The sequence below is a fragment of the Symphalangus syndactylus genome, chromosome 10, assembly GCF_028878055.3.
Source record: "Symphalangus syndactylus isolate Jambi chromosome 10, NHGRI_mSymSyn1-v2.1_pri, whole genome shotgun sequence".
NCBI lineage: Eukaryota > Metazoa > Chordata > Mammalia > Primates > Hylobatidae > Symphalangus > Symphalangus syndactylus.
Window position 1 is genome coordinate 117,273,103 of NC_072432.2, and position 142,229 is coordinate 117,415,331.

The following is a 142,229-nucleotide window of genomic DNA, read 5'->3' on the forward strand; positions in this document are numbered from 1 at the left end:
AAGTATCGCGGTTTGAGAAGTTTATAAACGCTCTCCTGAGCCAGTATTTCTTTGTCTTTTTCTTTTTTTTTTGAGATGGGGTCTTGCTCTGTCGCCCAGGCTGGAGTGCAGTTGGGCGATCTCAGCGCACTGCAAGCTCTGCCTCCTGGGCTCACGCCATTCTCCTGCCTCAGCCTCCTGAGTACCTGGGACTACAGGTGCCCGCGACCACACCCAGCTAATTTTTTGTATTTTTAGTAGAGACGGGGTTTCACCATGTTAGCCAGGATGGTCTCAATCTCCTGACCTCGTGATCCACCCACCTCGGCCTCCCAAAGTGCTGGGATTACAGGCGTGAGCCACCGCGCCCGGCCTCCTGAGCCAGTATTTCAAACCTTTTACGATGAACTGAATGTGCCAGTACCACAAATTCCAGGAAAACCAAGAAATTTGTTTTTGCAATTAGCCGAGCATGTAGCCCAGTCTCTCAATGTCACTTCATGTTATGTATGTGGAAGAACTGTAATAGAAGATCAATGGCCATGGGAAGCCAGAGAATTAGTACTACAGACCCAGTTCCTGATGAATTCCCAGCTAAAAAGAATCACCCTGATAACTTCTGGGTCCTAAAAGCCTCAATCATTAGACAATACTGTATAGCAAGAGTGGGGAAGGACTTCACCCTTCCTGTGAGAAGACTCAGCTGCCTTGGGCAAAAACTGTATAATAGTACTACAAAAACAGCCACCTAGTGGAGTTCAAACCACACTAAGAAAAATCCATTTAGTAAATTCCCAAAGTTGCAAACCGTGTGGACCCACCCGGAGTCCCACAGGGACTGGACAGCCCCCACTGGATTATACTGGATATGTGGGCATAGAGCTTACGTCAGATTACCTGACCAGTGGGCAGGTAATTGTGTTACTGGCACTATTAAACCATCTTTCTTCCTACTGCCCATAAAGACAGGTGAACTCCTGGGCTTCCCTGTCTATGCTTCCCATGGAAAAAAAAAGCGTAGCTATAAGAAATTGGAAAAATAATGAATGCCCCCCTGACAGAATCATACAATGTTATGGGCCTGCTACTTGGGCACAAGATGGCTCGTGGGAATACTGGACCCCCATTTACATGCTCAACGGAATCATACAGTTACAAGCTGTCTTAGAAATAATCACTAATAAGACTGACAGAGCTTTGACTATTCTGGCCTGGCAAGAAACTCAGCTGAAAAATGCTATCTATCAAAATAGATTGGCTCTCAACTACTTGCTAGCAGCTGAAAGAGGGCTCTGTAGGCAATTTAACCTTACTAATTGCTGTCTACACATAGATGATCAAGGGCAAGTAGTTGAAGACATAGTTGGAAATATGACAAAACTGGCACATGTGCCCGTGCAAGTGTGGCATGGATTTGATCCTGGGGCCATGTTTGGAAAATGGTTCCCATCACTAAGAAGATTTAAAACTCTTATAATAGGAGTTATAATAGTAATAGAAATCTGCTTACTGCTCCCTTGTTTGCTACCTGTACTTCTTCAAGTGATAAAAAGCTTGTAAGCCCTTAAAAAGGACAGGAATTGCTCACTCGGGGAGCTCGGTTTTTGGAGACGTGAGTCTGCCGATGCTCAGCTGAATAAAGCCCTTCCTTCTACAACTCGGCACCTTAGGGGTTTTGTCTGCAGCTTGTCCTGCTACACTAGTATAATATACCATGTTAGATTGCTAATATTATTGTGTTTGCCAGGAAAAAGTAAAATATCTTACTTTACCCTGTGAGTTGCTATGTTAATGGGTACACAATATAAAATAATGTAAAGCAAGATACCAATAGCATAAAATGTGTATGCAAGAGGAGAGGGGAGTAAAACTGTAGAATTTTTTATGTTATTAATATCAAGTTGTTATTAGCTCAAAATAGACCTTTGTAACTATAGAATGTTTTATATAAGCCTCATGGTAACTGCAAAGAAAATACCTCTAGTAGATACACAGAAAATAAAGAATAAAGGATCAAAGCTTACCATCGCAAAAAATTAACAAATCACAGAGACAGCAAGGTTGGAAGAAAGAAAAAATGAGAATTGAGTATAGTATATATCTTTAAGTATTTTCCATTTCATTTATATTTTCCTGTTTATGTGCATACAGTGCAAAGTTGTCTTCTACATATGTTTTTCTCAATTTTTGTGGTTATTTTCCATCTTTTCTTTTTTTTTTTTTTTTGAGACGGCGTCTCGCTCTGTCGCCCAGGCTGGAGTGCCGTGGCACAATCTCAGCTCACTGCAAGCTCCGCCTCCCAGGTTCACGCCATTCTCCTGCCTCAGCCTCTCCGAGTAGCTGGGACTACAGGCGCCCACCACCACGCCCGGCTAATTTTTTGTATTTTTAGTAGAGACGGGGTTTCACCGTGGTCTCGATCTCCTGACCTCGTGATCCGCCCGCCTTGGCCTCCCAAAGTGCTGGGATTACAAGCGTGAGCCACTGTGCCCGGCCGTTTTCCATCTTTTCAATCTTTATTTGTGCAGCTTGCCTTTTTTCTTGATTAGATTTAGATGATTATTTTGTTATAGAACTATTTTTCATTTTTATTAATTTTATTTTCTCTGGTATATTTCTGCCTTTAACAGTTTCTCCTTTCATTTTCCTTCAGTTAATTTTGTTTTTTTCTTTTGTACTTTTGGACTTGTAAGTTTAATTCATTTATTTATTTTTAGTAAGGCTATCAATTTTTCTGAGCTGTACTTTAACTGTAGTCCATATACAAGGGTGACTAGATCACTATTTGGGGGTACTGTGAATTTTTTGCTTTATTTCATCACTAACTCACAGACTATTTAAGATAGAGTCATTTTTATTTCCAAAAAATAGGAAGTCTTTGTTTTCTGGTGTTCTTGGTAGTTTCTAGCTTATTGATAGAATCTTTTGAATCTTTTTGAAGATGTTTGCTATACCTGTTAGAAGCAGCTGAAACAGTTTGTGGGAAACTCATTGAGAATATTACTCATTGCCAGTAATATTTTGGCATTAATTTCAGGGTCCGACTCATTCTCACGCAGACTTCGTCATAAAAATAAAATGTGTGAAGCTTAGGACTTTTTAAAAAAATGTGAAATCAAATAGGGATTACTAAATTTAGTAATACAGGTTTTCCTTCTGGAGTGGTTCTAAAATTAATTCCAAAATAATTCCAAGACATGATCTAGGGCAACGGTGGAATATCTTTAGAATAATTTAAAAGGGAGATAACCTCCTATGGTGGATGCTTTGAAGTAAAAAACATTCACATGGATTTGCAAATACTGCATTGTTTGAAAACATTCTCATTTTGTCAATGCAATCTTATTCAAAATATACTAAATTTGAAGTCAGCTACTTGAGTTAATATCCTGCCTATATAACTCATTAATTGTGTTATATTGAGCAAGTTCCAGAACTTCACTGACTCAATATTGTCATAGTTAAACATACAGTAACAAAGACTTTCTTAAATGCATGATTTGAGGATTATAAATATTATTCATTTAAAGCACAAAGCTCAGTGCTGGCCATAATGAAGACATCCTGCAAATGGTAGTTATTCCTATATATACTGATATGGTTTGGATGTATCCCCACCAAAATCTCATCTTGAAATCCCATGTGTTGTGGGAGGGACCTGGTGGGAGGTAATTGACTCTTGGGGGGGCCGGTCTTTTCCTGTGCTGTTCTCCTGCTAGTGAATAAGTCTCATGAGATCTGATGGTTTTAAAAATGAGAGTTTCCCTACAAAAGCTCTCTCTTTGGCTGTCGCCATCTGTGTAAGATGTGACTTGCTCCTTCTTGCCTTCTGCCATGATTGTGAGGCTTCCTTAGCCATGTGGAATTGTGAGTACTCCATTAAACCATTTTCTTTTGTAAATTGCCCAGTCTGGGTTATGTCTTGATCAGCAGCATGAAAATGAACTAATACATGTATTGATATCAAAACCACCAAAGTAGGAGCAAAGTATAAGGATCTTGTCCCACTCATACTGTATTGTACTACTTTCAATTTTGTGCATCAGTAGATTGCAAACTTTTTTAAAGAATAGAGTTTATACATCTTCCAAATAACTCAAACATATGATGAATATGAAATTGTTATTCAATAAACTTTATGAATTTTTGCATTCGTATTGAGCACTTCAGATTGCTCACATAAACATTAAACTAAAAAAGCAATCTGAGAGTGCTTATATTTCTCATTTTGGTGTTTCACAAAAATATTTGATCACTAGGTGGCAGCAATACGTAGGGAAGGAGCCTGAAGATCTGACATTCGCTTGCAAAAAGTTGGCTCTTCTGCATAATCACAGCCAGCCTGTCAGTCTCCCAGTTGCTGTGATGGACCTGAGTCACTTCCCATCACCGAGAGCATTTCCCAGCTGATGCTAAGGACCCAAGGCAATAGTATCTGTCTTTACCACCTCAACAGAATGGTTAGCGTGTCATTTGGGGATTTCAAACATTTTTAGTAAAAAATATTACTGAATAAACAGTGGTACTTCAAAAGTGCTGCCCATGGATCCTAGGACTGCTTCTATTTCAACTCCAATAAGCTTGTCCTCTGTTTCTGTAGCTACCTCTTAAGCTATTTCTATGGCTGTTTCTGTAGTTACATCATGAGCCCCTGTGAGGATATTTATTTTGACCTTTCAACATTTTTTACTTACACATTCTCATCATTCTCCAAATTTAGTTATAATGGTCTATGGAAGATCATTGTTTTAACCAGTCATAACACAGAGTATAGAACTAATGGAGATTTAATTTTTTTAATTTTAGATTAATTCACAGAGTAGGTGCAAAGATAGCACAAAGAATTCCCACATACTTTCCTGGTAAGGATATTTTACCTCTCTGTAATCCTGGTGGCTAGCTGTATGCCTCATACTATTGAATGAATGATTTAATAACAGTGGCCCTATAAAATATTGTACCTGTTAATGGATGATGAAGAATGATGTTTCAGTCAGGTTGGGCTGCTACAACCAAATATCATAAACTAGATGGCTTACCAACAAAAGAAACTTATTTTTCATGATTCTGGAGGGTGGAAGTCCAAGATTATGGTGCCAGCATGGCTGGGTTTTGGTGATAGCTCTCTTCCAGGTTGTAAACAGCTGACATCTCTTTGTGTCTGCATATAGCAGAAAAGAAGTGAACTAGCTTTCTGGCCTCTGATAAGGGCACTAATCCCATTCATGGAAGCTCTACCCTCATGATCTATTACCTCCCAAAAGCCCCACCTCTAAATTCCATCATATTGGGAATTAGATTTCAAGGAATTAATTGGTTTTAAGGACATGCCATGGTCCAGATGAAGCTTAGGAACCAGTCACTATCCAAAGAAACGAAAATTTGAAAGTCATTTCCACGTGCTTATTATCATTTCAAAACTTTTCACATCTGCCAATTTGCATTTTATCCTGATTTTCAACAATTTTTACACATTTACTATTTACTGCAATCTTTACTGTGATCTTAGGTGAAACAGACATTATTCTGTTGATTTTACAGACAATTGAGGTGACAGGTTAAGTAACTACATGAGAATTAAAAAGTGTAGAAATTTAAATAGTTTGACTTCAATTTACTGTTATTTCTTCTTTGCCTCATTCTTCTTACCTCAATAGAAATATAATGAGTGCTCTACTGAAAACAAATTTTAATCAGAGGTAAGAATGAGTTAAGCACTAAGGCTTTGAGCAGCATTTAATCTGAAAGCAAGAACCTTAAATACAATCCTCCTACTTTTTGAGTAGAATGGCTCCAGCTGTCTTGGCAGGGATAACCCCTTGTCAATAACCTTTCAGAGTTTAGAGATTTAAAGAATTTATTTTCACCTGACATGCATGGCATACCTGAAACCACCTTTGCAAAAATTATAACAGTGAGAAAATTATGGCAGTGAAAGGGATTTGACCCAACTGACTCCATTTTGCTTCTAACCTCCAAGCTGCACTTGTTCATTCCTAGGCATAGGCTAAACTAACTTTGGGAGGAACTTAGTTTATAGCTTAACTTCGAAACAAAGATAATAACAGCCCTTTCCGGAAACAAGCCCCCTTCTAGCCTGGGGACCAGACTGCCTTGTAAAACTAACATATTAGCCATAAGATTAGAAATTATGATTTAGGAGTTATGAAGCTAGAGGCCACAGGATTCCAAACTTTCCCAGTTGCTCCTGGGGATAGCATCACAATGGTAAATCCTAAGATTGATGCTTGAGATGTTTTTTAGACCCTTAGTTCTGATGCAACAGCTGGCACCAACCAGATCAGTAATCTGGCTCAACCAGTTGTACAATCCCACCCAGGAATCCCACTCAGGCAGCAAGAAAAACCCATTTGACCCCGTATGATTTCATCTCTGACCCAACCCATCAGCACTCCTCCACTCCCCGGCCCCCCACCAAACTATCCTTAAAAAGCCCCCATCTCCAAATTTTCTGAGAGACTGAGTTGAAAAATAAAACTCCAGTCTCCCATTCAGCTAGCTCTATGTGAATTAAGCTTTTTCTCTACTGAAATTCCCCTGTCTTGATAAACCAGCTCTATCTGGGCAGCAAGCAAGAAGACCTCATTGTGTGATTACATACTTCTTATAATAGTTAGGGCTCGTTTGGTCTCAAGTATCAGAAATTCCAGACCACTCTGACTTCACATTAATAAAATCATATCAGTTTCTAACTTAAAGTCCAAATATGGTACAAACTTCAGGAGAGACTCAACTCAGATATCCAGACGATGTTACTCAGGACTTGTCCTCACTCTCTCTTTATCCTGCCTTCTGCAGCGTTGACATCCCCCCCAATGTCCACCCCTCCTTACTCCAGCCCACCCCACTTACCCCAACACAGTGCTAAGATCTCAATTCATGGTAGCAAAATGGCTGCAGTGTCTCCAGGTGTTAACTTCAGCCTACATTATTTGAGAGTACAGAGAGGTTCTCTTCTGGTATATCCCAAGCGAATGCTGAGATGTATCCTTTCTTTGGCCTGAACTGGGTATTATACAAACCTTACAGAACAGAAGGCGGGATCTGCTGGTTGGCTATAAGCAAACCAGGGGCCATTTCTGCAGCTCGGAGGGGGTGGTCCTTCCCAAGCCTCCTGCAGGATAATGATGGCAGGGTGGATTCTCCACAATCTTTTGGCAGAATAGCAAAACGAATTCTGGGGAACAATTGGCAAATGATACCTCCTTCTCTGTGCCACTGTGGCTCAACCTAATACTTTGTTAACTATTACTCCTCATATTTACTCATAATTTATCTCCTCTCTGAATTAGGAGATTTTGAGTAAGATTTATAATAATTGACTTCTTCTGTGGTATCAAGACCTTTTATCAGGAATCATATCTGCTATGGCTCCCAGATGCAACAGTTGCTAACTAGGTGATTTAGCTGCATTACAAATTCTCTGAGTCAAAGCTTCTTCAACAACAAAAATAATGAGTCCTAAACTACTAAATTCTTGAGGGCCTGAGATAGCAGAGGTAAATTACCTAGCAGAAAAATAATTCTCTTTTCTCTCATGAGCTACCTAAATAGGCAGCTCAGGTAGGTATGGCCCAGCCAGACACTAGTCCCTCACCTACCTGAATTCTAATAGGATTTGGTGCTAAAATGCATCTTCCAGAAAACACTCTGTGCAGCTCAGCCAGGTGTGCTCAATAACTTACTCAACCTGATATAGTTATATTAGGGTTATAGCTTTTTCCACAGGAACATCAGGTAACTACAGGAATGAAACCACCACCTACCATCTCTCCCCCAGACAGACCAGGAAGAAGGATGGCTTTTTGCTAAGAATTCACTTGGGTGTTTACAAATGATCATTTCAATAGTTTCAATGTGCCTTTATGTAACTAAGAGAATGTACATTAAGATACTTACTGCCCTCTATTGGGTTTATTTCTTGGTACCTTCAAGTCTGAGGGACTGGTTTTCTGAAAACAAGGAAATAAAACCAAAATAACTAAAACTTCTACTCATAGTAAAGTTTTAACTCTAGAGCAATAGTTATGAACTGGGGAGAATTCTCCTTCGGTGATATTTGGCAATGTCTGGAGTCATTTTTGGTGGTCACAAAAGCACAGGGGTAGTCATACTGACACCTAGTGGCTGGAGGCCAGAGGAGCTGCTGAATATTCTGCCATGCACAGGGCATCCCCTGACAACAAAGAATTGTCTCTCAGCTCAAGAACATCATGGTAGATTATGGGACAGAAAAACATACTTATTTTCATTCTTAGGGCTCTACATTCTATAATATCTGAGATTTGGTATTTGTCCTTCTGGAAAGATGTGTGTGTGTGTGTGTGTTGGGGGGAGGGGTTACTTGTGATTAGTTACTTGTTGGAGAATAAAGAGTGTAAGTCGCTGGAGAAGATTTTGATTTAAATTTGAAATGTCACTGGCTTCCCTAAGCCCGTTTCTAGAAGGAGTTAGAGATCCAGGCCAATGTTTTCCTCCTGATTTGCCAAATATATGATATTTTGTAAATTATACATGTGTATTTCCAAATATAATTCAGACTGGGAAAAATCCACTTCATGAGGGAGGAATGTGCACTGTGGGTGTGATGGTAAAGCCCAAAACGCAGAAAGAGAGTCACATGGCAGAATTTAGAAGGAAGGGTCAATTTCACAAAGAAGCACAAAGGTAAGGACTCTGGGCAGGGTGACCACACATGCCAAGTGCCCAGGAGAGTTCTCAGTTATACCCCTTGTTCAGATGGCTACTCATAGTGCCCTCATTCATCCTAACCATGGAGCAAGCTTAGGCACTGGGGTGAATACATATGTAGCCTACTTAGGGAAGGATTCTATTTCTTGAGTTTCTTGCCATAAGAATAAAACTACAGTTTTAAGTACTTGCCTCCCTAGGTTGTTATTCTTATTTTCCTTAAGCCTTCAATAAAATCTGATATACTTACAAATTTGTGAATGGAGAATAAAGAAACAAGCCTGGCTGTCTTACCTTCATTGATAAGTAGCAGCCAGTTGCAGAGTTTAATGACAAGAGGCAAAGCTGGGAGGATAGAGCCGTAGGAAGGAGCTTGGTGGGCAAATAGGAAGGATTCTTTTGAATTAAGTTCTTTTGATTGGGGACTTAAAAAGATGATTTAGTTATAAAAATTTCTTTCTACCTTAAGCTCACTTTCTGTGCACTTCTTGGCTCTGTTTATGTCTTAGTTATTTACTTATTTGTAGTCTTCATTCCCTGAAAAACTCCAATTTATCCCCGCCTGAATTTTGGATGCTATGGTTCTTCCTTCAGGTGAGATGACTTTTTAGTTCTTGTGTATCTACTTGGCATTTTATTTGCTCTTCATATAGTTCTTGACTTTAGTTTTTTTCTTGGCCTAATTTTCTAAGTTATGCATCTAGTTACTGCTCATTCTCCTCCTTGGGTCATAGGAAAAAATAAAAGCAGAGTCCTATCTGAGTTTGTGTGGTTGATATAAAAGAGAAAATGATAATTGTATTTCTAGATGGGTCCAAGATCTGAGAATGCATCTGCCAGGAAAATAGATTTTGATGGATGTCCACCAGGCATAAGCAGATGGAAAACCAAAAAATGAATTTTTGTCCAAAGAACAAATAGAGGGTGAAGTAGCTTGAAGCAGGATGTTCTCACACCTGACTTGTCACTGGATTTTCTGTAGAGGTTTATAAAATATGGATGCCATGGCCCCATCATGGACCTATTCAAATGAAAATCATCCAGACTGGAATCTGAAAACCTGTATTTTTGGAGAGTTCTAGATGATGGTGATGACCAATCAGGTTTGAGAAGCTGGCCTCTGGGAGTTTCTGGCAAATAGCTGGCTTGCAGGCATGGCTACACTATGGGTCCTACCACCTTTGAGGATAGGCTTATGGACCCTGAGAGATTCAAGATGCATTTTTGACTCATGAGTTTTGCTTAGGCCCAGCCTAATTTGTATTCATATACCCTCCTGCACTCCAGCCTGTTACTATTGCTTCTGTTCCTGACTTTATTAGAGTACTGACTTAATATACAGACCCTATTAATTTGGACTGGATCTTTACTTCCCTTGGCTTATTCTAGTGGTACAAAAAGAGATTAATCATTTAAATTTGACACAATTATATATATATTATGTAAATATATATAGTATGTAAGTATATATATTTATATGCACCTTTTTTTTTTTTAAGTAAAATCTGTGCCACAAGGAAGGAGTGGTTTCCAAGCCTGGGAGGCTTCTAAGTATTGGCATGTCAGTTTTTGTTACTCAGCTGCTTCTCCTGAGTGGTTTGACTCATCTCATTATTTGTTGCTAAAGATTTTTGAACTGCGTGACATATGTAGAATGATTTTCAAAAAATTGGCCAATTTTACACAATGTGTGGGACCTCAGTTTAAAAAGGATCTTGTCCCCAGTCCATACATGGTATGTCTCTTAGTCTCCCATTCTTGACTTTTTATAAAAATTTAAACATTCTTATTTGTTTTCTGTTTATCTCGTTTTTCTTATTTTTAAAGAATATTTTTCTGTTGTTAAAAACAGCTTCCTCTTATTAGAAACATCAATGATTACAGCAATAGTATAGTCTTCCCACAGTTCCTTCTGATTTAGGTAAATGTAGTATTCCTTGGGGGCCCTGCTATATACTAAGTGTAATGTGTACATATATTTAAATACATAAACACAAAGTCTCATTGCCAAGTCTATCCTGCAGACTCTGGCTGAGCGATGGATGAAAGGAGTATGCAGACACAGGTATTTTGCGTGAGCATGGCTAGGGGACTGCTCAGCTTAGAGATACCGAAGAGAGAGTGCAGCTTTGATAAGCTGGAGTGGCTTATGTTTATTCAGTGCAGATTTAATGACAAAGGCCTGGAGCCAACACAACCTGTGGATAATTAATATCGTTATCCCCCCACTTACAGTGAGCAGTCAGGCATGTGGATGATCAAAGTTCAGTTTCCAGACAACATAAGTAAACAAACTCCTTTACATTCCCTTGCACCTACTTCTTGCCCTCTGCCTCAGGGTAAGGGAATTAGTTGCCTTCAGCTTTTATTCTCTCCCTAAGCTTTGCAAAAACCTCCTGGCATTCCAAGAAGGTTTGTGTCTTACTGTATAACTTTTCCCACCACCCTGACTGAGCTCCTACATCTTATAATTTTAAAAGTTAAATGTAAAAGCTAATCTCAAACCTGGTGAAAAGTAGGCTTGGAGTGTGTGTCATTAAGTAGATTCTGAGGTGGCACTGATACCTTAGTTATATAGATTAATATGTAAAAATATAAGCTTACTCAAAGCATCTCAGGATCATATCCTTGGAATTTGGTATACAAATATATCTATATGAGGTAACAATGAAACTCCAAGGGTTTCAATAGTATTCTATACCTGGTGTAGTATTCAAATATAACTGGTACCTAGCAAATTTATTATATCATGACCTTGCTCCAGTATCATCCTTACATGCTCATTATCCATGTGACAAGAATTAAAAGTATTTAGCTCAGTATTTTCAGCAACTTTCACAATCTGCTGTACTCACTCTTTCAAGCCTCATTTTTCTCCAGCTTGCTCTATGAAGCCTGTGCTTCATCTGAACTGACACAGTTTTCTCATTCCCAAGGAAAATACCTTGCTCACGATTCTCCACTCTTCAGAAAGAGGAACCAAATTCTGCTTCATGTTTCTGAGTCCTACTTATAATCGAACACCCAGTGTCTTAGTCTGTTTCGTGTTGCTGTAACAGAATACCACAAGTTGGGTAATTTATGGAGAGAAATAATTTAGAGAGAACAGAGCCTGGGTGGGGGGTGTAATTTATGGAGAATGCAGGCTGGGAGGTCCAAGGTTGAGGCACCCACATCTGGCAAGGGCCTCCTCATGGCACAAGGTGGAAGGGAAAGAGAGTGCACGTGAGAGATACCAAGAGAATAGAGAAGGGGGCCAAACTCATCTTGCATCAGGAACCCACTCTCACGATAAAATAACCCACTCCCATGATAACTAACAAACTCCCACGGTGACTAAACCTCTCCCGTGACAAAGCATTAACCCATTCATGAGGGCTCTGCCCTCATGACCTAAACACTGCTTATAGGTCCCACCTGTCAACATTTGCACTGGGGATTAAGTTTTTCACACATGAACTTTGGGAGACATTTGGGGAATCTGGGGAACATTCAAATCATAGCACCCAGTTTACATTGCACCTGAACCCAAAAGCCTTTCTCAAGCCCCCAAACCAAATGTTATTTTCCAGAATTTCATTAGAATTGTAGGCCCATTTCATTTTCTTGGGTCTTGACATACACTGTCTGCATTGCAGACACCTTTTTTTAAAAAAAATTGTTTACATCTTGTTATTTCAGCTCTGTTGAAAATAGGATTAGAAACTTGGATGTTTGCCTCTTTTGTATTCTCTCATAGCACAAAACCGGTGCCTTTCATGCTGCACTCAAATATGTATTTAATTGATTGTACACCCAAGAGAAGTAGAAATAATGTAGCTTTAATTGCATTTCTAACTGCTTATTTATAACAGCAATATTTTAATTTCTGAAGAAAACCATGTTGATTTTTCAATTTTTTTGTTTTTATAATATCTTTGGATAACATCTGAGTTTTTTCAGTTGATTTTAATAACCCTTCATGTTAAATGTTCAAGCATAATTTTTAAAGGTATTAAATATTAATTTGGGCTAAAAAATTAGGCTTTATTGATTGGGTCAGTTCCTATACTGAACTTGGGAAGAAAAAAATCAATAGTTTTCCTAGAGCTTCTTGTTAAAAGTACAATAAACACTCCCAGAATTGTGAAGAAGTATAGCACAGTCAAGTTTGTTTGCCCAGGAGCCAAAAAATTAAAGGAACATATGTTTGGCAAGTTAGTGGGATGTCAGATAATGGGTTTAAATGATCATAGGAACATCTTTGCTGAATTTTCTAGAATTCAGAGGTTCCCAGATGAATGAGACTGGGATCAAGGGACTAAGGGAATGAGCAGAGCCTGTAATTGTGGTCATTTATTCTATGTTGCTTTATGCTTATCATAATTGACTCTTCTGTAACAGACATCTGCTATGTAATATTCCATTACCTACTTGGAAAGTAAAAACACCTTTCTAGGATTGTTCTAGTGTATTAGAACCAATCACCCCAGTACATTCTGCCTTCAGAGTCAATTAGTACCATAAAGACATTACATATATCTCTAACCTAACATTCTGTCAATTACCAAGGTGATATTTTCTAACTGTTTTTAGCTTATGTAAATAACCTGAGAGAATCAGACGTACAGGGATCTGGCTTTTCCATTCAGAGTCATCAGGAAATAATTCAGCATTTATTTGTGTCACGCTAAGAATTCTACTCTCAAAAATAGAAAAAAAGCATGATTGAAAAAGTAATACAAACTTACCAAAGATAATTTGAAAGCAAAAAAAAGTAATTAAAAAAAGGAAAGAAACATCTTATTCCCATCCATATTTAAGGACCACTATTCATGTTTTGTTGTAATATCAGTTTTTCTTAGAATATATAACTTTTTTATTCAGAAGTGAGATCATACAATGCTAATTTGTAACTTGCTTTTAAATTTAGTAACACATTATAAATAGCATCTCATGTTGTACATTACATGATATTCTATAATGTCATTCAAATATTTACATAGTATTCCATTATCTCACTATTCCTCATTTTAAGTAATATTCTAATAACTATTCTTCCATTTATAACTATTACAAACACTTCTGCCATGTCTTTGTTCCCATTTTTCTGCATTCATATTAACTTCCTATTATATTTATATTGTATCAGATAAATAAGTTCTCTGTTCTCCTTTTCCTTAATGCATATACTTTTCCTCTGAGTTCTAAAAAAAAATGTTTCTCAAGCTTGCTTTCTAATTCCCTCTAGTATCCAATCTAATGCATCCTTCCTTCAGTGCACTTCAGTAGATATTTTTCATCTCTAGAAATTTCCTTGAGATTTTCTCTTCTCCCAGAAAATTATGGTCTAATTTTAGAATGTAATAGTTGCTCATATAACCCAATGGACAAAAATTAAATATTTGCTAACATTTTCTTCTCTGTCTTACAGCATATCTGTTTCATTGAGGGCTATTTGTTGATGCCGCAGTTCAACTTCATTCTTTAAGTACCTTCTTTACGTATTTTCATGAGTAATTCATAAATAGGTGAGTTCATTCAGATTAATAAGAGGAAGAATAATTACTAAATGTTAATTATTCAGTAAATTTTGTAAAGTCTTTCATTAATATGGCTTATAAATACAATATTAGAAATAGTTTTCAATAGGCAAAACTTCTTACAGAAGAAAGCACGAAGTTGATTTTATTTTGTCAGAACCTTCTTCCAGTTTCAAATCTGTCCTGTTTTAATCTCAAGACATTCAGTTGCTTTTAAAAAATTATAACTTTGGGTACAGATTTTTAAAACCTCTGTTAATGGCTAATTTTTCATTAGCTACAAATTTTTTGAGGTTTTTTTTTGCTTTGTTTTGTGGGGATAGAGGTCAGGGATGTGTGTGTGTGAGGGTGTATGTGTGTGTGTTTCCTCCCAGAAGTGTAAGAGGGAGTGGGAAGGAAAAAGGGGCGGGAGCAAAGGGAATGAGTTGTTAAGAGAAGCTCTGGTAAACGTCTCAACGAGAGACATAACGTTTATATTGACATCACCAGGAATGGTAGCATTTAAAATAAAGTGAATGAGGAGAAGAAGAAGGACTTGGCAAGCAATTATAAGAAACAATGAACCAAGTTATTCAATGTAATACACACTTATCACAGATAATTTGAAAGCAAAACGTTAGAAAAAAGAAAAAAAAATCTTTCTTATTCCCATGCATTCATACTTTGTTATAATTCCAGTTTTCTTAGAATATATAACATAAACTTTTTATGCAGAATTGAGAGAGATTACACAATGATAATATATAATTTGCTTTTAAATTTAGTAACACATTATGAATAGTAGAACCCACCAAATTAAAACCCTTTGGGGGAAGGCAGATTTGATGCAAGTAACTAAAGAGGCCTGTTACACTGGGGCATTGGTTGCTAGTGATAGTTTATGGCCTACCAACAACAAAAAGTCTCATCCAGTTTTATTAAAACTCACTTAAAAAACTTCTATTACTGCCATATCTTATGTATTACTACCCAAATAAGATGTACAGAAAGTTTTTTTCAATTATTGGAAAAACAGGATTCATGTTATTTTGCCAGCAGCTGAAAGAACCACCAAATAAAAGTTATTATACTGACCTGTTCTGAGTCATGTATTCATTCATTCATTCAGTGATGAGTTACTCAATTCACTAAAAGAGTAGACACTATGTTAAATAAAACTTTAATGGATGAGAATAATCCACTAAGACATTTTGTTCAATTACAGTACTGGCAATATATTATAAATTGAAGTCTAAAAAATGTTCACCAAAGTGCCTGAAAATGGCTTTTTATTCCTATCCGAGTCAATAATTTGTACCTAGAACCAAAATACTAGGTCCAGGTTATAACAGTTTAGAGTTGGATATGAGAAAATGGTTTATAGATATCAGTTGAGATTTGTTTCTCTTCACTTTCTGTAAAGGTTCTACATAAATCTGAAATGGTTTCGCTTGTGTCTTTTATGATGATCAGGTTTCTCTTTAATGTACCTAAGTCCACTTTGGATTGTTCATTATAGATTCCAAATAAATATTTATTGTTAAGGTGACTGAATTGTAATATTAGATCTTGATGTTGTAGACTTGGACAGTGTCAGAGAAGCCTATACTTGAACCTTCCTAATCCTCATCAAAGTGTTGGTAAACTTCTCCTGTAAGACAAATTATTCTTAATGCACTTCAAACCAGATTTTCTTACATTTTGGTTTTCAATTTTCTAGTGGGTGGCTTTCTCAGACAAGCTTAATGAATAAGCTTTTGCTGTATTTCAACATTTATCAAAAATGAGTCACTGCCTATTATAAGATTATTTGACAATACTCAGGGAAAGAGTTACAATAGTGAAACAAGAAAATGGGAACAATTCACTCAAGGAGAAGGGAGGATTTACAAAAAGAAGTGAAGAAGCAGAGAAGACAATCATCCAAAAGGAAAATTCTTCCTAACTGAGGTATTTTAACCAAGTGGACTTATGAACTGAAAAGCTGAGATCTGTGATCTTCAAGCCTGGCTGAGTCTTAGAATCACCTGGGGGAGTTTTTAACAAATGCCAAAGTCTGGATTTCTCCCCTGGGGTATACGATTTAATTTGCTTGGGGTGACATCTGAGCAATGGTGTTTATTAATAGCTCTCCAGGTGACACCAACAGACAGAGTTGAGACCACTAGCTTTGATCATTGCCTCAACTGCCCATATGAAATACACAGATAATGTAATCAGAAGTGCATTAATTGATCTTTAATTTCGTTTGAGTTCCAGAAACATTGCAGTTAGAGGTTAAACACACACAGGCACGATAAAACATCAAGCTGTCAGATCTTTAATGCAAAAGATAGGGTTTGGTTGTTAACACAGTCTTTAAACGCCATTGTTCAAAATCTTCAAGTGGTAACATTCTTGCAGTAATAATCACTGATATTTAATAAAAATAAAATTGTGTAGTTTGTTCTAAGATTAAACATTAGCCAAAACTCTTAACTTTAGGAATATAAATAGGAATTGGCAAATTCTTTGGAAACAGCTGTCCAGTATTTTATTTCGTTGCTGTTGAAGGTGAAAGTGATAACACATGAAGAGTTATGTAAGAACATAGGGTGATGTGCAGCCCTTATCAGTATTTTCCTCCATGCTGAGAAAGCTGCTACAGTTTGAAGTAGTTGGGCCAGGTGTGGTTGATGAGTCCTGGGCAATATGTCTATAAGCTCCACAACTGAGGAATAAAAAAATTGTGTGGGAATAGGGCTGCATGATTCAACACAATAAGGAAGGAGGCAGGGTCTCACTCCTCAAAAATAGCAAATCTTTTTTTTTTTTACTAAGTCTTGATTACTTACTTTTATTAGTTATAGTATTAATACACTTACAGCGATTAGTTGGAAGTCATCTCTGAACAAGAATGGAACATTAGGTAGCAGAGTCCGAGCAGAAGCACTACTTCCACCAACATATCGGAAACCACGGTGCAGACATTGCCCCAATTATTTCTGTGTTGCCTTCTCCTTCCCAACTGTTAACATGACTGGACTTCACAATATCCTACTCCCAAATCTTACTGACACTTGAAGTTGCAGTCCCTTCTTCCTTCTCTATTTCCATTCAATTGGAATCTCTTTCAATCATTGTCAAGGTGCCTAACAAATATCCCATTAAAATTTTGTCCCATCTGATTCATACTTACTTAATTTTTGTTAACTTCAGTTCCTTTGTTGGCGAAAGAGGAATATTATTTGTCCTATAGTCATTTTATTATTATTATACTTTATTATACTTTGAGTTCTGGGATACATATACAGAATGTGCAGGTTTGTTACATAGGTATACGCGTGCCATGGTGGTTTGCTGCACCCATCAACCCATCATCTACGTTAGGTATTTCTCCTAATGCTATCCCTCCCCTAGCCTCCCACCCCCAACAGGCCCTGGTGTGTGATGTTCCCCTCCCTGTGTCCATGTGTTCTCACTGATCAACTCCCACTTATGAGTGAGAACATGTGGTGTTTGGTTTTCTGTTCCTGTGTTAGTTTGCTGAGAATGATAGTATCCAGCTTCAACCACGTCTCTACAAAGGACATGAACTCATCCGTTTTTATGGCTACATAGTATTCCATGGTGTTTATGTGCCACATTTTCTTTATCCAGTTTATTATTGGTGGGCGTTTCGGTTGGTTCCAAGTCTTTGCTATTGTGAACAGTGCCGCAGTAAACATATGTGTGCATATGTCTTTATAGTAGAATGATTTATAATCCTTTGGGTATATACCCAGTAATGGGATTGCTGGGTCAAATGGTATTTCTAGTTCTAGATCCTTGAGGAATTGCCACACTGTCTTCCACAATGGTTGAACTAATTTACACTCCCACCAGCAGTGTAAAAGCGTTCCTATTTCTCCTCATCCTCTCCAGCATCTGTTGTTTCCTGGCTTTTTAATGATCGCCATTCTAACTGGCGTGAGATGGTATCTCATTGTGGTATCTCAGTGATGATGAGCTTTTTTCTCATATGTTTTTTTGGCTGCATAAATGTCTTCTTTTGAGAAGTGTGTTCATATCCTTTGCCTACTTTTTGATGGGGTTGTTTGTTTTGGGCAAAGGATATGTCCTATAGTTTTTACTAGAACAAAAATTTGATTATTTTATGGGAAAGTATGCTGTAAACATTTGCCACTCAACCTAGAAAAATTCACAGGGTTTACTTTCTTTTCTTCTACCACCAAGCATGAATGCAGTATGCATTTCATAGATGCTTCTCCTATTGGAATATTCAATGCCAGGTTGTACTCGTTGCTGTCCCATAATTATTTCAACTTTTGTGGCCTCCCTGTTGCATTGTCCAAACTGCTGTTTCATAACTTTTCTACTTTCTTCAAATCTCTACTTTTCCCCCATCTCAGCTCCTGTAAGTAGATGGTCTTCTCTCTATTTGTGGGTCCATCTGATGGGATGTCCCTTTAATGTTTCTATATTTTATCCACATATTTCCCTAGTCTTTCATCCTTCTTATCTCTCCTTGCTTCTGCCAAAAATTTCTCTTAAAGATGAACTTGACTGAATTCTATCTCCTCCTTCTATGAAACCTACTATTTCATTACCCGCTCTCTGTCCAGCCTCCTCACTCTCTATTTATTGATTTGCTGCCTTCAGAAACATTCTGGTTTCACCATCCTAATATAAACTCTCCTTCACCCTGTTTCTAGTTAAATTACCATCTCTCTCTCTCCCTCTCTCTCTCTTTTTTTTTTTTTTTTTTTTTTTTGAGATGGAGTTTTGCTCTTGTTGCCCAGGCTGGAGTCCAATGGCAGAATCTTGGCTCACTGCAACCTCTACCTCCCAGGCTCAAGCAATTCTGCCTCAACCTCTCCAGTAGCTAGGATTACAGGCACCTGCCATCACGCCCAGCTAATTTTTGTATTTTTAGTAGAGACAGGGTTTCCCCATGTTGGTCAGGCTGGTCTCAAACTCCTGACCTCAAATGATCTGCTGGCCTCAGCTTCCCAAAATGCTAGGATTACAGGCATGAGTCACCACACCCAGCCTACCATATCTCTCTTTTACCAGTATCCCACATCTTCGTAGTAGCATCTTCTCATCTTCTTTTGCTTTTACCTCCTATCTCCCTTTATCCCCTTTTCAAGCCTCATTTTCTGTGACCTCTTGGCTGCATTTTCCACAGTTAACAATTCTTACCTTTATGACGCCAGCATTCCCTTTGTCCTCTGTGACAAAGGCTGCTCTCATTTGTGTCTTGCATTTCACTCTTTCACTGACTCTTTTATTCTTCCTTGGCCTCTAAGTGCGATTTTACATACGTCCATTCCATGGCTGTCTTCTCTCCCTACAATTTCTCCCATAAGGCCATGATCCATTCCCACCACTTGTAATATGTACATAACTGCGAAATTTGTGTGTTCAGCACCACTCTCTTGAACCCCATTCTTGCATTTTCAGTTGTTTGGTGCTCGCTCCCACCAAACTCATATTTAAAACTGAACTCATTATGTTTCCCTCAAGCACATTCATTTTCCAGTACTTTTTGTTTCTATTAATGGCATGATCAATTACCTAATATTAATGCTTCAATCTCAATCATCCACTCAGCCATATTTAGTCTAAATGCAATTAGATTCATATTTAAAATTAGTTAATCAGTCTGGCCCATGCAATAACTATTAGATATACACACATGATTATTGTCATTGTGTAATGGTATGGGTATTTTGTAAAAATTAGTATGAAATAAATTACTAGAAATTGTTCCAGTTAATGGCACTGTATTTATAAGAAGAAATGAGTTCATTTATTTTGCAATCTGATATGCAATTTTTGCCCTGGAACTAAACAAACCAAATAGTTAGTGTGGTGTGAATCTCTTTATGATACTGTTAAATCCTATCTGAAGTGTATTTTAAAATTTGTCTTAATGTTAAGCTGTAGCAAGCACTATGTCCCATTTATTTCGATTTTTTTTTTTTTTTTTTTTTATTAAAAGTTCCTAGCACACTGCCTATATCTAGCGGGTAATCAATAAATAATCACTAAATTCACAGAGACATTCAGGACTTGAGGTAAAATGAAAAAAGCCACCCCAAAAATGGAATGACTGGAGGGAAAATTGCTGGTGACAGACTAGAGAGATTATAAAAACATTCTTGGCTTGCTTTCACATTATTCCTAAGCCCAGGTAAAGTGATGGCATCTTCAGCAAGAAAAAAAGGAAATAAATACAAGAAGTACATAGATTTCAGGCCGGGCGCGGTGGCTCACACTTGTAATCCCAGCACTTTGGGAGGCCGAGGCTGGTGGATCACGAGGTCAGGAGATCGAGACCACGGTGAAACCCCGTCTCTACTAAAAATACAAAAAATTAGCCGGGCGTGGTGGTGGGCGCCTGTAGTCCCAGCTACTCGGAGAGGCTGAGGCAGGAGAATGGCGTGAGCCCGGGAGGCGGAGCTTGCAGTGAGCCGAGACTGCGCCACTGTACTCCAGCCTGGGTGACAGAGTGAGACTCCGTCTCAAAAAAAAAAAAAGAATTACATAGATTTCTACCCTACATTGTCACCATGTGTTTCTTATATTTTATCTTTTTTCTTTGTGATTGGCAAGCCCTACATATTTAGCTTAACTGTTCATTTTGGTGGTTCTTCCAGAAATATCATAAGATTAGCTCACTTATGAAACATGAGCAATTTTTCTCCATGATTATTACTAGTAACAGCAATTAGTTAACAAAAAGATTCAGTACAAGCAGAGCTATGGAGTCATTTGCTGTTTAAAACTTTACTGGAGGTGGTGATGGGAGAGCCATTTAACAGAGTTTACACATTTTAAAACAGTTTGAGTCAGGAATTACGAAAACATAGACCTTAAGAGAACTAATTTCCAACTTCGTAAATTTTCTCGTAAAGTTACAGAATTACTTTAAGATTCTTCATAAAATTCCAGCACTTTTGATTTTATCTTGAAACTGGGTTAGCTTAGAGTCAAGCCACAGTTCTTGTGTGTTTTTTACAATTGGTTTTATGCTGCCTCCTCGTTAGTTTGGCAATAGCTCTATGACATGCTTGAAAATGTGTCAAGAAAATCCAGTCTCTTGTTTTCATTACCAAGATGCTATACCTTCATAGAATGCTTATTGGGCAAATGACAGTCTCCCTCCACTGTGAGAATGGGAATTATATTGGATTTTTCAACACAGCCATTTGCTGAAAATGAACTTGCTGGTGTGGGCTACTGTTTCCACCAGCAGGATGTAGAATGAGAAATGCATTAATGGTCTGATATTTGATATCTTAGACTCACACATGATATGTGGAACACAGGGAAGAAATAAGGGGAAAAAAGGAAAAGAAGTGCCAGAACTTTGCTTTGATTTTCATTGTCTCTTTTAACCTATACAGGCAAAGCAAAGTTCACATTTCACTATGAAATATTTATCCCATTAACTTAGGTCAAATTAAATGAAAAAATGGTAGTAACATTTTGTAAAATGACAAACAGCTATATAAAAGGAAAATATTATCATTATATTACTATTTCATAGGTAGTAATACTATAAATGCATCTATAAATACTATAAATTAGTATATAGAGTATAGATAGTATAAATTTATAAATACCATACATACATAAATACAAAGAACATATAAATTCTTTGTGAGCTCCTTAATGCCAAGAGAGATGTTTGGCTTCATTTTTGTATCTATTCGGGGGGTGTGTATGTGCTTAGTTTATAAAGAAGTAGCATCACCTTAAGATTATTTTGTCATCACCTTAATAATCACAGCTGGATGTGTCTATTAGGGTGAAAAAAAACCTAATATTTTTCCTTTGGAAAGATAAAGAGTTAAATTTTAAAAAGTAAGAGAAAGAAGGATCCCAGAATTCTCCAGTGTGACATTCTGGAAATACTGGTATAAAACAGAAATATCTATGGATTGATGTGTCTTACCTGAGAGTATCGCTCTACAAAAACAATAGGATGGAAAAAATATCTTGGTGACTTGTCTATTTCCAGTAGATGTTCTATGTTCTACAATGTATTCTAAACAGAAGGCATGCTTTTTTTAAATTTATTTTTTATTTTTTTTTTATTATACTTTAGGTTTTAGGGTACATGTGCACAATGTGCAGGTTTGTTACATATGTATCCATGTGCTGTGTTGGTTTGCTGCACCCATTAACTCGTCATTTAGCATTAGGTATATCACCTAATTAGGTGATATACCTAATGCTGTCCCTCCCCCCTCCCCCCACCCCACAACAGTCCCCGGAGTGTGATGTTCCCCTTCCTGTGTCCATGAGTTCTCATTGTTCAATTCCCACCTATGAGTGAGAACATGCGGTGTTTGGTTTTTTGTCCTTGCCATAGTTTACTGAGAATGATGTTTTCTAGTTTCATCCATGTCCCTACAAAGGACATGAACTCATCATTTTTTATGGCTGCATAGTATTCCTTGGTGTATATGTGCCACATTTTTTAATCCAGTCTATCGTCGTTGGACATTTGGGTTGGTTCCAAGTCTTTGCTATTGTGAATAGTGCTGCAATAAACATACGTGTGCATGTGTCTTTATAGCAGCATGATTTATAGTCCTTTGGGTATATACCCAGTAATGGAATGGCTGGGTCAAATGGTATTTCTAGTTCTAGATCCCTGAGGAATCGCCACACTGACTTCCACAATGGTTGAACTAGTTTACAGTCCCACCAACAGTGTAAAAGTGTTCCTATTTCTCCACATCCTCTCCAGCACCTGTTGTTTCTTGACTTTTTAATGATGGCCATTCTAACTGGTGTGAGATGGTATCTCATTGTGGTTTTGATTTGCATTCCTCTGATTTTTTTCTGACAAATTAGATCCCATTTGTCAACTTTGGCTTTTGTTGCCATTGCTTTTGGTGTTTTAGACATGAAGTCCTTGCCCATGCCTATGTCCTGAATGGTATTGCCTAGGCTTTCTTCTAGGGTTTTTATGGTTTTAGGTCTAACATGTAAGTCTTTAATCCATCTTGAATTAATTTTTGTATAAGGTGTAAGGAAGGGATCCAGTTTCAGCTTTCTACATACGGCTAGCCAGTTTTCCCAGCACTATTTATTAAATAGGGAATCCTTTCTCCATTGTTTGTTTTTGTCAGGTTTGTCAAAGATCAGATAGTTGTAGATATGCAGCATTATTTCTGAGGGCTCTGTTCTGTTCCATTGATCTATGTCTCTGTTGTTTTGGTTACTGTAGCCTTGTAGTATAGTTTGAAGTCAGGTAGCGTGATGCCTCCAGCTTTGTTCTTTTGGCTTAGGATTGACTTGGCGATGTGGGCTCTTTTTTGGTTTCATATGAACTTTAAAGTAGTTTTTTCCAATTCTGTGAAGAAAGTCATTGGTAGCTTGATGGGGATGGCATTGAATCTATAAATTACCTTGGGCAGTATGGCCATTTTCACGATATTGATTCTTCCAACCCATGAGCATGGAATGTTCTTCCATTTATTTGTATCCTCTTTTATTTGACAGAAGGCATGCTTATTCCAAAACGCCATGCCCAAACTCTAAACACAGTGAAATTTATATGTCTGTTTCTTTATGGAAAAACTTAAAGCCAGTTTCTAACGTAGTCTGGAGACTTAATAAAGGCTCATCAAAAATGTAGCATTGATTCTTTTCCCTGTTTGTGAATCCTAACAGACTCTCCAGTCCCAGGTCTAATCTCACCTTCTTGTGGAGATGTCCACAAGTGCAGAAAGGAAAATTAAAAATCTTCTTACAGCTGGGTATGGTGGATCACACCTGTAACCCTGGCACTTTGGGAGGACGAGGCAGGTGGATCACTTGAGGTCAGGAGTTCGAGACCAGCCAGGCCAACATGGCAGAATCCCATCTCTACTAAAAATACAAAAATTGGCTGGGCGTGGTGGAACGTGCCTATAATCCTAGCTACTCGGGAGGCTGAGGTGGGAGAATCACTTGAACCCAAGAGGTGGAGGTTGCAATGAGCCAAGATCATACCGTTGCACTCCAGCCTGGGCAACAGGGCAAGATTCCATCTCAGGAAAAAAAAAAATCATCTTACTTGGCTGTGTTACTTTTACAGAGGGGAAAATTGAAATGTACAGAGGTTAATTGAATTGCCTAAGCTCACACAGTCTAGTTGTTCTGAGGCTAAAACCCAAATCTTCAAGTCCAAGTCTGCTCACTTTCTCCACTTCCTCACTGTCTGTAGTGAACCTCTCAGCTTTGAAATTACTAAATAAATGCAGTTTAGGAAGACAGTGTTCTAGGAAATGGGTGAAATGTTCCAGGACCAGCTCCCTGACTGACCATGTCTTCCTGACAAAGGTAATAGATGTAGGAGGCTTGCTGGACTCAACGCCTCCCTCTGTCCTGCCTGGTTAGTTTGAGGGCGTTACGATGGGAATTACAACACAGGGTTGGAACAACCTCCATGCCAAGCTTATCATAGATTCCTTTTGGTACCAGGAATCAGTGTATGTTTCAGAATACTGATTTTGAAACTGGGTCTATAAGTAAACTTCAGGGGGTCAGGAAAGTAGCTCAGCTCTAGCACTGACTCTAGAGGTGCAGATGGGATAGACAGACAGTGGGCAATTGTAAAAGATTCAGGTGGCCAAGGAATCAGGTATTTAGAACCAAGTAGCAAATAATTTAGGCAAAGGTGAGTTTTCAGATTTAGGCCAGAGGACAGGGAGGCAGTTGTTATTTCTGAGAACTGTACATGGCTGGCAAAACCCTCTGCACTGACTTGGATCTAGAAAAGTCTTAAGGTGGGCCTGAAGGCATCAGGTCACCTCTATTAAAAAAAAAAATCCCTCAAATCAGAAAACACTAGAAAAAGGTCTAGGGATAGAGAAGGTATTCTATCAGCCATATAACTTGTATCCAGAAATCTCCTCTAGCAACAATTAGTTCTGGACAGCAAAAGAAACTCAGAGAATATCATACCAATCCAGCAGGCAAGACAAGACCACTTATTCCTGAGTCTAGAAAGGGTCATATTTCCTTCTCACATCTGCTAAATATGGAGAGGAGCAGAGACTGTTTTTTGCATCCCATATTATTTAAGATGGACTCAAGTGCTGCATGGGATTGACTAAACCTTCGGGTGGGACAGCAGTAAGACTGCCGTGAGGAGCTGGGGTAGTCAGAGGCAGGGATGTTGCTCAAGACTTACAAGAACAATCAAAGTGATGTTTCAGAAAGATCCATCTGAATGGGGAGCACAGAATGCTCTGGAGGAGAGAATTTGCAGACTGGAAAATTGCAGAAGTCCAGGCATGGCAATGTAAATGGAAGTCGGGATGAGCATGGTATAGAAACGACAGGTGAATAGAAAGGCTTGCCAGTATTAGGTGGGTGCAAAAGTAACATGTGGTTTTGCCATTAAAAGTACTAGATTGAGAGCTTAGGAGAGCCACTACATAATTTACTGTGACACACAATTCTATCAACAGGCCAGAACAACAGGAGAAAACCAGGACTGTCCCAGGGAAACTCAGAAGTATGGTCACCGTGGATATGGGGTTCAAAGCACAGGAAGAGTCCAGGTGGATTTTGGGTTTGGTCAGCTCCTGGGAAACTTAAGTCCAGCCTACTTGGAAGTAGAACTGTGCTCTCATACACTCTGGATGATATGACACAGGATCATAGGGTGTGATAAATCACCTATCTAGGTATTACTGTCTTTTTGTTTAGCCCTTTTTTTTGCTTTAGTTAATAAGTTAATAAGACTCAAATGTGAAGTATTAGTACTGTAATACTCCAGACTCTGGACTCTTACTAAAAGTAGTTTCAGAGTTTCCCAAGCTATATTCTGAGAAATACTGCCTGAAATGATGTGATGATTCAAAAATATATTCTCAAATTTTTGACATTCTTCCCATTAAGAGGAGTAGTCTAATTCACGGGTCCCCAGCCCTGGGCCATGGACCATTACTGGCCTGTGGCTGGTTAGAAATCAGGCTGCACAGCAGGAGGTGAGCTGTGGGTGCGTGAGCATTACCACCTGAGCTGCACCTGCTGTTTGAGAATCTAATGCAGCCGCTGATCTTAGTGTGGCAGGCCAATTCTCCCTGACAGTCACACAGACAGGCCTGCATAGCACCCAGTTACACAAATTTCCACAGTACTGCCTTAACGTTGAGCAAATAGTCAAACCTAGGGAAATCGGTGTCCAGACGTCAAAGCTAGAAATGAAACATACGGCCAGTAGGAGCCTTGCATGGGCTTCTCCCTTGCTGGAGCAAGTCAAAATAATAGAAAGAGTTTTACATTCCTAATGCCAGGACCCATCTTAGGTCGACAAAATCTGAGACAAGTCAAAGTAACAGAGACAGCTGTTTGAATAGATTCATTGGAGAGTCTAAGGCAGCTCTCCGGCCCAAGCTGTAAAGGAGATACGATAGAAATAATCACTCCAGTACCACAGCAGACAGGCCTTGAAGGCACTGGGGCCCTTTTAATTGAACTTAGCATTTTTTTGCTTCTGACCCTCTAGTTAAAACAAAATTAGTTAACAAGGGCCTTAGGCAAATGCTATACTGTACGTAGGCACATAATTCGAAACTATATAAGCACTAGCAAAATTGTGATGCTTTGAGTTGGTCTGGTGGAATTATCTCCAGCCTTCTCCCTGTATCTAGTTACAGTAATTAACTTCCTTCTTTCCTTGTCTGCTTCTCATTATTGGGCCTCGAGAAAACACAGCTGGGTCTGGCATGGTTTGGGGAACAACAGGAGTGTGAACCGTATTGTGAAGTGTGCATGTGAGCTATCTAGGTTGTAGGCTCCTTATGAGAATCTAATGCCTGAGGTGGAACAGTTTTATCCCAGAACTGTGCCCCCCACCTCCATGTCCCTGTTCCCCAGTGAAAAAATTGTCTTCCATGAAACTGGTCTCTGGTACCAAAAGGGTTGGGGACCATTGGTCTAATTCCTGCTCCCTTGAATGTGAACTTGACTTAGTGTCTTGTTTCTAATGAATAGTATGTGGTGAGAATGACACTGCAGGGCTTTTGTTTTGTTTTGAGACGGAGTCTCTCTGTGTTGCCCAGGCTGGAGTTCAGTGGCGCTATCTCAGCTCACTGCAACGTCTGCCTCCTGGGTTCAAGCGATTCACGATTCTCCTGCCTCAGCCTTCCGAATAGCTGGGACTACAGGCGCATGTCACCACACCCAGCTAATTTTTGTATTTTTAGTAGAGACTGGAATTCACCATGTTGGCTAGGATGGTCTCGATCTCTTGACCTCGTGATCCGCCTGCCTTGGCCTCCTCCCAAAGTGCTGGGATTACAGGCGTGAGCCACTGTGCCTGGCTGACACTGCATGGCTTTCGAGGGTAGAATATAAAAGACAACACAATTTCCACCTGGTCTGTCTTGGGACCCTTGCCCTTAGGACTCAGATGCCAGTGTCTAATGAGAACCCAGGCCACATGGAGCACCTTCATGAGGGTGGCCCAGATGGCGCCTGGCTTGGATCCCAGGCAGCAGCCGCAGTTACCACCAGACATATGAGAAAATGCGAGCCTTTAGATGTTTCCAGACCCAACTACTGACTGATGACAACTGCATGAGAGGCTCTAGGCAAGAAAGTCCTGGCTAAACCCAGGCACATCCTGGAGCTGTGAGGGATACAATACTCACAAATGTTTGATGAGTATTAAAGTGTGTGTGGTGGTTTGACCGGCTGCCATAAAGAATTAGAACAGATAGTAAACATTTTTCTACCAGAAATAGTTCTATGATCAAATATCTTCTGAAAATTCTATGTATTATTTTGGCATGTCACCAGGCAAGGTAACTGTCTACTGAAAAAATTATGACATCTATAAATTGGGAAAGAAGACTTTATCTCTTGTAAAGAGCTACAGCCTGCAAGGTGACCCTTCTGATAGGCCAGGAAGCTTAGCCTCCAGCAGAGCTCCAAAGGCAGGCACTCTGAAGGAGGGGTCGGAACAGGGATTTGTGCTGAATAGGTTGGCTAAGTATTCAGATTCAACAGGCTATAGGAGGAGCTATTAATTTCCATGAAGGGGATCCTGATGCATGTGTACTGAATAAACGTGCATGTTACCTACCACCCATGTTCACATTCCACCCTGGTGGAACAGGGGCTTATGAGTCAGGGTCTGATGTTTGGTGAGCTGCATATGTTTTGATATTGCTTATCTCAAGGCTAGTGCTCCTTTAGCTGCTAGAGAAAAAGAAAAGCCTTGTAGCAGTTACAACATAGTTTATTCTTTAAGTGTAGGGGTGCAGGACTTAACCCTTGCCTACATGACCTTAGGTCTCATTTATTAATTTTGTATCTTATTGCCACAAAGAGTCCGTTCTGTCGGTCTTATAATCTCTATTTTAACATTAATGCTGGTCGGTTGTTATGTCTAAGGCAAAAGGCAGGAGATACAACAAAGTGTGTCTGACCTTCCATTCCATCATGACTTAGGTTTTACGGTTTCTCTGAGGTCCTCTTGGCCAACAGGGAATCTGTTCAGTCAGCTGTGGGGCTTAGCATTTTATGTTTAGCTTTCAAAACACCTTAAAGTTTCTGAGAATTTGTCATTGCTTAAACGGTGCTTTCAATGACACCACCTTCCCCCACCCCTTGCCTTTTTTGGTAGCAATAAAACTCTTAATGTCTCAAAAATCACAATGTTTCACACAGCACAGTGAAAATACTTAGAAACACTGTTGGTTTCAACGTGGTGTTCTAAATTGTTGCTCGAATATCTCATTAGGGGCTAAATTTATGCTTTTGTGTGCATTGCTATCTTTCTAATTTCATCCTCTGCAACTTAGCAAGAGGTTTTGATCCAAGCCACCAAAGATCCTATCTGGACAGTAAAAACCTTTAAGAACGGGCTTGAGCTGAGCTAGACAGAACCCAGGAGTGATAGCACGGATTATTAGGCTTCAATGCAATAAAACTCAGGCCTCTAGTTAGCCTGAGCTCAAATGATCTACTTGGAGGTCTCCTGAATATCCAGTTCTCATGTAGAAGACAACGTTTGCTGAAGCGTCATCTGAAGTTCACCGGAAGTAAACCATACAATGCTGCAACACAACCAGAGCAACAGTAAGGAGTACAGAACTGTGATTAATATGCACGTAGGGCTTTTGAAGAAAACACGAGTGTGACACACAGTTGGCTCTGAAATTAAGCTTTGACAAGAAGTGATAAAGGGAAGTGTAAGTTGATCATGACTCACTTGGTAATCTGGTTCCAACCACTTCCTCCTGTGTACAAACATGGCAAGCTCTATCCTTCTTTTCTATCCAGAAATGGTGGGAACAGATGGCTTTGGAGAAATTTGTTTTGTAAGAGGAACTTCTAAATTGTCTGGCATGAGTTTTTTTTTTTTTTTTTTCTTTTAACATGAGCCTTAGCTCCAAACACTCAGGCTTCCTAGAGGCCAATCCTCTATCACATTGTTGGGAGATGCCACCTTCCTTCTGACTACACTGACCAATCTCTGGCCTTGGCCCTTCTACATTTCTGCCTAAATTTCACAAATGAGAAAAGCTATAACTGGAGCAGAGATTTGTAGCAAAACAAAACAAAATAAAACCAACATAATACAATTAAGAGACAGAACTGAGTTGATTTCCTGCTTTGGCATTAACTGGTAGTGGAAGTTTTTTCAAAAGTAACTTGTCCTCACTGACTTCAGATTTCTTGTTTGGAAAATGAATACGTTTGGCTCAAAGGCTAAGAATTCTTCTCACCTAACTGGTTATTCTGCAGCTCAAATCCTTGGTACATCCAGCAGCATCTCTACTGGACTCAATGGTGGTGTGTTGTAGAAAGCAGGGTTGTTTTTTGTTTTTTTTATCTATCTATAATTTCTCTGGTTCTGTCATCTTCCTTTTCTCCACCTGTTCAAGAAAATCTCACACATTAAATGACCACACACATTATTAGTTAACTTTGCCTCAAATAGCATCTCTAGCCTTCTCACCCCTTGTATTTTTCATTTGTTTTAAATTCTAACTACCCTTAAACTCTACATACCTTCTCCTTATTTCCTGGTTGGCTCTTCCCTCTCAGCCTTCAATCTTGTCTCTAAGTCATCGGCAATCAGTAAACTGTTCTCTTGTGTCTTTAGCCAGCTTCTTCCCCTCTAAGCACAGTTTATTCTTATGAGAAGTCCTTCTTTCCAGGACAGCAAGGCCAATTCAAGCCTCATAAATGAAAATGTTGCCCCTCACCTGCTATCTTTTCCCATATGTGTGCTATTTGTTTTATTTTCCAGTATTTTGCTTGCCACTTCTTTACTGCAAAATTCAGAGGAGAATGTTCTGCACTTGAGTAGGGTTTGTGAGATGACTGAATTCTCACGCTTACTTTGTTATTTGCTATGTGTTCTTCCGCAAGGGATTGCTGTGTGGCTTACGCAAACTTATTCCTTAGTAGAACCTGCCCTTCAGTCTTACAGTGTCCTCATATCGCAAATTAGCTGCGTTCCTACCTTGCTCTACTTTTTTCTAAACTGTATACATTAGGAGCTTATGTGAACTTCTTTAACATCTGATGTGTGTGTGTGTGTGTGTGTGTGTGTGTATGTGTGTCAGAAAGAGAGGAAGAGAGAGAGAGGAAGAGAGAGAATATATGTGTGTTTGGTTTTGCCATCTCCCTGCAGAGTGGTAGGTAATGAATAATCATTTATGGTATGAATGAATACAATTGGATAAAAGATGTGAAGATTAGTGAGGTTATAGCAAGTATCAATTTCTATTAATAAACAGAACAGGGAAACACCTACTAATTCACTTTACTTACCTAAAAAACAGCCAAAGTTTAGAAAAACTCAACAGTATTTTTCTGTAGCTTCTACTGTTCATATTTATTTTAGAATTTTCCAAATCTTAAATCTTGGAATGTTTATTTAAGGGTTTAAAATATAAGCAAAATAAATCCTGACTTCTGGCAAACATTACCACACTAAGAATTAGTTGATTTCAAATTCTCAGACAATTCTGTTAATTCTCAGTGGATGGTGACTGTGTGAACACGCTGTACTCAGTGGGGTTAGATTTACCAATAAGAAGTACATTATTATTTCCAGTAAAATGTGCTGTCCACTTTGGCAAAAGTGGAATGAATTTATTAATTACTAACTTACACTAATGCTGTTTTACATATAGATCCCAGTAAAGAACCCAACTAACCAAGACTGCAATCCAATTTGCCAGTATCAATAAAAATTGGCTGAAATGCCAAAGAAGGTTACTGAAGGATGTTGTACAAAACACCAGCTACTTTTAAAAGTGGTGTGTCTGTTTTCAAATGGTGAGTGTGTGTACAAGTCTGTGCATGGGGATTCTCTGTAACATCGTTTAGGACGGAAAAGTGTCGGAAGCCATCCCAGCAAAAGACATCAGTTAAATGTTGTATGTTGATAAAATGGAGTGCTATGAAGAAATAAAACAGCTTCAGAACTGCATCTCTTGGAAGATTTTCACAACAAATTTTTAAATGAAAAAGAATGTTATATGTTATAAAATGTATGAATACCACGATCTCATTTTGAAAAAAGTAGGCCAGGTGCGGTGGCTCATGCCTGTAATCCCAGCAATTTGGGAGGCCCAGGCAGGTGGATCACCTGAGGTCAGGAGTTCAAGACCAGCCTGGCCAACATGGCGAAACCCTGTCTCTACTAAAAATACAAAAATTAGCCAGGCATGGTGGCATGCACCTGTAGTCCCAGCTACTTGGGTGGCTGAGGCAGGACAATCACTTGAACCCAGGAGGCAGAGGTTGCAGTGAGCCAAGATCGTGCCACTGCACTCCAGCCTGGGTGACAGAGTGAGACTCCGTCTCACAAAAAAAAAAAAAAGGGAAAAGAAAAAAGTAGTGTACGTGTAGATTTGTAGAGAAATTTTCTAAAAGAATATACCCTGGAGTGATAATTTATATCAGTTTAGAGAAGTTAGAACCTTTAAAAACATTTTTTTCCCATTTTTCCTTGTTTGTCCTTTTTCTATTTTTCAATACTCAACATCAGTTAACATTATAATAAACAAAAATATTCCATGGTGTATATGTGCCACATTTTCTTTATCTAGTCTGTCACTGATGGGCATTTGGGTTGATTTTAAGTCTTTGCTATTGTAAATAGTGCTGCAATAAACATACGTGTGCATGTGTCTTTATAGTAAATGATTTATAATCCTTTGGATATATACCCAGTAATCGTATATATCATTAATGATTATAGTATGTATCAGTAATGATTGCTGGGTCAAATCCTTTGCAGGGACATGAATGAAGCTGGAAACCATCATACTCAGCAAACTAACTCAGGAACAGAAAACCAAACATCGCATGTTCTCACTCGTAAGTGGGAGTTGAAAAATAAGAACACATGGACACAGGGAGGGGAACATCACACACCAGGGCCAGTAGGTGGGGTAGGGGGATGGAGGAATACAGGAGAGAGAGCATTAGGACAAATATCTATTGCATGTGAGGCTTAAAACCTAGATGGTGGGTTGAAAGGTGCAACAAACCACCATGGCACATGTATACCTATGTAACAAATCTGCACATTCAGCACATGTATCCCAGAACTTAAAGTAAAATTAAAAAAAAATTCTCTTTTGAATTAAAAAATATATCTTCAAGGGGACTATTTGCTTCTATTAATATATGTTAAAGGTCAAGGAAAATCATGCCCTCTGCATAAGAAAATGTGTATAGATAACCCAAGAAGATGATTAATGATGTAAGTGACATATATAAAAATTGAGCTAATTTACCCTTTCTTCAGCAGTGGCATCCTTAGGAATACCTTTGAAAATACCGTTTCATTACCATTTTTTAAATCTTTGCCAATTTGATGGATGAAAAATATGACCTACATTTATATTTTACATTTCAATCTTTAAGCAATCTGGAATGAGTAGATAGAAGATTCTAAGTTTATGTTTTTCTTTTCCATACATAGCTTTTTTTTTTTTTTTTTTTGAGACGGAGTCTCGCTGTGTCGCCCAGGCTGGAGTGCAGTGGCGCAATCTCGGCTCACTGCAAGCTCTGCCTCCCGGGTTCACGCCATTCTCCTGCCTCAGCCTCTCCGAGTAGCTGGGACTACAGGTGCCCGCCACCATGCCCAGCTAATTTTTTGTATTTTTAGTAGAGACGGGGTTTCACCGTGGTCTCGATCTCCTGACCTCGTGATCCGCCTGCCTCGGCCTCCCAAAGTGCTGGGATTACAAGCGTGAGCCACCGCGCCCGGCCTCATAGCTTTAATTACTAAGACTGCTAATTAATATCATGTTTTGAGCCCTCTAAACTTTCTCCTCTGATATGAAACTATAACCTTATCATACATTAAATACTTAGGTATATTTTGGTGCATTTCTGGACTCTCCTACTCCACCGATCTATTACTATGCCTGTACAAGACCTTTAAATTTTTTAATTTAAAGGCGATTGATTTTAACATCTGGTAAGATTTTAAAACCTTCGTGATTGATTTTAAATCTTTAAGATTTTAAAATCTTCGTGATTGATTTTCACATCTGGTAAGAAAAAAAAAGTATGCTCACTTGGACTCACTTTATTGTTTGCTAAAATGAATTGAGAACTATTAATCAATACAGCTGGAACATGAATAACAGTGCCCTTGGGCCCTTTACAAGACTTGGCAGGTAAACTGATGATGTATTTCTCTAGGTCTCTGAGTCAGTAATTTCATGACGAATTGTTTACATGTCTAGACTATGTTTCTCTTGCAGACCAGTATTTCTCCTGATCAGCTTCCCTGCTGTAAATGTCCTTACTCCCTGCCCTGGCTTATTTCCTAAGAACAAGCAGTAACCATGTACCATGTAGAACCCCGAACCCCTCTGGAGCTTCTTGGATTGTGTGGTTCACGTTTCATTCTATTTACTCTGTTGCTCTGGGCCTGTTCACAAGATGTCGCTGTTTCTGACAAATACTTTCCTATAATAACACCTTCTAGAGTGTACCCAATAGGTATGGTATGCCAAGCAACACTGGGCAGCAGCTAATTAGGAAATGCTTGTTGTAGACATTTGACAGCTTCTGCAAGTTTCTGTGATCTACATAGAGGAGATAAAACTCCCATCTTCCAGCTTCTGTGCTCTTATTCTTCCAAGTATTTTCTCCTAGGACTACCTTTTTCTCTCAGGAGTCTGCCAACCTTTATCAGCTTTCCAAATGCAAACTACTTCGGTCAATCTTTTCCTATACTTTTACCTCAGTATTTCCCTGTGCTTCCTGTGGGAATTTGTCACCACACCATGGCTGTCTCTTCTAGACATTCCACTGTGCTTTCTGAAATGACTGTTCCTTTGTTTACAATTCATGCCTCACTTTTAACATTTCACCTTGTTTGGGTACACCAAGGATAACGTGCACCTGCAGGCTTTTAGTAGACGACCCTCATTCTACCACTTTATAACAATGACAAGCCTAGGATCCAGTGTTTGGTTTCTCTCAGTTTTCCACTTCCAGTATTATACTTTTTTTTTTTTTTTTTTTTTTTTTTGAGTTGGAGTCTCGCTCTGTCGCCCAGGCTGGAGTGCAGTGGCACGATCTCGGCTCACCGCAAGCTCCGCCTCCCGGGTTCACGCCATTCTCCTGCCTCAGCCTCCCGAGTAGCTGGGACTACAGGCACCTGCCACCACGCCCGGCTAATTTTTTGTATTTTTAGTAGAGACGGGGTTTCACTGTGTTAGCCATGATGGTCTCGATCTCCTGACCTCGTGATCTGCCCGCCTCGGCCTCCCACAGTATTATACTTTTTACATGTGTGCAAGCACCTCTTTTTCTATTAAGTTAGGCACCCCTCTACATTTGCTTAACGTGAAAGCTACTTCTCCATATTCACCCGGGATTTACTTCTCATTTCACAGGTTTCCTATTCTAATCCCCAGTTCCTGTCACAGTCCTGAGTGATAACAATGTCCATGCAATCCTATAGAAAATGCTTCTGTCTCAGTTCCTTGATAATCAGTTGCATTTTTCTTACCACTTCCTAAGCCACTCGGAAATGGTTTCATCCTTGGCCTGTTCGTCACTTGAAATTCTCCATCTTTGAAACAAAGTTTAAAAAGTTTTTGATTTCCCATTTTCTAAAAGTAATAATGTTCATCTTAGAAAACATTTAAGAAGTCATAAATAAATTATATACAAATCACCAGTAAGCTTATAATATTGGTAATTAGTAGATTATATTTATCTATCCATCCTTCCATCCATCCATCTATTATCAATAGTCCATCATAAGTATGTTATCTAGTTACTTAGCTACCTGTCATCTAGCTATCTAGCTGTATATTTAGCTATAATTCTTCCTCTCTACACCCACTTCTGCACACTCACACATGATACTAATATATAGGTACACGTCCATATTTTTTCTGTATCTTTTTGAAGTGGCATTGGAGCCTATTCTGGCCTGACCTGCTAGAAGTAAGTATATGCTCTGGAGAAATGGATGTGTGAATGAATTTTAAAAGCTGTGATGTTTTAGCAAGCTCTTTTGAGCAAGATGCACAGTTGTAGCCATATTGCCTCCCGTAGTTTAAATTAAAGATCTGATTGCCTATAGCTCTTGACTAATAATCAACAGTGTGAAAAGTTGTGCTCTGTTGTGTGTATCTCCAAAGGACAGAGTATCAGCAGCAGAAAGATTAGACCCGAAAGCTCATGTTGGCATCTTACCCAATGTTCTCCTGCATGCTTTTCCCAAGACAGGCTGCTTCCTTTGTAGCTACAGTCATTTAAGTGTGCTTCCTCCTTGTGGCTTTCTTCTCTTGTTTTATAGAGTGGTTTTTTAAAAAAAATCTTTTTTTGGGGGGGGTAACATAGGCCTCCTAAATTGTTTTACATACTTTTCATAAAATTATTTTAACAGCCATGCTTTGTTTTTGTTTTGCTTTTTTGGGGAGAACTTCAGAGAAGTGTTCTATCACCTTAGTTCTGCTCAAGTTGGTTATTTTATGTATATTCAACTTGGTTGGTATGATACTTGTACTTCTGTATTTTTCCCAATATATGTGTCAGCAGAACTGCCATGAAGGATTTATTGATCCCAACATCCAACGTGCTCTTTGAGACTCTCACCCAACTCTCACCCCTCACTCCTAGCAGATTACTTTGTTCTTGTTTCATGGATACAATACTTTCCATAGTGTGCATACTTCTTCACTAGACCCCAATATTTTTTAGGTCTTGTGATAACCTCTATTGGATCTAAATCAATACAGGTTTTTAGGTTATGATAACCTATGTTGGGTTAGATCCATTATAGGCTATCACTTATAATCCATCACCCTAGTCGAATCCACTTACCTGCTTTCTTAATCCCAGCTCATCTCAAGCCCAATGAGAATGAACTCTAACCTGCCACTCTATAATTTTCATCCTTCTAGACTCTTTCAACTTACAAATAACCAGTTTCACCTTGGGGCAAAAAAAAACAACTTGTTATTTCTCCTTTCCTTCCAAGTACAAGTTCTATAAACAATATATTTTAATTCATACTCTTTACTCAATTCTGCCTTTACCTCTCCACTGAAACGATCCTTGACAAACACATCAGTGACCTACTCATTCCCAAATTCAAAGACTACTTCTTAATTACTATAATTTCTCGGGGATATTTGATGTCTTGACTACTTTATTTATTTAGAAAGTCTCTTCTGTTCCCTGTTTGTCCACCACTCTGATTTATTCTCAGTAACCTGCTCAAGGCCCAGTTTCTCCATCTTGTATTTACTGAGTGTGAGCACATGTCATATGCTGGATTCTATCAGCATGGCTATCTCCATGCCCTGTAGACTACTAAACATGACTAGTGGGATAAGAGTGGTGATTTTCCCATTCTTGGAAAAAGTATTTGCACAGCCATTTTCATAATTTCTTCCTCTATCACATCTTAAGTGGTAGAAAGGGGAACATGGAATCCAGTATCCAAAAAATCCTAATTCCCATAGGAAGTGCAGGGAAATGAATGAATACTTTGTATTCATCAGGGCTCTCCAGAGAAACAGAATTAACAGGGTGTGTGTGTGTGTGTGCGCATACACACACACACACACACATATCTCACATATGTATCTCTTTCCTATACATATGAAAGAGATTTATTTTAAGCACTTGGCTCACACAATTGTGGAAGCTTGGTAAATCAGTATTTTGTTTTCCCTGGAGAACCAGAGAAGAGTTGCAGCTCAAGTCCAAAGGTGGTCTGCTGGCTGATTTCCTTTTTGTTCAGGTGAGGTCAGTCTTTGTTGTACTAAGGCCTTCAACTGATTGGTGAGGCCCACCTGCATTATGAAGCATAATCTGATTTACTCATAGTCTTCTCATTTAAATGTTAATCTCATAAAAAAATCTTCTCAGGAATGACCAAGAATAAGATCTGACCAAATATATGGACATACATGGACATTCTGGCTCAGTCAAGTTGACGTATAAAATTAACCATCTACCTAATGCATGTGGGGCTTAAAGCCTAGATGATGGGTTGACAGGTGCAGCAAACTACCATGGCACATTAATACCTATGCAACAAACCTGCATATTCTGCACATGTATCCCAGAACTTAAAATAAAAATAAATTCAATGCCAAAAAGGAAAAAAAAAAATTAACCATTACACATTTATAGGTTAAAATTCCAAATCTTAATTTCTTCAAACTCTTATCTCTCAGTTAAATGACATTCCATTTAATTTATTTTCTCTCTTTTTAAGCCATTTTCACAAATGGCTTCATTCTCGACCTATCCCCATCTGCTTAATCCCAAATTAACAAAATGTGAATATTTGGATGGCTGACATTCATACACATTGTGCATAAATAATCAACCAGTTTTTAAGAGGATGGGTTAACAACCTTCTTTGCTTGCAAATTGAGAGAGAAATCAGAATTGCCCAGTCTTGTATTTTGATTCTCTCACCTGAGCACCTCTTATCAATCCAGAAGCACATGACACAGAAGCAGGTAAGATTGTAGAATGACTCATTCCTAAAGAGATCAATATGTTGAATGTATTCTTGTCAGTGTTCTTCTACATTGCTTATTTAAAAGTGAGGACAGGGCTGTCAGCCTCAGAATCTGTTGGTCTTGGCTTATAAGATTTTATCTGCTCAAAAGATGAAGAATCAGTATATATATATATATATATATATATATATATATATATGTCTATATATATATATGTCTATATATATACATAGACATACACATATATACACACACATATATACACACATATATATACATATATATAGACACAATTTTCTGAATATACGTAGTAGGTTCATATATATATATATATATATATATACACACATATATATGTATTTGTATTGTATGTTTTTATATATAGCACATTTGGGAGTATATATGTGTGTGTGTATATGTATGAATATATGTAAAATATATGTAAATATATATAGTACATCTGGGAGTTTGTATATGTATACATATACATACACATATATACGCACATATGTGTGCGTATATATGTGTATATGTATGTGTGTCTGTGCATATATATATATATGCGTCTACATACTCCCAGTTGTTTAAAGTACATTTTAATCCACTTGTGATATCTTTGGGCATTATTATTCATGTGGGTGTCCATTACTTTGTAAAGTAGATCCAGGATTTTCAACCCAAAAAAGCTGATCCTCTTTGTCCTACAAAGGATCCACTGGAGGCCTTCTTAATTATGCAGCTATATAGTGAGCAGTCTTATCTGCTTTTATTTGCCCTGTTGGCTGGGGAGGGATTCCCATCCTAGGTTTATGGAGATGCTGAACACATGTACAGATAAGGTTGACAAATGCTCATGTCACATATACTCATCGCTCAAGGAAGAGGACACTGCATGCCATAAAGGCCACATGAGGAACATAAGTACAGGGAACAGGGAACAACTAGGGCTGTGGGAAGCAGGCTTTGTAATTAGTATCAAAGGGGTGAGGTGCCCTCTGGTTCCTGTGGGAGTATGTGATTGCCTTATATGAGTAATTCTGTAGCTGGCAGGGAACTGAAGCTCACTACTCAGGGATAAGCAGGAACTTTGCCTAGTCCCTGTGATAAGGAGAGTTGTTTGACTACTGGATGTTATCCATGGGAGAAAGGTGAGGAGCAAGATTGGTGGTTAAGCCATTCCAGGCCCTACCAGTTTTCCCCAAATGTCATGTCATACATAACATTGGACCTTAATTTTAGTCCTTATATCTCATCATGCCAGTGGAAGAGTGTAGGGAGAAGAAAGAAAGCATAGAAGAATCATAGATATAGAGATGGGTGGTGTCTATCCTCATTCTACTTGGAAGGCAGATTGTTCTGCCAAGCCCTGTCTGCTTGTTAAGTGCATCAAATTCTGCAAATAGTGCGTCCATTGACTGTACACAATATATTGACATATCTGCTGATTACCTATTGCTTTAAAACTTAGATATTGTATGATGAGAGGATGGGCTGTTTCATGTGACAAAGGACCTAATAGCATGTAGCATGTCTTAAATACATAGCTAGTAATTCAGGGCCTGAGAGGTTATTAACTAATTATAAAACAGCAACCTAAGCAAGAGGGTAGAAACTTATGTAAATATAGTACCTGAAAGGTGATAACAAAATCTCTTGGCTTTCTTTTGTGGAAATGTATTTACTAAGCGCAAAAGCAAATAGCTTGCTTTTTTTTTTTTTTTTTTTTGAGACAGAGCCTCGCCCTGTCGCCCAGGCTGGAGTGCAGTAGCGCAATCTCGGCTCACTGCAAGCTCCACCTCCCGGGTTCACGCCATTCTCCTGCCTCAGCCTCTCCGAGTAGCTGGGACTACAGGCACCCGCCACCACGCCCGGCTAACTTTTTGTATTTTTAGTAGAGACGGGGTTTCACCGTGGTCTCGATCTCCTGACCTCGTGATCCGCCCGCCTCGGCCTCCCAAAGTGCTGGGATTACAAGCGTGAGCCACCGCGCCCGGCCTAGTGCTGGGATTACAAGCGTGAGCCACCGCGCCCGGCCCAAATAGCTTTCTTTTCTTTGTGCAACACTATCTACTTACCACAGGTGGGAACACAGCAAGTTAGAATAGGAAACCCTAATAGCTTTTTTTTTTCCTCCTCTTCTAAGGCTCAGCAGTTCATGACCTGTGGTTCTGAGGCTCTGCTTGATTTCGAAGAGTGATCCTCTTTCAATTATGAATTTAGCATACAAATATTTAGCAGTTACTATTTTCTAATCACTATATTGGAGTCTTGGGGATTTAATTATGAATAACACATATATCTTAAAGAAAATCTTGGTTGGGGAGAGAAAGCTTATTTTATTAAATTTGGAAAATATTTATTTACCATGCTTATTTTTATGTAATTGTTAAATTATAAAAGTAATACCAACCACTGCTTAAAAATTAAGAAATAGAGGAGATAAAAATACTTATCTTCTTAACACACACACACACACACACACACACACCCACACACACACACCCACACATTCACACATGCCTCTAAGTATTTTGGATTTCTTTTTCTGTTCTTGGTTTTTTATTCTTAATGGATTCTTGATGTTTTTATTTAGTTTTGATCTTTTTTTATATAACTGTAGTACATCATTTTGGCCCTAACAGTATAATGTAAACATTTTCTATAATATAAAAATTCATTATAATGGCAATTTTACATTATGGTTCAGTATTTTATTGAGCAAGCATGAAACATTTACATAATCATGTTCTTATTTTGGGACATTTAATTTTGCTTTTATCTTGTATTAACAATATAATTAATATCTTGATACATTTTACATTTCAGACAATCAATGGTTGAAGTATTTGTTTAATATTTAAGAAAATATTTTAAAATCTTGTATTTGACACTGACCAGCCTGTTTTTCTCTTGGAGGTTACTCTCTAACTCTAAGTTTGCACTTTTGTCTGTTTTGCTAAACTCAACAGAGGAAGGAAAGAAATCAGATACATTTTCAGCACATATACAATGTATGTAGTGAGCAGATGGAAAGAATGTGGTCAGCCATGTTAAAGTCCAATTTCCTGAAACCCCACCAAACATCTCTTAAAAGCATCACCAAAGCATTCACTCAGTGCCAGTTTTGTGCAGGCCATTTCTAGGTACTGGAAACAAATACAGTGCCTTGGCACTACATGACTCTGGTCTGCCTTTGGGTTGAAAGAGTGGTACTTTTCTGTCCGTTCCAGGAGCAATTAAAATATTACTGACTAACTGAATAAAAACATATGTTGAAGATCCCACATCTAGCAGCCCCAAAATTTGTCACACATGATCAGAAAATGTCTATTGTCTTTGATATTTCCACGATATTTCCTTCTTAGCGTTATGGTGAAGATTGATATGTGCTAATATAAGCCATCTGGCACAACCCAACTGCCCAGTGAGCATGTGATCCTCTCTCCTTTTCCCCTTAGCAAGACTGTGCATCCCCTGACCTGAGGCCGGGGCTCAGTAGGCGTCATCCTTTTTCTCTCATTCCCAGCTTTCAATTAAAAAACCATTTACTCTTCTTGCTACATGACCTTCTTTGAAATAATCCAACTGGCAAGCAGAAGGAAGGGAAAATTCTGGGCTGAAAAGAGGTGTTTGTGAAGTTCTTCGGAGAAAAGATACAATCTTTCACATGTACAGCCCTTCTTCTCCCCTAAGTGAATAGAGCACCTGGGAGCATAGCTATTTTGTTTCTGGGAGTGAAAGAAAGTTACAATGAAGTCCTTCTGGTGCTTCAGTAGTAAACCCCCTTATCTGGAGTTGAAGAGACAGTTTCTCTCACTCAAAACCACACGACTACGTGGATATTGAACAACCTGCTCCTGAATAAGTGCTGGGTAAATAATGAAAATAAGGCAGAAATCAAGAAGTTCTTTGAAAACAATGAGAATAAAGAGAGAGCATACCAGAATTTCTGTGACGCAGCTAAAACAGTGTTAAGAGGAAATCTATAGCACTAAATGCCCACATCAGAAAGCTGGAAAGATCTCAAATTGACACCCTAACATAACAACTAAAAGAACTAGAGAAGCAAGCAAACAAATCCAAAAGCTAGCAGAAGACAAGAAATAACTAAGATCAGAGCAGAACTGAAGGAGACAGAGACACGAAAAACCCTTCAAAAATTCAATGAATCTAAAAGCTGGTTTTTTGAAAAAATAAAATAAAATTGGTAGAATGTGAGCTAGAATAAAGAGGAAGAAAAGAGAGAAGAATCAAGTGGACACAATAAAAGATGACAAAAGGGATGTCACCACTGATCCCACATAAATACAAACAACCATCAGAGAATACTATAAACAACTCTATGCGACAAACTAGAAAATCAAGAAAAAAATGGATAAATTCCTAGACACATACACCCTACAAAGACTAAACCAGGAAGAAGTCGAATCCCTGATTAGACCAATAACAAGGTCTGAAATTGAGGTAGTAATAAATAGTTTACCAACCACAAAAAGCCCAGGACCAGATGGATTTACAGCTGAATTCTACCAGGGGCACAAAGAGGAGCTGGTACGATTCCTTCTGAAACTATTCCAAACAATTGAAAAGGAGGGACTTCTCCCTAACTCATTTTATGAGGCCAGCATCATCCTGATACCAAAACCTGGCAGAGATACAAGAAAAGAAAACTTCAGGCCAATATCCCTGATGAACATCAATGCAAAAATTCTCAATAAAACACTGGCAAACCGAATCCAGCAGCACATCAAAAAGCTTATCCACCACGATCAAATCAGCTTCATCCCTGGGATGCAAGGCTGGTTCAACATATGCAAATCAGTAAACATAATTCATCACATAAACAGAACTAATGACAAAAATGACGATTATCTCAGTAAATTCAGAAAAAGCCTTTGATAAAATTCAACATCTCTTCATGTTAAAAACTTTAAATAAACTATGTATTAATGGAACATATCTCAAAATAATAGCCATTTATGACAAACCCACAGCCAATATCATACTGAATGGGCAAAAACTGGAAGCATTCCCTTTGAAAACTAGTAGAAGGCAAGGATGTCCTCACTCACCGCTCCTATTCAACATAGTATTGGATGTTCTATCCAGGGCAATCAGGCAAGAGAAAGAAATAAAGGGTATTCAAATAGGAAAAGAGGAAGTCAAATTGTCTCTGTTTGCAGATGACATGATCCTATATCTAGAAAACCCCATCATCTCAGCCAAAAAGCTTCTTAAGCTGATAAGCAAAGTCTCAGGATACAGAATAAATGTGCAAAAATTACAAGCATTCCTATACACCAACAATAGTTAAGCAGAGAGCCAAATCATATATGAACTTCCATTCACAATTGCTACAAAGAGAATAAAATACCTAGGAATACCATTAACAAGGGATGTGAAGGACCTTTTCAAGGAGAACTACAAACTAGTGCTTGTAGTTCAAAGGAAATGAGGGAGGAAAGATAGAGGACACAAACAAATGGAAAAACATTCCATGCTTGTGGATAGGAAGAATCATTATCATGAAAATGGCCATATTGCCCAAAGTAATTTATAGATTCATTGCTATTCCCATTAAACTACCATTGACATTCTTCACAGAATTAGAAAAAACTACTTAAAAATTCATATAGAACCAAAAAAAAAGCCCATATAGCCAAGACAATCCTAAGCAAAAAGAATAAAGCTGGAGACTTCATGCTAAATGACTTCAAACTATACTACAATGCAGCAGTAATCAAAACAGCATGGTACTGGTACCAAAACAGACACACAGACCAATGGAACAGAATAGAGATCTCAGAAATAAGACCACACATCTACAACCATCCAATCTTCAACAAATCTGACAAAAATAAACAATGGGAAAGGAGTCCCTATTTAATAAATAGTGCTGGGAAAACTGTCTAGTCATATGCCGAACATTAAAACTGGACCCCTTCTTTACATCTTATACAAAAATTAACTCAAGATGGATTAAATACTTAAATGAAAAACCCAAAAATATAAAAACCCTAGAAGAAAATCTAGGCAATACCATTCAGGACATAGGCACAGAAAAGGATTTCATGAGAAGAACATCAAAAGCAACAGGAACAGAAGCAAAAATTGACAAATGGGACCTAATTAAACTAAAACGCTTCTGCACAGCAAAAGAAACTATCATCAGAGTGAAGAGACAACATACACAATGGGATAAAAATTTTGCAACTTATCTGACAAAGGTCTAATATCCAGAATCTACAAGGAACTTAAACAAATTCACAAGGTGCGGTGGCTCACGCCTGTAATCCCAGCACTTTGGGAGGCCGAGGCGGGTGGATCATGAGGTCAGGAGATCAAGACCATCCTGGCTAACATGGTGAAACGCTGTCTCTACTAAAAATACAAAAAATTAGCTGGGCGTGGTGGCACGCACCTGTAGTCCCAGCTACTCAGGGGGCTGAGGCAGGAGAATGGTGTGAATCCGGGAGGTGGAGTTTGCAGTGAGCCGAGATCGCGCCACTGCACTCCAGCCTGGACTACAGTGCAACATTCCATCTCAAAAAAAACAAAACAAAAAAGCAACCCAATCAAAATTGGGCAAAAGACACGAACAGACACCTCTCGAAAGGAGAAACTTACATTGCCAACAAATATGAAGAAAAGTTCAACATCACTGCTCATTAGAGAAATGCAAATCAAAACCACAATGAGATACTATCTCCTGCCAGTTAGACTGGAAATTATTAAGATGTCAAAAAGCAACAGATGTTGGTGAGGCTGTGGAGAAACAGGAACGCTTTTATACTGTTGGTCGGAATGTAAATTAGTTCAACCATTGTGGAAGACAGTGAGGCAATTTCTCAAGGATCTTTAACCAGAAATACCATTTGATCCAGCAATCCCATTACTGGGCATATAACCAAAGGAATATAAATCATTCTATTATAATGATACAGGTATGCACATGTTTATTGCAACACTATTCACAATAGCAAAAACATGGAATCAACCCAAATGCCCATTAATAATAGACTGGATAAAGAAAATGTGGGACATATACACAAATGAATACTATGCAGCCATAAAAAGGAATGAGAGCATGTCCTTTGCAGGGAAATGGATGGAGCAGAAAGCCATTTTCCTCAGCAAACTAACACAGGAACAGAGAACCAAACACTGCATGTTCTCACTCATAAGTGGGAGCTAAACAATGAGAACACATGGGCACAGGGAGGTGAACAACACACACTGGAGCCTGTCAGCGGGGACAGGGTGGGAAAGAATCAGGATAAAAAGCTAATGCATGTGGGGCTGTGGGGCTTAATACCTAGGTGATGGGTTGATAGGTGCAGCAAACCACCATGGCACACATTTACCTGTGTAACAAACCTATACATCCTGTACATATACCCTGGAACTTAAATTAAAAAAAGACAGTTTCTCATTCATATAAACTGATGGTTGTTAGTAATTACTATTAAAAGTATTTTAAGCTCTTGAATATAATAAATATCCAGAGAACACAGCATAATTATATTTATGATATCTATTATTTTTTAAAAATAGATCTCAATCCTGAATTCCAAACATTTTTTTTCTAATTAATGACTGAATATCCTGTCTGTATGTAACATGTCCCAAATTACAATTACACATTTTTCCCCTTACCTGCTCTCTTGTGTGAATCTCCACTCTAAGGGAACAAGGCAATTACCTAACCCAGATTCTTACACGAAGATCAGGGAATCAAGCCATAAGCAAACATTGGCATCTCTACTGCCTAAATACGACCCTAACCTGAGCACTGACCTCCATTTTCACTGCTTCCTCACTGACCCATTGTTTTTTGGATGTGTTTTAGCAGCTTCTGAATTGGTCTGTCTTCTTCCACTCTGTATTTCTGTCTCTGTGGATAAATTTTAGAAATGTGCTGAAGTTCCACCAAGGGTGTTCCATTGCACTTGAAATAAGCCACTTTCAGGCTCAACTTCTTACCCCCCTACCCCACATCTCCCACTGACTCTTCTCCTTCAGTCGCTCTAGCCACATGGATTCGCTTTTTGTTCTTGGACACGTTGAGTGTCCTTCAGCCTCAACCTTTTGCATTTTCTGTTCCCTCTACCTGAAATGCTCTTCCCTCATGTTTTTTCACGTTTAGGTTCTCATTATTTAGAGCCCAACATCTGTTACCTCCCAAAAGAGGAATAAGTAGCCCCAGCTCTCCTTCCTTCCTACCCCTTCTTGTTGGTCTTTAAGATAAGGCAATTAAAAATATTCATCTTCCTCACTATAGCCCTGAGCCATCTGAGAAAGCAGGCAAGGAAAATAAAGACTAAAATAGCCCCCTTGTAATTGTTAATGCTGGATATGACCAAAATGGGGTTTATAACTTTGGACTAGCATGTTTGCTAGCACTAGTTCCCAGAATTCACTAGGCTCATTTACCTTTCCCAGGAAGTCCAGGGGGCTGGCTCTGTTCCACATGAGGACAGCTCTTCACTGCACCCCTGGACACTTAAGGATGGGGAAGCAGAGCATACATGTGCTCCCAAGAGGAGAAGAGAAACAAGGCAGATGGGTCCCTCTACTCGCCTTGGCAAAATAAGACAAGGGTCAGAAAGGGGCTAAGAGGTTATGCTACTGGGTAGTCTTCCCATGGCAGGAAACAGTAGGAATGAGCAATGGATGTTTGTTCAGAACTTGTCATCTAGTTTAATTTTTTTCATAGCATTTATTTTGCTCACGTTCCCATTCCAACTAGATTCTAATCTCCAAGCACGTATACATTTTAATTTCTGTGTTGAAAGCCTAATCCCCAAAACCTATTCCAGTAGTTGGCACATAGTAGACGCTACATAAATATTTAGCGAATAAACCCTCTTTTTAATTTCAGCACCCCCATATCTAATTAATAACTGTATCTCTCCAATATACTTAATAAATATTTCTCAAACCTCTCCCCTTCTTTCCATCCCTATTGTTTCTGCTTAAATTCAGACTCTTGCTTTCTTTCATTTTCACTTACAACTGGTTTCTTTTCTCTTCTCTAATCAGGCTTTAGAGTCACTCTCTACACTGCTGCCAAGGTAATTGTTCTGAAATTTCCATCTGATTTTACACCATTCCATACTTCCTTTGGCAGCACTCATACCTTGTTGTATTATTTCTCTTTCTGAAATACTATCCTAAATATATTTATATTTTTATACACATATACATATATACATACAATTATATGTGGTGATGGACCACCATCATACGGGCAATCCATTGATGACTGAAATGTCATTTATGTGGCACATACCTGTATATAACAGAAAGAGGGTTTAATCCAGGAGGCAGAGGTTACAGTGAGCCAGGATCATGCCAATGCACTCCAGCCTGGGCAACAGCGAGACTGCCTCAAAAAGAAAAGGAGGGTTTATATATATTTATATGTGTATATGTACGTATATTTATGTGTGTATATATACACATATAAACATATATACATAGTTATGTACCACATAAATGACATTTCAGTCATTGATGGATTGCATATATGATGTGGTCCTATAAGATTATAATATTGTATATCATTTCTATACTTAGATATATTTAGTTTCATGATACCATTGTATTACAACTGCCTACAGTATACAGTACAGTAACATGCTATACAGGTTTGTAGCCTAGGAGCAATAGGCTATACCATACAGCCTAGGTGTGTAGTAGTCTAAACCATCTAGATTTGTGTAAGTATACTCTAACACAAACCAATGAAATCGTCTAATGACATTTCTCAGACTGTACGCCCATTGTTAAGTGATCCATGACTGTGCATGTGTGTGTGTAATGAGTCAATAGTAATGATATGTATATATGCATGCATTATTCATGTGTGGATTTTTATATATATATATATATATATATATATAACATTGTTAAATATGTTTTAGCACAGGTTTTGAGTGCTACCTTGTGCTTTTTCTCATTCTACTGTACTCCTCTTCATGCATTATATATGTTTTTTCACTCATGTAGTTCTTCTTTCTGCCATTTATGTTTTATATTCTGGCAAAGAGTTTGACAAGTCAGGACAATGAAAGATGTCAACAATAATGCTGTATTTATCACAAAGAAACAAAGGAGAAAATTAAACTGACTGTCCAAATTCAACTTTTACGCTTGCTTGATACATCTTTGAGGAAATAACCAGGGAAGCAGAAAATAAAATTCATTTAGAGATTGGTATAAATTCTTTGACAGTAAAGGGAATTATAAATATAACTCTGGGCTATGAAGAATGATGAAAAATTATGAGAATGATAACTGGAACAAACTGTGATCAAAGGCATGTCACGACTACAAGAGAATTGAAAAGAGCTGAAGAACAAGTGCCAATTTAAAATTCCACATGGATCAGCATGCAGACTGTCATCATCCACCATTTCCAGTGCACTCCCCTCCTCAAGAGGCAAGCAGGAAAGTTAAACTTCTTCTCATTCGATCCCATCAGTGGTGACCATTCACCACAGGGTCTAAGTCAAGCATAAATTCTTATACTTAGCAGGATATCTTCCCATTCTTTCAGGCATTCTTTGCTCCAACAATTCCAAACACTACCAGCCATAAACTAATGTGCTATAATATATTGTCCTTACTTATTCTCATAATTCTTTTTTTCCAACTTTTATGTTAGATTCAAGGAGGTACATATCCATTTGTTACATGGATATATTGCGTGATGCTGAGGTTTGGGGTACAAATAATCCCGCCACCCGGGTACTCAGCATAGTATCCAATAGCTAGGTTTTCAGCCCTTTCCCCTCTTCCCTCCCTTCTCCAGCAGTCCCCAGTGTCTATTGTTGTCATCTTTATGTCCATGGGTACCCAGCGTTTAGCTCCCATGTATAATTGAGAACATGCAGTATTTGGTTTTCTGTTTCTGCATTAATTCACTTAGGGTAATGGCCTCTAGGTGATCCATGTTGCTGCAAAGAACACAATTTAATTCTTTCTTATACCTGTATAGTATTCCATGGTATATATGTACCACATCGTATTCATCCATTCTACCATTGATGGGCACCTAGCTTGATTCCATGTCGTTGCTCTTGTAGATAGTAGTGTGATGAACATACACATGTGTCTTCTTGGTAGAATAACTTATTTTCTTTTGGCTATATATACAGTAAAAGGATTGTTGGGTCAAATGACAGTTCTATTTTAATTTGAGAAATCTCCAAACTGCTTTGCAGAGTGGCTGAACTAATTTACATTCCTACCAACATTGTGTGTTTCCTTTTCTCTGCGGCCTCACCAGCATTTGTTATTTTTTGACTTTTTAGTAGTAGCCATTTTGGCTAGTGTGAAATGGTATCTCATTGTTTTGATTTGCGTTTCTCTGATAATTAGTTACGTTGGGCAATTTTTTCACATGTTTTTTTAACTGCTTGTATTTCTTCTTTTGAGAAGTGTCTGTTCATTTCTTTTGACCTTTTTTTTTTTTTTTTGAGACGGAGTCTTGCTCTGTCACCCAGGCTGGAGTGCAGTGGCGCAATCTTGGTTCACTGCAACCTCCTCCTCCAGGTTCAAGTGATTCTCCTGCCTCAGCCTCCCAAGTAGCTGGGACTACAGGTGCCTACCACACGTGGCTAATTTTTGTATTTTTATTAGAGATGGGGTTTCACTATGTTGGCTAGACTGGTCTCGAACTCCTGCCTTCAGGTGACCTGCCCGCCTTGGCCTCCCAGAGTGCTAGGATTACAGGCATGAGCCACTGCATCCGGCCTTTTGCCCATTTTTAAATGAGGTTATTTATTTCTTGTTTGTTCAATTGTTTAAGTTCTTTATAGATTCTGGATATTAGACTTTTGTCAGCTGTGTAGTTTGCTCATATTTTCGCCCGTTATGTAGGTTGTTGGTTTGCTCTGCTGATAGTTTCTTTTTGCTGTACAGAAACTCTTTAATTTAATTAGGTACCCCTCGTCCATTTTTGTTTTCATAGCAATTGCTTTTGAGGACTTAAGTCATAAATTATTTCCTAGGGCCAATGTCCAGAATGTCATTTCCTAGGTTTTCCATAGTTTGGGGTCTTACATTTAAATATTTAATCCATCTTGAGTTAATTTTTGTATATGGTGTAAGGTACGGGTCCAGTTTTATTCTTCTGCATATGGCTAGCCAGCTATCCCAGCACCATTTATGAAACAGGGAGTCCTTTTCCCAGGACTCCTGCCTCCAGGATGCACTCCCTGCCCTGTTTGGTGTAGACCGCTGACTTCTATTGATAAATCTATCGTAACACTAAACGCCTTGTGATATTGTGATCATTTATAGGTGGTACTAACTCTGTGCAATTATGGTAATTGAATTTATCTTTCTCAGATTGTGAACATCTCAATGAAAGTGATTGTGTTGTTTGTTTGTTTGTTTGTTTGAGACACTGTCTCGCTCTGTTGCCCAGGCTGGAATGTGGTGTTGCAATCTCAGCTCGCTGCAGCCTCTGCCTCCTGGGTTCAAGCAATCAAGCAGTTCTCCTACCTCAGCCTCCTGAGTAACTGGGATTACAGGTGCCCACCACCATGCCCAGCTAATTTTTTTTTTTTTTTTTTTTTAGTAGAGATGGGGGTTTCACCATGTTGGGCAGGCTGGTCTCAAATTCTGATCTCAGGTGGTCTGTCAGCCTCAGCCTCCCAAAGTGCTGGGATTACAGACATGAGCCACCACACCCGGCCATGATTGTGTTTTTTCAACTGCAATCTCAGTGTCTGACACATAATAGCTATAAGTAAAATTACATTGAATTAATGGAGAAAAAACATGTAGCAATTAAAAGTTGAAGTATCCTTTCTGTTCCCTGGAAAAGACAAAGCAATGGAACTTGGGTTGAAAAGGCAAGAAATCTGTGAATCACAATCCTGATGGTTAAAATGCTCAGTAACTAGACTCAAAAATTCCCCTGTGGTTTTAGTTGATGACTGTATGATCATTTAGAGACATCAATAATCACTGTAATCCCTCTAGTATGAGAATGTGTTTCAGAATCTGTAAAATGATGCATGATTTTAGTGGACTAGGACTAGGTTTTGTGGTAATAACTGGTCCTCAGTGTTATTTCTATTCCTTAGGAATTTCATAATTATTTTTATTCTCCCAGAATCTTTTCAATAGAAATAATACTGGGAGTACAAGTCAGCTAAGCCAAGGGAAAGCATTAGAGTATATGACTAAGAGCCCAGACAACACATATTTCAGATTCCACTTCTACCACTTACTGGATAGGTGACTTTATCTGCTTAATCTTCTTAATCTATACAATGAGGACAACTGAGTCTTAATCTTTCGAATTTTGCCTTTAAAACCCCAATTTTTCACCTGAAAAATGATTGTAAATGCATAATACATGAGTATCATAAGGACTAATAAAATAACAAGTACAGTATATTTAGGAGAGTACCTGTATTAGTCCGTTTTCATACTATTACAAAGAAATATCTGAGACTGGGTAACTTATAAAGAAAAAGAGGTTTCACGGCCTCACAGTTTCACATGGCTGGGGAGGCCTCACATTCATGGTAGAAGGTGAAGGAGGAGCAAAGACACATCTTACATGGAGGCAGGCAAAGGGAGCCTGAGCAGGGGAGCTGCCCTTTATAAAATCATTGGATCTTATGAGACTTGTTCACTATCATGAGAACAGCATGGGAGAAGCCCGCCCCTTGATTCAATTATCTCCCACCGGGTCCCTCCCACAACACATGGAGATTATGGGAGCTACAATTCAAGACTAGATTCGGGTAGGGACACAACCAAACCCTATCAGTACCTAAAACTTAATAAGCAGCTCAATTGATATTAGTTATTTTATTGGTTATAAGTATGATTTTTGGACGTGCCCATTTTAGCCTTACTACCACCAGTGACAGACCCTAAAATTGTATCCTTTGGGTCGTGAATCCTTTTTCCACACTCCTCGTTGCCAGTTATGATACAAATACCCCCACAGATCTAAAAATTATTGTGCTTATATTGTCAGATGTTCTTAGGATAGTCCAAACTTTCTGAGAGTACCCTTCGGTGAGAATAGAACATAAAATAATGGAAAAGAGAACGCTATGTAGTGATTAGGTTGGATTAGAAATTGCTTTACATAACCACATATGTATGTGGGGGAAAATAACATTCTTATTAACTTTTTTCCTACAAGTATATATATGTAAAAATATATTTAAATATATCTATTTATATATCATATCCATATATCCATAATGTAAATAAATGTCTGGCATATTTTTCAAGTCTCATTAATGCAGTTGCCTCTTTCCTTATAGCTTATCTGGCTATAGTAATACGTTGGAAACGTACTACTTTGGGGTGGGGAGTATGGAGAAGGAGAGCAAAACAATAGTTCAGATCAAGGAATCTTAGAGACAGGAGGCAGCCAGGACTTCCGCCTGCTGGGCCATTGTTGCAGGACCACAGCTTCGAGGTTGTGCAACACCTTTAGTAAACACTTCCTGAATCAGAGACAAGAATGAACCAGGGAGTTTCATTCTGTGTCACTGGAGAGGAGGCAGGGACAGACCCAGCAGCACCCATCTGAGCGAGAAGAGCAGACACCGTGCTCCTGGAATCACCCAGCATGTTGCAAGGTCTCCTGAGAGTTAGTCTCCTCCTCTCTGTTCCAGGTACGTATTTAGCTCTTTTTCAGGTTCTACTGAATGCATTAGCGAACTTTTCATAGTCTCCTAATAGTTTTATTGTATAAACTATTTTGACTTTTTTCTTTCTCTTTTTTTCTCAATCAATTTTACTAACCAGTTGGGCTGGTTTTAACCTGTTGTTTCGTGGCTGCAAGTGATACAAAGACAATGTTAAAAAGAGGCAACAAGAAGTCTTGAACCAATATGTATGCATCTCATCCGAGAATATATAGAAATAAAAGGGACAGTGTCATACAGCACAATTTAAATCATGAATATGATTTTTGACTGAAAAAGTGGAATTCATCAAAACCCAGCTTGTCATTTAAAGAATGGTAAAGATGTGGCAGATTTGGCTATTGATTACTGTGTACAAGGCTTAGGAAAATACCTGCTATTATTATGGGAGCCAGTTTGGCTCTTTCTGTTTGAGTGTAAATTTTTGTATTTACTCAGTATTAGTAATAATACGTGTGACTAACTGGAAATAATTAATACTTTTTATTTATAAGGTATTGTGATATTACTTAACAAAACAATATCGCTGTTAAGCTTAAATTGATAATTTACTTCTGTTTTGCTGGTTATATCAAACATTTAATAATTTGAAAGGAGATAAATACTACTTCCTAACAAGAAATTATGTCTAGCAAGTCTCTCAATTTCTGGTGAATTCTCTAATTAGACTTTGGTTACATTAGATTGGGTATTGTGATTCTTCAGCTTCTATTTCCAGAGCTTATTTAACTCAGCACATGAACTGCAGTGCCTCCAATTCCTCCCTAGTAAACCTGTTCTTGGGTCTTAGAATGTTTGCTGGGACCTGGGGATGGGAAGAGATTATCAACTAGAGGTATGGGCTTAGGGAGGGAAAACTTTTCCTTGTCCATGCACCCTCTTAGTACTTTGTTGCTAAAAATGATTTTCCTGCATCTGATTTGTTCTCAAGACTTATAAAAATTTCACCTAACCTAATATCTTTAAATATCTAATTATTTTCCTTTTGTTTCTGTATATTTTTGCTTTATATAATATGTACCTATATCTGAACTGAACCTTTTCCCACTGTGTAGTGATCTTCTTCACCTCTAATGCCTTTTGCTTTGATACCTATTTTGTCTGATGTGAACGTGTTACACCACCTTTCTTTTGGTAAAATGAGCCGGAAATATTAAAAAAATATATAAAACTCATGCCAGGCATTTAACATTGACCTGAAATTCCTACTTTTTCAGTCAGACTTAATAAAAATCTTTTTTCTCTCTGTTCTCCAAAAATGTTATCACCAAGAGCTTTTCCAGAACCCCCTCTTAGCTGAAATACAAGAACTGCTTGGGCACTAGCTTAGTTGAAGAGCATAAAGATCAAGCTGGATCCATTAAGAGAGTCACATGGCTAACACTGGGGCCCATGCATATTACAGCCCTTTTGTGCAATTGGGCACACTAATCGGTTCTGCTGCCCCGACGGTGCATGTATAACATGGCACCAAGAGATGCAACTTCCTCTGATGTCATCTCTAAAAGTGTGATGTCACCCCTCCTTTAACTTCTAGCTTCTATTTTTAAGGGTGTCTTTTTGCCCCTAAACTATCCCTGTTGTGATTCCCATTTGGGTTGCCTTTCTAGTCAGAATCTAAGAAGTAAAGCAATTTTCATCTCCTACTTCTTCCTGTTTGTTCTCTGCCCCCATCATCAATGCAATACATACATGCCCCTCTGACCACGACTTCTGCCCAGTTCCCAGATGGTTGAAATAAAAGAAAGAGATGTAAAATAAGGCTGGTTGTATGCAGTGGACTTCACAATCCCGAGAAAAAAATGACTTATGGGATTTCATCCTAGGAAAAGGAAAAACAAATATTTAAAAGGATGTGACAGGTGTTTGTGGGGTGAAGATGTAAATGAGTGCATCAACAAAGGGGAAAGGTCTTTACCTTATTACAGCAGAATACCCAGGGGGTACAGCACTTTTTGTAAATATTTTATTTCAAATTACCAGTTCTTCCTTGCCTTTATAAGGTGACTAGAAGACTGAAAAGGAAATATACAATTTAATCCAAATAGTCAAATAATAGACCTAATAGAAATGCAGTTTTTTTCCTTTTGTTTGTACTCACTTTTAATGCAAGAAGTTTAAAACCACAAGATGGTTTGAGGAGATGCAGAGAATCCCAGAACATAAGTCAATATCCTTGACTAAACTCTAATTCAGCGTTTAATATGATGTTTTCAGTTTGGAAGGAAGGCATTTCTTTGAGCAGTTTCAAACACATTTGAACAAAAATGAAAATGTCAGTATTACATACTCATGTTCTCGATTCCAAAATGTTCCCAAACACATGAACAAATAATGTAGCAATCCAGACTAATGTCTCTCATATTAACATTGTTAATGAGCTTTGGCTTTTCTAAAACTCAAAACAGTCAAAAATAATGATCCAGTCTAAACCAAAATAACAGTTTTCTTTTTCCTGATCTGTTTTTGCTACTCAAGACTAATCCAGCATGTGAGTTCTGTGGGAGAGAGAAGGCAAGTATTAAAATGAATTAGTAAAAACATATTGTGTTACACCTTGGATTTGTGTAATCCCTGGATGGCAGTTGGTTGTGTTTGTTCCTCAGGCTTCAAAAATAACCTGATGTTATTCAGTGGGGATGATGCTGCACCGTCTCCCTTAAACTTAAGGATGGATGAGCTAAACAATATTTAGGTCTGTTACATCCCTACAACGGCTGTGTAATTTGTTGTATTCCAGATCCCATTATTTCAAGGACTTCTAGGTTTCCAGAAAATAAGAGCCTTTAAGAGAAATTCTATTTAGTTTCTTTAGAGAGTATATGGAGTGACAAGAGTTTGGAAGGAGCTGGAATTCCATTCAAACTGAAGAGATTGAGAGGTTGCCAATGTCTTTTAAAAGAAATATTGTGGGGTTTTTTTTGTTGTTTGTTTTATTTTGCTTTGTTTTTGGTTTCCATTTGGCAGTGTTCAGCCACCAAAAAGTTGGAAAAAAATTTCATAACTAACTTACATATTTTGAGCCCATATTTAAGAGCCAGTTTGCAATTTCTAATTTCATGAAACATTAGGATTCAGATACTAACTAGAAGCATAGAGGTCAGGGTGCATGTGAGAGAAAATTTGTGTTGGCTAGGTGGGCCTGTTTTCCTTCTCACCATTTCTGAATGGTGCTGAGAAGTAAACTCACTTCATTTTCTGATTTTATACAAAAAATCAGGAGCGTAGCTATTATTTTATTCCACGAAGGCAGCTTGGACTAGTATTTCCTGTTAGAATCATGTGTGTTCTAACATAGCATTTAAAAAGATTTATGTTGGCTGCAACATTGGTGAAATTTGGCTTCGTGAACTCTATCTTAACAAGACTAATTGCATTGATTAGCTCCTGTAATATACCAGGCATCATGTTGGTGCCTTATGGTATGCTTGTTTTGTGTCCCTGAATTAAGGAGGCAGCAGGGAATTGTGTCAATACCATCAGTTAATTTCTGGCAGGAGTAATTTTCTTACCTCTTGGCATCTTAGTGTTTCAAAATAATTACAATAATTAGAAAAATTTTAACTCAGAAAAAGAATCATCAATTTAATATTTCAAAATTTTTTATAATTGATGTTATTCTTTTCCTTTACCAAAAGTTAATTTAATAGAAATAAAAGATGCCCAGTGATTACCTTTGTGAGAGCAAGAAATGAGGAACTGAAGAACCTCGTGATGTTGTTCTTTAAGTGTGACAATGTAATGAGGCTTATTTTATCATAATGGATCAGAATTCAGCTAGCCTAATGATCACTGACTCTTCAAAGAGGTTATAGGGGATTCTGTATTTACATGCATAAATCATAAATCACTTGAACTAGCTTTAGAAACCATTTAATCGGCCTCCTTTTTTCAAACTATTTAAAGACTCAAACCAAATAAAAAATAAAAAAATAAGGTAATGTCAGTGCCATGGCTTTAAGTAATTTTGATTTTTTTTAGAGTACTTCTTAAGCCACTGAAAGAAAAGATAGTTCATTACTTTAACACCCCATTTTTGACCCAAAGAGTTCTTAACTGGTTTAAACCCTTTTTCTGTTCTTCAAAGTTAAATATAAGTGACTCTTGAGTCCTTAAATGAATTAGTCATTCTCAAATGATTAAAAAATTAATAACACTATTTTTTGAAAGTTTATACTTTAGTTTCTGAATAAAACTTTAAACAATGTTTTGCTCTGTGGGAAGTGACTGGAGTAAGTGCACAGTCCTCCTAGGTAAGCAATAAATAATACTTATTAAGTGCCTCAGTTATGTTCGTTAAAAGATCAACCACAGTAACATAAATGTATCTCACCATAGAACTTAAGATTTGAGTACTTTAATGAGCTGGGATTACCTTTAGAGACCCTCCTAGTCCTTACTCAGAGAAGAGAAAAAAACCTTTTCAGTTCGAGTCTTAGAAAGTTGTAGAGTTAGGCCCCATTCTGCTACTGCAGTCTACATTTTGGTTAAGCCTGTAGCCACCTTTAGCAGCTAAGGAGCAGGTCTATTGAGTATATACAGAGCAGAGACTAGACCACATGGGCAAATCAAAAAGAAAGTAGAAAATCTAATGTTAGCTTTGAGAAAATTGAATCTCTCTCTCTAAAATGACTTCTAGACCGGGTGCCGTGGCTCATACCTGTAATCCCAGCACTTTGGGAGGCTGAGCCACGAGGGTTGCTACAGCCCCGGAGTTCAAGACCAGCCTGGGCAAAACAGCGAGACCTCTTCTCCAATAGAAAGAAAAAAAAAAAAAGCCAGGCATGGTGGTGCACACCTGCAGTCCCAGCTACTCTGGAGGCTGAGGTGGAAGGATGGCTTGAGCCCAGGATGTTGAGGCTGCAGTGAGTCATGTTTGTGCCTCTGCACTCCAGCTTGTTGACAGAGTGAGACATTGTCTCAAAATAAAATAAAACAAAATAACTTCTAAAGACAACATGGAGAGGAGCATTTAAGATGCAGATAGATTGGATCAAATCACTTTTCAGTTCTCTTTCAATATGACTGCAGGCTCATAAAAGTCCTTCCAGGCCAGTGATTCTGTTTGAATTATCTGCTTCTCTAATTTTCATTTTTAAAATGTTCTGTATGCAAAAATGAAGGTTTTTCTGTATTGCTTATGCCAGCTCTATGAACCTAGTATTGGAGCCTTTTCTTACTGTGACATAGTTTTTTTTATTAGTATAGAATATTGCTATTTTCAAATCCAAGAAAAATAGAATAAAAAATTGTATACATTAGTTATTTTATTTTTCTAACATTGTATGGTTTCCAGTGCTTCAACCCAATTTTTCTGGGACTGATTAGCTTCTCAGAGGATTACTTTTGCTTCTATCTTCATTTCTTTTTGCCGGAGTTGTTGCTATTTCCCTGCACTGCAGGGATCAAAGATAACATGAAGTGGGAAAATCCAAAAGAAATACTTTCTCTAAATACAGTAACACTTGTAAACTTTTAATGGGGAAAGACCTGAAGATATAGGTTAAAGTAAAACGGTAAGAGGAAAGAGTAGCTTTCTGAGGTTGTCGCTCTCTTCTGGTGTCAGCACATTAATAACTCTGACATTCATCACTTCAGGCTTCTTTGTGTGGCATCGTTCACTGGGAATGCAGTAAGGATGGCCATTACTGACCAGCCTACTTCAGTTCTACCTGGATAAGTCTTTTCTTTTTCTTTTTTCTCAGTGAGTGCTATAAAAGAACTCCCTGGGGTGAAGAAGTATGAAGTGGTTTATCCTATAAGACTTCATCCACTACATAAAAGAGAGGTCAAAGAGCCAGAGCAACAGGTACAGCTTTTGATTTATCAAAGGATCTTGATTTGAGATATATATATATACACACACACATACATACATACATATATATATTTATGATGAGAGATAGATATGGGATTTATAAGTGTGTGTTTACATATGTGCGTGTGTGTATGTGTGTGCCTGTATCAAGTGGAATTTGTGGTGTTTTCAGCAATTACACCTTGGAGTTAAATAACAATGATTATCTTTGTATTTGTTTTTGACCTTTTAAAAAATCTTCACTACAACCCAGAGTTATATTATTAACCTCATTCTACAAATCAAGTTTCTGAGAACTGAAAGAAACTGTTCAAGGTTAAAAAGAGTAAATTTTTTTTTTTTTTCTTTTCCAAACAGAGTCTTGCTCTGTCACCCAGGCTGGAGCGCAGTGGCGTGATCTCGGCTCACTGCAAGCTCCGCCTCCTTGGTTCACGCCATTCTCCTGCCTCAGCCTCCCGAGTAGCTGGGACTACAGGTGCTCACCACCATGCCCAGCTAATTTTTTTTTTTTTTTTTTTTTTTTTTGAGACGGAGTCTCGCTCTGTCGCCCAGGCTGGAGTGCAGTGGCGCAATCTCGGCTCACTGCAAGCTCCGCCTCCCGGGTTCACGCCATTCTCCTGCCTCAGCCTCTCCGAGTAGCTGGGACTACAGGCGCCCACCACCACGCCCGGCTAATTTTTTGTATTTTTGGTAGAGACGGGGTTTCACCGTGGTCTCGATCTCCTGACCTCGTGATCCGCCCGCCTCGGCCTCCCAAAGTGCTGGGATTACAAGCGTGAGCCACCGCGCCCGGCCATTTTTTTGTATTTTTAGTTGAGACGGGGTTTCACTGTGTTAGCCAGGATGGTCTCTATCTCCTGACCTTGTGATCTGCCCGCTTTGGCCTCCCAAAGTGCTGGGATTACAGGTGTGAGCTACCGCCTAGCCATAAATTTAACATTTTATGATGATTTATTCTATGTACTTCCAAAGAAAATTGGATGTTATCTATCTGTCCATCCTTCCAAACACAACTATGACAATTGAAACAGAAATAGAAAACAAAATACAGCAGGTGAATGCATGTATATATGCACATTAACATGAAATTTATCTGTCTTTTCTGAATAGGCTCTTTTTAATGTTTGTACATTTCTTACTGCAAACGAAACAACATATTCTCAGTCAACATTTTCTCAATAAACATTTATTAATTCTAAGAGAAAAGCTAAAACATGATGATTCATTCAATTATAACAATGTTATAATTACCTGCACTCTTAAGTCTTCTTCTGGGAGCCGGCAAAATACAGATAAATGAGACACAAATAATAGTTGACAGAAATACTCTGAAATCCAGCACACTTGGTGCACATATTCCCTCACTGGACACGGTTTCCCATAGCATTTCTTCTAAAGCAAATTTATGACAACGGAACCTGTATTTGACCCCATTTCCCAAAATAATTATCAACCACATGGTTTCACTAAGATGGAACCCCAAAGCATTGGATTTCCCTTCAATATGACTTTCTTCAAATGCTTTCTAAGACTTTCTTTAAAATGTCAGACACCTTTTTTCCTGTCGTGCATTATGCTTATTATCTGGGTGACAAAGTAATCTGTACACCAAACCCCCATGACATTCGATTTACCTGTATAACAAACTGGCACAGGTATCCCCTGAATCTAAAATAAAAGTTGGAAAAAAAAGGATTTTTAATATATTTTCATATTTAGTCCTTTCAACAAACGTACAATGTAAGTGTATTTTTACAGTATTTTATTTCTAAGTGGAGAGATAGGGGCTCAGAAAATTTAAGTACCCTGCCTAGGAGCACATAGCTTATACGTTTTAGAGCTAGTATTCAAACACCTGTTTGACTCCAAATGACAACTTTATGTGTTAGTATTATTTGTGGCTGCCTATCCAAGCAGCTAAATTGATTTAATATGTGGGAGAGTCCATATGTTCTCCTGAGAGCTTCTGTGGGATCAACAGAGGCTTTCTGGTCATTAAGGTAGCTCAAGTTCTGTTACACTAAAGTCTAAGAGTCAGTCTGTAACCCTGAGACACTGACAAGTTTGTTGTATCATTTACTGTTAAAAATAAGAGACTCATCAGTTGAATTTTTTTTCTAATAACTTTTTTTCTTTTTTAAAATTCTATTTTAAGTTCTGGGATACATGTGCAGAATGTGCAGGTTTGTTACATAGATAAATGTGTGCCATGGCGGTTTGCTGCATCAATCAACCCATCACCTAGGTATTAAGCCCAGCATGCATTGGCTATTTTTCCTGATGCTCTCCCTTGCCCCGCTCCCTACCACACCTGAGTGTGTTGTTCCCTTCCCAGTGTCCATGTGTTCTCCTTGTTCAGCTCTGAATTATAATTGAGAACACGTGGTGTTTGGTTTTCTGTTCCTGTGTTAGTTCACTGTGGATAATGGCTTCCAGCTCCATCCATGTGCCTGCAAATGACATGATCCTGTTCCTTTTTATGGCTGCATAGTATTCCATGGTGTATATGTACCACATTTTCTTTATCCAGTCTTTCACTGATGGGCATTTGGGTTGATTCCACGTCATTGCTATTGTGAATAGTGCTGCAATGAACATGTGCATGTGTGTATCTTTGCAATAGAATGATTTATATTCCTTTGGGTATATACCCAGTAATGGGATTGCTGGGTTAAATGTTATTTGTGGTTCTAGGTCTTTGAGGAATTGCCACACTGTCTTCCACAACGGTTGAACTAATTTACATTCCTACCAACAGTGTAAACGTGTTCTTATTTCTCCATAATCTTGCCAGCATCTATTGTTTCTTGACTTTTTAATAATCACCATTCTGACTGGTGGTAACCCTGAGACACTGATGGTATCTCATTGTGGTTTTGATTTGCATTTCTCTAATCATCAGTGATGTCGAGCTTTTTTCATATGTTTGTTGGCTGCATGAATGTCTTCTTTTGAGAAGTGTCTGTTCATGTCCTTCGTCCACTTTTTTAAATTATACTTTAAGTTTTAGGGTACATGTGCACAATGTGCAGGTTTGTTACATATGTATACATGTGCCATGTTGGTGTGCTGCGCCCATTAACTCATCATTTACATTAGGTATGTATCCTAACACTATCCCTCCCCCCACCCCACAACAGGCCCCAGTGTGTGATGTTCCCCATCCTGTGTCCATGTGTTCTCATTGTTCAGGGTTGTTTGTTTTTCTTACAAATTTAAGTTCCTTGTAGATTCTGAATATTTGACCTTTGTCAGATCGATAGATTGTAAAAATTTTCTCTCATTCTATAGGTTGTCTGTTCACTCTGATGATAGTTTCTTTTGCTGTATAGAAGCTCTTTAGTTTTATTAGATCCCGTTTGTCAATTTTTGCTTTTGATGATTTGTCATGAAATTTTTGCCTGTGCTTATGTCCTGAATGGTATTGCCTAGATTTTCTTCTAGGGTTTTTATAGTTTTTGGGTTTACATTTGAGTTTTTAATCTATCTTGAGTTAATTTTTGTGTAAGGTGGAACAAAGGGGTCCAGTTTCAATTTTCTGCATGTGGCTTGCCAGTTCTCCCAGTACCATTTATTAAATATGAAATCTTTTTTCCCATTGCTTGTTTTTGTAAGGTTTGTCAAAGATCAGAGGATTATAGATGTGTGGTCGTATTTCTGACCTCTCTATTCAATTCCATTGGTCTATGTGTCTGTTTTGTACCAGTACCATGCTGTTTTGGTTACTATAGCCTTGTAATATACCTTGAAGTCCGGTAGTATAATGCCTCCAGCTTTGTTATTTTCACTTAAGATTGTCTTGGCTATACAGGCTCTTTTGTGGTTCCATATTAATTTTAAAGTAATTTTTTTCTAATTCTGTGCAGGATGTCAATGGTAGTTTAATGGGAATAGCATTGATTCTATAAATTACTGTGGGCAGTATGGCTATTTTCATAGTATTGATTCTTCGTATCCATGAACATGGAATGTTTTTCCATTTGTTTGTGTCCTTTCTGATTTCCTTAAGTAGTGGTTTGTGTTCTCCTTGAAGAGGTCCTTCACTTCCCTTGTTAGCCATCAGCTCAAATTTTACAAGTTCACCTGTATTTTTTGTGTTATCAACCTTTTGCTACTAAACCAATGATTAATTGTGTCCTTGTGGAAATTTACAGTAATTATCTACTCTTTATGTGTTTTTGTCTCACAGTAAACAATGCTTCCAAGAAAAGCCAACATTTACACACACACACACACACACACACACATGCACGTGTGTACCAAACACCCTTTTTTCACTGAACATTTTGAGGAAAAGTTAAACACAGGTGAAGTGTTTTTAATCACAGCTGTAAAGTGATCTCCTCACAACTGTAAAAAATAAATTTGAGCTTTGAATAATATATTTTGATTAACGAAAGCCATAGACTAGTTACTAGCTCATACTGGATGAACAATATTAATTTTTGCAATGATTGACAAGGTGGATGAGGTTGATATAATGTGCTTGATATTTACTGCAGTTATATTATTTATCTAGTCCATTACTAGGTTAAATGGCTACATTAACCTTACATTTTCCTGATCCATAGTGCAAGTATATAGGATCTGAATTCAGAGGATTAGTTTGTGTTCACCTGTAAATTTTGTCCATTCTCTCTGTATAAATTTAGACAAACATAAACCTTAAGTTTCTTGTCTTAAAGTGGAGATGATCATAATACTTATATAAATATTTCGGGATAATGTGTATGAAAAGCAAGGAAGCATCCAAATTTTAACTCCCTGTCAAGATTATGCTATGGGCTGGGTGCATTGGCTCACACCTGTAATCCCAGCACTTTGGGAGATTGAGGCGGGTGGGTCACCTGACGTCAGGAGTTCAAGACCAACCTGGCCAAGGTTGTGAAACCCATCTCTACTAAAAATACAAAAAATTAGCTCGGTGTGGTGGTGGGTACCTCGAATCCCAACTACTAAGGAGGCTGAGGCAGGAGAATCGTTGGAACCTGGGATGCAGAGGTTGCAGTGAGCTGAGATCACGTCATTTTCACTCCAACCTGGGCAACAAGAATGAAACTCCTTCTCAAAAAAAAAATAAAAAATAGAGTGAGAGATTATGCTATGGTGCTGCCCTGTGTAGCCCATCATATCCCAGATCCTATGACTAATTTTCAGTTTTTGTGGCTTCATGTCCCAGTTAATAAACCTTTATTTTAAAATTCTTCTTTTTGACATAAACTATCAACTTCGGTTTGCTTTTCTTAATAATATTCTTGTTTCTACTTTATGCTTTTTTTAATGGATTTTTTGCTGCTTAAAATATTCTCTCTACATTTAGAGTCTCTCCCATTTAGGGGACTCTACATTTAGAATCTCTTATAGTTTTTGTTAAGCCGACTTGCCATATCCATATATACACTAATATATCCCTATCCTGAAATCGTGCGTCAGTCACAGTCAGTATTATGAAGTTTAGCTACTGATTTTAAAAAGAAATGTTGATTTTGTGTCAGGAGCGATGGTGTGTTCACAAGTGTCTGTGTGTGTGTGCATGTGTTTCTATGAGAGCAAGTGTAACCTTCACTTCTGGTTTGAAACTGTCCAGGTAAATTTTTAAAAGGTTTTTTTTTTTTTTTTTAAATATATCTTTGCCATGTCTCTACTCCTCTTTCACCCTCATCTGCCAATCCTTGTCCTGGAACATAAATACTTGTTTCATTAATACATGTTGGTCTAAATAAATACTTGCAAAGCACATTATCTTTGAAGGAAATAAGAGTATTAAAATAAATACCATAGATAATTGAAGAAAAAATTACCTAAATAATTAGAACCTTTTAATGTTTCTTTAAATGGAAAATCTTTTATTTTTTTTGTTTCATCTGTTACATTTCCAAGTTCTCTCCTGCTCCCTTTGGTTGTAGAGAGTAGAAGAGAATATATTATGGGGCCTGATGAATATAATGGAATGAGCACTGAATGCTTCCACAGCATCTCAGAAATAAATATAACTCTCCCATGTTTACTTTTTAATATCTCAGGTGTCAGGTGATACCTTTGAATTACCCCACAATAACCATGAGGCTAAACCATTAGCAGTAACTTTTGCTAGGGTTTAATTCCAGCTGTTCACAGGAAGATATCAAAAGCCGCATGATAGGGTTGCCAGATGAAATACAGAGTACCAGTTATAAGTTTGAATTTCAGACAAACAGTAAAATGTTTTTGTATAAATATGTCCCACACCACTTTGGGAGGCCAAGGCGGGTGGATCACGAGGTCGGGAGTTAGAGACTAGTCTGACCAACATGGTGAAACCCTGTCTCTACTAAAAATACACACAAAAATTAGCTGGGTGTGGTGGTGTGCACCTGTAACTCCAGCTTCTCAGGAGGCTGAGGCAGGAGAATCACTTGAATCCTCGGAGGCAGAGGTTGCAGTGAGCTGAGATCATGCCACTGCACTCCAGCCTGGGTGACAGAGTGAGACTCCATCTCAAAAAAAAAAGATACATATATATATATATATATCCCACACAACATTTCTGATATAATTGTAAAGAAGCATTCCAACAGAATGAATCTAATTTTCCCAGCTAGTACATTTGCATCTCTTTTCCTTAGTCACTGATCTCTGGTTTCCATTCTTTCTCACATCTTCTAAACTCCTCCATGTGCAGGATTGTCACATTTAGCAAATAAAAATATAGGATGCCCAGTTAAATTTAAATTTCAAATAAACACCAAATATTTCATTAGTACATCACCATGGTCACAGGGGGCATATGTATTTTAAAAAGTACTGTGTGTTTATATGTATAAACAAATAATATCCTCTGTTTATCTGAGATTCACATTTAATTGGCATCCTGAATTTTATCTGGCAATCCTGTCCTGTGACTTTTGATATCACCCTGTGAACGTCCAGAACTAAACCCTAGCAATCTCTCCATGATTCCAGATTCTGTCCTATCCACTGATCTAAGACTCCTAATGCTGCTGCATGCCTCGTATCTCAATCCTGCCCTGTTAGTGTTCTTGGGTTCTGCCATATCATACTTGTTTTACAAACATAGACTGAAGAACCTAGTGACATCTTTGTTTGCCACACAACAAATATATGATTTCCATTGGCATAGACTCTTCTACAATCTCTCAGGCACACCTTACGACTAATAAGAACACTGTCTTCCAGATATAAGCCAAGTTCTTAGGAGTTATCTTTGTAGCTTCTATGTTGAGACTATGGGTCCTCACTGTGCAAAGACTTGATTAGCAAATACTATTTGAAACAATCCCAAATTCATAGTGCAGTTGACCACCCTTATTATCAAGGGGATCTCTGTATATCCCATAAAAGCTTCATAGGTCTCACCCTAGATTAAGCGCTTCACTTCCCAAGACGGTGAACAGATGGAGGACTTTTGTAGTTATCATTATACAACTGTGCCCTGTGTTGTTTTATTATACAACCAGAGAACTGAGGCACTGGCTTTACCTGTCAGCTATGCCAGGGTTGTGACATCATCTTTCTGACTTGATCACACATGCCACATCGCTTAATATTTCAGCTAGACTGAAATAATCCTGTGTAAATAATTTTTGGGGGCTCGGGATAAAGAACAAGGTAGAACTTTGAATATTTTATTCATAATTACATTCACGATTGTATTTATATGAATGACATAAGGACTAAATAAGTATGTGTTAAATAAATGACCAAATGAATAAGTAAACTCATGGACAAATAAATAAATGTTTATGACTGGAGCATATTACCCATGAACCTCCATTGATACATATTTAACATATACTCTGTGAAAGTCCCTAATGCTGGGAACTTATATTCTAAAGACAGTAACTGTTCTTCATAGAATTCAGCATCCAGATTGTACATGTTCTTAGAGGCCCAAACCATCTAGGTATTGGCCCATATCATAAAAGAAAATATCTTACAGCACAATTCTTCCCTCAGATTGAGAATTCTTTCAGGCCCATTAGCTGATTTAGCAGGGTTTCTAGAGCTCATGAATTTACTGTAAGTTTTGAACAACTGTTGTATTACTAGAATTAAGAACCTGTCTGTGCCTTCTATGGCTGCCCTTGATATTTCCCGTGTGCCCATTGACATGACCTAGACCTTACAGATTTGCTCCATCCCAGGACCATCCAAGACTGTGGCTTTCCCAATCCACCCACTAAATCAGACCCATGACATTATTTTAGAGGAAATTTGGATCTATATGTTTCTGTGGCCAGCTAGTCTTAGTAAAACCAAAATCATTTCCTTCTAGTGAGTGCTCTCCAAATCAAGGTGCATCTTACTTCTCTTGACGCATACTTCAGAACCCACAGAGTACACAACTAGAACACACTTCTTATCCTCAAACCTTGCTCTCCACCAGGGAACTCTCTTTCAAAAGTATTATTACATTACCCAGTGTACTCTCTTTCATAGAGGCCCTGGCTTTCTTCCTTGATCTTTCCTTCCATCCATCATCTTTATGCCAGTGTTGACCAAAACTCCACTCCAAAAGCATTTATTCTTTTTTTAGTAACTAAATCTACTAAAAAGCCATTGCTGAACAGGAAGCAGATATCTGGAAGGCCATTTCTGGTAGAAGACCATATTTGGTATCATTCTCATAGCTTCATTCTAGCTAGCCTTTCTTAAACCTGAACAATAAGAGGTTATGACTATTCTGCATAACTTTTATTTTTAATGCCCTGTCTCTTTCCAGTTCCTGTCGTCCATGAAAATAAGCTGAGTCCATCAACCTCTACTTATCTAGGCCCACATTGGGGGATATTTATAGCCTGGGATTATTGACAGCAGAGCAGACCTCAACCACTGAGGATTTAAGCAAAGTATGGACCGTAACAATTGACTTTGGAGAGGGCTAAATCCCAGCACAGTACTTATGATTTGATGACTCTAACATGCATTGTCTTTCTATGAGCTCAGATACCATACTGGCCAGAAGGGGAGGGAGAGAAGGGAGGCTTGACCTTAGGTGCACCACAGCAGAAGAAACAGAACTCAGTCTATAATATGTGTTTCTCAATCACCTTTGGTCTACCATATTTAGATATCTTTTTTTTTTTTTTTTGAGACAGAGTCTCGCTCTGTTGCCCAGGCTGGAGTGCAGTGGCGCAATCTCGGCTCACTGCAAGCTCCGCCTCCCAGGTTCACGCCATTCTCCCGCCTCAGCCTCTCCGAGTAGCTGGGACTACAGGCGCCCGCCACCACGCCCAGCTAATTTTTTGTATTTTTAGTAGAGACGGGGTTTCACCGTGGTCTCGATCTCCTGACCTCGTGATCCACCCGCCTCGGCCTCCCAAAGTGCTGGGATTACAAGCGTGAGCCACCGCGCCCGGCCTAGATATCTTTAATGACAATAACAAGGCACTTCCTAATAACTTTTTAGATATTGAGTGCAACCACAGCTAAAACCCTGTTTTATAGACCAAAGTCAGAACTTAGTACCCCAAAACATCTTTAAAATAATTCTGTGTAGTCCTCAATAGCTCTCCTTATATACCAATATCCAAGTTTAAAATAATTTTCCTTTTACCTGGTTTGCCTGAGGTAATATTTCTTCCTTCTAAATACGTGGGACTGTGGTTTCTTCTTGATGGTTCTTCCTCACATTACAGTATATATTCCTGTTATGTTTATCATAGTTTATGTTCCAGTTAGTCTTGAGAAGACCTCAAGACCAAAAATCATGAGATGTGATAGAAGTTTTTAGGTGTCTGTGTACACTATTCCTTCTAATCATTTAACTTCCCTTACTCACTTCACCTGGGTAATTTATGTGTCGTCTTAAACATTACTTCCTCAAAAAAGCCTTTCCTGCCCTTAAGACGTTAGACATCCTACTATATACAGCCATTATTATGCACATAACTCACCTCATTGTCTGTCTTTTCACAAGATTGTAAGCTCTCTGACAGTAGGTACCAATTTTTCTTTTTTTTTTTTTGAGATGGAGTCTTGCTCTGTTGCCCAGGCTGGAGTGCAGTGGTGCAATCTCAGCTCACTGCAAGCTCCGCCTCCCGGGTTCACGCCATTCTCCTGCCTCAGCCTCTCTGAGTAGCTGGGACTACAGGCGCCCGCCACCACGCCCGGCTAATTTTTTTGTATTTTTAGTAGAGACAGGGTTTCACCGTGGTCTCGATCTCCTGACCTCGTGATCCACCCGCCTCGGCCTCCCAAAGTGCTGGGATTACAAGCGTGAGCCACTGCGCCCGGCCAGTAGGTACCAATTTTTCTTGCTTAGAGTAGAATTTTCAAAACCAAGCAGTATCTTGCAAAGAAACAGCACTCACTCAAACAATACTTGTAAAATGCAGGGATGGATGGATGGAAGGATGGATGGATAAAAGGCTCTCAGATAATTTGTTTATTTAGTTGCCGGAGTTGTTTGATCTGTTAAAAGGGGAAGAGGCAAGCATTTGGTATTATACTGCTAAAAAAATAGATATTGCTCGCTAATGACTACACAGATAGAAATATAATAGTCAAATGAATATATGTTTTTAATTACAAGTAAATGTTTGTATATTTTTGCAGGAACAATTTGAAACTGAATTAAAGTATAAAATGACAGTTAATGGAAAAATTGCAGTGCTTTATTTGAAAAAAAACAAGTAAGTATCTTTACCTGTGATATTATCCTCAGCAAGAGCAAGGCAGCCTGTGGAGACTGTGCTGAGTCTGTTGCTGCTTATGGCTCACACAGACCTGGACTCATCAGCTTTTGCTCTCAAATGACTTGAGAAGTTCATTGGACTTAGCAATCAGCACAAGTAACCACAACATTTTTGTGTTTCTTTCTCCAGGAACCTCCTTGCACCAGGCTACACAGAAATATATTATAATTCCACTGGAAAGGAGATCACCACAAGCCCACAAATTATGGTATAACAGTCTCTTCAATTCCTTCATCGGGGTTTTACCCACAGACCTAAAGGCAGTGTCCTTGCTAGGCAAATAATAGAAGTGAAACTGCATTTATAACATTAGTGCTTTTTTCAGCAGTAGCCATTACCTAATTGATCTTCCACTTTTCTTTTTTTTATATTTTAACAAGAACAAAACAATTTCTTGGCAACTCTGGTAAGTTTTTCCAGCCTTTAAGGACTCCGGTAGAAAGGTGGGTAGAAGGAGCATGTTATTTTCTTTTTTTTCTTTTTCTTTTTTTTGAGACGGGAGTCTCGCTGTGTCACCCAGGCTGGAGTGCTGGAGTGCAGCAGTGGCGTGATCTCAGCTCACTGCAAGCTCCGCCTCCCGGGTTCACGCCATTCGCCTGCCTCAGCCTCTCCGAGTAGCTGGGATTACAGGCGCCCGCCACCATGCCCAGCTAATTTTTTATATTTTTAGTAGAGATGGGGTTTCACCGTGGTCTCGATCTCCTGACCTCGTGATCCGCCCGCCTTGGCCTCCCAAAGTGCTGGGATTACAAGCGTGAGCCACCGCGCCCAGCCAGAGCATGTTATTTTCTTGAGAGTGAAGAGTTACATAACTCTGGTGCTTTCAATCAATTTCTGTCATTTCTCTGGATTTGTGGTCTTTTCAGCCAAGACTATTTCCTCAATGGCAGTTGCAGAATTGTTTTTCTTAAACAATTTTTCTTGACTGCTATTCATAGCCCACCTTTTCTCAGACTGAGCAGATGACAGTGTGTAGCCATGTGAAGGGTCATGCACCATTACCTCTTTTTCTGAGCTCTTTTCCATGGGAAGCCCTTCAAGCATTGTTCTCTGTAGCAATAATATCAGAGTTTACATAGGCCAACACCTCATCTGCCCCAAACTAGAAAGGTCCTTCATGGAACACCCACACGGGAAAATGTTAAGAAGGGCATTTTGCTCCAAATGCAGGCAAGAAATGTGCTGATCCAGCTAATCTGATGGTACACTTCAGATAAATCAAGAAAGTAAAAACAAAAGCCCAATCTGAATAACCCATCCTTTGGAAGAAAGCTTGTAGATTTTTGCTAGAAAAAAGTTAATCAGAAATTGGCCAAAAGGAAAAATGAGTGCCCAGTGTTTTAGGAGCTCAGGTTTTAAACTGACATATCCAAGTTTATTCCATCTAAATATTATTGACATTCATCCGACTTAGTCACATTGACAGTTAATACCTTGTAAACATTTTGGGATCATTAACTGACATTAACAATTTTAACTTATATGAAATATTTTAATTATGTTTTAAACATCTTAGTTTACTGTTGTACAGCAGAATATTGTTTGAAAGCATTTAAAATCCTGTTTCAAGATTTCAAATGTGGCTTTAACAGTGGCACTAAAATTCACATGTACTTCTCTTTACAAAACCCCTTTTCCTTTAGGATGATTGTTATTATCAAGGACATATCATTAATGAAAAGGTTTCTGACGCTAGCATCAGCACATGTAGGGGTCTAAGGTAAGACTTGAGGAATGTTTTGCATGCACCTGTGATTGTGGTATTTATGTATATATCTAACCAACCAGATGAATCCCAAATATCATTAATTTTTATATAGTTGAATATAAATCATAAGGGCCATAAAATTTTGAAATTTGAAGAAACACCACTTCTCTTGATAGTGGCTTGTAAATTACATATCCGAATTGCTTTCAAATATATTTTTGTTAGCTTATTTTTAAAATACAGGATTTTGAGTCCCAGTTCTGGAGTCAGAATCTTTAGGTAATGGGAACTGCTCTCTCTTCTCACTCTTCACTTTATTTTACTCATTAATTTAGATGGAGTCTTGCTCTGTCACCAGGCTGGAGTATAGTGGTGCGATTTCAGCTCACTGCAATCTCAGTCTCCTGGGTTCAAGTGATTCTCCTACCTCAGCCTCTCGAGTAGCTGGGATTACAGATGCCCACCACCACACCTGGCTAGGTTTTGCATTTTTAATATAGACAGAATTTCACCATATTGGCCAGGTTGGTCTTGAACTCCTGACCTCAAGTGGTCCGCCCACCTCAGCCTCCCAAAGTGCTGGAATTAGAGGCGTGAGCCACCACCCCCAGACTCTCTCCCCACTTTAAGCTCTCGCTCTTTCTCTCTCTAGATTGCCTTATCCATGACCATGACATCCCATTCTGTCTGTTAATGATATACTATGCATCTGTCTGTAGTAAGGTGGCTCTTCTGATGTCCAGACTTGATTATCTAATTTTCTTTTTCGTATTTTCAGTTGGATATCTTAAAGAAACCTCAATATCCGTGTGCCTTAAACCAAACTAATGATTGTCTCTTGAATCTGGTATGGTTTCCATGTTCTGTATTTTAATTAATGGTATAATCAAATAATCACTTGCCCAATTCAGAAACCTAAATTCCTTGAGGTCTGCTTGCCCCTCAGCCCTGCATTTTCAATCCCTTATCAAGTCTTATTAATTCTATCTTCTAAACACTTTCTGAAATTGTTCATTCTGTCTCTACTGCAGTATCCTAGTCCATCTACCATGATTCCTTATGCAGACTATTGCGATAAACCACATAATTTGTCTTCTCATATCCACTCTTGCCATTATCTAATTTTATGTACACTTAATTCAGTCTATTATATTCTCTTGTACTTTTTCTTCACATCAATTATTATAATTATATGTAAGTACTTACTATATAATTATATATATTCTGTGATTATTTGATACACATTCATCTTCCTCATTTGAACATAAGCTCCATAAGAAAAGAGGCCATGTCTTTATTTTTGCTGTCTACCCTTAGTCCAATGCCTAATGAATAATGGGTACTCAATGAATATTGGTTGAATGAATCCTGGTTCAAGGCTTTAGCAGAGAAAATTGAGAAGAAATTGATAATATTTATTTGTCATGTGCTTTACACATTCTCACGTTCAATCTTTACTATCACTATACTAGGCAGGTATCATGACAAATAAATGTGGAGAACCTGGGGCTTGTGAGTTTAAAGAATTTTCCCAATGTATCACAGTGAATGACTTATAAAGCCAGTATTTTAACACTTATCTATAAAACTCTAAAATCCTTTTCATTATAAGTGTACCTTTAGAACAAGTATAGCATTAAAATTGGAAGAATGCTGGACCAAGTGTCAGGAAATACTCATTCTAGTGCCAGAACTGATATGGTTGGTCGCACGACACTGCAGCAGTCACTTCTCCCTAATATGTCTTATTTCCTTGTAGAAAATAAATTTAGATAATCTCCAAGGTATCTTCAGCTTTAAGTTTTACTGTATTTTTTTGCCATGAGCTTAAATCGTTTTTGACATTGACTAGGAATTTTAAAGGTCCTCTTTTGGATCTTATAAATCTGTATGAACTTAAGCAGCCAGAACTCTAATGTTTTTTCAGGGGCTACTTCAGTCAGGGGAATCAAAGATACTTTATTGAACCTTTAAGCCCCATACATCGGGATGGACAGGAACATGCACTCTTCAAGTATGACCCTAATGAAAAGAATTATGACGGCACCTGTGGAATGGATGGTGTGTTGTGGGCCCATGATTTGCAGAACATTGTCCTACCTGCCACCAGGCTAGTAGTATGTATAACTTTTTATTTTTTATTTGAAATGCTCTCATGTACTCTGCCCTGGTTTCCAGAATCAGCAGTGCAATTTACTGAAACTATAGTCATTTTTGAAATTAGTAAGTTATAGAGACACTAATTCTTAAATATTGCTAGACATTAATGATTCATTTAACAAGTACTTAGGAATCAACTATTTTTTTTTTTTTGAGATGGGGTTTCACCATGTTGGTCAGGCTGGTCTCCAACTCCCGACCTCAGGTGATCCACCTGGCTCAGCCTCCCAAAGTGCTGGGATTACAGGCGTGAGCCACCGTGCTCAGCTGGAATCAACTACTATTTTCAGCAATGTACAAAGGTTAAAAATAAGTGTAAAATATAACTGCCCTCTAGAAGCAGGAACCTGTCACAGTATTCCCTGTAGCCTATAATAAACCACAAAGATATAAAGTATTATTATTAATTTGCTCTTGATTTTAGCCAAAAAGCTATGAAGTGATTATTATTAGTTTGAAATCAAACATCTTGCTGTCATCATAAATTCATTCAGCAAATCGCTCTTAAAGTGCTGTCACAGGTGCTGGGGAGATAGAAATGAGCAAAATAGACATAGAATCTGGCTACAGGAACTTAAAATATTATTTTATGTGTGGAATTCTGCTTCTAGTCATATGAGAAAAATGAATATAGTTTTGTGTTTTAGACTGTAAAGGATATATCAAAATATCTTTGTTGACATTACTTTTATTTCCTTGTTGATACTACTTTTATTTCCAAGATTTATTTCAAATCCCATCATTTCTTTTAAATGCTCTCAGAGTCTGTGAGCACAGGGCATAATTTGGTCTAAATAAAAGTTCTAGTCAGTTTAATTTTCTGTAGGTTTAAATTCTACCAGCAAGTTCAGTGGTAAAGGTAAATGTATAGTCAAACCCAGAATACTCCAATACTGTTAAGTGCTCTGTAGATCACATATATCTCTAGTATGAAACTTAAAAACCAAATGAGTCAAAAATAATGATACCCATAATAATTTGTTAAGAAATATATAATATAAATATGTATATTGTGACATTAAAAGTATAAATTGTCAGGGGGAAGATAAAAGCCTAGAGTTTTTATACACGACTGAAGTTAAGTTGTTATTGGTGTAAGATACTCCATTACAACTATAAGATGTTTTATGTAAACCTCATGGTAAATACAAAAAAAAAACTATAGCAGATACCAATGATAAAGAGAAAAGTATAAAAATGCAGCACTACAGAACAATGACCAAATCACAAAAATAAACAACGGAGGAAGAAATGAAAAAAAAAAACTATAAAACAAAATGGCAGTGGATCCTTACCTATAAATAATTACTTGGAATGTAGATGGATTAAATTTTCCAATCAAAAGATAAAGAGTGGCTGAATGGCTGAAGAAACAAGATCTGACTATATGCTGCCTCCAAGATACACTTTTAAGCTTTAAAGACATGCATAGGCTGAAAGAAAAAGATGGAAGAACATATTCCATGCAAATGGTAACAAAATAGACAAACTCTTAGACTAAGAGAAAAACTCAAATATATAAAATCAGAAATCAAAGTGGAGATATTACAAAAGATGTCTCAGAAATGAAAAAAAAGATCTTAAAGTACTAATATGAAAAACTATTTGTCAATAAATTTGATAGCCTAGAGAAAATAGATGAATTCCTAGAAAAATACAACCTATAAGAGTTGAATCAGAAAGAAGTAGAAAGCCTGAACAGACCAATAACAAAAAGATTGAAATAGTAATTAAAAATCTTTCAACAAGGAAAGCCTAGGACTACATGGCTCTAGAGCTGAAAAGTATCAAACATTCAAAGAAGAATTATTACCAATACTTTTTAAAATTTTCAAAAAAAATAATAGAGACGGAAGGTGTACTGCTTAGTACTTGTTACAAGCCCAGCATTACCTTTATACCTAACCCAAGACAAAGACACCAAAGAAAGGAAAACTACAGGCCAATAATTCTGACAAACATTGAGGTAAAAATTTTCAATAAAATATTAGCAAATCAAATTCAACAACACATCCAAAAGATCATACATCATAATCAAATGGGATTTATCCTTGGCATACTGACTTAACATACACGAATTGATCAATGTAATATATCAATCATATCAACAGACTGAACGACAAAAAATACATGATCATATCAATTGGTGAAAAGGCATTAAACAAAGTTCAACATGCTTTCTTGATTAAAAGTTTAGGTGGTTAAATAATGGTGTGGAGTTAATGGTTCTTGATTTGAGAGTTTAGGCATAGAAGAAAAGTTCCTCAACTTCATAAAGGCCATTTATTTATTTATTTTTATTTTTTAGCAGTCAAATATACCTTATTTTATTCCCATACAATGCTACAAATTATCTTGATTTAAGATATTTGTAAACATTCTATAGCAGCTAGGAACATGTTTTTCCAAAACCAAATCAAAGTTGACAGTTTATAATCAGAAAACTTTTTTACATGCCAGTTACATTTCAGAGATTTTGTCATTCTTATATTCTTCTTTCTTCATAGAAGTAAGTGCTCACTCAAATATGTGGGCCTTCTTCTGAAATTCGTTTAATACATAACTTTTGTCCTTGGCTTAGATGGAATTCGAGTTTTGATAAGAAACGTGTGGTTGAATGCACATAATCACAGGCTTTCAGCAACCACACAAATGTTGATAGTGTGCAATGCAGTTGTTGATGATTAAACAATAATGAAAATTTAAGAACACTTGCATTATTTTATTTGAAGCTGGAATGATGTGAAACTCTAAAATATGTCTCAGCCCAAGCAATAAGGTTTACCTGCCCACTCTTCTTGCTCCTTATTTTTTAAATTAAAAGCCATTTATGGAAAGCCACTGATAACATCATAATCACTTGGAAAGAAGAAATAGAAAGCCATTCTTCTGGTACCAGGCAAAGATGCCTACTCTTGCCACTTCTATTAAACGTGTACCAGAAGTACTATCAAGAGCATTTAGAAAAGAAAAGGAAGCAAACATTCAACTTGGAAAGGAAGAAGTAAAATTACCTCTATTTGCAGATGAAATGATTCTACCTATAGAAAACCCTAATGACTCCACTGAAAAACCATTAACACTAATAAATAAATTCAATAAAGTTGCAGGATATAAAACCAACATACAAAATCTGTGACATTTCTATACACAAATAACAACCTAGCCAAAAAAGAAATCAAGAACACCATTCCATTTATAACATAAATAATACTTGGGAATAAATTTTACTAAGGAGGTGAAAGACCTGTACACCGAAGACTTTAAAACATTGATGAAGGAAATTGAAGAAAACGCAAATAAATGAATATCCCATGCTCATGAATTAGAAGAATGTTGTTAAAATGTTCATACTACCTAAAGCAATGAGCAAATTCAACGCAGTCCTTATAAAAACCCCAATGACAGTATTTACAGAAATAAGAAAAAAATCATAAAATTTGCATGGAACCACAAAATATCCCAAATAGTCAAAGGAATTCTGAGGAAAAAAGAAGACATCATACTACCTGACTTAAAGTTATATCACAAAGATATAGTAATCGAACCAGTGTAATGGCATAAAAGCAGACACCTAGACCAGTGGGTCAGAATAGAAGCTCAGAAATAAATCCAAACATATATGGCCAATTAATTTTCAACAAGGGCACCAAAATGACACACTGGGGAAAGGATAGTCTCTTCGATAAATAGTGCTGGGAAAACTGGATATCCACGTGCAAAATTATGAAATTGAACCCTTTTCTTATAACTAAAAATCAAAATGAATAAGAAACCTAAATGTAATACCTAAAACCATAAAACTCCTAGAAGAAAATAGAGGGGAAAAGCTGTTTGACATTAACCTTGACAATGACTTCTTAAATACCATATCGAAAAGCTAAGGTTATAAAAGTAAAAATGTAAAAAAAGAGACTATATCAAACAAAAAAGCTTCTGCACAGCAAAGAAAATAAAATGAAAAGGAATCTAAAAAAAGGGAGGGGGGTGAGTGTCAAATATATAGAGGTAGAGAATAAAACAGTGGTTACCAGGGTCTAGGTAGGGACAGGAAATGGGGAGATACAGGTCTAAGGATACCAAGTAGCCGATGTGCGGGGTAAAGCAGTTGAAAGATCTAATGTACAATATGAGGACTGTTAAGGACAAACTGTAGACCAATTTAACGGAGTTTAATTGAGCAAAGAAAGGTTTGAGAATCCAGCAGCCCTCAGAACCAGAAGACGTCGAGAGCAACTCCACGCTGCTCGATGGTTCGAGAGGATTTATGGACAGAAAAATGACTACAGAAAATGGATTAAGGTATAGAAACAGCTGCACTGGTTACAGCTTGGTGTTTGCCTTATTTGAACATGGTTTGAACAGTTGGCCACCTTTGATTGGCCAGAAGCTGGTGAAACTCTCAGCTATATGTTGGTGTGAATATCAGCTCCTGGGTTTGCTTGTACAGGCCTCTTAGCCCTCTGTTTCCATTCCTTGGTAACTACATGGAAAGAGCTTTGCTTTTGAGACATTTTATCGTTTTGGCTTTCCTCTATCTCAGGAGTGCTACTCCTTCTCATTTCCTTTCTGTCACCCTTGCTCTGATTGACTGGTAAAGATTAGAGAACCTCACATAGCTCAATCCTGGCTCTTTTTCTTTATCTATACATTCTTCCTAGGTAATCTCACCCTGCCCTGTGCCTTATTTAAATAGGAACTGTGCACTAATGGCCATCAGACGTATATCTCTAGCCTCTGCCCCTCTCCTAAAGGCCAGACTGTTATAATTATCTTTTTAATATATCTACTCAAACATCTGATACCACAAACCTAAAATATGCCCCCAAAAGAACTACCAATTTTTAAACCACAAACAAAACCTACTTCTTCTTATTCTCCCCATTTTACTTAACACCACCACCACTCATCATTTGATCAAATTTGGATCTAGAAATTATCCTTGATTCCCTTTTTCTTCATCCCTCCTTATATGGTATCCTTCAACAAGTGTCTCCGATATATTTTAGATCTTTTACTTTGCTCCCTTTTCTGACTACCCCAAGGTACCATCTCATAATAACCATGACAACAGCCTCTGCCTGACCTGTCCATCCCAGTTCAGCAGAATCCACACTCCACACAATCAATCCAGTGCTATTTTTATTGTAAGTCGCATCACAACCTTTTTCTGTTCAAAGCCCTCTGATGTCTTCCCATTGCATTTAGTATGAAAGCCACACAACTGACCATGGGTCACAAACCCCTATACGATTGTGGTCCCATCGACCTCTCTGGTCTCCTCCTACTCTTTACTCCCCATCTCTTGGTGACCTCCCCCATTATGTTATAAAAATACAAGCATTTTTTTTTCTATGCTCTAAATATGCCAATACTATTTCACCTTAGAGTCTATTTACTCATTTTTTTTTTTCCCTGCTGGAATTGTCTTCCAATTTATCTTTTCTTGCCTGGCTTCTCATTTTCCTTAATACACCTGCTTGAGGGCCAGCTCTTTAGAGAATTTCACCTATTCTGAAATAACTACCTAGTAACTCAATATCACATGCCCACTTTAATCCTCCACATAGTACTGGCCACGATCTGATATGTTTATGTTTGTCTCTTGTGAGCTCCATCAGCAGAGAGACCATGTTGATTTCACTACGTATTTGCAGTTCCCAGAGCACTCTCAGTGTATTGTAAGTGCAAATAAATATGTCGTTCCCATGGAGGGTAGGAAGTAAGTACATGTCTCATTAGATAATACCTAAAAATCTATCTTCAGGAATTTGTTCTTTGTAATCGAACTTTAGTTACCTATTAAAAGACATGCACTTCCAGAAATGCAATCTAATAAACTTTGATGAGCTATTATTTAGTAGGAATAATCTATCAGTCCCTTTTCAATGAGACAGTCCACTATGTAACTTTTTTTTTTTTTTGAGATGGAGAAAGGAACAGAACATTGGTAAATTTGAAACATGGGAAGGAAATTCAACTCTGCCTGAAGAGAACAAAGTAGACTAGAAACAATGGTGTCTCTGCATTGCACCATTGATAAGGGAGCAGGTATTTCACCAGGATATGGATTAAAGGCTACCAAAGAAAACAAAAAGCAAACTAACTAAAAACACTAGGAGGATGCTGAAGTCAAACTTTCTCTACTTTGTCTCAGGATGGTGAAGAAGTCTACTGTTCAAAACCATAGAAAGACTTTGGTTTTATTTCTAGCTCCCCTATTAGTAACATAATTTAGACCCCTTGGTAAAATGAAGGAGTCAGACCAGAATATTGCTGGTGTCCCTTCACCTCCAAATTTATGAGCCTTGTCAGTAGATAATCCTGCCTGTTGAATTGGTGTTAAAATGCTGATATTGTCTGCCTTTACTCCAGATATCAACCAACCGCTTATAAAATTACAGATGTCAAATAATAGAAGAACTTTTGTGGGAAACGATGTCGTATCAGTAATTCTCCTCTTTATATTTCAGAAATTGAATGACAGGAAGGTTCAGGAACATGAGAAATACATAGAATATTATTTGGTCCTGGATAATGGTGAGGTAATTATATGAGATAAATGTGCTGTCTTCCAAAACTCCCATCCACATATATTTATTATGTGAGACATTAAATATCTGGATGAGATTTAAAGAATCATGAATATGAGCTATGGTTACATGTTTTTCTAAAACTATGAAATTTGACATTTATAATTAAGCTGATATGATTTCTTCTTTTCAGAGAGATCAGGGCAATTGATATGATATGCATAAATTGTTGGCACTTATAATACTATTTTCTTATTGACTTAAGAGTACCCGACTTAGTTTCCAATTACATTCTTCTGTCATTTTGTCTTTTGTTAAGTAGTTAAATCATTTGTAAATTAAAATTTATTCTCATTAGGGAGTCAGTATAAAAGCTTAATTGGTCACAATGAAAGCTTAGTGAACGGAATCCTCTGAAAAGGCAAATCTTTGGTGATAGTCACTGTTTATCTTCTACTGTAAGAATGCATTTTCATATACTGGGTTTTCAAAATTTAAAATGCACATGTCTATGAAAATATAAGTCAACTATTAGCTCAGGCCCTAAAACTTTGGCTTTACTTACTGTGCTTAATTCATGTATTGTTCATATACGTATCTCTTAAATTAATGAGATATTCCTTCTGTTAATTCTGCACAGCTTAGAAAACCATAGAATTTAAGTGAAAATACATTTGGAGTAATTCTTTAGAGCTTTATACTGAGCTACTACTTCAGAAGAGAAAACATCATATTCACTCCCAAAGTGCTTTAATGTAGCTAGATGAATAGGAATTAATTTGATTCTAACTTTTAATTAACTCTAATAACTAATCTTTAATTAAAATCAATAATAAGTAATAGAAGATGCCTTTTTAACCTTCCAAGTATATTCATTTTTATCAATGCCCATATTCTTTCTTAATTTTTCTTTTAGTTTAAAAAGTACAATGAGAATCAAGATGAGATCAGAAAGAGGGTGTTTGAGATGGCTAATTATGTCAACATGGTAAGACATATTTTATTACCTGCAGTTTTAAACAGTTTGCTGGGAGATGTCATTGGGTTTTTCAATGAATACACATGAAGCATGGAAGCAAAGTCAAGACATTTGAGACCAATGTGGCTGACTGGCTCCCAAAAGATGACCACAACTTTTGCTACATAGGTGAACATGAATATTAATACCACAAACCAACACTTTTCTTATTTACCTGCCACACTATTGTCAGGTATAAGAAGACAGAAAGACTACATGGGTGCATTGTATTTTCCAAAAATCCACTAAGAAAATGCTGAAGACCAAATCCCAACAGAAAGCTGTTCCAGAGGGGAAAAAATAATTTAAAAAATGCCAAGCACTGTCACAGTAGCATATTTCATAAAATCTCATGTAATCCCCAGAACAATTCTAAATGTTACTAAAGCCTAATGCATAGCTAAGGAATCATATTCTCAGAAACAAAGTAACTTACCTAAGATCACAAAGTGAGAAAAGGATAGCCATGAGGTTTGAATATAGATTTGTCAGTTTTCCAAACCCATTTGAGTCATACAACTGACTATGTTCTTTAGACATGATTGTGTTATCTAATTTCCAAAATATTTAAAAAATGATTTTACAACCTTTAAATACTAATTCTTAGTTTTCTGTTTGTTGGTTATGTAGTTGGCATACTTATTTTGAAATGAATGAGTCTCTTTGTGGTATCCTATAAATGCTCTAAAGATAATTTTTTTTGTTGTTGTACAACATAATGCTGTAATATACTTATTTTGATATGCATATACATAGTGAAGTGATTACCACAGTCAATATATATGAAATAAAAAAGTAATACATTTCCTTTTTATGTTGATGAGAATGATTTGTGGAGGGCTAAACATTGATAATGCAGGAAAGATAGAAGAATTGTTGGAATAATCTTGATTGGGGGAGAAATAAGAGATTTAGGGCATGAATGGAGAAATTGGCCTTAGACTCAGAGGTTGTTCATTTACATAGCAGATGGGGAGGCGCAGGGTGTTCGGACAAGAATAGGTGAGGCGACAGGCCAATGGTGGGAGCTTGTGGACGTTCTCTTCAGATTGCTCTTATAGTCTCAGTGAATGTGGAAGCAAGGACAACTGTGAAAGTCAAATTTAAAGGCAATGTTAGAATTACTAAGAAGAGGAGTATAAAAAATGTGTGCAGAAAACTGCATGTGAATGGAATTTGGAAATACAGCAGTTTTGCTGGAATGTATTAAGGACTACTTGAGCTTAGTTGTCACAGCTTTAAAGTGAGAGCAATCAGAACAACGTGTTTTCCCCTGTGTTCAAGGGCAGAAGGAGGAGAGATGTAGAGGCAAGTTGCTTTTAACCAGGATTGGAGTTTTGTTGGGTGAGTAAAATTAAGCAAGAAAGGAACAAGGAAGTTGAGGGAATAATCAAGTGAAGTATGATAACATGTCTGGATTTTAACTTCATTTTCAGTAACTGCATTCCTTAATGCTTTTCTTGTTTTCCAAACTACCTTTTTTAAAAAGAAATATTTAAGTTTCTTAGCAGAAAGTTGCTGTTGAGAATGTCTGTCACTGTGCACTTTTAGCAACTATAGTAGTAATTTAAGCTTTTATCTTTAGAGTAAGCATATTGTTTCATAAGTTTAAGTCATTATTTCTAAAGTTTATCCTATATGCATTGTGGATTATTTGGTTCAATCCATGTTTAAGATTAGAGGACCATTGTCTCATTCTGAAAATACATAAAATGGGTGGCTCATAAATGACAGCAATTTATTGCTCACAGTTCTGGGGGCTGGGAAGTCCAAATCAAGTTCCATCAAGATTTGGTTTCTGGTGAAGATTGTCTTCCTGGCTTGGAGACAGCTGCTTTCCCACTGTGCCTTTATATGGTGGAAAGGACAAAGCAATTCTCTGGGGATCTCTTTTTTAAGGGCACTAATCTCATTCACGAGGGCTCCACTCCCGTGACCTAATCACCTCCCAAAGGCCCCACCTCCTAACACCATCACCTTGGGAGTTAGGATTTCAACACATGAATTTTGGGGACACAAACATTCAAATTGTAGCAACTACTTAGCTTATTGTAAATGCATCGATGTACAACATTTCATCATATCTTGTTACTTTAATGCCTAAACCAGCACCGAGCCAACTTTGCCAATTCTGAAATATTCTCACTCTGAGAGCACTGAAAAACATAGGCAATTGAAGCCATAGTAATGAGCCACTGACACAAAATTATAGTATTTCTTAAGAGCACAAACAGGAATATATTGTCTTAGCAGGGCCTTTTCTCCCCACTACCACCCCCACCCACACCACCCAAAAGAGAAGTTTACAGACCTAAACTATCTTAGTGTATCTATCTTTTGTTTTGAATGGGAATTTTAGTGTCTACAAAATAGTCAATACATTCTGTTTCACAAATATGCTTGGAAATAAGGTTTTTATACTGCTGTGATGAATGTTTAAAAATACAAAATATATTGAAAATGTTTAAAATGATATCACCATTATAATTAATTGCTTTGCCATTTATTTTCTTTGGACAGCTGTATAAAAAGCTCAATACTCATGTGGCCTTAGTTGGTATGGAAATCTGGACTGACAAGGATAAGATAAAGATAACCCCAAATGCAAGCTTCACCTTGGAAAATTTTTCTAAATGGAGGGGAAGTGTTCTCTCAAGAAGAAGGCGTCATGATATTGCTCAGTTAATCACGTATGTACAGATTTTCCCCCATTGCACACTATGTGGTATTTAGTGGATGCTTTTCTGAGCCTTGGCAAAGTGAGGGGTGCACATAGGGGAGTAGACATTTATAGAGCACTTACTTGGATTATATGTCAAATATGTTCTTATTTTGGATCCAAGTATTTTTTCAAAAAAAGAGAGGGTCAATAATTTAGCAATAATTCATAAAAAGTTTGTTTTTATTGGGTATACCAGAAGAAAAGACAAGTTTATATAATGGAAAGAGACTTTTTGATTCAGTGTTTAAAAAAAGAACTGATTGGCTTTAGGCTCAAGTTAGAAGAAACCTCCAAGATATTATTAGAAAAATTAAGTATTATATTCTAACTCCACATCTTCACTAATTTATTTCCTACTGAAATTACCCGTTAAGAACAATAGAGGAAATAAATCTAATGGCTGTAAATTATATGAGACTGGAGCATGTGCCTCAAAACAGTCAAGAAAATGCTGCTGGGTAGCTGAATAATATTTAGTTGAAATCAGATAGAAGGAAGCAGTAAGCATTGACTTGAAGTTACTGGAGAGTCTATTACCTAAGAAAACCATGAATTTCATGGGAAATCAGTGAACTGTGTCCTGCCAGAATTAGTTAATATTTCTGTGCTGGTCATCTGTTAACTGCATAACAAAGGAGCTTGAATTTCCGGGCTTGAAATAAGGCTTCTTCACTTACGTAACTGGCGTGTGGGCTCATTTGGCTGGAACAGTGAGTCTGGTTGGTCATGTTTCTGTCTACATCCCCTTTCATGTGCCTAACTTGAGCTTCCTTCAATATGGCTATCTTAGAGTAGGTGGACTTCTTACTAGGTGTCTAGCTTTTCTCAGAATAAGCATTTCAAGAGGCACAAGATAATGCATCAAGGTTTTTTATGACCTAACTACAAAAGTCACAGGGTGTCACTACTGGTATATTATCTTAATCAAGGGTAAGTTGTAGGGCCAATCCAGATTCAAGGGGAAGGCACTACTCAGGCTGAAAATACTGCAAGCCTGGTTCATTGGTTGGGGGGTGGGTGGGTCACCTTTGGGAATTAGCCGACACAATTTCTTAATTTGGAAAGGTGAGTTTTAGACTCAAGAGCCCATTCTTTGTGGAGGGGTTTAGTGATTTTCCAAGGTCTCATAGCTGGTAAGTAATAAGGGAGCCAGACAAATTGCTGAATACTCCATCACTGTAAGTAATAATGTGGAAGCTTAAAAACAATAGATGAGAAGATAAATGTATAAGTAAAAATAAATGACGATACAATGTCAAGAATAGATTCCTTGAAGAGATCAGAATAATAAAAGATATGATGAAAGGAAATAGTTGTTCTTCCAGTTACACAATTAATGTCTTACCATTTACCAAACAAATTAACAAAAGAGACCTATACTTAGGTATAAGTAGGTTAAAAAAATTAGAGTCCGAATATACTCTGTTCACTTAAAAGATAAACCAAAATATATAACTCCAAAATGAAGGAAATGTTATTTTTTGCAAATGAGCAAGTGGGGAGAACTGAAACCACGAAAATGTAGAATGAAGTATAAATAAATTTGTGATATAATTTTAAGAGATTACAGGTATCGTAAACCATTTAAGTATGCATAATGTAAAATATATTTTCAAAATAAATATCTGAAATTAGATTAATAGATACAATCTGCAGGAAATGAAAAATTAGAACGTTTTCTAATTTTCTCATTTTACACAGCAGAATCGAAACTCTATTTTTAATATTGTTTTATGGGAAAATACAGGTTCAATTTCCCATGTAAATGCATCTACTAAGGAAATTAAAAACTTGATGCAATTTGGCAAATTTCTAGAGATAATTAAGGGCCAGGATCTTGTACAGATAGCAAAAAAAAAAAAAAAAAAAAAAAAGTAAAAGGAAAGAGTATGAAATTGTTGAAGGTTTATGGAAAAATAAAATGGAACAAAAAAACAAAATTAAAATTACGAAAGAAAAAACGTGTTATCTACGAAAGTATAAGTGCAAATGATTCAAACCCCTCTCTAGTATAAAAATTATTTGAATAATATAAATGATCACTAATACAAATGCTTTCAAAATGGGCCCAATCCCTAAACCTACTGTAGCTAAAACAGTAGCTAATGTAAAACAAAAGTACATGATATAAAAATATGAGTAAAATATAAATAAAAACAAAGCCTGTGTGGTACTGCTAATATCAAAACGAGGTATATATAGAGAGATGTTTATTAGGACCAAAAATAGCCTTTCTTTTTCTTCACAAGGGGTACATTTCACAATGAAAAGTGTTATATAATCAGAAATGATAGAAAATATTCAACATAATTCTATCTAGGTGTTTGGATTTTAAGTGACACAAAAGCCATTCTATAGAAAAATGCCTTATGCATATTCAAAAACTGAAGAAAAATATGAGAGTGATGGTTCACAGTGAGTTTTTCTGCTAACCATTTAGGGTTTTGGATGCATTGTCTATAAAAATAGAGCTTAGCATTATAATTTGTTGTATCAATTTATTCCTTTCTCGCAGAGCAACAGAACTTGCTGGAATGACTGTGGGTCTTGCGTTTATGTCTACAATGTGTTCTCCTTATCATTCTGTTGGCGTTGTTCAGGTCTGTATGATGATAAACTGTTGGTTCTATGATTTACATTTACCAAATGCTTTTTAAAAAATCTATAGAGAAGATCATGATAGTTTTTTTCCTTTAGTCTGTTGACATGGTTGACATTGATTGAATTTCAAATGTTGAACTAATTTTGCATTCCAGGGTAAACTCAACATAGTGTTAATGCATTATCTTTTTAATATATTGTTTACCATGAAGTTTTTAGCTACAAACTCTCAGTAAACTAGGTATTGAAGGAACATATCTCAAAATAAAAAGCTATTTATGATAAAGTGACAGCCAATATACTTAATGGGCAAAAGCTAGAAGCATTCCTTTTGAAAACTGGCACAAGACAAGGATGCCCTTTCTCACCACTCCTATTCAACATAGTATTGGAAGTTCTGGCCAGGGCAATCAGGCAAGAGAAATAAATAAATGTATTCAAATAGAAAGAGAGGAAGTCAAATTGTGTCTGTTTGCAGATGACATGATTGTATAATTAGAAAACCCCATCATATCAGCCAAAAATATCCTTAAGCTGATAAGCAACACCAGCAGTCTCAGGATACAAAATCAATGTGCAAAAATCACAAGCATTTGTATACACCAATAACAGAGAGCCATATCATGAGTGAACTCCCATTCACAATTACTACAAACAGAATAAAATACATAGGAATACAACCTACAGGGGATATGAAGGACCTCTTCAAGGAGAACTACAAACCACTGCTCAAGGAAGTAAGAAAGAACACTAACAAATGGAAAAATATTCCATGCTCGTGGATAGGAAGAATCAATATCGTGAAAATGGCCATACTGCCCAAAGTAATTTATAGATTCAGTGCTATACCCATCATACAATTGACTTTCTTCACAGAATTGGAAAAAAACTATTTTAAATTTCATATGGAACCAAAAAAGAGCCTGCATAGCCAAGACAATCCTAAGAAAAAAGAACAAAGCTGGAGGCATCACACTATACTGCAAGACTACAGTAACCAAATCAGCATGGTACTGGTACCAAAACAGATATATAGATCAGTGGAAGAGAACAGAGGCCTCAGAAATAATACCACACATCTACAACCATCTGATCTTTGACAAACCTGACAAAAACAAGCAATGGGGAAAGGATTCTCTATTTAATAAATGGTGTTCAGAAAAGTGTAGAGATTTTTTAAGAGTGTGCCTCTAACTCTTTCTTCCCATCTATTGTGCTATTGTTATCGTATGTTTAACTTTATATCACCATAAATACACAATACATTGTTATTAATTTTGTTTTAGATATCCATCTTTCATTGCAATTTAAAATTAAAATAGTTTTCATTTGTACAACAAACCCCCATGAGAGTTTACCTAAGTAACAATCCTGCACTTGTACCTGTGAACTTAAAATAGAAGTTAAAAAAAAAGTTTTATATTTACCATCACTTTATTGCATTTCTAGCACTCTTTACTTCTCTATAAAAATCCAAATTTCTATCTAGTATATATTTTTTCCTTTCAAGGGAATTTCTAAAAACATTCCTTATAATACAGTAAATTCTTTCAGTTTTGTTTGTCTAAGAAAGGCTTGATTTTACTTTCATTTTGAATGTATTTTCACAGGCTTTTTGGATGTCCTGTAACCCCAACTTACTGGTGGATTCAAGGGAAGTTATAGTTGTCTATCTCCCTTGTCTTTGTTAGTGTAAGAATAATGTTCTTTCCAGCTTTCTACATCCTAGATAGAAATGGAATTAACATATTTTTTAGTTACTATCTTTTGAGTCTGGGTTTGTGATAGGCTTCATGGATGTACAGAAGAAGTAAAATACATATTTTCAAACTTGAAATAGCTTGCCATAGAATTGGAAGAGAAACTGGCCTACCTAAAGCAATAATTCTAACATAGAGTAGGTAGCTTAGTGCTACTTTATGGAAGTGAAAACCATCCTAGGAATTCATAAGATATGATTGTTGATGAATATTAACATAGGAAAAGTTGCATTAAGATGGACCTCAGCCTATAATCCCAGCACTTTCGGAGGCCGAGGCAGGTGGATCACCTGAGGTCAGGAGTTCAAGACCAGCCTGGCCAACATGGTTAAACCCTGCCTCTACTGAAAATACAGAAAAATTAGTTGGACGTAGTGGCTGGTGCCTGTAATTACAGCTACTCAGAAGGCTGAGGCAAGAGAATTCCTTGAACCCAGGAGGCGGAGGTTGCAGTGAGCAGAGATTGCACCATTGCTATCCAGTCTGGGCAACAAGAGCAAGACACAGTCTCAAAAAAAAAAAAAAAAATGGACCTCAAAGGGTAGGTAGGATTTAGAGTGGGGCAAGACAGAATGGAGGTCATTCGAGGGCAAAAATCATTTAAGTTAGGAAAACCATTATTTAAAGAAAGAAAACATAAATTGAAAGGAACTTCATATAGGCCTCTAAACACATTTTAATTTTTCTCAGGCTTTTTGGCTTGCATTTTTCCCCATTTGGAGAGCTCCATATTTCTATATAGGAGGTTTTACCATGTTCATCTCAAAAGAATGAAAGAATATATAGTGTGTAGGTATCAACTTCCCAACTTACACAGCTGTTCCTTGTTTGCCACTCTTGTACTGTTCCTCATCAAACTTTACATTTAGTTCTTTGAGATGAAGTAGATAAGAGAATCAGACTTCTGTAGGTGGATGTTACTGGCAGATTCTTATCTCCTCAATAGGACATTTTAACCTGCAATGATTCTCCTGCATTGTTTTATTGCTCCTGGATAATTTACAGCTGCAGGCTCTAATTTATCTGCAAGCTTGGAGCTGAGTCCAAGGACCTCAAACCAGAAACAATCTGGTGATCAAGTTGGCCATAGGCTGGATTTCATGCAATGGGCAAGTATTTAATTGACTGATGTCTACTCTTGGCAATTATGGAATTGAGAAAGATTCAAATAGAGCTAAAGTGCTAGGCTGACGAACAATTTTAGATCCGTAATGGCCAAATGCATCATAGACTTCTAAAAGGCAAGCCAAAGGTAAGGGAGATAGATCACTTAAAAAAAGTTCTAATTTCTTATTGTTGTTGAAAATTTGCCAACTTTCTTGGAAGGAAAACTAGAACAATTTCCTTCATTATAGGAACCTACTCAAAGAGCAAAGGGCAGACCATATATGCTGTGATGGGCATTCAGTTCCATTTAGTACTCTCTCTCTCTCACTGTGTGTGTGTGTGTGTGTGTGTGTGTGAGAGAGAGAGAGAGAGAGAGAGATGGCGGGTAGAGTGAAGTATAATTTCATTCGAAAATCAGAGAATCTTTTTCTTCTTTCATACCTTTAGGACCACAGTGACAATCTTCTTAGAGTTGCAGGGACAATGGCACATGAAATGGGCCACAACTTTGGAATGTTTCATGACAACTATTCTTGCAAGTGTCCTTCTACAATATGTGTGATGGACAAAGCACTGAGGTGAGGCTCTCTGGGCTCTGGGGACATGCTATGTAGCCCTGGTTTTGATCCACTGTGGGCTGTACTACTTTAGGTCATCTTCAACAATGTGTTCAAGTTTTTGAGTCATTAAATGTGCATTTGTGCCAAGCCACCTCATCTATAGGTAATATTTTTTAATAACTAAGACATGATTTAAACATATTGTCTCTTTGCTGATGGGGCAATTCATCATTTTATCCTCATCTTATCTATACAAGACCTGGCTTCAGAAAAATCATTAGTGTTTATCAGGTTTTCCATGAATTCAGCATAGATGGTGGTCAGAAAAGAGTTCTAGAATAAAACTCTAATTAAAGAAGAAACTACTTATAGGACAATGAAGACAGTCTATGAAAAGACATCACACATTCCCTCCCTGAATTAGGCAAAATTTTTAGGCAATCTTATCTTTAAAAATCTCACAATCTTTTTTATATATTCATGTCCTCTTTTCTATACATACAGCTCACTCTATAAACTCTATTTCCTCTTTTCTATTTTCATTTCCTCCCTCAGCCCACTCAAGCTAGGGTTATTCTCCAAAGCCCCTGTACAAAACAGCATATGGCTGCATGCCAGTTACAGAGCTTATGTTAACTCTCCCCTCTATTACAGCAGTTTTAAACCTCATCTTTATCTGTAGGATGAAGAGATCCTATCAATAGGAATTCCTCTAAAGGAAAGTGAATTCTGAGACATGTAAATAAATATTTTGGTACCTTTAGGTCTTTACATCTCCTAAATGATCTAAGATTATCTGGAGAAGTCAGAGACATATTTGTTTTATTAAAAGTGGCCTGGATGCTACACTTTGAAATATGACTATATTTTCTCATGAAGTTGGAGGTGGGTTAATTCAGGCATGCAAATGAGCTCACGATCTGGCAGTTGGTCAGTGGATTGGATTTTGTCTTTTGGGGCAGGCTGTTGGTATAATTGTGCCTAATGTCAGATACTGCTTCCCACATGTTAAGCATGAGTATATTCCAGTTTTTCTTCCCTTATCTTCACAGCTTCTATATACCCACAGACTTCAGTTCCTGCAGCCGTGTCAGCTATGACAAGTTTTTTGAAGATAAATTATCAAATTGCCTCTTTAATGCTCCATTGCGTACAGATATCATATCCACTCCAATTTGTGGGAACCAGTTGGTGGAAATGGGAGAGGACTGTGATTGTGGGACATCTGAGGTACGGCCAATCACTTTCTAAAAGGATCTAGTTGTTTTTCAATTGCTAAGAAGATCAACTATAAAAGAATGTGTGGCCCACTATAACAGTGTAGGTTTTTTGGGTAATGTTGGGTATGTGCATTTGTAGGTGTTTTCCAGGAAAATCTTTCTGACAAGGAACCCTGCACTGCTAAACAGACCTTGCTAATTTCTCCCCCAGTGTTCCATCCTCATTCCTTTACTATTTACTAACTTGGGCCTTGTGTCCTCATCCCTCCCTTTCTAAATGAAATACTTGAAGCTCCCTATGTGACTATGACTTACCCAGCATTACTTTAGATAGAGCACTATGAGTGCTCAGAGTACAAAGAGCTTGCTGGTTCAAGGTCACTGGGCTGGCAAATGGAGGAGCCAAGAACTGGATTCAAATGTGTCTGTTTCCAGCTCTGAAATGCAAGACCACCCAGCACAGGGATCTGGTGCATCCCTTACTGCTTTGGGACTCTGGAGTTATTACCATCAGAAGTTCTGTGCTGACCCTATTCACAGGGTGTCTGGGATTTTGAATGGGAAACTGCTTCCATGTTATTAATGCTTAATATAAGTAATGCATCAAGCCTTCAGAGTATTGACTTTCAGTAACTTTGAAATATGATTATATATTTGATTACGTATTTGCTCTATGAAAAAGGTAGTCTGTCCTGGTTGATGATTTTATTTGAACTAAGGGCTAGAGTTTTAACCCTAAAATATTGTAACCCTAAAATTCTCAATCTTCTATGGGAATGTAGACAGCTGCAGGGGAACATTTTTGAGGTAGGAGTTTTTCCAATAACTTTTGCAGGCAGGATTCTGACACAAAGCAGAGAGACTAAGACAAAGTATTTGCTTCAAGCACAGTTGAATTAACTATTAAAGTTAGATAAAGAGCTCTATCTTTAGCTTTTCAGTAGATAGCCTAGCAATTGGATTTACTGCTAGATACGTACATAACTGATGAGTTGAAGGAATTATAGTCTATAATTAGACAAATCTTATTTTAAGAACTCTGTTTTTTTCCTTCATATTTTACCAAAAAGAATAGATCTTTCCTTATTATTGGAGACTGAGGAAACTAGTTAATAGAAAAATGATGTAAGTGGAATTCGGATAAACAACAAACCATCAGTTGCTCCAAAATTTCAGGTTTTCTAATTTTTTTATCTTTATTTTTTGAAAAAGTCATATTTAGACTCCATGAAAGTAACATATGCCTGATGAATATAGTATGTTACAAATTGTGCTGAACTGGGACCAAAAAGTAATGTTGCATTTACATTTGTTTCTCGTATTTCTTAGGAATGTACCAATATTTGCTGTGATGCTGAGACATGTAAAATCAAAGCAAGTTTTCAATGTGCATTAGGAGAATGTTGTGAAAAATGCCAAGTAAGATTATTTTATTCTATTTTAATAATTATTATGATTACATCTTTGTACATTAACATCTCAGTGATTATGTTAACTGAAATAAGCAATGCAATATTTTTCTTTATATAAAATGATATATTTACTATTTACGAAGCACTTACTCAGTGTTCTGCATACATGGCCTATCGAATCTTCCAATGATCCTTCACAGTAGATATTATTTCATTTTGTTTTTGAGAAAAAAATGCAGGTAGAAAATGAACAAAATAATATGGCCACTATTTGTCACAGCCTGGATAAACCTGAGAACATTATGCTAAGTGAAATAAGCCAGCATAGAAAGACAAACACTGCATACTGATCTTACTTGTATGTGGAATCCAAAAATGTTGAATACATGCAAACAGAGTAGAATGGTGTTTACCCAAGGGCAAGGAGGCTCGGAAAATGGGGAGATGATGGTCAAAAGGGACAAGTTACAGTTATGTAGCATGAGTAAGTTAAAGATCTAATGTACAACATGACTATAGGTACAGGTACAATGTGACTGTATTGTATATTAATAATTTGCTGAGAGATTTTAAATGTTCTCACCACACACACACCCACACCCACACCTATGTAAGAGACCAATACATCAGTTTGTTTGACCGTAGTAATCATTTCTTTCTAAAATTTTTTTATTTTTAATTTTTGTGGGCACATAGGTGTATATATGTAGTAAGCATTTCACTATATATGTATATTAAATCATGTGCACCTTAAATACAGACAACAAAAAAATGTAAAAATAAACATGGCCACTGTTGAGTGGGATAACCCCAAGTGTGATCATCTCTAAAGCCAAAGCTGGTTACTCCCTACCTGCTGCTGTTTCTTATGCTCCATGGCTTTCTCAGGTCGAATCTCACAAAACTGATTGTATCTCTCTTTAACAATGTGTGTGGTGGAAGAGGTCTTATTCTGAGTAGTGTGGGGGGTATCCCTATCTTCAATCTTTGAAGCCACTTCAGGGTGAAATTCTTCTAAATACGCCATTTCATGTTCTCTGTGGTGCTTTTCTAAATTGTCCTTCAAGTTTAGTATTTAACTTTCTATTGTTGCATATCGTTCTATATTGTGAGGATTTGTTTCCATACTTAGATTGACTCCTAAGGCCAGAAGACAGATTCACTTTCACCTAGCACAGAATTTCATATATTTTAAATGATCTGTAACTGCAGCATGAATGTGCATATGGCATACAAGGTTATAGGGAATGTTTGTTGTAATTTTGTTTTTAATGTCGGAGAGAGAGGAAAGGAAGAAGTTCAAAAGGAAGTAAATTTGAGAACTTAAGCAGTACTCAAAGAGTGTTTAATAAATGCTATTTGTTAGCGATTATGGTAGATAAAAAAGTATCCAGTTTCTTACTATTTAGGGCAATGATATACATATATGAAACATATGAAAATATAATGTGTGATCCAATGGCCATGTAGATAGCATAATGATATATTAAGCTTTTTATGTACAGTCTCACTTGATTTTCACAATGGCCTTGTAAAGTAGATGTTGGATGGGGACAGGGATTTTCAGAGAGATTAAATCCATTTTCTAAAGTTCAGCACTCAGACACGTGCAAAGCCGAGATTCAAATTCCTGTCATCTAAATCTGAATTCGAGGCTCTTCCCAAGCACATGAAGAAAGCAGGAGCAGCAATTTGCATTGAAGATGTCAGAGGAAACTTGGTGGGAAAACGGGCTTTCAACTGGACTTAAAAAAAGATTTTAGATAGAAGAGATTTAGACATAAAAGAATTTCCAAATGAGGGCACAGAAAGAGCAAAGACATAAGATACAAGCATGGTTTGTCTGGTATCTGGTAAGGAATGGTGTGACTGGAGGCTTGGGTTGAATTTGTAGGATCTCACATGCTTGCATGGAAATTTGGATTTGATCCCGTCACTGGTATTAAGATATTCAAAGTTATTTGACGCATTGAAAACATACCTGCTCCTGTTAGGAAGGAAAACAAACAAACAAACAAACATACTTTCTCAGTTTTGCAGGAATGGCAGAATTTGTTTCACTAAAGTTTCTCTGAGCAAATAAGAGTAAGATTTGCAGTAATTGATTACAACTGAGTTAATATATCAAGTGAATATTTGCTTATTTCTCTCTCATGAGAAATCATTCTATGGAAGAAGTGAGGTGAAAGGAAATAGCTGAACCTACAATAAAAGGGATTAAGGATTAGGAAACTGGAGGCCTGGGAAAGTCTGAGTCTGCTGATCTGGTGCTTGTAAGCTTATCTCCTTCAATACCAAAGATCCACTTCACCAGTAAATCTCTGAAGTGGCAGATTTAAATCTCCTTGGAGTTCCTGACAGAGATGCATTCAACAAAAGGAGAAATAACTCCCTTCTTTTTATCTAAGTTGTTGCCTGTATTTTTTTTTTTTTTTTGTCCTGTACTTTTCTACATTGTTTCGTTGGTGTTTTTGGTACAAATTCAGAAATATTGCTTAAAAACTTAGGGCATTAACCAATATTAATAGAAGTGATATAACAGATCATGGCTTTAATTTATAATGACAACGTAAGCTTCAGTGAAATGACACCTCCAACTGCTATGCCCAAAAAGTCCAAATGGAAAATGTTTGTGTTAATTTGAGGTCTTAGGGTAAAGCAGGTAAGGAAAACAAAAATCCTTCTATTTTTGTTTTTCTACAGTTTAAAAAGGCTGGGATGGTGTGCAGACCAGCAAAAGATGAGTGCGACCTGTCTGAAATGTGTGATGGTAAATCTGGTAATTGTCCTGATGATAGATTCCAAGTCAATGGCTTCCCTTGCCATCACGGGAAGGGCCACTGCTTGATGGGGACATGCCCCACACTGCAGGAGCAGTGCACAGAGCTATGGGGACCAGGTAGGAGGACAAATCCTTTCCCCTATGCATGTGCGAAGGAAAATCATTTCAGATGACAGTGTTTAACCATGGCCAAAGGACCATTCTGTCATATCCTTCTTAGAAACTTTGAATTCAAAATCATGGAAAGGTTTTAAGATTTGAGGTTGGTTTTAGGGTTGCTAGATTTACCAAATAAAAATAAGGATGGGCCAGTTAAATTTTAACTTCAAATTAACAACGAAGCTTTTTGTCTTAGCATCAGTATATCCCATGCAATATTTGAGGTGTGCTCATACTAAAATTATTTGTGTATCTGAAATTCAAATTAAACTAGGTGTCTTTTTTTTAATCTGGCAACCTTACTAAGATCATAAACCCTTGGAAATCTGTGTGTGTGCTGGTGTGTGTGTGTGTGTGCAGGGGTGGCAGAAGTACTGTGGGATGAGACAGAAATAAGAAAAGATGGAAAAAAGAAAAGAACTCTGGAAATGCAGAAAGGCAATAAAGCAAAGTGAAAGTTCTTAAATGGTCACTTTGTCTATAACACCAAAATTTTAGAGACCATATTCTCTAATTTCACCAAGAAAACTTGAAAAATAAAAGTTTAAAGAGATATCTGAAAATTTAAACAGCAATTTATATAATATTAAATAACTTTATTAAAAAGGCAATTTTAGATCATATAAGTGATCTAGCTTATATGTGAAATCTAAAAAAGTTGAACGCATAGAAGCAGAAAGTAGAATGCTAGTTTCCAGGGCGTGACAGGGAGGAGGTGGGGAGATGTTGGTCAGAGGATACATAATTTAAGTTGAAAAAAAAAAAAAGGCAAGTTTTTAAAAACCAGTTATTTGGACTTTCTGGATATAATGTGTATGATGTACATGTATTTAATTGCCATACCGCCTTCCTAATACAGTTTCAGATTGCTACTTAAATGACTGAAACAATATTTATTAAAATAGAGAAAATCTACATATTCCTAAAATTATTTGAAAGGGGTCATTGCATGCCAGAAACTTTGGACCCTAGAAAAACCTCCCTGGAAACTTCACTGTCTTTGGCTACAGTGGGTCGAGACACAATTTGAGGAGCAAATCTCAATGCCCTTAGTACGTCAGCAAGCTCACTGGTATCCTGGACAGGCCTCAGCAATCTTGCCTCCACTTCGTGGATGTGCAAGGTTAAAGGTGGAAACAAAATTGATTGTTGCTTAAGAGGCTCATGTTTCCTTGGCTAACTTCAGTATACGGCAAAAACCAGGAGAAAGAAAATCTTTAGCACAAAGGTGAAGTTCTGAGCATCGCCTTTATTATCTTGTAGTAAATATTAACTGCAAACAATATTAACTGTTACCCTCCTCCCTCCTTTGTCCGACTTTATGATTAGTCTCCTCGGCAAATCTGTAAACTTCCTGGAACGGGGACATTCTCTACATTGTTCACAGTTGTATTCCCAGTGCCTCGCTTTAGTAAAAAGCTCAAAATTGTCTATTGAATTAACATTGAACATGTTTATCTGATCAGGAAATGGAGTAACCTCTTAAGTCATACATTTAAATACAGCCATTATAAAAGGCCAGAGAAAACAATTTGCCTAAATAAAATTCCAAATTTCATAATTCATAGAGGATCACGTATTTATTTTAAAGTAATCTGGGAAGTTTGAAAAGTCTTTCAACTTTGTAAGTAATTTAAAAATCGTTCTTTTTGGCATCAAATCATACCCACGAATCAATTGTAATTCCAAGTATTGAAAATGTGGCTAAGGCATAAGTAGGCAATTCGTCATGAAGAAATACAAATGTCCTATAAAACTAAAATCATTTTAACTCATTAGTAATATAGAAAACCTGAATGAAAACAAGTTAATCTTCTACATTTGCTAATTGGCAAAAGTTTGCTACACACGTTAATGTTCAGTGTCAGTGAAAACATAAGCAAATAACTCCCTTCGTACACTGCTGGTAAATATAAAACTTAGCATCGTCTTTATGGAGAGAAAAATGCGTACACAAAATCTAAAAATAATTGTTTTTTACTCCTTCTTCTAGCAATTGTACTCAAATATTTATGAGGATTTTTCAGCCAGCATTTTTTAATGATAGTGGATAATTGAAAAACATCTCAAAATCCAAAATATATGGATTAGTTAAATAAAGTGTATTAATTCAATACAATTTTTGCAGCTGTGATGCTCTAGAAAATTTAATGCCTGGGGAAAGGACAGCTATATTGTTAATTGGCAAGAAGTCATAAAACAGCATGATGCCAGATATATGAGTGATACATTCTGCAATATTAGCAGCAATAACTCTGAAGTCTCAGACTAGGAATATAATGCTTTTCCCTGATTATTCATGACTAATGATTCTTTTCTTCCGTGTAGATATTGTATTATAATAAAACATGAACACATTTTACTAAGATACAAATAATAAAAAAAGGTAACAAAACTCATTTTATCTTGCACACTGAAACACAAAGTTCATTTAAAATGTTTTGAGTTTACAAGTCATCATAATAGGTTTAAAAGTATTTCTTAAAAACAATGCAGTATCTTCACAGGTGTTTACTTATTTTAACTGCTGTTTGTCAAAGGCTAGACTCAAAACTTCCAAACATTTAAGACAGAATTACTTGTTCTTGAAGAGAGGGCACCTCAGCACAGAGGAGGAACATAGGTCTCTCTCTGTGACTCGACAGGATTCTGTTTCCTTATTAATAAATTGAGAACGGCAATAAGAATGGCTAGTATTTGTCAACCACGTACTGCTGACCAGGCACTGTTCTCAGTGGCTCACCTATATTAAGTAATTTAATCTTCAAAACAGCTCTTTGAGGTAGGTACTGTTATATATAATGTGTATATAAACACTTTTATATATGTGTAAATATAATATTAAATATATATATTCACATATAAATTATGTATCCTTATTTTACAGATGAGGAAACTCAGGGGTTAAGACACTTGCCCACGTTCACACAGTTACTCAGTCTTGCTTAAAGCCTGAGCTCTGAGCAATGTGTTTTGTCTGATGGAGATCTGAGGAAGATTACCTGAGACATGAACTATGTGATGTCTGTTTTTGTACCTGGCACATAGTAGGAGTTTATTATGGAGTAACAGATTATTTAAAAGATGATTTGTAATTCCAGCCAGTTCATTTGATACCAAATTACTACAGCCTGTGTTTCTAGGAGTGGTCAATGGAATTATGCTAAAATAGTATTTTTCTTGCTTGTTTTATATTTTATAAATCCCTTTCCAGCACTGAATTTTTAACATCTTTTATTTTCAAATATCTCTTGAATCTCAAACGTCTATTTTCTTTTCCCTGCTGATTGATCCTGGTCCCAGGAACTGAGGTTGCAGATAAGTCATGTTACAACAGGAATGAAGGCGGGTCAAAATACGGGTACTGTCGCAGAGTGGATGACACACTCATTCCCTGCAAAGCAAAGTAAGTGGCCTTGTCTGAACCTTCCTGCTTCACAGACTAGAGCAATGGTACACTTCCAGCTGCACATTCTGATTTATTCCAGTTAAAGGGAAAGTGCATTTGGTCATCAACCATTTGACAAACATTTATCGAGTAACTACTATGTGCAATGATGTGGGCTAGGTACCGAGTCTAAAATGACAAATAAGAAATGGCTTCTTTCTTCAAGTATCTCATGGTGGGTGCTTCAGATGACACAAAGCACAGTCATTGTTGGGTAGAATGAATGGTTGTGATGGAACATGCAACAAAGAATGGGTCTGGTTAGAAATTTGTCCAGGGATTTCCCAGTATAAATCAGATGCTTTCTCAATCTCATGTTTTTCCTTGTAAGATTCAGAGTAGAAATATTTATCTATCCAGAGGAATAACAGATGCAGTGCTTGAACAGATTTAAACTTTCAGTAGAATTACATAAAGAAAAAATGCAATAAGAAAATATTGACCATTCATCTGAAGAGTTTGTTAGTTTTAGTACTGATATCCGGGAAAACACTATAGAACAGCACACCAGAAGAACTTGGGATTTTTCGATGGTTTATTTATTTTTTATTTTGTTTTATTTTTTTTTTGAGACGTAGTCTCGCTCTGTAACCCAGGCTGGAATGCAGTGGCCCAATCTCGGCTCACTGCAAGCTCCGCCTCCCAGGTTCACGCCATTCTCCTGCCTCAGCCTCTCCGAGTAGCTGAGACTACAGGCGCCCGCCACCACGCCCGGCTAATTTTTTTGTATTTTTAGTAGAGACGGGGTTTCACCGTGGTCTCGATCTCCTGACCTCGTGATCCGCCCGCCTCGGCCTCCCAAAGTGCTGCGATTACAAGTGTGAGCCACCGCGCCCGGCCTATGGTTTATTTTTAATTGTGCAATTTTAAGATGGCTTTTAAAATTCAATTATAGATTAAACTCTTTGTACCTGCTCTAAATTTTACACATACCAAATAATTTTTAACAAGAGGTTGCACAAGATCAACATTTCCCAAAGTTTGTCTATTGGACACGAATTTCGCTGAATGACAGATATTACCAAACTATACTTTGGATATAGGATTATCTCTTGGTAGAATCTGTGCCTGAAGAACAATCATTTTCTGTGGTCTTGTGGTCTCTTCTTTATAGGAAATCAGGGCAGATTCAAGAGAGGAAATTACGTAAAAGGCAGTATGTGAGGGCCAGAGGGAGGGCAATTATAGGTGGTGAATGGGAAGAGAGTGGGTCTCGCCATCTTTCCTCTGCAGTCTGTGCACACACCATTGTGCCATATATATAACTCTTTCCATGAGCATTAGTTTCTGCAACTAGTGGCTCAAGCAGCTCCTTCACCCCACAAACTACCCTCCTAGTCATTTCTCAGTAGTCATTGGCTATAGTGAAGAGTTAGCCTGAAATTACCTGTGCCCTGAAGTCATCCTTTATGGCTTTACCTAAATGATTCAAGAAAAACACACTCTCACGTTTTGAGAGAATATATGTCTTTCTCCACTCCTCAAACATTTTCTACAGCCAAGAGATATCAAAAAATCTGATGCCATCACTTTCCGGATACTTTTTTCACAGCCCTCTTCTGAATTCTGCATAAAGCAATTGACTTCCACTTTATTGTCTTTTAGTCCTGCTGGCAGTAAATGAATGGCTTGATTGAGTGTTGAGCAGTTTAATCTGCACCTTCAGGGAGACAGTTCTTTTAGTAACTCCACCTGATGCCTTGCAGCGTCAAGGGAGGCTCAGCTTTGTTCTGACAGAATTATAGTGGAGACTTGGGCTTTCTTTTGGTGGAATTATTCTGCAGCCAGTTGTACAAATAAATGGGTAATCTATCTGAAACAAGATAGAAATTGATGTCTCGGATGCCTCCATGATGTTAGGAATCCATGTTTTATCCTCTAGCTCCATCATCCACATGACCTTCATTTCCATGTGTTTCTCTAGGCCTATGATAGCTTCTCCAGCTATCATACTCCAATCAGCAAAAAATGAGAAAATGTTGAGAAATAGAAGATAATTCCTCATTTAAAGCTACCTTCTAGAATTTGTGCTTAAGATTCTGTTTTCTTCTCATGGGCCAGCACTTAGGCAACCGGCAAAAATTAGGTGTACTGGGATCTGGGTACTGCTGTTTATTTGAGCCATAATATATTGTGCTAACATTCAGGCATCCTATTCCTGAGAAATAAAGGAAAATGGGTGTAAAGTACAACTAAAAGTCTCAGCTACAGGTAAAAATACCATCACTTAAATATCCATAGTCCTAGAGCATTTATATAAAACTGCAATTTGAATCCTGCAATAAATTTTGGCTTTTTCCTCAGTGATACCATGTGTGGGAAGTTGTTCTGTCAAGGTGGGTTGGATAATTTGCCCTGGAAAGGACGGATAGTGACTTTCCTGACGTGTAAAACATTTGATCCTGAAGACACAAGTCAAGAAATAGGCATGGTGGCCAATGGAACTAAGTGTGGTGATAACAAGGTAAGTTGAAATTGTGGTTTTCACTCAAAATAGTGTTTTTTACTTTGATGTGCTTTCTTGTTTTGCCCCTCGGTTATTCACTATGTGCCTTGTTTCCCAATTTTGGGGTTCACCATGCCTTAATAGAACCCATAGAGTTTGAATTTGGAACACAGAAATGAAAATGGCGCAGAACCTAGTAAATAGCAGGAATAAGCACTGACATTAACATTCTCAAACACTGTGGTGAAATTTGGAAATAATTGACTCTCATAGTCATGATTTCAAGAAGAGTATCATATTGTCATGCAGATAACACACAGTAGCATCTGTTTAACTTTCATAGATGAAGTCTGAAAACTCACTGAAAGTGCCAGTATATGTGATACTGGGCTTCATTTAACAGATCTGTATCTCATTAATAATATAATGAACTTAAATACAAGTACTGTTTAGCCAGGGCCAATCAATTCACGAACTTTGACAATGAGGTTTGTCTCTCATAAGAGATTAGAATTACCCTATTTACATACTCACTAAGATATCCACATGACCAAAGAGTTCCCCTGATTTTTCACTGTGGTAAAGCCAATCCTCAAAATATTTTCTTATTTACTTAAACTGATTTGGCTATTTAAATATAAATTTATCCAATGATGAATCCAAAATTATCTTAGTGGTTCAGTGTGGGTATTGCTCATATGTGGTCTCTGAACCCCTGGAGCTGAAAATAAACATTTAGCAATGTTTATAAATCTGCTGATTTGACATTAAAATATTAGGTCTTGCCTATAAGAAGTACCCACAGTATTTAAACTTATTCCTTTCCCCCATTTTTCCTGAAACATATGGCAACATCAAGGGCAAGGAATTTTATGTAAAATATACTATTTAATTGCATTTTCCAGGTTTTACTAATTTCCTTGTATTTTCTAGTGCTGAAGCCTTTAAAGACATTGAGACATTATCACATGACCTGGCATGGGTGTTGCGGTGCTTGGGCCTTAAGGGAGGAAGGTACTGGGACTAGGGCAGAATTGAGATGTTCCTGGGTCCCCTGGCATTAAGATCATCTCATTATTGCTTATCCCTTAACTTCTTGCATAGTCACTGCTTCTGGGATATAGAGTTGTTTGGATTTTTAAAAATAAATAAATGCTTAGATAGACTTTATCAACCTTTTTGGGTTGGTTTAACTAAGAGGATAATGTAAGCAAGAGAGCCCATCTCTATTTCCCTTCCTCTACATCAGCCTCCTGGCAGAGCCACCTTAAACAACATCTGCTAGCCTCTTCACACAGACCTCAACTTTCTCATCTACGTTCAGAGAAGTTGAAGCTTCATGTTTTCTACATCACTTTCAGGTTTGCATTAATGCAGAATGTGTGGATATTGAGAAAGCCTACAAATCAACCAGTTGCTCATCTAAGTGCAAAGGACATGCTGTGAGTTCTGAAAATATGTTTCCCTAAGCTCTCTGAATCTTATGACATTCTAGGTTAGTTATAAGAAAGCTAAAGTAATGTTTTCAGCATTAAGTGATGAGAATTACTAAGTTTATCCAAGCCTTCAGTAGCATGGTTCAAGGAGAAATTTCTTCTGAGAATCATTCATGAAATGCCTCTCATTCATTCATACCTTTTGTAGATAGATGGAAGCCTGGAGATTGGGGTTATTCCTTTTTCTGCATGAACTTTATTATGGACGATTAGGGCCTTGAGTTTCTGGTCAGCCTAGCGGGGACAGTAACAGGATCATTGCTCCCCTAGGTGTGTGACCATGAGCTCCAGTGTCAATGCGAGGAAGGATGGAGCCCTCCCGACTGCAATGACTCCTCAGTGGTCTTCCGTAGGTAACATTACACATCTAACCTGAGAAAATTGCTCTCCTCTTCCAATCCTTTATTTTGTATTATATGAGATTTCATTGCCTCTTTTCTCTCTTCTTGAAATTTCTGTTCTGTAGATATTGAATCCCCAATATTTATCCCCCAAATCTCCTTAACACCTTTTTTATTATATTTTCCATGTCTTCATTTTCACTGCACATGCAAAAAGATTTCCTCAACCTTTATATTTGTAATGTTATTTTAATTTCACAAATTTTCTTACTTTAGGACTCTTCCATTTTCATAGCAGCCTCAACTTAATGGAAAAATGTAATATCCTCATAAAACTCTCTAAGAATATGACCGGTTGTTTTTGTACATTCAGTTCTATTCTTTGAATTATGTTTCTTTTGAGTTGGTTTGTTCTGTTCTGTCACCATGTCACTTGTAGTCTGTTGTACTAGTTTTCTTCAGGATATGTGATCCTTAGTTCAATGTGGAATTGGTAGAGCTGGATTACTTCACATGGGATTTCTCTGCATTTGTGTGTGCTGTTGTACCTACTGATATTTCTCTTGATGGGGGAATCTGGCTGGGAGCTCTATGGGCAGGTAGGCAGGTCTGCCTATAGGTCTTCAGGGTGAGAAGGAGCCAGAGTAGGGACCCACCTCCAGTTGTTATGACGAGGAACATTTTACCCTGAGGAGGGAGCTCATCACCACATTTTTTCCTGAGAGAGCTGCTTTTCCTCATCATCATCTGATTGACGCTCCCCTGTCTGTCTGATATAGTGCAGTCATCATCATCTGACTGACGCTCCCCTGTCTGATATAGTGTAGTCATCATCATCTGACTGACGCTCCCCTCTCTGTCTGATATAGTGTAGTCATCATCATCTGACTGACGCTCCCCTCTCTGTCTGATAGAGTGTAGTCATCATCATCTGATTGACGCTCCCCTCTCTGTCTTAGTGTAGGTATCTAGAGAAAGCCTCTGTCCTCCTGTTCATGTTCCTGCACACTCTGTTTGCAGAAACAGAGAAATTCTCGGGATTTTGATCTCAGGTGATGAGCCAATCTTGTTCTATATACACAGGAGATGAAGTAGACCTCAATGAGATATCTGCCCCAAATTCAGATTATTAGACTTTTCAAGAGAGAACATTTATTTCTGATGTTTAGTCTATATTTATTCTGCTTCCATCCACATAAATCCCTTAACTTCCTAATGTTTCTGAAGATTTTTAAAATTATTTTTTCTAGTGTCCTATGATTGTATTATATACACATGTATTTGTCATGTATTTTGAAAGAGGCATGAACATAATCAACTAATTAGAAAACTCTTTAATGGTTTCAAATGCTCACTAAAAATCCTTTTAAACTATGACTTTCTTGACTGCTTTATTTTGATATGTCTATTGATTTGCTAAGTCACCTCTATGAGTAATTTATTCCTGTTGTAACAATGCATCCACATAAAACTTTCTTAAGTTGTACTTATGAGAATGTATTTCTGTTGCCAAATATTTTTAATATTTCGATTAATATTCTATATCCTAGCATGCATAGCAGGTTTGAATTTGATTTTTTAAATCACAATTTTGCATTCATAACTCTATTAAAGTAGATGCTTATATTTAATGTCAAAAAAAAAAGGCCAGACTGATTTTTGTTGATGTTAAATAACATCCCTTTTAAAAGTCATTAGGTTTGTTTTTGCTTAAATGCTTTTAGAATTAATTACTTAATTACTGCGTAATCAAAATGAATCACTATTTTATTCCTGGGTGATGTTCTCTTTCCATTATGATGTTACCTAGTGAGTTTCTTTAAACTGAGGATTTGCTTTTTTTCTTCAGTTTAAGAAATGTTTGTTGTTTTAGGTTTTAAAATTTATTTTGTTTCAGTTTTCTGGTTTCTGATTCAGAAATGTAAATTATTTATACAAAATATCTCCACTGTGTGATCTCCATATTACATTCCATATTAGGTCATTTTTCTTGTTAATTCTGGGGAAGTTTTTCAAGATTATTCTCTGTATCATAATATAAATTTTTTAGCAATGTTAATTCTCTTATTACTCATAATGACATTTAAAACTATTCAGTGGCATTTTTATGTCTCTTTGAAAGATTTTTTTATCTCAGTTGGTTGTTTTATCCTGTTTCACATCTAGTTATTTTTACAGCCTATATTTTAATTGCATTGGGAGTACCCTAAATTTGATTCTTTATACTCTTTTTCCGGAAGTATATGTTTCATGTATACTTCTACTTCTATGTGTTATTTTATACCTAATCTTTTGGTTCGACCGATGCTTTTTCTTTAGTTATCATCCAATAAGGTTGAATTAATTCTGATAAGCACTGTTAAAAGTATTTCTCAAAATTTTTAACTTGGAGGACTAGCAATACAAATTTACAGTATATTACATGAAATTTGTATTTTAGCAGGATAAGGAGGTAGCTGGAGAAGTTGAAAATACATACAGTGGAAGCTTGTCTCAACTTATTCTGTTTGTTGAAACTACTGTATCAGAATTCAACTTTATCCCCCAAGCCTTGTTTTTATTTTAGGGCATTGTGTTAGTGGGTTTGGTGCCCTTTCAGTGCTATTTCTTATCTAACCATCAAGGAAAGCCTCAGACAGAGGAACATTCCCTAGTTCAGAAGTGTCCTTGCCCCAAGAGGACAGACCCTAGAGGACGACAATTTTTACTATAGCTAGCATCCGAAATCTAAACTTGAATGGGAAAAAATTACATTTTTATTTTCGTCAAATTCTAAAGTTTAGAATTCTCTACATTTATGGGAATGTATGGCTTACAAACCATAACAGTATTAGCAATATTGCATGACTGTCACCAATAGAAATTACAAAGACTTTAATATCTCATTGCAGTTGTTGAATGTATCTCCAAATACCCCATGAGTATCATTTGTTTGAAATTTTGGTAGTTACTGATCCACTGTTAGAACTTATTATTTCAGAGGTTAATAAACACGTATTTTACTATATCATAAACTGTTTGTTTTATAATATTTTGACAACTGTATCCCAACATCATATTTTGACAACTGTACCCCAACATCAATAGCTTCCTTTAAATCTTAGGCCTTTTTTGAATGAATTTAGAAACACTCAGAAAAGGGGTTTATAGGCTTTATCAGATTGCCGAAATGATTTGCAGCATGACAAAGATTAAGAGCGCTGCCCTACAACATGGCCATACACAGCCATTGGCTTTCAAGATTATCGTTAACACCATATTTTTGTGTGTAACGTATAATACAGCAAGCATGTAAATATAAAGGCAAGCCTGATGATTACAAAATAAACAGTCATGTTATACGATAAGGGCCAAGAAATAGACCCAGACATCTGCTTTCCTGCCTCTTTTCAGTCTGATCTCCCCTCTTTCTCTAAGGGATGACCATTAATCTGTCTTTTATCATAATCATTTTGTTACTTTTCTTTGTAGTTTTGCTTCCTAAATACACATCCTTAAACAACGCTTTTGGTTATATAATTCCATGTGTATAAAATTTTTAAACACAGGAAACACAGCTTCCCTCACTATCAACACGGTCACATCCAGAAACATACCCGGACACATCATTATCACCAAAAGTCTTTAAAGTTTGTATGTATGAAATTTTTCTATGCTCATTTTCTTCTTTGTCTCTACCTTATGCTTTCAAGATCATCCATTCTAGTGACTGGATTAAGGTCCACTAGTTCTCTTTCAAGTTTCTAAGAATTCTATCAAATACTTCTTTATTTATTAAAATGTTTTCCCCTTTACTATTAGTACTGTCATATGAGTCAACTGGTTTGTAAACATTTATCTAACTTTGCAACCTTTGAATAAACCTAACTTAGAAATAATACCTTTTTTATATAGTGAAGGGTGTTTACTCTTATTTTATACTTTTGGGTGATATTGGACTGTGATTTTTTTCATATTGAAAAAATTGCTGAATTTTGGTATCAAGGTTATGCTAGTCACATAAAGTGTATTGGAGAGTATTCATTTATATTCTCTGGAAGAATTTGTATTTGTTTGCTATTTTGTATTCATGGGTGATATTGGACTGTGATTTTTTCATATATGTGTTCTGTAGTATTCTCCAGATATTTTATCAAGTTGATTAATTGTCTGATATATAAATTAATCCTAACACTGTTTGTTCTACCAATTACTGTGCTAGGAGTGTTAAGATAGCCCTACTATAATTGTGAATTTGATTACTACTTCTGGCTCTATCAATCTTTTATACTTTGAGAGAATATTATTGTGTACATACAAGTTTAGAGTGTTGCTTCTTCCAAATTAATGAACAGTGTATCGTTATGAAATGGTTCTGTGTCTATCTAGTACACTTCTTACCTTTGAGAATCTACAGTTCCTGGAGACCATATAGCTGTAACGTATTTCTTTCGGTCTGTATTTGCACTGAAATAACATTTTTCCATATTTTTATTTTTATCCTTTCTGAATCACGTTTTAAATCTTTTTTCTTTTATTAAAGAAAGCATGCACATATATTTTTTAGTAGTACTCACATCTTTGGTTTTTGTTTGTTTAACTGAGGAACATTGTCCATTTGAATTAAATGTAATTACTGATATACTTGGGTATAAATCCACGATTACATAGTTTCTATTTGTCTTTCCTGTTTATGTTCCCTTTTCTCCCCTTTCTTACTTTCTTATAGACTTATTGATTCTATTATTTTATTAACTTGGATGTTATGCATTTCTTTTATGTTTTGATGATTACCCTAAAACTTCCCACTTCATTTGCTTTTTTAAAAACATAAACTCTCTTTTGTAGAGCAGTTTTGGGTTCACAGCAAAATTGAAGAGAAAGTACAGACAGTTGGCATATACCCGGCAACTCCTGCACCTGAACAGCTTCCCTCACCATCAACATCCCCCACTCCCATGGAGTATTTGTTGATGGTAACAAATATTCCATAAACCTACACTGACACATCATTATCACCCCAAGTCCACAGTTTACATTAGGGTTTGCTATTGGTTCATTTGCCTTTCATTTCTTTCTGCATTTCTGAGCTTCTATCTAGGATTATTTTCTGTCTCTCTGGGTCCTTGCCCACTTACTAATCTCTACAAAGTAATTTTATCTAACATTTAAGTACTTTTATACTCTTTTAGGAAGCTTTTGTTTGCTTGTTTGCAAAAAATTTAAAGACTATTTTTAATGGGCAGGTTGATCTCAATTTCCTAGTCATTACCAGAAACATGAAGAGCTGCACTTACTCTTCAGTGATTTCTATCTTCACCTGCAAACCTTCCCTTATTATCCTTCCGTCTGTCCTATGCCCCACCTTTAGCTCCAGACCATGTCTTTTCAAGTTTGGTGTGTCTGTGAAGTACTGCCCAATTCCCATTGATTTCTCTGCTAATATGTCATTCTTCTGGAAATAGTTACAGTTCTGATATTAGTGCAAGTAAGTGTATATTTTTCATTCTGACTGTATCTACACTATAACAGAATGCTTCACTGTTTTATTTTCCTTTGACTTTTTGGATTGGAATCTTATGGAGGGTGGCAAGTAGCGAATATTTGAACAAAAGTCATTGTCTTAGAATTCTGCTTCTGATGTGTCTACCTCTATCTGCGTGTGTGTGCTCACACGTGTGAAATTTTCTTGCATTTATGCAAATATCAATCATGCTATTGGTTTGCTGATTTCTGTAATAAGAGAACGGTAACTTTTGGCATTGCTCTTCAATGTTTTCCTTCCTGGTCTCTTGTGGTTTCAGATTATTATAAGAGAAATGAACAGTTGAGAGCAAAAGAGTGAAGTTATATTCATTATTTAAATTTATCAATACAAGAAAAAACACCATGGAGGCCCAGGAATATTTGTTCAAACCATTTCCTCATTCTCAAGGTCACATAACTTCCTTTCTAATTCCAGTGTAGACCAACATCAGTGGAACACTCAATTATTTGTCTATCAGTTCTCTTAGTCACACCTCAGCTTCTTATTTACTAAATGACAGGAATGTATTTTCAAAGTTTTAGTTTCTTTTTCTCTGTTTTATTCCAAGATTGCTTTTCAAAAATGTTTAATTTCTTGTTTGCTATCTTCCTTACTGTATATTCTCTTCTAATCTCCTAGCTCATTTCCCAATTGTTACAAACATTATCTCTTCTAAGTATTCTCAATATTATGATTTTTTAACATATTTCATGTTAAATTGTTTCCTATATATTTCATGTGTATTTCTTCTACCTAATATAATTATCCTGATCAAAATACATCTTCATTTTACTGGCTATGGGAATTTATGTTCATTAGAGAAAAGGGTAGCTGGAATGTGTGCTAAGTAAAGAAACAAGGACGAGTGTGTTGTGCAGATGTGTTTTTCTGCAGTCCTCAGCAGGCCCCTGTTCTCTGCTGCAGACTTCTCCATTGTGGTTGGGGTGCTGTTCCCAATGGCGGTCATTTTTGTGGTGGTTGCTATAGTAATCCGGCACCAGAGCTCCAGAGAAAAGCAGAAGAAAGATCAGAGGTGATCCTTTATCTTATCTTGCTGTAGGGACTCTTTGACCCCTGTGTTACTTTAAATTCAATGTATAACCTACCCTTTCAAATTGAATTGGTTTGCTTCTAATATTCAGAAATACATGCAGATAGATACAGTCTTTTTGGACCAGAAACTGGGTTTCCCTTTAACTGAGAAATGCTTCACATCTAGAAATGTTTTTTTTCCTTCTTTTAGTCACCCTAGTTATAGTAAGAGTGATATTAACTCTCATTATGACAGATTTTTGAATTGGTTATAAGAATATAATATCTAGCACTAATTGATCACTATATGATAAGCACTGTGTTAAGTACCGCCCCACCCCCTTGTTTGTTTTTTTGAGACGGAGTCTCCTGCTGTGGCCCAGGCTGGAGTGCAATGCCACGATCTCGGCTCACTGCAACCTCCACCTCCCAGTTTCAAGCACTTCTCCTACCTCAGCCCCGAGTATCTGGGATTACAGGCACATACTACCACACCGGGCTATTTTTATGTTTTTAGTAGAGATGGGGTCTCACCATGTTGGCCAACCTGGTCTCAAACTCCTGACCTCAAATGATCCACCCACTTTGGCTTCCCTAAGTGCCGGGATTGCAGGTGTGAGTCTCCACACCCGGCCTTGTGCTAAGCCCCTTTATATCTATTATCTTATTTAAACTTCACAAGAACTTCATAAAGTGGTTATTAGTTTCATTTTACAGATGAAATGTGTTTTATGTTAACCCTTACACCATTTTGCAAGGTTAAGAACTTCACATTTTGATTGATGAAGAAACAAGCTCAGAGAGATTATTAGCAAACATGCTTTCAGTCTTGCAGAGTAAGTGGTGGAGCCTGGGTTGGTCTCACAAACGTGATTCTGGCACAATGGTTTTTTTTTTTTTTTAGCATTTTTAGAGAAAGACTTATTTACCCATGATGAGTTTTTTAATATTGAGTAAGACATTAATAAAACAACATAATTTAGATAAAATTTGGATTCAACACTATCATTTTTAGAAGTCAGGGGTCTGTAGAGAACAAAAAGGAAATTAGTAGTGATTATGAATTACAAGGCAATGAAGGAGGCTGACGGGGAAAAATGACCAAATGACCCAGGGAGCAGATAAAAACCCAGGCAATAGGCAAGAAGGACACAATGGGAAAAGAAGTTGGGAATCTTCTACCAAGTTTCCCTGTCACGCTGAAGGAGCTGCTAAGTCAATTGATATCATGTGTTTCTCTCTTACAGGTCACTATCTACCACTGGCACCAGGCCACACAAACAGAAGAGGAAACCCCAGATGGTAAAGGCTGTTCCACCCCAAGAGGTGAACTATATAGTCTAGGCTATGATTACCATGGCCCCACTTTGCGTTTCTCTCACACTCTTATCCTGACTACCTATCATTTCTACCCCGCAGCGTTTTGCAATTACACATTCAGAAATGTCTCCTTTGCCTTTTGTTAAATGCAAAAGAGTCCTTTGCCGGGGTTCATGAAATACAAACAGAATAAAGAGAACAAAGAAGGCACATACCAGATGTCTGTCTGTCTCTGGCTCTCTCTCTCTCTCTCACACACAGACACACACACACACACACCCTCTTGCTCTGACTCTAGGTTATTTCTTTGCAAATTGACCAATAGATAACAAAAATATCTATGTCTGTATGATAATACATGTAATATTTATAACCCAAATGTCCTACTCATGTCCTGTAAATTTAAAGATTTTAGCTGAAGTTGTTTAATAACTTCATTTTTTGATGAAAACTTTTCATTACAGCTCTGGGAAATACTTCTGTGGAATACGCCAGCTGGACCACTGTGATTTTCTATCTGGTCTCTTGGTGTCAGCTTAGTTCCAAGTTTCCATGTCTTGAAAAGTCTGCTTACTTAAAAACTGTGCTTATGAAACTAATGGTTCATTTTGAAATATTTGTTCTTTTCAGATGAGTCAGATGAAGCCCCATGTGTATGATCTGCCAGTAGAAGGCAATGAGCCCCCAGCCTCTTTTGTGAGTTAGCAACTTCTCTTAAATATCACCCTAGTTCAATCTCCAGGAAATATTGGTGAAAGTCATAGCCCACAACACTTCATTATTTCTTCAGGACAATATTGAAATCTACGTGAATATTAATATAAAATACAAATTCTGCAAAATATTTTGAAAATATAAAATATGAACATGTATGCCACTCCATGCCAACTTGTGACAAGAGGAGGACAAATCTGCCTAATTAATAGAGTACCACTGTTTTTATCAGCTCAGGCTGCTGTAACTAAATTAGCATAGACTGAGTGGCTTAAACAACAGATATTTACTTCTCACATTCTGGAGACTGGGAAGTCTAAGTTCAAGGAGCTGGCAGATCCAGTGTCTGGTGAAGCAGCCTTCTGGCTTGTAGACAGCTGCCTTTTTATTGTATCCTCATATAGCAGAGGGAGAGCATCTCTCTTCTGCTTCTTCTTATAAGGGCATTAATCCTATCAAGAGAGCTGCACCCTCACGACCTCATTATTTCCAAAAGGCCCCACACCTCCAAATACTACCATTCTGGGGATTAGGGTTTCAACATATGAAATTGTGGGGTGACACAAACATACAGTTTATAGCAATCATCTTTATCAGATATCTATTGACATTGGACTTAGGTCTCAACTGTGTATGTGCAACTAAATGAAAGCAATCAAACTCATATGTTTGTTTACAATATTCTCATGGGTGGGGTCATGGCTTCTCCATTTCTGAACTCATTTAAGCCTTTTCTTTATACACACTTATTTTCAGGACCCTATCTTTGAATTTAAATATTTTATCCTTTTACTAGTTAATTACAAAGCCAGATTTTCCACCACCGCCAATTCCTGCACCTATATCATCTTCTTTCCTTGTAAGTATCAGATAGTCATTGGTGAATTTTTAATCTCTCTTCTCCTCATTGCAAATACTGTCTCCAAATCCATGGGTTATCAGGATGTGTGCTTTTGAGGTTAACTTGAGATATCACAGCACATTTGTCCCAGGGATATCTAAAAAAAGCAAGGCCCACTTGCTATCTATAAATTAGTAGGGATATTGATGTTTTATTATAAAAAATAGTATTGCTGTTATGTAATTATCAAGAAATGATAAATAGCTCTGCTCTGTGAGGTCTCAAAGATTCATTCCTAGATGCTTAAGAGGAGACAGATAAAATTTTATTAGGTGGTATTTTACTTTACTTTACTTTATATATATTAGTCACAGTTTTCTGTAGGAGGTAGGGTATGAAAAATGGGCCATATATAAGCAAACCTGGAATAAGAGTCAGGCGCTCATGAAGTAAGAATTACAGTACATTCACTCATTAAATGGCTCCTGAGCATTTTTCTTGTGCCTGGTATTCTGCTGTGGGTAAATGAGAAAGACCTACATTTGAGATTTTCTTCTTTCAAGAAATTTCACATTTTTAGTGAGAAAACAAGTCATATAAAAATGGAGCACTTAATTCTTCAACTGCTATTCAAGAAAAATATGGTGAGGAGAAAGTCAATGGGTTTGGAGTGGTTAAAGTAGCATGAATATTCATTGGTTGAATAGTTGGAATTTGAACTGGACCCTGAAAGTTGGGTAGAATTTAAATGAGTGAAGAAGAGTTAAGAAATAATTTCACTAAGGAAATAAATATAGCTAAGATGGGACAAGCGAAGCATTTCTAATAACATGCTATTGTTTTTATAATATAGCATTTCTAATGACATACCATTGTTTTTATAATTAATGTAGCATACCACTGTTTTTATAATTAATGTAGCATAAAGACAAAAAAGCACTTCCCTCTACTGTTTTCAAGGATAATCCAATGTCTACACCTAAGGTAAGAGATCTATAGCCAAATTATTATATTCTTGTATTATAATCTCCTACTGTCAAGAGAAGGCCCACCATGTCTTTTTAGAAAGAATTTACTAAGAACAGTATCCGTATGATTTGGAGATCGGTGCCGACATGAATGTCTGTCTTACTTCTCAGTATGGCCAATAATTAAAAAGAGAAATTAGAAGATTCTCAGCTAGAAAGCTATGTAGACACCAATATTATTTATTTTCTCAGAAATATTCCCTAAGGATGAACATGAGAAGAAACCTCCCATAGAATAATAAGGATAGTATCCTATAACTCTCCTCCTGGTCCCCTACCTTCTCCATATTATGCTAATTACCAGATAGATATTTAGATCTTAGTGTAGTGTTTTTCTCACTCCCTTCCTATCCTCTCACATTTCTACTTCTTCATTTTTGCTGTATCAAGTGACCTATGAAATAGAAACTGACTTCAGATAATTTTAATTTCTTCATAGTTCAGCTTCATAATAGTAAATATCTAAATTTTTGAAGAAAGTTGATCATTTAAAAGTTATGTCTTTTTTAGGACTCAAATCCAAAAGCATGAAGCAACAGCTAAGCAAGAACTAGTGGCTAAATTATCAACTTGGAAAACTGGAAAATCTGGATGGCAGAGAAATATACTTACATCTCACTAGTATTTGCTCTCGACATTTTCTGATTCATGTTAGACTTTGAAGAGACTAAAGAAAATTTTCAAGAGGAACATATGCCTGAGAACCTTTGCATGAATTCAAAATTTCAATTATCCATTCTTATAAGAAGGAAGATGATTGTAAAGAAGTATCTCTGAAGTTAAAATCTTTAATAAGAATTGATTCATTCTCTAATGAAAACAAAACATAAAAACATCACACTAATCTTGGAGGAATAAGAAAATTTGTACATCCATTAAATGAGTAGCAACATCTTGATTGTTTTAACCATTAACTTGTCAAATTACGATCTCAGTTAAGAAAATGATGTAAACATTCTGTTTTGTGGATCTCTTTCCTAGATTAGCTTCTGAAATCTTATTAGCTGTATCATTTGAGGTTTTCTACAATTTAGTAAAACTATGAATTAAAAAAAATGTTTTATCATATATATTTGTATAATTAATTACTGGCATGGTTAAAGTGGTTTTCACTTTTTAAGTGGAGAAAATTTTAGTTAAATTATTAGGAAAAACCAGGAAAAACCAGAGGTTGCAAACTGGTGACCTGTAGGCCATGTTTGCACTGCAAATATATTTGGTCTGAATGACATTGGACACATAATACTTTTACATGTTTTGAATGTATTGCTAATATTTAAAAATTGAGAGATCTTGCATAAACAATAGATTCCCAGCTTTGTCAGATGTAATCAAAAAGTAATCCGATGCTTTGTCAACAATAGAATTACATTGCCCATAGCAACCGTCAGCTTAGTTGATGGGTAATGTAGCAAACACTATTGGTTTCCTACCAAATAACCCCCTTTTTCCTGGCTTTTAGAACCCTAATTTTGTTCACCTGCCCACTTCTAGGAAAGAATATCGTATCTCATGGATAAATCCCTATCCCTTTAAGTCAATTAAAATAACCTAATTTTTCCTTGCTAGTGGTCGACTTGGAGATGATTTTATACTCCTCCCCCTCCCCCCCCCTTTTTTTTTTTTTTTTTTGCTAGTAAGACGAGAGAGGAATTATGTTAGGACACTTCTGGAAAATTTTTCCTCATCTCTTTTTCTGAATATGGGCATCTGAATACTTTAGCTGCTACTGCTGCACTCCACACTGATTATGAAGGCTGAAGAAGATAGAGCAGAAAGATGAAAAAAGAATAAAACCTGGCCTTTCAATGATGTCATTGAATTGGTAGATCAATGACTGCTGGAGTTACCTCACACTTTCTTGGTACTCATTATATGAGCCATACATTTTCCTTGTTGTTTAAGCCATTTTGAGTTGGATTTTCTCTCACTTTCAACAGAGATCATCCTAACTAGTAAAGTAGCTGTTTCCGTAATCAGGGAACATGCTTTAGGTTCATCATCACAGCTACAGTTTTTCTTGTATTTGTCTGCTTCACCCATTACTATCACTTACCTGGTCCCCACAGGCATATCTCTTCATGAGGAACTTTATGGTTCATTTACCCTTGCAGTATGAGGTTCTAGATAAGCTCACTCTGGCCTCAAAAGTGAAGCTCAGTCCTCAGGAAATCCAGAGTCCACTGATCAAATCACTGCCAAAGATAGAGGCTTTCTTTCCATGTGGCATTTGCACGAGAACAACTTTAAAAGTAGAGCTTTATCTGCCCTGTGAAGTTTCAGAAGACCCTCTCCTGACCCAGAAATAAATCCCTATTTCCTGGAAAGCCATTATGTACTTGTGACCAACTTGTGAGCCTTTTCTGTGTTGTTGTTGTTGTTTTTTTTAAATACCTGTCCCCATTAATAGATTCACCTAATCCTTTTTTATACTGATGGAATGGAAGTCTTAAACCTACGAATCCTCAACTAGCCATGTACCATAACCCAGGCAAAAACTAAACCATACACTCTCAAAAGCAGTGGCATGTGAATATTCCTGCAAGTTCCTAAATGATGTCACTATGTCCCTGATGCAGATGCATCATACATCCTATTTGAAGATAAATCCTATTTGAAGAGAAATAATGCAGTACAATGACAGGAAAACCGTTATTTTATCATGGAACTGTGAACCCAAGTCCTACAATGTTTCCCTTTCAGCTCAACTGCAGAGGAGTTTAGAACAGACTTTGATTTCACGATACTGTTTCCACACTTACATCCGTAACTTTCTAACTTTAAGGGAATTCCGCTTATTTGACATTTAACCACCTCAGATATGCCACCGAACCTGTTTTCATCATTAGTTATTTTTACCTTCTCTACTTTAAAAACAGTAAAATTATTAGGTTAAATTATGTTTTTATCCAGTTACTCTAAGATACCTTAGTGTTTGTCTACTTATTACAACTCACCAAATTACTGGTTTTATATGGGCTTTGGGAAGGCTTTTAGCTTTTTATAAAATAATGAAGTATGCATGAAAAAAAAGCAAATTTTAGTTGGTTGCAATCAGAGAATATGGAAAGGGTTATTATTATAATTAAGATTATTCACATTGGAAATCACTACTGTGTGTTATGGAATCGAAGACGGCCTCTGGCTAGCAGCCATTAAGAAAATGAGCCCCTGAGTTCAACGACCCTTAAATGAAGTGAAGTCTGCCAACAACCACTTAATAAGCTTGGAATTAGATTCCTTCCCAGCTGAGTCTTGACTTCAGCCTTGTGAGACACCCTGAAGTAGAGGATGCAGCTAAATTTTGTCCAGATTACACATCCACAGAAACTGTATGATAATTAATATGTGTCGTTTTAAGTTGTTATGGTTTGGAGGTATTTGTTATGCAGCAATAGACAGCTGATACAAGGAAGTAGAGAACATTTTCTATTAGTCTGTTTTCACATGGCTATAAAGAATACCACCTGATACTGGGTAATTTATAAAGAAAAGAGGATTAATTGACTCAGAGTTCCACATGGCTGAGGAGGCCTCAGGAAACTTACAATCATGATGAAAGAGGAAGCAGGAACGTCTTACATGGTGGAAGATGTGTATGAAGGAGGAACTGTCAAAACACTCATAAAACCATCAGATCTCTTGAGAACTTACTATCACAACAAAAGCATGGGGGAAACCACCCCCATGAGCCAATCACCTCCCACCTGGTCCCTCCCTCAACATGTGGAGATTATAGCAATTAAAAAATGAGATTTGGGGGGATGGACACAGAGCCAAACCATATCATGTTTCAAATGCTCCAGATAGATAGGTTTAGGTAAAATTAACTATATTTAATAGGCTTTCATCACTGCAAAACTTTTTTTCATTTCTTTCTCTATGTCTCTAGTGTCTTCCATTTGTTCTCCCTTCTTTACTAGTACTGAGGATTTGCTTGAAATCTCTCATAGCCAGTATTCTCATTTATCCTATTCTTTCTCACTTTGTGTTTGCTTGGTATTGTTGGATAATTCCTTAAGTTTATCTTCCAAATTACTGGTTTTTATGTTATGTACTGTCAGTCCTCCTGTTCACTAATTTCAAAGTTTATAGGTGTTTCTCTTGTTTACTTAATAACATTCTCTTCTTTCCTATCAGTTTAACTTTATAAAGGCCAACCAATTAACTGTTTTTAACTTCCATTTCCAGATATTTTAAAAATTAAAGCAAAATGTGTATAAACTTTATTACTGCCTCCCACAGTAAATATTTTTCAGAAGTACATGCTTTCTCAGCCACTTGACTAGTATGTGCCCCATCATTCAAAGACACCATTATTTCATAAGTGTTACATTGCTATTTTTCAGTTGGTGCATCCAATATTATCAGGTTTTAATATTGTTTCATCATATGTCATTGTTCATAGAATCCATCTCTTGAGCGTAAGCTAAATAATTTGCATACACTAGCATCTGGATATAATATGGAGAAATATGGAAATTTTCTTCCTTATCTGGGGTGATAAGCAAGTCTTTCATATTCTTTTCTCCTTGATTTTTTTTTTCTCCAAAGTGGGCCAAGCCAAGAGTGGCACAGCTGTGTGGAGATACTGAGATCCACCTTGTCAGGGAAGATCCCAACTCAGGAGAAAGCACCTCTAACAAAATCTGTAGCCACATTGGCACATCTGCCCTTGAATTCACTTTGTGTCTTTTGCTGCTTCCATAAAAAGGCCTTCCCTTGACAATGTTAGACACTTTTTAGCAACTAGGCCTGGGTGGTCTGCTACAATGCCCAACACTAATACAGTATCACTATTACTGTTAGTAGTATGCTAAGCGAATACTATTGTTATAAAAAATTCCTAAGCATGAAAATTATGGTATATAATTTATTGCGAAGGCAACTTCTTGTGAACATTAAACGGTTTATCTCCTTCACCTCATATTAAAGTCCGTACTCCTGGGATATAGCTGACATCTCAATATTAAATGACTAAGATGACTAAGTCGTTTATGTTGCTCCCACCTCACACAAAGTTAAAACTGTTTGTTACTTTAAATAGTTTAGTTTGACAATGTTAATTTAAAATCTGGACAAATCACTATAAAATACTTATTTAATTTTCTTCTGTAAAAAGATGTATGCTTGGTCAGGCGCAGTGGCTGATGCCTGTAATCCCAGCATTTTGGGAGGCTGAGGTGGGTGGATCACGAGGGTCAGGAGTTCGAGACCAGCCTGGCCAAGTTGGTGAAACCTCATCTCTACTAAAAATACAAAAATTAGCCAGGCAGGATGGCGGGCACCTGTAATCCCAGCTACTCGAGAGGCTGAGGCAGGAGAATCGCTTGAACCTAGGGCACGGAGGTTTCAGTGAGCCAAGATCGTACCACTGCACTCTAGCCTGGCTGACAGAGCAAGACTCCATTCCACCCAAAAAAAGAAGCAAAATGAACAAAGCTGGAGGCATCACGTTACCTGACTTCAAACGATACTACAAGGCTACAGTAACCAAAACAGCATGGTACTGGTACCAAAACAGAGAGACCGACCAATGGAACAGAACAGAGCTCTCAGAAATAACTCCAGACATCTACAACCATCTGATCTTTGACAAACCTGACAAAAACAAGCAATGTGTAAAGGATTCCCTATTTAATAAATGGTGTTGGAAAAACTGGCTAGGCATATGCAGAAAACAAACTGGACCCCTTCCTTATACCTTATACAAAAATTAACTCAAGATGGATCAAAGACTTAACCATAAGACCTAAAACCATAACAACCCCAGAAGTAAACCTAGGCAGTACCATTCAGGACATAGGCATGGGCAAAGACTTCATGACTGAAACACCAAAAGCAATGGCAACAGAAGCCAACATTGACAAATGGGATCTAATTGAACTAAAGAGCTTCTGCCCAGCAAAAGAAACTATCAGACTGAACAGGCAACCTACAAAATGGGAGAAAATTTTTGCAATCTATCCATCTGACAAAGGGCTGATTTCCAGAATCTACAAAAAACTTAAATTTACAAGAAAAAAAAACAATCCCCATCAAAAAGTAGGTGAAGGATATGAACAGACACTTCTCAAAAGAAGACATTTATGCAGCCAACAAACTATAAAAAAAAGCTCATCATCACTGGTCATTTGAGAAATGCAAAATAAAACCACAATGAGACTGCATCTCATGCCAGTTAGAATGGCGATCATTAAAAAGTCAGGAAACAACAGATGCTGGAGAGGATGTGGAAAAATAGGAACACTTTTCACTGTTGGGAGTGTAAATTAGTTCAACCATTGTGAAAGACAGGATGGCAATTCATTAAGGTTCTAGAACCAGAAATACCATTTGACCAAGCAATCCCATTACCGGGTTTATACCCAAAGGATTGTAAATCATTCTACTATAAAGATACATGCACACGTATGTTTATTGCGGTACTGTTCATAAAGCAAAGACTTAGAAACAACCAAAATGCCCATGAATAATACACTGGATAAAGAAAATGTGACACATATACACCATGAAATACCACACAGCCATAAAAAAGGATGAGTTCATGTCCTTTGCAGGGACATGGAAACCACCATTGTCAGCAAACTAACAGAGGAACAGAAAACCAAACACTGCATGTTATCACTCGTAAGTGGGAGTCAAACAGTGAGAACATACAGACCCAGGGAGGGAAACATCACATACCCTGGGGCCTGTTGCGGGGTGGGAGAGTAGGGGAGGGATAGCATTATGAGAAATACCTAATGTAGATGACGGGTGGGTGGGTGCAGCCAACCACCATGGCACATGTATGCCTATAGTAACAAACCTTCATGTTCTGCACATGTATCCGAGAACTGAAAGTCTAATTTTAAGAAAATTTAAAAAATGATATATGCTTAATATACAAAAGTTGGGAAACAAGAGAAAGTACTAAGATAAAAATTTTTCCTAATCTCACCAAGTATGATCTCTATTAACACTTAGAAATATGACCTTTTCCTCTTTTCTGTTATATAATTTAAGAATTTAATATTTATGCTATTTGTATTATTGCTTTTAATTTTACTTAGTAATATGACACAAATCTATAAGAATATTATGCAGCCATCAATACTATTTTATTAGTGGACAATGCTTTACTTAATATCTGATTCAACAATGAAATCCTTTTTCAAAACTGTTTAGCTAAAATAATGCAGTGATGAACAATGGTGTATATATCATCTAAAGGCAGTTCTCTGTATCACAGTTCGGGTTCCTGGCCAAGCAGAGTCTGAGATGGATTTTAGCAGGCAGGAAATTTATCATGGAGTGCTTTCAGGTCAGGTCCCCTATTTGTTTAATGGGATGGGAGAAAGCAGGATTAGGCTGGAGTAGTTGGGAATGATGCTGCCTCAAAGAAGGCTTTAGCTGGCCCACCCAGCCCTGAACCTGGGCAATCCTTCAGAATGAAGCCAAGTTGAGGCAAAAGGGAAAAGCTTTTACTCCCTCATGTCAACTAGCCACAGGTACAAATTGCTCTCAAAAGAGCTGTGACCTTGGGCAAGATGACTTTATTTACTGAAAGCATTTTCCAAGGCAAGTTGATGGCTGTCTGCAGGTAGCACAGCCAACAACTGGGGGATAAGTTCTTCTGTGCTTAATGGGGACCTGTGCAGCCCAAAACAAGGCCTATTTTATTTTTTTTGAGTCTGGGTTTCATTGTATTGCTCAGGCTGGTCTCCAACTCCTAGACTCAACAATCCTTCTGCCTCAGCCTTCCAAGTCAATGAGATTACAGGTGTGATCCACCACACCCAACGTCTATTACTTCTTACTTCCTTTGGATAGTACTCTTTATGTTGGCTAGCTTCGTAAAACTTTTCCAACTTTTTTGCTACACTTTGCAAAAATTTTTCTCTAGTAGGCATATATGAATCTAAATTTCCATTAGTAATTTATGAAACTGTTTCTACATAGGCATTCTCATTCTTAATATCTGCCTATCTTAACACCTTTCCTTGCTTAGAGGATTCCTATATTGCACATCTTGGAGATATAGCTCCTCTGCTATTTGCAGTGGCAACTGGAAATATTCTGCATGTTGTTACCAGATTCTTTTTATTTTTTCCTGGAGACAGGGTCTTGCTCTCTTGCCCCAGGTTGGAGTGTAGTGGCATGATCTTGGCTCACTGTGATTTCAACCTCCCAGGCTCAAGCAGTCCTCCCACCTCAGCCTCCAAAGTAGCTGGAACCATATGCGTGTGCCACCACACTCTAACTTTTGTATTTATTTTAGAGAAGGGGTCTTGCCATGTTGCCCAGGCTGGTCTCTAACTCCTGTGTTCAAGTGATCTGCCTGCCTTGGATTTCCAAAGTACTGGGATTCCGGGCTTGAGCCACAGTGCCTGGCCAACCCTCTTTTGCACCTATGACGTAGTTATGGCCAAGGATCTACCTTTCAGATGCACCCACCCAGAACTTTGAATCAGAAGTATGTAATATAAAGCAGAAATTACAGAGAATTATCTTTGGTGATGCAGGATGTTATAATAAGGTTGAGTTCCTCAGGAAGTCTTGAGACTAGCGCCAGTTGCTGGTTCAAGGCTGGTCTAGTGCAAAGAGTATCAGCAGTGTCAGCTGAGTGACAGTGGCAAGGGTGAGACAGACATTCTGTATTATCCAGCTCCACGATACAGGCTGGAATTCCTCATTGCATAGCTACCAAGTTTGGTTCTCCAGTCCTCATGGTGAGTCCTTCAGCTACCTAAAATCCTTTAACGCAAATATTATATTTTATTGTGGTAAAATATATATGACATTGAATTTACCATTTTAGCCTGTCTTAAGAATATGATTCGGTGACATAACTACATTCACTGTGCTGTGCAACCACCACACCATCTATTTCCAGGACCCATTCGTCATTCCAAACAGAAACTCTATACCCATTAAACAATAATTCCCCATTATGTTTTCCCCTCAATCTCTGGTAACCTCTATTCCACTTTCTGTCTCTGAATTTGCCTATTCTAGGTAGCTCCTATCAATGGAATTATACAGTATTTTTCCATCTATATGTCTGGCTTATTTCACTTGGCACCATGTCTTCAAGTTTCATCCATATTGTAGCATGTATCAGCATTTCATTTATTTTTAAGGCTAAATAACCTAATCATCTTTTAATATATTTATTTTCTATTTGAGATGGCCGGGGATAATTTCTATTGCTCCATGTCATCATTCAAATTAACAGTGTTTTTCTCCTGCTTTATACTTTTTAATTTACACTTTTTTTGATGGCAAACCTGTTTTAAAATGGATAATGATACATACTTTATTCCTAGTATTTTAGAACCTCATTTAAATCAGTTATTGCCATTCTTTTCTTCATAACCACATCCATTGTTTCTTTCTGGGCTTAGCTGACCAAGCATAGGCATCGGCTCAATGTTGAAATCTTAGCTGTGCAATCCTGACGGGAACAAAAATTTAACGAAGTTCAGAAATTTATCTAAATGAATGAAAAATGAAATGATGATGCTACGACTAGAGATAACGGTCCCCTCCTGATGTCCCAGTAGCTTTTGAGAAAGCAGGTATCAGCTGCTGAACCGCAAAAGTTGCTCCATTTCTCATAGAGAAGACTCCAATGCACAGGCCAAGTGCTGTGTCTCAGCAGATAACACTGTTCCCTTGTAAATCAACATGAGTTGCCAAGTTGGCCTTGAATCTCTCTAACTGCTGTGGAATAGCTCTGAGATTCGTGGGTCTCCTGAGACATCTTGTAAGTGTAATTGAAATGGAGCCTGCAGGAGCCAGTTCCTGGCAAGACTCTCTCAGTTCTTTTGTGCCCATGGCAGGGCTGAGTAGATCCACTGGAAAGCTGCAGTCTCAGATAGCAAATAAGGGAACGAAAATGTAGCAGAAATATAAAGACAAGAGAATAAGAGAAAAGTCAGTTTATGGTGCGGGATGGTAAGCCACACACAGAAAACAAAGCATAGATAGTCCCCCTGGCTCTGCCAAAAACTAGCTCTTTAGCCTTATGCAAATAATTTCGATTCTTTGAGCATCTGTACATTTACTCATCTATAAAATGAAATTAAGAATGTATGACTTGCCAATATTCAAAGAGGATTTTTTTTTTTTCTTGAGACAGAATTTCACTCTTGTTGCCCAGGCTGGAGTGCAATGGCATGATCTCAGCTCACTGTGACCTCCTCCTCCTGGATTCAAGCAATTCTCCTGCCTCAGCCTCCCGAGTAGCTGGGATTACAGGCACACACCACCACGCCTGGCTAATTTTTTGTATCTTTAGTAGAGACAGGGTTTCACCATGTTGGCCAGGCCGGTCTCGAACTCCTGACCTCATGATCAACCCACCTCGGCCTCCCAAAGTGCCGGGATTACAGGCATGAGCCACTGTGCCCTGCCCCAAAGAGGATTTTCTAAGAAACATGTAAGGGCAGCATGAAAATATAAACAGAAAAGAGGGAAATGTCCATCATCTAGAAAGGTAAGTAACATGTATCCATCAGTGCCTATCTGAAGGAGGACTCCATTATTGAGCTTGTCAGCACAGAGACCCTCTCTGGACAGTCTATTGCGTCATATGTCTTTAAGCAGAAAGTAAGATTTGCAGAAAGAATTACTTGCTGTTTGTACATATTTCACTGGTGAATACATATTTCATTGGTGAGTTTTTTTTTTTTTTTTTTTTTTTTTTTTTTTTTTTTGAGACAATGCCTCTCTCTGTTGCCCAGGCTGAAGTGCAGCAGCATGATCATGACTCACTGCAGCCTCAACCTTCTGGGCTCAAGTGATCCTTTCACCTCAGCCTCCAGAGTAGCTGCACTATGGGCATGCACCACTACACCTGCCTAATCTTTAAATGTTTTTTAGTGACAGGGTCTCCCTATGTTTCCCAGGCTGGTCTCAGGTTCCTGGGCTGAAGTCATCCTCCTGTCTCAGCCTCCCCAAGTGCTGAGATTACAGGCGTGAGCTGCTGTGCCCAGCTGAGTCTTCTTGCCTTGGTCTTTCATTCTCCCTCTGACGTGCTTTTAGAGTTTTCTCCGTAATCCTATTCAGTTTTCTCGTCTTCTATTATTAAGTTGAATCTCAGAACTTCTGGGCCAAATAAAATACTGTCCTAGATCTGAGGGTGCAGTGTGCAAAGACCCTGGATTCGTATTTTGGGGAAATTAACATGGACTGAATTCACACAACTTTTAGAAAATAAAATCATAGCCAATTTCAAATTTGATTGTTTCTTAAAGTAAGGATATCATAAGGTAATAACAAAAGTATACAGTAATGCATTCTGATTTATGTAAGTTTGTGTGTATTTTTGTGTGTTTGTATGTGTGCATGTATAATTTCACTTAACATTTGACAGTCTTGCACAGGAATCTTACTTCCTTCCACACAACCACACTGCCTGCAGCAAAACTATTTTGCACAGAGAAACACATTTAATACTATATTATTAAATATGAGAATACTATTTTATCTCTGTCAACGAATTCTTCTAAGCAATGTTTCCAGTGAAAGTGTATCTGAAGTTGCAGTTAAATCTTTTTTTAATTTTCTCACTTCCAACTTTTATTTTAACTTCAGAGGTACATGTGCAGGATGTGCGGTTTGTTACATAGGTAAGTAAACAGGTGCCATGGTGGTTTGCTGCAGATCATTCCATCACCCAGGTATTAAGGTCAACATCCATCAGCATTTCTTTCTGATCTCCTCCTCCCAACCCCCTGTGACAGGCCCCGATGTTTGTTGTTCCCCTGCATATGTCCATTTGTTCTCATCATTTAGCTCCCACGTATAAGTGAGAACATGCCATACTTGGTTTTCTGTTTCTGCGTTAGTTTGCTAAAGATAATCTCCTCCAATTCCATCCATGTCACTGCAAAAGACATGATCTCATTTCTTTGTATGGCTGCATAGTATTCCACGTTGCTTATATACCACATTTTCTTTATCCAGTCTATCACTGATAGGCATTTGGGTTGATTCCATGTCTTTGCTATTGTGAATAGTGCTGCAATGCAGACAGTGGATGTGTCTTTTTAACAGAAGAATTTCTATTCCTTTGGTTATGTACTTAGTAAAGTGATTGCTGGGTCAAATGGTATTTCTGCCTCTAGGTGTTTGAGCAATCGCCACACCATCTTTCACAACAGTGGTACTAATTTATACTCCCACCAATAATTTGAAAGCATTCCTTTTTCTCCACAGCTTTGCCATCATCCATTGTTGACTTTTTAGTAATAGCCATTCTGCTGCAGTCCAATCTTATGCCCCTTGATTTTCTACTCCTGAAAATCCGTTCTCATTTTTTCCCATTCTTGTCACTAGTGATTAGCAGAGAGCCTGGGAAATGGTAAGCACTCAATAAATCAACTAACAAAAGTCTTCCATCAAGATTCTGAGCTTAATACATTGTGTAATTTACACTTATCTGGTTTTCTTTAATTCTGTAATACAAACATTTACAAAGTCTCCATTTACTAAGTGGACACTGGAGCTAGAAGGATTAACCTCTTTCCCTGCTGTCCAGGAATTCACATCCTAGCCCTAGAGACTGACATAAATATAGAAATAAATAATCACTAAAATAAATTGCTAAAATATGAGAACACGAAAGTACAGAGGAAACGTTTATCAAGAGAAGGCATGAGAAGTTTCTCAGAGGAGGTGCCATTTAAATCTTGAACTCCAGGCAATTTATCAGACCTATAAAGGAAAAAGAGAAAAAAAAGTCTTCTAGAAAATAATGGAGTTAAATAATGGCCTTGCGAAGTCATGAATCCACAAGGGCCATGACATGTTCAGGGAACTGCAAGCAGATCATCAAGACTATGGAAAACCAAAAATTGTTATTTTTGAATATGTTTAGGTACTTATATATACCATGTTTCATCAAAGATACATACATATTTGTGCATACACAAACTTAGGAGATTTAGAAAAGTATAACACCCCCAAAAAATGAACATTTAAGAAAATTAGAAAGCAAGAAAGTTCTAGAAACCGTAAAGCCATGGGTCAGATGAGACTTGTGAAATTTAAAATATACGGCCCTACATGTTTGGTAAATGTGTACTCCAAGCTGTACTCCAAACTATCTGAGAATAAAAAAGTAAACAAGAGAAGTAAACAGGATTTATATGAGACTCACAGTGTCTATAAAGAACAAACATACCATCATGGAAGACAGCAAAACCACATAAACACAACAAAATCAGCCAAGTGAATAAAAATTAATGGATAAGACTGAGCTGTACATACCATCATGGAAGACAGCCAAACCACATAAACACAACAAAATCAGCCTAGTGAATAAAAATAAAAAAGACTGAGCACAGCTCTTCTGGCTTCTGAGACCTAAAATTTGTACTCAGGATGGTGTTGCTGTTGTATCCAACTAGAGAACCTGTCTGTACCTTTTGCTTGCCTCCCACCCTGGGAGCCGCTCAGTACTTCGTGGCTACAGACTCTTGGCTGCCTGCCCCAACCACACTGCAGTCACACACACAGTCATAAATAAACCCCAGCAGGAAGTGGGATATAGGCTCAAATTAGAACACCCTCTCAACCTTTCCATCAATAACTTTCAGCACTGCTCAGGGTAATGGAATAATTATTTCTAACTGAGCCGCATATTATGAGTTTGGAAGCCAAGTAATAGCTTGCCTATTCATATCATCACCGAACAAGTAAAAGTTATTTCACCTACTTTTAGAATACTTTAAATATTTTTAAAATATAGATCATAGCATCTTTAAATTTTCCTTCGAGGGAATTCAGTATCTGAAAACACAGTGGCTTTAGTGACATTGGTTACATTTATCACTGCCTAATCATTAATTATAATTTTTAAAGACTCTCAGTTGATTATTTGAGGAACTGTATTTTCCTACAGTGTAATTCCTAGGCATATTGGATGATCTTTTCTGGTGAATAAAGTATATGTAGGGTGTTACAGTATTTGTTCTCTTATCCTTTAATTATTTTATTTGTAATCAATCCAGCATGGAGTAAAAGAAATAACAGTAAAGTAATATGTATATCTTTTATTTTCTAAAAATATTGAAAGAATTCTTCATGTAATAATGGTTCTTGACAAAATGTATCAAGAACCATTTATACCAACCACTTTATACCAACAAAATCTGAACACAGAGGGAAGGAATCAAGATATCAGTATTTTAATAAGTTCTAGAGATGAATCTAATGTATACTCTTGATTAAGAACCAAAGATTTAATGGAAACAGCTCAGCTCTAGTTGGCTACCAACATCTTATGCCTACTATTATCTTAAGAGATTAACTGTATGCTGTAATGATTGATCTTGATTATTCATGCAAATTAGCATCCGAAATAGCAAAAGTAATTTGATTACAAAAAATTCAAATTCAAAAATACATGTTTGTAATGTCAACTTTTTATCCAAAGAATTTTCAAATTCTAAACGTAGGATATTTAACTGGTGGTACTGCTAAAGCCTCTGACTTTACCTGGAATAACATTATTACGTTTTGCTTTTATTACAGTAGTTTTTGGGGAACAGGTGATGTTTGGTTACATGGATAAGTTCCTCACTGGTAATTTCTGAGATTTTGATGAACCCGTCACATGAGCATTGTACACTGTACCCAATATCTAGTCTTATCCCTCACTCCCCTCCTAACCTCCGCCAAGTTCCCCAAGTCCATTATATCATTCTTATGCCTTTGCATCCTCACAGCTTAGTTCCCATTTAGAAGAGCATAGGATATTTGGTTTTCCATTTCTGGGTGACTTCACTTAGAATAATGGCCTCCAGCTCCATCCAAGTTGCTTTAAAAGACATTATTTGTTTTTATGGTGGAGTCATGTTCCATGGTGTAGATATATATCACATTTTCTTTATCCACTCATTGGTTGATAGGCATTTAGGTTGGTTCCTTATCTTTGCAATTGTGAGCTGTGTTGCTATAAACACGCATGTACATGTGCTTTCTTCACAAAATGGCTTCATTTCCTTTGGGTAGATACCCAGTAGTGGGATTGCTGGATCCAGTGGTAATTCTACAAAGTAAAATGTTTTAAAAAGGCAAATAATCTTGAAAAGATCAGCTTGTAAATAATGAATAAAAGGAAATATTCAGACTTGAGATTATGATTTCCCTCCTGGTGGTTGCTGTAAAACTTCATATAATATCAAACATAAATAAGAAAATGTAGGCTGGGCGCGGTGGCTCACGCTTGTAATCCCAGCACTTTGGGAGGCCGAGGCGGGCGGATCACGAGGTCAGGAGATCGAGACCACAGTGAAACCCCGTCTCTACTAAAAATACAAAAAATTAGCCGGGCGTGGTGGCGGGCGCCTGTAGTCCCAGCTACTCGGAGAGGCTGAGGCAGGAGAATGGCGTGAACCCGGGAGGCGGAGCTTGCAGTGAGCCGAGATTGCGCCACTGCACTCCAGCCTGGGTGACAGAGCGAGACTCCGTCTCAAAAAAAAAAAAAAAAAAAAAAAAAAAAAAAAAAAAAAAAAGAAAATGTTCATGACTGTAGCAGAACCCAAAGCATTTTGGGAAACTCGTAATAGGTGCAGCACTCTGTTCTTTCATTCATTTGAGGTTCATTCCTATGACCATGCACAAAAAATATGACTTTTTAAAAATAAACAATATTTTAGAGCAGCTTTAGGTACTTAGAAAAAAATTGAGCAGAAAGCACAGAGATTCTTCCCTGCTCCCAAACACACACAGCCTCCCCCACTATCAACATCTCATACCAGAGTGATATATTTGATCACTGATGACTCTACTTTGTCACATTATTTTCATCCAATGCCCATAGTTTAAGTTAGAGTTTATTCTTGGTGTATCTTCTCTTCTATGGGTTTTGACAAATGTATGATGACATGTGTCCACCATTATAGTATCATACAGAATAGTTTTACTGCCTTAAAATTCTCTTTTCTCTGCCTATTCATCCCTCCCTCCTCCCTAACTCCTGGCAGCCATTGTTCCTTTTACTATTAATGGTTTTCCTTCTTTCAGAATAGCATATCGTTGGAATTGGACAGTATGTAACCTTTCAGATTGACTTCTTTCACTTAGCAATATTCATTTAAAGTTTCTCCATGTCTTTTCATGCAACATAACTTATTTCTTTTTAGGGCAGAATAAAATTCCAATGTTTGGATGTACCTGAGGGTAGCAGAATGTACCACTTCAAACGATGCCACCTTGACATAGGATGACTTCAAACTAAAGGCATTTGAATTACAGCAGGTGCAAGAAGGGGGCATTCCAATCATCCACCTTTCTTCCTGAAAACAGGAGATTAAAACTCCCATGTGAATGATTTCATCCTTGTATCAGGAGAAAGGAAACATTTTGCAATGTGGAGTCACAGCTGGGAGGATTCTGTAAAACCAGACCTTGTTAAAATAATGATCTTCCTTTGGCCTCCCCATATAATGTAGTTACTTTCCACGATTGCTTCTCTTTGTTCAGCGTAATAAAGCATGGAGGTTTTGCCACTCTTTGGGTCTTGGTTCCCTCGGAGCTTTATGTGGCTCCCATGCCACATAAAACTTGTATTATATAAATTTGTACGTTTCTCTCCTGTTTATCTGTTTTACATCAATTTAATCTTCAGGACCAGTTGAAAAAACAAACTCTAAAGGGTACAGGTAAAATTTTCACCCCTATATTCTGCAGTGTATTTATCGATATACCTACTGAATGACATCTTAATTGCATCCAAGTTTTGGCAATTATGGATAAAGCTTGTATAAATATTCCAACTCAAGTTTTTGTGTGGATTTAAGCTTTCAACTCCTTTTGGTAAATCCTAAGTAGCGCTAATGCTGGATTGTTTGGTAAGTGTATGTTTAGATTTTTAAGAAACTGCCCATGGTCTTCCAAAGTGGCTGTACCATTTTGCTTTTCTACCAGCAATGAATGAGAGTTCCTGTTGCTCCACATCCTCGCCAGCATTTGGTGTTATCAGTGTTCTGGATTTTGGCCATTCTAGTAGTGGTATCTCATTACCATTTCAATTTACGATTCCTAACGACATATGATGTTGAGCATTTTTTGTATGCTTATTTGCTAGACCTAGGCTTTTGAAGTACCCCAGCACCCTTTACTTTGTTGCAACTGGAGATACTTTCACAAATAGATATTATAAATACTGACTCAGATGACCTCAAATAACCTCTGCATCAACAATTTGTGAAACTTTGTGCAACAGTGTCTCACCACTAAAGCCACATGAACTGTTAGTTTGGAGTTCTGTTTTCTTCTTAAAACATAACATAGAGAAGTAAAGAAGAAAGGTAGCTAGGCTGATACAACTTAGTTTTATACTAAAAAGGGGGTTTTAATGACCCACTAAACTGAATGATGTAGCTGTAAGTACATTTAATGAAAAAAGGAAACATCTCTATATTTACCTTGGTTAAAAAGAATTCAATGGTTTAAAGCAAATTGCCCATTTTTTTCCACAGTCGTCTTTTTCTTTAGTCTCAGAAAGTACTGAGAAACGGGAAGAAACCCCTAGAGAATGTGGGAACCGGAGTGGGTTTAATTTTGGACTCTGGGCTGTGTGGCGCTTTGGCTTGGGTAACAAGGCACTTTAGGGGGTCTGAGAGAGAGAAAGAGAATGCATTGTTGTGATTCTCTGGCCACTTGCCAACTTTGCCTCGGACACAGTGCTGTGTGCATCCCTGCAGAAGCTGGAACTAGTCCTAGTGGACTCTGGGATCAATTTAGGGTAATAGAGAAACCTTGTGCAACGTGACACCAGAGAAAATGAAACTAACCTCTGGCAGTTGCTTTCTCACTCCACCCCCTGTTAAACCTCCAAAAGGAGTAAGTTTATGTTGTTCGCTCTGCTTCTCTAAGGACAAACAGTGAAAATCTGACTTGAGCTCTATTTCTGGGTGGGGAGTCACTGACTGGTTTTCTGGTCCCCAGGTTTTGGCATCTATGAGGAGGATTCATCAACTCCCAGCTCCCTAAGCTTTTCCAGTTGATAATATGTGATACGCACTGCCCTCCATATGCATTGCTTAGTAGTGTAAGTCCCACGCAAAAATGATATTGCTTGCCAGAACAACAATACATTGAGAAGCACAGACATTTGAAAAGAAAAATATACTGCATTATAGATTCAAATCTAAGCATAAATATCAAGAGAACGGTCAAGAAATAATAATATACATATTAACAGGCATAATGGATATTTGAAATTCGAAACCTTAAGAAAAAAATGAATTAAGGAACATTTCAGGTATAGAAAGTGGAATAGTTGAAATACAGAATAAAATAGGTAGAATGAATAATAGAACAGGTAGAACTGAGGAACAAATCAGCAAACGGGAAAGATCAAATAGAGAAAATTTTCCAGAAGAAAACAAAAATTAGCAAATCAATTTTTTAAATAAGAGTAAAAATTAAGGTAGAAGTAGAAATTCTAAAATTAAAATATGAATCCTACAAAAATGGATATTTCCAAAAAATGGACATAAGGGAATACTTGAATAATGGAGATGAATTATTTACACTTGAGAAAAAACAAACATGGCAAGCCAAAGAAGAGAAAAGGAAGAACAAGGCATAAAACAACAATCCTGGCCTCCAAGAACATCATGGCATTATAAAAATATCTGGTTCAAAGGATTATAAATCATTCTACTATAAAGACACATGTACACGTGTTTATTGTGGCACTGTTCACAATAGCAAAGAACTGGACCCAACCCAAATGCCCATCACTGATAGACTGGATAAAGAAAATGTGGCACATGAACACCATGGAATACTATGCAGCAATGAAAAAGGATGAGTTCATGTCCTTTGCAGGAACATGGATGAAGCTGGAAACCATCATTCTCAGCAAACACAAGACCAGAAAACCAAACACTGCATGTTCTCACCCATAAGTGGGAGTTGAACAATGAGAACACATGGACACAGTGAGGGGAACATCATACACCGGGGCCTGTCAGCGGGTAGGGGGTGAGGGGAAGGATAGCATTAGGAGAAATACCTAATGTAGATGACGGGTTGATGGGTGCAGCAAACTGTCATGGCACGTGTATACCTATGTAAAAAACCTGCATGTTCTACACATGTACCCCAGAACTTAAAGTATAATAAAAAAAAATCAAAAACAAAGAGAAAATTCTATAATTCTAAGAGAACTGGATTATCACATAGAAAAAAAGCAAGAGCCCATTGATCTCAGAATTTTAGAAGGAGGAGTAGATTCAAGAATAAAATAAAATAGTAATGTATTGAAGGAAAAGAACTTAGATTCTAGGATTTTACATTCAAATGGTCACTCAGTTATAAGGGTTTAGTTAAAAAATATACTCAGGAATACAGGGTTACAGAAACATAACTATGTAAAGAACCATTTGAAAAGTATTTTTGGATAAATTAATAAATTAGAAGAAAGATAATTTACAATATACTGCAAAAGACATATGAAACAGAGATAACCAAATACCTCAATAAAATTATGTATCCTAAACAAAATTATTATAACCAAATAAAACCAGAAATTATATCCATAATGACTCTGATTTGAAAGCCTAGATCAGTTCTGTGCAATAGAACTTTCTGTGATGAAACTATTCTGTATCTTCACTGTTCCATATGGTAGCCACTAATCACACAGCAACCAAGCTTGAAATGTGGCTTCTGTAACTAAGAAACAAAATATTTAAATTGTATTTAATTTTAATTATTTAAATCTTAATAGCCACATGGAGTTCATGGCTACTTTTCAGGCATTATAAGTCTCAATAATATCAATATGTTGTAGGGCTTGGGGGAAAGCAAGGGATATGAAGCAGGGTGGATAAGTTATACGACAAAGATTGACAGACTAGATAAAATATAGATACACATTATTTCTAAATAATACATCTAACATAGAATTTCATGCAAAGACTGAAAATGAACAGATAGCAATAGATGTATCAGCTCATGTAGGCACCTAATTATCAAATATACATACTTTATAGTGGAAAGCATCATTAGGGATGGAGGAGGTAAGTGATAGAATCACTGTATAATTTCAAAAGGTACAATTTGCAAAGACAATATAGCGTTTTACATATCTTTATAATTAATAAATTTATAAAATTAGAAAGAGAAGTTCCTATATCCACCTTCACTGTGTCAGATTCAACATTTCCTTTTTGGTTGTGAATAGTGCGAATAGGCAAAACGCTAGGAAGAATATTTAGGCAAGCTGAATAATAGAATTGTCAACCCAGAGCTACTGTGCATATGCACTCAATATAATCAAAAATACAATAAAAGAATTAAAAATACTAAGAATATTTTAATAATAAAAGGAGGCAGGGAAGAAAAAGAGAAATAGAAAATAATGCAAAAAAGGGAAAGGGATAAGAATATAAACGCAAAAAAGGAGAGAGAAAAAGCAAAATAGCATATCCCCTCATCATACCAATAATTACATAAAACACAAATCGTCAAAACAACTAAAATAAAAGGTAGACACATTTTAGAAACAGTTTTAAAAAGACTGGGTTAAACCCTGAGAAAAATATATTGTGTTAATGTAAAGATAAAATTGAATGTAAAAAGACATACCATGAAAATATTCCTTAGAAGAAAGCTGGTGTGACTATAGGAATACCAGAAAAATTAGATTTTAGTAAAAAGAATATATATCTTAAAATATATACATATGTTATGTACTTGTTAGAGACTACATATGTATATCTATCTATCTATCTATCTATCTATCTATCTATCTATCTATGGCTGGAAAAAAAAGAGCAGCATTTCCTACTAATTAATTCATCATGAAGTCATGATAATTCCAAACGTTATATGCTTGGTAATAAAACTTAAAAGGCTAGGGGCCTAGCTAGTTCCCTCCAGTCCTTTTATAAAAGCACTAATCAATTCCTGAGTGCTCCATCCTCATGACCTAATCACTTTTCAAAGGTGACACCTTTTAACAACATTGCATTAGGTATTGCGTTTTAACATAAAGTTTGGAAGGGACGCAAACATTCAAACCAAAGCAGGTATTCATTATTTAAAAACACTTCAGAAAAAAATAAGAATGGAAGGGAACTTTCTAAACTTGATAAAGAACATTGACCAAAAACTTACAGTTAATATTAAATCTAATGATAAAAGATTGAATGCTTTTCTCTTAAAACTAGGAACAAGGCAAGGACATTTGCTCTCAACACTTTTATTCAACAATGGGCTGGAAGTTTTAGCCAGTTCAATGAGACAACAAAAGCGGGGGGTCGGGGGTGGGGGGGTGGGGGGGGTAGAAAGCAACCATATGATAAAAGATGAAATGAAACTCTCCTGTTTGCAGATGACATGACAGTCTATTTAGAAAATCCCAAAGAATCTACCAAAAAAATCCTAGAGCCAGTAAGTGAGGTCAACAGGTTACGGATTACAAGATAAATACAGAAAAATAAATTATATTTTTCTATATGAGCAATGAATATAAGAATACTGAAATGAAAAATACAATGCCATTTATAACTTTTTAAAATTAAATACTCAGATGTAAATCTAATAAAATATATACAGGATGTATAACCCTGAAAAGTACAAAATGCTGATAAAGTAAATCAAAAAAGATTTAAATAAAGGATGAGTTCATGTCCTTTGTAAGGACATGGATGAAACTGGAAATCATCATTCTCTGTAAACTATCGCAACGACAAAAAATCAAACACCGCCTATTCTCACTCATAGGTGGGAAGTGAACAATGAGAACACATGGACAGAGGAAGGGGAACATCACACTCTGGGGACTGTTGTGGGGTCAGGGAGGGGGGAGGGGTAGCATTAGGAGATACACCTAATGCTAAATGACGAGTTAATGGGTGCAGCACACCAACATGGCACATGGATACATATGTAACAAACCTGCACATTGTGCACATGTACCCTAAAACTTAAAGTATAATAATACAATTAAAATAAATAATAAATAAATAAACGGGGAAACATTCCCTGTTCACGGTTTGGAAGACTAAACATAGTAAAGATATCAATTCTTTGTGAATTAATATATAGGTTTAGCACAATTCCTATAAAAAGCTCATCAGGAATTTTTCTGCATACAGATAAGATTATTCTAAAATTTACATGAAATGCATAGGATCTAATATAGCTAAAACAATCTTGGAAAGGAAGAATAAAGTGAGAAGCATCAGTTCACTTGATTTGAAGACATATTATACATGTATACAGTAATCTAGTTGTAATGTATTGATGGAGATATAGACATATAACTGAAATCAAATAGACAACTCAGAAATAGCCACATGCAAACACATCTGATTTTGAAAAAAGGGCAAAAGCATTTCAATAGAGAAGAGATCTTCAAGTAGTGCAGGACAGAATAAACATTTATAAGCAAAAAGGAAAACAAACCTCAATTTGAACTTCACAACTTATACAAAAATTAGCTCAAAATTGACTAGGGACTTAAATATAAAATACAAAACTATGAACTCTGAGAAAAATACATAGAAAAAAACTTCAAAATCTGGAGTGAGGCAACGAGTTCTTAGATTCAAAAGCAAAGACACCATCTACAGAAGAAAAAATTGATAAACTAGACTTCATCAAAATTAAAAACATTTATTCTGTAAAAATCTGTTAAGAGAATGAAAAGACAAGCTACAGCCTAGGAGAAAATGTTTGCAAGCCACATAACTGACAAAGGATGAGTATCTAGAATATAAAAAGACTCACAACACAGCAGTAAAAAAAAAAATAATCTAATTAGAACATTGGAAAAAGACATGCAGAGACATTTCAATGAAGAAGATACATGGATGGAAAATAAGCACATGTGCAAAATCGTGGTCAAATTCAAACCACAATGAGAAATCCTAAACACCAGTCAGAATGGCTAAAATGAAAAATAGTGACAACACTGAAAATAAGCAAGGATGCAGAGAAATTGGATCATCCGTATGTCGCTGGTGAAAATGGTAAAATGGTACAGATTCTCTGAAAAATGGTTTGGCAATTTCTCAAAACAAACAAACAAACAAACAAACAAATACAGTTAACATGATGCTGCAATTACACTACTGGGTGTTTATCCTGGAGAAATAAAAATATACGCCACACACAAAAAAAGAATGCCAGGAATATGTATAGCAGATTTATTTGTAATAGTAAAAAAACAGGAAACAATCCAGATGCCTTTAAAGGGGAGAATCATTAAATGAACTGTGATGCATTCATGCTATGGAATACCACTCAGAAACCAAATGGATGAACTATTACATTCAACACTGGATGAATATTCAGAATGAAAGAACAATCCCAAAAGCTTACATACTGTATGATTCTACATACATTTTTTAAATGACAAAATTGTAGAAATGGAGTAGATTAGTGGTTGCCAGGGGCTGAGGAGAGTGCCGGGTGGGTGGAAGTGGGTGTGGCTATAAAAGGGCAACAGGAGGCATCCTTGTGGTGATGGGATTATTCTGTATTGTAACTGTACCAATGTCAATGTTTTGATTGTGATATGGTACTCAGGTTTTGCAAGATGTTACCATTGGGAAAAATGAGTAAAGGGTATATGAAATCTCTCCATATTATGTCTTACAACTGCATATGCAAGTACAGTTATTTCAATATAAAAAAGTTAATTTTAAAAACACAAAACTGACTCAAGAAATTCTAATTCCCCTATATATCTACAAATTGAATTTTAATTAAAAGCTTTTCTCACAAATAAAATTCTTGCTCACATGGTTTCACTGATAAATCCTATTCAAAATTAATGAAGAAACTATCAGAATAAAAGAATATCCTGAAGACTTAAAGATAAGACCTAAAACCCTAAAAATCCTAGAAGAAAACCTAGGCAGTGCTATTCAGGACATAGGCATGGGCAAAGACTTCATGTCTAAAACATCAAAAGCAATGGCAACAAAAGCCAAAATTGACAAATGGGATCTAATTAAACTAAAAAGCTTCTGCACAGCAAAATAAACTATCATCAGAGTGAACAGGCAACCTACAGAATGGGAGAAAATTTTTGCAGTCTACCCATCTGACAAAGGGCTAATATCCAGAATCTACTAAGAACTTAAATTTATAAGGAAATAAAACAACCCAATCAAAAAGTGGGCAAAGGAAATGAAGGGACACTTCTCAAAAGAAGACATTTATGCAGCCAAAAAACATGAAAAAAAAAAGCTCATCATCACTGGTCATTAGAGAAATGTAAATCAAACCACAATGAGATACCATCTCACATCAGTCAGAATGGCGATCATTAAAAAGTCAGGAAACAACAAATGCTGGAGAGGATGTAGAGAAATAGGAACGCTTTTATACTGTTGGTGGGAGTGTAAATTAGTTCAACCATTGTGGAAGACCATGTGGCAATTCCTCAGGGATCTAGAACCAGAAATACCATTTGACCCAGCAATCCCATTACTGGGTATGTACCCAAAGGATTATAAATCATTCTACCACAAAGACACATGCACACGTATGTTTATTGTGGCACTGATCACAATAGCAAAGACTTAGAACCAACCCAAATGCCCATGAAAGATAGGCTAGATAGAGAAAATGTGGCACATATACACCATGGAATACTATGCAGCCACGAAAAAGAATGAATTCATGTCCTCTGTGGGACATGGATGAAGCTGGAAACCATCATTCTCCGCAAAGTAAAACAGGAACAGAAAACCAAACACTGCATGTTCTCACTCATAAATGGGAGCTGAACAATGAGAACACATGGACACAGGGAGCGGAATACCACACCTCCCTGTCAGGGGCTGGGGTAGGGGGCTAGGGGAGGGATAGCATTAGGAGAAATATCTAATGTAGGTGACAGGCTGATGGGTACAGCAAACCACCATGGCATGTGTATACCAATGTTAACAAAATTGCACGTTCTGCACATGTACCCCAGAACTTAAAGTATAATAAAAAAAAGAATATCCTAAAGAAATTCTCTTAGAATATGGAAGAATAGGACTCTATGCAGTTTGTTTTGTAAGATCAACATAATGTTGTTACATCACAATCTTAAAAAGGCATTACAAGAAAAGTAAATTCTAAGAAAACATCTCTAATGAATATGGGTACAAAACTCCCTAAAAAAAACTAACACAACATAAATATAATACATCATGATTAAGTGGAGTTTATTTCAAGAATGCAAGATTGGGTTTGTTAATTGCAAAGACCATAATTTACCTTATTGACCGAATAAAGGAGAAAAACCATAGAACCATTTCATTAAGTTCCAAAACAAAAAAATCCAACATTTTTCATAAAAACTCAACAAATTGCCAATAGAAAGGGAACTTCTTAATCTATAAAAGGGCAAAATAAAACTTACAATAACTTATTTGTTGATGAAATTTTGAATATATTTTACAAATATTTGTTCTACTGGTTCTAGCAGTACAAAAGGGCAAAGAAAAAAGCATACATGTTGAAAAGGAGTAGTGGGACTTGCTTTTTACAGGTGGCATGATAGTTTACATTGAAAATCTTACTTCTGGAATGAATAAGTTTATGTATGTGTGTATGTATATATATGATATATATGTATATACAACACATATACAAATATTGGTTACATTTCTATATGCTATCAATAAATAATGGAGAAATAATTTCATTTCCAATACCATTGAAAAGCAAAAAATATTTCAAAATACATTTGATGAGATTTGTCCAAGTCCTCTATTTTAAAAACTACAAACCATCAATGAGACAAATATTTTAAAAGACCTAAGTGAAGAAATAGACGTGTTTATGCATCAGAATATGAATTATTACTAGTTTGACTCAATGATTCAATGCAATCCCAATAAAAATCCTAGTAAGCTCTTTACTGGGAACTGATAGGCTGAATCAAAATGGTATCAAAATGTAGCAGACCCAGAAGAGCCAAAACAAACTTGTAAATAAGAACAATGGATTACATACACTACTTGTATTATATATTATACATTATATATTATGTAACATGTAAAATATATATGTAATTATATATTAAATATACATTATATATATAACCTATGTACACTATATACATATATATATATAAAAAATGTTAGAAGAAATGTGAGAATTGTAAAGGCAAAAAGACAATGTGTTATACATATTATATATTATAAATATGTATTTTTTCTAGCTCATCAAGATATCATTAATGCAAGATTTCATTGATCTCCATAGCTAAAAGTATAATTTATGTGCATAAACTTGTATCTTTATTTTTGCTCTGAATATAACACTAAGTTTTTGCTATGTTACTTCAGTCTTAGCAGTTATAATTTTAAGGTAGAAATGTTCATAATTAGAAAAAACAGAAAAACTGGAGGTACTGACATTATATGGGTCAGCAAAATTGGTAGGATCCAGACAAGATATTTAAACATTTTTTTGTTTAAATATGTTTTAAATAGGGTTGTAATGAACATAAAATGTTTGAATGCATGCAAGCCACTTCGAACCATGCATGGCTATATAATCGTTAGCTAATATTACTATTAACACAGTTTTATCCAGTAGGGATTCCTGGTGGGTTTGGACAAGCTCAGATTGGAAAAAATTATCTCATTAGATAATTCCAATATACTGATAGACCACCGAGGTAGGGAACATGATTCCTCCCCCAATGCCAGTTATAAGCAAATAGGGGTTCCTGAGCATCAAAGGAGTTCAGAGCTTGGCCACCACTACGTTACTCCTCATCTAGAACCTCTGACTCTTACAGTATCATATCCTTGAGATAGCCTTCTTCTTTGAAGCAGTTGAAGCCATCACAGAGATCTCCCACAGTAAAATGTTTGAAATTCTTTATCAAGCACATCTTTTCCCACCTTAATGACCTTGGAGACATCTATTACATACCTGGGTGATTTGAAGTATACTAGATCACCTAACCTCTTTGAGTCATCTATAAAAAGGAGAACCACAATCTTTGAACTAACTACTTGTATGTGTTATTATGACCAAAGAAAATCATGTATGCAAAAGTCCTTACTTGTGCAAGACATTATCATAATTTTTGTCCATGTTACTGTTCTATTTTCATTTGTAGTTAGGTAACATTTAAACATCTGCCCCAAATCAAAAATACGTTATTATGCAACATTCTAAAATGTTAAGTTGCAAGCTTTATGGGAATAATCTTCTCTGTAATCAGGATGTTGGTCGTGATTTCTTAATTTTAGGATTATAAATTAAATCCTATGTTTAGTCAATCCTTAAATATTGTCTTCATAAGCCTCTGTATATATTCTATTTCTCATTCCCTCCAGATGCATTGGGTAAACAATTTCTTCAGTGTTATCCCAGTTTTGATTTATAAGCTGATATTCAACTGTCTGATAAATAGCATCTGTATCTTATACAGAGTTTAGTTTTCAAATTTTTTTTTTGGTGTTCATATATTCAATGAATATTTTAAACATCTATTATCATCATGGTGCTGTGGTCCTGAAGGGTGCCCCAGGATATGTATCTCCTGTTTTTAATGGATTAACAAACTGCAACTTCCATCAAGACACCAAATTGGAAGATTTATATAGTGGCTCAAGCTGAACCTTAGAACTTATTCTGGATTCCTCTGTCTCTTCCAACTGGGAGTGCCTACATACAATCAATCAGCAAGACTGACAATTGTATAAGCTAAGTATCTCTCAAATATGTACCTTCTTTAAGATCATTTGTTTCCCCATAACTTGACCCCTGCATGTCTTAAAAGTTTTATATTGCATACCTGTTACTTTATTATACTTCAAGTTCTAGGGTACATGTGCAGAACGTGCAGTTTTGTTACATAGGTATACACGTGCCATGGTAATTTGCTGCACCCATCAACCCGTCACGTACATTAGGTATTTCTCCTAATGCTATCCCTCCCCTAGGCCCCCACCCCACAACAGGCCTCACTGTGTGATATTCCCCTCCCTGTGTCTATGTGTTCTCATTGTTCAACTCTCAGTTATGAGTGAGAACATGCGGTGTTTGGTTTTCTGTTCTTGTGTTAGTTTGCTGAGAATGATGGTTTCCAGCTTCATCCATGTCCCTGCAAAGAACATGAACCCACCCTGCTTTTATGGCTGCATAGTATTCCATGGTGTATATGTGCCACATTTTCTTTATCCAGTCTATCATTGATGGACATTTGGGTTGGTTCCTTTATGTTATGTTCAAGTCATGAGGAACATCTACTTCAACCAATAGTATGATTTTCTATATACTCATGGCTTTGTTCATAGTACCAGCTCCACTATTCCTTTTCCAGCTATTATCTGATTATCTCCACCTATCAAATGATACGCCCCTTCTAAAATCTATCTCAATGCAATACACAAACATCAATCATAATACTTCATATTTGTACAGACTACCCGTTTGTGGCTGTGTCTCCATTATTAGCCTTTATTGAGGGAGTATCTGAATAGCAAGGATAGTATCAGAATCATCTTAGAATCCTTAGAAATGTAGTAGCAATTTATTAGAAACACAACTTTAATATGATTTCAATATTCAACTGCCTTGGCAATACTAGTTGTATAATTCCATTAAATAGCCAGAAAACAAAATTGTCCACAGCAACAATGGTCACCGAAAGACAGCAAAATTTCACCCAGTAGTGAGACTGCTGGATCAAATGGTAGTTCGACTTTTAGTTCTTTATGGAATCTCCACACTGTTTTCCATAGTGGCTCTACTAGTTTGCATTCCAACCAGCAGTGTAGAAGTGTTCCCTTTCACTGCATCCACACTAACACCATCTATGATTTTTTGATTTTTTGATAATGGCTATTCTTGTGGGAGTAATGTGGTATTTCATTGTGTATTGCATGTTTATAGCAGCATAATTTGCAATTGCAAAAATGTGGAACTAGCCTAAATGCCCATCATTCAAT

The 142,229-nt window shown here is 37.1% G+C and overlaps 1 protein-coding gene across 11 annotated transcripts; it reads left to right on the forward strand.

The window, feature by feature from the left end:
- The first annotated feature begins 52,690 nt into the window (after positions 1–52,690).
- Positions 52,691–114,354, forward strand: ADAM28 (ADAM metallopeptidase domain 28). 11 transcript variants are annotated; one of them, XM_055295712.2, is made up of 24 exons: positions 52,691–52,836; positions 58,575–58,678; positions 69,245–69,321; positions 69,514–69,592; positions 71,028–71,104; positions 73,020–73,209; positions 79,726–79,797; positions 80,702–80,773; positions 83,324–83,493; positions 86,041–86,125; positions 89,441–89,571; positions 90,606–90,783; positions 92,103–92,192; positions 94,889–95,084; positions 98,430–98,532; positions 100,879–101,038; positions 102,382–102,462; positions 102,787–102,865; positions 109,288–109,396; positions 110,643–110,721; positions 111,346–111,411; positions 112,226–112,288; positions 113,192–113,254; positions 113,809–114,354. In XM_055295712.2, exons 1-24 carry the CDS (start codon positions 52,791–52,793, stop codon positions 113,827–113,829), a joined length of 2,391 nt encoding a protein of 796 aa, XP_055151687.2. In that variant the 5' UTR covers positions 52,691–52,790; the 3' UTR covers positions 113,830–114,354. The 11 variants fall into 11 exon arrangements, 10 of the variants coding, with proteins under 10 accessions (XP_055151687.2, XP_055151689.2, XP_055151692.2 ...); XM_055295713.2 differs by having other exon boundaries at positions 52,726–52,836; positions 110,643–110,697; XM_055295714.2 differs by lacking the exon at positions 112,226–112,288 and having other exon boundaries at positions 52,693–52,836.
- The last annotated feature ends 27,875 nt before the right edge of the window (positions 114,355–142,229 follow it).

Bases quoted from the DNA above. Each gene is read 5' to 3' on its own strand.
- ADAM28 (XM_055295712.2), top strand. From the start codon at position 52,791: ATGTTGCAAGGTCTCCTGAGAGTTAGTCTCCTCCTCTCTGTTCCAG. The intron at 73,210-79,725 runs GTATGTATAACT...TTTATATTTCAG, and splicing joins TACCTGCCACCAGGCTAGTA to AAATTGAATGACAGGAAGGT. The intron at 109,397-110,642 runs GTGATCCTTTAT...TCTCTCTTACAG, and splicing joins AAGCAGAAGAAAGATCAGAG to GTCACTATCTACCACTGGCA.